Genomic DNA, 144179 nt, shown 5'->3' on the forward strand with positions numbered 1-144179 from the left:
AATTTTTTCATTCACTCCCTGATGTTCAAATGCAACATGAATATACGCGTTCGCCTGATTTCCTTCACCTCTAGTCCCTTGAGCTCTGTTAACTTGAGATCTTCCTTGAGGTCTTTGATTTCCTCCTCCTCCTGGACGAGGTTGACGGCTAACATTTCCATTGTTGTTATTGTTGAGAGGCGGTTCATTCCGGAAAAAAGGTGGATTGCCTAATCTAAAATTCCCCTAGTTTTGAGGTTGTCTTTGGTTTTGGTTAGAGTTTTGGTGATGAAAGTTCCTTTGAATTGCTGATGGTCTGGGTCTAAAATTTTCGAAATTCCAATTCGGATTGAAGTTCCTACGATCATAATTATCCACCAATCCTGTGAATTTTGAATTGTTAAATGGACAATCCCCGGATTGATGACCGAGATCAAGACAAGTGTAGCAAAAATGATCCTGTCTGGCCTTCATATGTAATAAGCTCTCTCTTCTTTGTTGTGGATTTCCATACCTTTGTTCCTCCTTGGGATGAGGCCTTTTGATTTCATGAATAAGAGCAGGTTTTAGTTTCCTATTTTTGATAGTAGATAACTCTATTTCAATGGGTTTGCCCCTGCATCAAGGACATCTGCAAAATTGGTAAGACAAAGACTTTGGAGTCTAGTCTTCATAGGATTATGTAACCCTGACACGAGTCGAGCTAACTGGAGAAATGTTGATAGTATGATTCTTGATCTCTGGTTCCTTGAGTATAATCAGGAAACTCATTCATATGGTATGAATGATAAACTTTGTCCTTTGATAGTTTTTCTTGAGTTGGGTTTTAAGGCAATCCCAAGTTGCAACATTAGGATCAACATTGTTTTCTGTGCAATGGTATCTCCACCAACGCTTGGCTCTTTTCTCTAGGTTGAACTTAGCAATTTGTTTATTACAGACGAATGAGCCAAATCAAAATAGTCATCCATGCGCTCAATCCAATCTTCAAAACCTTTGCCTACATCTTTGCCTTCCCCGCCGCTGAAATTTCCAGGTTGAGACTTGCGAAGCATAGCATTGATGTCTCTATCAATGATAGTGTGGAGAGGAACAATAGGTGCATTTACGATAGCAGTAGTCTCATTTTCTCTAGGAGGTATGGTAACTTACTGCACCATATCAACCAAGATCACACTTAGTACAATATTCTAATCCGCTTGAAGTCCTTTAAGTCAAATGGACTAGACAGTTAAAGATAAGATGAGAGAGAAATAAGAGAAAGGATAATGAATAAATTAATCCAATTTCTATATCACAAAACTTGGGGGTTCTAAAAAATCTACAAGGTGTCTTGAAAGTTTCTAATAAATCCTAATGGCTCTGACATAATGCACTCAGTAATATCCATTGTGACATCCTTCCACCAATAGAGCATAGCTATCCCATTCCTTGAGTATATCAGATGGGTGATCCCAATAATCCTTTTTTATATTTGGTTGAAACATTTCTTCGCTGTCGTGTGAGTTATACCATTGTTGAGTAAGGGATTTGTTTGTTGTTGCAGGTATCCCGTTTTGGTGTGAACAATTTCCTTCTTGTACCCTAAGTAGTCATCGAAGTAAGAAGATTCTTTTGGAAACACATCCGGTGTGTCCCACCTAACTGAGATATGTATATTTGCACAATCTGTAAGGCACTGGGGTCTGTTGTAGGCATTGTATAAAACTTTTACATGGCGAGAATTGTGGATTAGTGAATTTCTAGATAAGTCAAAGAACAACTTCCAAGGCACCGGTCTAAAGGAATGTTGGTCGTTGTTTGCGCATTGACATCCCCATACATTGAACATAACAATGTCAAAAAATTCCATAGCCATTACTAAGGGAAGTATATTTCTAGCTATCCATGTTTCCTTTATCGATCTCAAGGTAAGTTGATAAGAATTTATATGCAATATTTGGTTAGTGATAACAATCTCCTTTCTCAACTTGGATTGTATCCACTCGATACTCCCAACAGGCGAGGATTTATGTTCAGGTGGTCTAAACTCGGGGATTCTTACAGCGTAATGGTACCAAGCTCGGATTGTATTAGGTACAATATAGTCCGTGGACATTAACCTTTTCTTCTCTTCCCCATTATGCGTGGTAGTGACAAGCCTTTGCACTTCCACTCCAGTTTGAAGATGCTCTTCCACCATAAGGCGGGAGAGTATATCCGCCCATATCCCTCACTGGGTAATATGTCAGTCATCTACACACACACTCCATCACTCAAGTTAGTTAGAATGATAAAACCAAGATTCAAACTCAAAAAAAAATTATCCTCAAAACAATATGTGCTATATCAAAATCAATTTTTTATAATCGTAGAAGACAAAAAAAAGATACATAGTGTCTTTAGGGAGATACATAAATATGAAAGGGTCCTATGAACCAGTTCTTGGTTCCTACAATCGAGGTTCTACCCCTATACTTATTCACATCTCGAGTTTCAAAGTTTAGAACTTCAACTTGTGCATTGAAATTCACGTCTCCCTTTTCGTACCATTCCTCTCCTCGTGATACATCCGGGGTGGTAATCCATTAAAGCAGTTTACATGAGCATGTTGTTCATTTACATCATATCTGTAGAAATATCTACTCGAGTTCACTACCATTGGTTGTGCTTGGGAAAAGTCACTAATGCACATGGGCTTCTTGTAGTCATCAAAGGTAATGGTAACATTCTGAGGATTGTATTTGAGAATAGGTCCATAGACTCTATTGGACCAATCCTGGGGTACATAATAGAATTGGTTGCCGCCATTTGACTTCTTCCATACTCTGATTATGATTTTTTCACAAAAGCCGTATCTTTGGTTTAGCATGAGGATCTTCTTACTAAGTATGAGTTCTTGACTCGGTATGCTCAAAAGAGAACATAGGTTAAGGTAAAGAATACATCCTTTCACTTTAACGTCGCCTTCTTGGATCTTTTCCTTTACCCAAATCTATGGGTTGGTCATAAACCTATCAGGAACTTGTGTTCAATATCCAGGTTGAGCTTCAACATATAACTCTCATGCTACGTAAGTGTTCGGTACAAGGTAATCTCTAGTTCCCTTTGAAGTTTGAACCACTTCAATTCCCCAATGGAAACTGAATCCAACCGCATAATTGAAAAATGCCCTTTGTGCAAAATCACTTGGGAGTTCATCTAGACAATTAAGAGATCCGTCTAAAAACAAGACAAGGAGAGAGGAAACTTAGTACACGTATGAACCAAAATTGAGTTTATGCTTCTTTTATTCGTCAAAATTTGATTTTTATGACTTCATTACAATATTATGGATGTCTCGGAGCTAATTCTCTAAATATTCTTTTAACTCTCATGATAGGTTATTCTCTCAAACCTACCACGCGACAACATGGTCTGTAGTTATCTTCCAGTTTTTATTTCCCTATGACAGTTGCAAGAGCTTCAAAGTTCTCAGATACTTCGGCAATCCTTAACATTTGGGAGCACATCGCCAAGTAGTAGACAATGTCTTCTACGCCTAACCATATTTTGAGTTGAAGTAGCCTGAGGTTGGCAAACTAATCTCATGGACTGTCGTCAATGTAGATAAAGAACTAACAGAAGGGTTCTTGGTGACGGGTAAGGTAACTACAATCAACACTCTTCCAACAAGTTGTGCTTCCTGGCATGCCAAATACTTTGGTCCCAATTTCTAAGTAAAAGAGTTTCCTTTCATCCCTTGACAATCGTGTTGCTTTATTGTTGAATACTATGGCCAAAAACTCATTCCCCTAGCGATGTCACTATGGGAGCCATTTGTTACTACAAAACAAAAATTCAAAGAAATCACAACGTTGTTGTTGAACACTTCAACCACTTGACCATAACTCAAACCAAACACTTCCATTCAAGAAGACAAGTCAAACAAGTACCACCAAACAAATGTCACTTATAGATGCATCATGAATACAATATCCTTTTTCAAACAGCATACATGAATGTGTGCACGATGCATAACTAACCCAACTAGTATTAGGCTTTAGGCTATCCCCATACCTTAAGCATAGGCTCTAATACTAGGTGAGAGATACCCTTATTTGGAGGTCTATGCACAAAATATACAATTTACATCTTTATACAATTTTCAATATACATCAGGGTTGTGGAAGCGTTTTCATAGGGGAGGAGTTCTCAATGCCCTACCAAGCATGGAGTGTAGGCCATGATCTGGACTTCATCCAGAGGCACCTAGCCGCTAGTGCTACCTCTGAATGGGTGTTATGAATGAAAGCGTACTCAAGAAAAATATAACATTGTGGAGGGTGAATATATGTTTACACCACGTTATGATAAGAGAGAGAGAGAGAGAGAGAGAGAGAGAGAGAGGATGAAATAGAGTGCACAGAGACTCGAGAGAATGACAATAGAGAGTCTTTAAATGCCCCATCTAAATGAAATAAGCAACCATATATTAATGCAATGACAAAATATGGGTATACCATAACATCAAAAGGTTTATGAAAAAATAACTAGCAGAGCACCGGACCCTGTGTAGGGATCGACCGGTCCACCCATCCACATCCGCTCTACTACGAACAAAGAGAATTTCACTTTGCCAAGAGTGAGAACACCTCCAACCTACCTGAGCCAAACATAAGTTGAGGCCGCTTCGCCTCTCTCCATGAACCCGAGCTCTGAAAGGATCTCAAGTACCAATAGGTGGTATGGTATCAACACCAACCATATCAGTTTAGGCACCACGCCTCTTCAATCCCTAGCACAAGGTGTTTTGGCAAAGCCAAGGCAAAATCCCCGATGCATTAGATGTGTAGGTCATCCAACCCTCGACTCACTAATCTGGTAGATGAGCCTAGAAAAAAAGAAGAAGACCTAGGCAACACCCCCGATCCACTAATCTGGTAGATGAGCCTCGACTCACTAATCTGGTAGATGAGCCTAACAAAAAAGAAGAAGACCTAGGCAACACCCCCGATCCAGCAAAGCCCCAGGTCAACGATCCTTTAATCTTAGGCTAAGCAATATAGGTGATCCTAGTCTTGTAGCGACGCTGCCATGAGAAACATAACACATGAGTCCAATCACAATAGCACTTTTCATATGCACAAACAATCTTTTCCAAGCAGTTAGATTGTACAGGGTCTCTACCCTTACACGTCTACCATAAACCATCTAGATCACTTCATGATCTAATCCCAAAATCATCAACCATAATCCAACCATTTCACACGGGTGAACACTCCACCCAACTTGGGTGATGCACAACCAATCCTGCATAACCACTTTTAGAACATAACATGGCTGCAAAAATTTTGGAACATTTCGACAACATAACCATATCCAGAAGAAAAAAACATGAGCCACACCGGCTTCCACCATAAAATCACAACCATAATCCATGAGGGAATCTCAGCCCTTAACCACAAATCATATTCACAATGAACCAACTCCCACACTTGGAGTTTGACATATCCCCTGCAGTCAATCGAAGTCCATATACATATGACCCTTAAGAAATGAGTCTTTCATGCATAAAAAGAGTCTGGCCAGTAGCTAATCATGATATAGAAGTCCAATTTTGACAACATCCAACCATACAAAGTTGATGTATCACATCTGCACTTCACCTCTCTAGCACATAGAGCTAGTTTTGACCTAGAAAGGCGGAAAGCAATCATAACCATGCACATGAGACATCCATGCACATCAATCCATAAGATTCCATACATCATATGATAACATTACATTACCATAAACATGACGCAGAACAGCTCCGACCTTTAGGTCAACCATAAACCATAACTTCACACATATGCAAAAAATAACTTTTTGATATTTTCGAGAGCATGCATAACATGCAAATGAAATTATTTGACCTTAAACCAATGCATCAAGATCATCTCCATAATATATACTAACACTCTATCACATCACTTTACCCATATGGTACTTACACAACAAAGGGTAACCCAAAAAGAAAGCCACTTCAATCATATCTGTTTATGCGGTTCAGGTTGTCTAACCATATACCCTCACATAAGTTTATGGGCATCTAATAATTGAAATCAACTCACCAAAACAAACCATAAATCATTCATAAACAACTCCATTAACTCGCGATGTCATATGGCACTCTCCCTTGGTAACACCCCTACACGCGTTGGTAAAACCGGTTATGGAACGATCAATAACTCGCATTCCCGAGGTGATAACGGAGAACTAAATGCATTTATCATTAAGTTTCATCAAGATTTTCAATTTTTTAAGTGGGTTTGCCCATCCGGTGAATCTATATAGTGGTTCTCCAAGGAGCCTGGAGTCAAAAAATTTGGCTTGTGCAATGGGCAGCAAGCTGTTTTTTGACCATATCTCTTAGCTCATGCATGATTTTCACATGACACCAAAGAGATAAAATGCTTTAAATGATGTGTTTTATCTTTGGTACAAAGGATTCAGGCTGATTCACAACAGTTTGTGAGTTATGACCAAAACAATGTTCCTACCGCTTCTATGGCGTGAAACGAAAAGCGCTTTTTTTGCATGCACGTGATCATAAACGCATCATGTGCATAAATCAGCATGTTAAACATTATGAAATGATCATGGGGCAACTTCATACGTACTCGGTCAACCCATACATGCACTCATATACGAAAAAACAATCATCGAGAGGGTTTTACTATAAAAAAACGACGTAGAGAGAGAGAGATGATGATGGCTATGGAGTTTAGAGCTTCTCACCGTGCTTTAGGATTGATTAGGGGTTGTTGAAAGGCTTATTGCTTTGCCGCAAGAGAGCGGTGATGAGAGCTACGTAGAGGTTTTCACCACAAAAGCTTTCGGAGAGCGCACAGACTGTGAAACGAGAGAGGAGATAGTAAGCAAGTAGAGAGAGAATATCCTTCTTCTTCTTCTTCCCATATACGATAGAGAAGAGCTTATGGAGATGGTGATGAAGAGCTTGCACCACTCCGTATAATAGATACATATAGCATAGAGAAATAGTGTGAAAAGCACTCAAAAAATAATTTTTTACAAAATTGAACGATAGTTTGCTCGGAACACGTAGATTAAGGATCCTACCTTGCTTTTTGCAAAACAACACCTAAAAGCATAAAAAGCATGAAAAAAGTAAAAATAGCGGATTTTTTCAAAACTAAACCAAACGTCCATCTAACCTACTGGAACATGGAAACGGCCTTGCTTTTTACTTTGGAACCTTCTGATACTGTCAATTAAGCATCTTAAATTAAAATTTAACAAAATAGATATTGAAAACTTTTTTTTTATTTTTAAAAGAGACCCAAAAATTGGGGATCTTACAAACAAGCAGAGTATAGGACCAAAAAAATAATTTGAAAGCGTTTGTATGAGCCAAAGAAACCTTCCCTAGATAACCAGAATCGACTAGCGCTTAAAAGAACCTTCATAGTGTTATTTAAACATACCAAAGCAAATAAAGCTTCCTACTCAATTGATAGGTTTCACCAAAGAGTTGGTTATCTACCCAGCTTAACGGAAGTAAAAACCAATCATTTTTGTGAGAGATATTAGCCACCTCTCTCTCTCTCTCTCTCTCTCTCTCTCTCTCTCTCTCTCTCTCTCTCTCTCTCTCTCTCTCTCTCTCTCTCTCTCTCTCTCTCTCTCTCTCTTAATCCAAAATATTAAATTAACAAAGTAAGGTCAGCTATGTCAGTATAACCAAGCCTAGAGAAGGAGCTATATATTGCTCAATCACTCTCATGGCCTCCAAAAAACCGAACTAGATGAAATCTGCTCATATCATCATAAAAATTTTGGCAGACCAAAGTAAGATGCAGTTTATAAAAGCCAAGACATAGCAGACCATCCTCCAAAAACGTACAATCTGAGCCACAATCATATCCCAAGAGAATGCACCAAGTTAATTAATAGCCAATGGGACACGTTCTCTCTCTCTCTCTCTCTCTCTCTCTCTCTCTCTCTCTCTCTCTCTCTCTCTCTCTCTCTCTCTCTCTCTCTCTCTCTCTCTCTCTCTCTCTAAAAAAAGTCACAATAAATGCTAATTGCAGCAGTTAACCAGTAAGCTAGTAAATCCAAGAACAAGGCTTCTGTTGCAAAAATACCCAAGCAAGGTAAGGCACCAACCTGAGAAGCATTGCCATGCTTGACCATCTCCATGGATACAAGTATTCACACCCTTTACTACCACGGTAACGAAAATGCCCTCACTCCTCTCTTTCACATACATGCACCATGCAATGAAGGCAAAGTGAGGGGTAAAAACTTCCCTTACCTTTAAATAGGGGAGCCACCACCAGTAGTTGGACAGAGACCGCTGCTAAATATGTTGAAAAGATCCGCACAGCATTCAAGTGGGCAAGCCAAGGTAAGCCCATGCAGAGCTTAAAAAACACTCTCATGCTGATCCAGCGAGAGAGAGTGTGCATGAGAGCGTAAGGGCAACAGAGAATGTTTCAACGCATCAGGAGTAGGAAAGGTTGATGATCACCACATTTGGGAGAAGTGTATTCATAAAAGGCTATGTTTAATAGTGTATCCAGGTAATAACACCCATCATACCCTAACAGACCAGTAAGCGTTGAGTTCCCATGAAAGTTTAAGAGGGGGATCTTATTGACAGCAAAGGTCAGGTTCTTTCTCAGCCTAATGAGAGAACTAAGAGTAATTACCAATCAATAGGGTTTGCTCCCACCCAATAACTGGGGAAAGGAGCCAAGATGTGGATACCACCATAGGAGTGGCATTAGCGCAAGAATGAATAAGGCTAAGAGTGCAGGTTCAAATTGGCTGCCAAGAGATAGTGCAAGATAGGGTTGAATCTAAAAAAAGAAAATGATAGCAAATAGTGATGTGTGTGTGTGTGTGTGTGTGTGTGTGTGTGTGTGTGTGTGTGTGTGTGTGTGTGTGTGTGTGTGTTATAGTAATTTCGGTATCCACCCCATAAGTGCTTCAATAGTATAAACCTGTTGTTGCGACAGTAGTTTTAACAACTAAAAAACAAGTTAGAGTTATCTACAAACCAGTAGGTTTGACACTATCATGTTAAGAAAGAATTTAATCATCAAATCTTAACCAAAGGTTCAAAGCAACAATCATCCACCTGCCAATGACCAGTGTTGACCTACACCACGCCATAGTTTTTTACCCAACAGGTAGGCCATACCTACCATATATGGGCCTTCATCGAGTAGTAAGAAGACCTTCAATCATATTGTTAAGCTTTAATGGCACCATTCATTCAGTATTGTAGGAGGTTACCTTCTTTCCATGTTAAACAAACCAAGCCTTTAATAGGACCATATATATGCAACAACAGAGAAACCATATTTATGAAAAGAAACCACTAACACAAGTCCTAGCTACAAACGGTTGCATATCCTTATGAATCAACAATAAATTGAAAGTTTTTCTAAAGCTGAATAAACGAACCAATTCATAGCCATACACGGCACAGTAGAAGTAACATTACAGTATTTGCAAAAGGTACCATAACATCAAGTGAATCACATACACCATACGAACAGTAATCCATAGTAATTCCATATGTCACCTAAGAAGGAGTCGGAGCCTCCAACTCCACGATAGCATGTTTATCTTTGCCTTTAGCCATATAACCTATTAGTAAATGCTACCCCTTGCGGAAAAAACCCAATCTCAAAGAACACAAGCAAGTATTGGTACTGCTAGTACTGATACTGCTAGTATTGGTATTGGTATATGTATACTGGTATACTGGTACTCGTCTCAGATTTTCAGTGCAGATACTAGTACTGGTACTAGTAGTATTAGTATTGGTAGTACTGGTATATTGGTAGTGGTACACCAAAGACACTAGAAACTATGTCAATGAAAAGGTGGTATAATTCCTATTCATAGTACAGAACAGTCCTTATACACAAGTACTAAAATCAAGAGCCTGTAGATATAAAAGTCCACCATCTTCAAGCCAAGGAACATTAAAAACCATAGTTGAGAAGGTAACCCTCATTGAAGGGTCAAAAGAAGTAGCCAACTATTCCCATAACAGTCATACAATGATTTAGTATATTCAAGAACATGCATGAGTTCTACTACCATATCAAAGGTGAATCACACCTACACCAAGCAGCTCAGACAGTCATCCATATTGGAGACAAAGTCACTTGAGATTGAGTTGGAGCAGCTAGCTCCACAATAGCTTGCTTGTCTTTGCCTTTTTCCATAGAGCCAACAACATACACCCTTGCGAGTTAAAAAGGTATAGACAACCATTCACTAGTACACACACACACACCATAGACGCACACTTGTACCAATGCTAAGTGAGCATGGAAGCTCACCTTTTATAGTCTTCGGTGCCAGCAGCAACATTCCATTCATAGCAGCAAGGCGGGTCCGTCTTCAACAGGGCAAGGCGGGTCTGTCTTAAAGAGGGGGAAGAACCAACAGTGCCGCCCCACACACACACACACACAGAGTTAGAGATGCGATGTAGAGCAAATGCCACAAGAGGGAGCCACCACATCATCAAGCATATGAGGACACATTATAAAGAGTAAGGCCAGCTCATCTAAAACCCATTATCTTCCTTAACTCACTAGGTGTTAGGTACATCAACCACCCACAAATTTCTTATTAAGAATTTCACTTCGTAAATGCAAACCCCTTTTTTTTTACAAGAGGTTTCCTAAGTCAATACAAGATATTGAGGCTATTCCCTAGTTAATTACATCTAGGCCGTGGAAACAAGCCACTCCTATATCCAAAAGGAGTTTAATCCTTGTATTAACAACATCATGTGTGTGTGTGTGTGTGTGTGTGTGTGTGTGTGTGTGTGTGTGTGTGTGTGTGTGTGTGTGTGTGTGTGTGTGAGAGAGAGAGAGAGAGAGAGAGAGAGCCACTAGTGTGTGGAAAAATCTAACAATATTATGTGAATAAAATCAAAACATTATTCTGGTAGCATGATAAAACCTTCAATACATAAAGCATGGAGAAAAAATTGATAGCTAACAATCTCTCTAACACAAACTCTAAAGACCATGAAGGAAAATTTATCAACTGCCTGGTGAAACATTGCTATAGACTAGTAATTATTATTCAATGAACCAATGAGCTCTCTTATTTTCTCCCAGTGCAACTCTGTATGATGCTTGTGTGCAGCCATGATCTCTTGAATATGGTGGCCTTGTTGTTCAATATGCGGGGATGATTATCTCTCCATTGAATTAATGAGATTTTTGAAATCTCTTGAAAGCACTTCTTCACACCCATGGATGTGTACTCTCTTGCGGAGCATCTCTTCCGTGTGCTACTTTGGTCTTTATCGGAAGTCCCATTGCCTTGAACCACAAAGTCTACAAAAGTTACTTTTAAGTGGTTACTCAATGTTTAGCTTGAGCCAAGTTACAAAAAATACCAATGTGTGGACTTGATACATACCAAATGATGCCAGGAACCTAGCTTTACAAGAATTTGGTCGGGGGATGAAGAGCATGCGATCATGTGGAATGCCTATTTGCGGTGAGGAAGGATAATAATAAGCAGACACACAAAGTGGGCAGAGCGCCTCTCATACCAAGTGTGAAAGAGCCTCTTATTCTATATCTAGAAAGAAAAAGGTATCCTGTGTATACAGTGGGCGGCCAGCCACTGGCACATGTCCAATCCGAGAAAGGCACGCGAACTTACCCCATCATTCTTTTCTTAAAGGAGAGTGTGCCAATAAGTGCATCTAATAGGTGACTCTAGTATATACAAGTGATAGGGAGAGAGCATCTCTCAACTTACGCACATTGGTTCTCTCAAAGTGTATCATGCTTCCCCTCTAGCAATAGCCAAACTTGTGCATCGCTTCTAGAGCCTACACGCATATCTTGTAGATATCATGTAAGAACCTACATAGCTCACCATGAATCATGATAGTGTCAGTCATCACACGACAGGAAATCCTAAATGCAAATGCTCCCACTCCAATTGCTAGGTTGGGTCTCGACACCAAAAGGTCATTCATGAGACTCCCGAAGGCTGACGATAATTTCATGATCTTGGCTAACCACCTCAAATCTCTGGTGATGATGCATCAAATGCATCATCACCATCATGACTAGTCACATATGGATTTGTCGACTAGGACTCCTAGAGGACAACCTCCGCTCATCCATAGAGACTTGATGTGCATGTCTAGGTGTAACCATGTTAGCTTTTACCATGATCATATCAAAGAACTCCACATATATCATCTCTGACTCAACATGTTGTGACTCACAAGAGCGCTCCTGCTCTATCTTTGTATCCACACAATCCATAGACTGGTCGTGCACATTGTCATGGAGCTCATCTACAAAAGATACACATCGTATCTTTTCACATGTCTACAAAAAAGTGATAGAGACACTCCCGTTCGTACATGAGAAACATGCAAAGGGTAAATCATGCCACTCCGAGTAGCTTTTGCAATCACTAGCGAACCTATGCATCTGAAGGCATTTCTCTCCAAGCAATACATGATAGCCAGTATCTCACAATTGTCTCACTGAGATGAAGCTTAAGAACATAGAGCACATGACAAAGTGTATACAATACACCACTAGGTTATGACAAACATACATCTCTTGCACCAACAATGTCGCATGTTGAAACATCAGCAAGATCCACACAACCAAATCTCCCACTCAAAAAACTATTGAACCACTCACGGCATGGCATGACATGAAAAACAGCATCATCATCTAGCAACCAATGTGGAGAAAGTGTGCACATAAAGTAGACAGCATGCAACTTGGAGGGAAAAGTGACATCACTGTCGTTGGCATACTTAGCCACTACAAGCTCCTCACTAATCCAAATCACTATCATATCTACATCACGCATGTGTCTCCTATGTTGCCTCATACGTCTAAAGCAATGCCATCGAATGTGCCCTGTATGACCACAATGCCAATGTCTCGCAAGCCAAAAGAACAAGATTGTCATCTCTCAAGAGTCAACGCTATAGAGTCAACATCATATATATGTGAATGCATATGGCATCAGAATAAAAAGAGAAAAAATGGATTAAATTTCTCCTAAAAACTGAATAAAATATCCACCAAATACTCATATAAACAATGTAACAAAACAGATCCTTGCGAAGAAACACCACTCTCAAAAGAGCACAAGTGATAAAAATTGTATAAATCACATAACCATATGCATGACAAAGCATCCCACAATAAAGAAGGTCCTATAACGGTGTCCAAAACACCTCTAGAGAGTATAAATTGCAAACCAATATGTGGCTACATAGAACTCAAAGACTCACTATCGCAAACCACAAGAAATCGTACATAACACTTGTATATGTGTGCAAGACTCCACCTATAGATCAATGTCGACCCTATGCCTCGATCGAATCCCAGATCCATCAAAAATCTCCACCTATAATGTCGTAGCAAAAATCTTCTACCCTCTAGAACTCGTCGACAAGAATGCAATAGTCAAGAACATAACATTTCTCCATAGTTGTCATCGGTGCAACCATACCCATCTTCGTGCACTTGATGTATTATGTGTCATGTTTGCGCTTTTTTGTGTACCTTGGCTATTCACATTTGGTGTGGGTGACCTTTAGTCATCGAGCTTGAGATCAATGGAGAGGAAGACCTACATAACATTCATATACGCTCCTCAACAATGTTGTGGAAGGCATGATGTGTTATAGTTGTAGGAGGGTTCATTTGTACAATTGGCAAGATGTTCAAAGCCATGGAGAGAACTTGTGACATTTGGACTAGTAGTCACTTGTCAAAACTCCAAACACCCTCAATAAAAACAATGTTGAAATCAAATACTAAGTCCGTTTTGTACACCTGCAAGGCATCCAAACTCAATGACATTGTTCAATTGGCATCCATCCTGTGTGTGTTAGTTGCAATCCTAGCGTATTTCTCAGACATGCAAATGCAGACACTCGCAAACTTGCGCGTACATATACAGGTTCACACCAATGAGACTACTGCTTCTCGTCATATTGATCACCCTCAGTTGCGTCCTAGTGATTAATGCGAGTAGAATTGGTAGTTGATTACTATGAGTGAGTATGTGCGTGCATATATCATGTTTGTGAATATGACTGTGTCTACCTTAATGAGCTTGTGGAATAGGTCATACTGCAGAAGCTAACGCATAAGAGAGAGTTCATTAAATTTGGCTATTTGATATTGGCAGTGTTTACTATGTAGGAGTACACAATGGCCTTAGGCTCGACAATAATGTCACATTGATCGAGCTAAACACAAAGTCCATGGCAAGCTTATCCCAAATGTCAAAAGTTTCTTCATGTATTCTAACAACTCACTAATTGCACAAATGGACCCTTCTACAAATACAACACTCAACACCACCCACAACGTTGTGGAGGAGAATATAGATGCTAGCTAGGTGGTCCTCTTTGTTTATGTGAAGCTCGCTGATCAAAGCAAGCTCGCCTTCATCAAAAAGAAAGGGTAAACAAGACACAAAGGTAGAAGGAACAATAAGAAGAGGAGGCCGCATCGATGACAATTAGGGAGATGTCCAATCCTTTTTTTTTTTCCATTCAAGCAATGTGGTTGTGCACTTATATAAGGCACATTTTTTGTGAGGTGAAAGTTCGAAGAACAGACTGTATCTAAAACGAGCCATAAACAAGGGTTTCTTATTGGTGTGAAAAAAGAAATCTATGCAAACCTTGCACTACATTTGTGAGAAGTGGGAGAATATTGTTCCCAAATTCAAAAAAAATTGAAACTTTGATAAAAAGTTGTTGGGTATGAATAGTTGGGTGTTGATATCACATTGATCGAGCTCAACGCAGAGTCCATGGCAAGCTAGTCCCAAATGTCAAACGTGTCTTCATGTCTTTCAAAACTCACTAATTGCACAAATGGACCCTTCTACAGATACAACACCCGACACCACCCACAATGTTGTGGAGGAGAATATAGATGCTAGCTAGGCGATCCTCTCCGTTTATGTGAAACCCGCTGACCAAAGCAAGCTCGCCTTCATAAAAAAGAAAGGGTAAACAAGACACAAAGTTAGAGGGAACAATAAGAAGGGGAGCCGCATCGACGACAATTAGGGAGATATCCAATCCTTTTTTTGCATTCAAAGAAATGTGGTTGTGCACTTCTATAAGCCACACTATCTGTGATGTGAAAGTTCGAAATACAAATTGTATCCAAGAAAGAGCCATAAACAAGGGTTTCCCATTGGTGTGAAAAAAGAAATGTATGCAAACCTTGCTCTACAACTGTGAGAAGTAGGAGAATATTTTTCCCAAATTCAAGAAAACTAGAAACTATGATAAAAAGTTGTTACGTATGAATAGTTGGGTGTTGACGTCACATTGATCAAGCTTAACACAGAGTCCATGGCAAGCTGATCCCAAGTGTCAAATTTTTCTTCATCAACTCACTAATTGCACAAATGGACCCTTCTACAAATACAACACCCAACACCACCCATAACATTGTGGAGAAGAATATAGATGCTAGCTAGGTGGTCCTCTCTATTTATGTGAAGTCCGCTGACCAAAGCAAGTTTGCCTTCATAAAAAGAAAGGGTAAATAGGACACAAAAGGTAGAAGGAACAACAAGAAGGGGAGGCCGCATCAACAACAATTAGGGAGATGTCCAATCCTTTTTTTTGCATTCAGGCAATGTGGTTGTGCACTTATATAAGCCACACTATCTATGAGGTGAAAGTTCGACAAACAAACTGTATCCAAGAACGAGCCATAACAAGGGCTTCCCCTAAGCCACACTATCTGTGAGGTGAAAGTTCGGAAAACAAACTGTATCCAAGAACGGGCCATAACAAGGGTTTCCCATTGGTGTGAAAAAAAGAAAATGCAAACCTTGCTCTAGAGCTGTGAGAAGTGGGAGAATATTTTCTCCAAATTCAAGAAAATTAGAAACTATCATAAAAAGTTGTTGGGTATGAATAGTTGGGTGTTGATGGACGAAGCCGAGCACATAGCATACATAACAAGTGGATTTTTACAAACCTTTGATGCCGTTTACGTAAATATGGAGGAGATTACACCAGATAGGTTTGTCGATTCCAACCAATTCGTGTTGGCAAATTCACAATGTCATTTGATGCGGTAATCAAATCCAAGCATGTAATGATTTTTCTAGATTGTAATTTGGCTCAAACGAACCATTAGGTCCCTACCACTTCAAGAAAATGAAAAGCCTTGCAAAACATTAAAAACTCAAAAGTGAAGGCTGATGGTGTAGATGAAAAGCCTTGAGGTATTGACAATTCAAAAAAGTTTATGTTCTCTATATACACATTTGCTGCCAACATTCTTCATTTCTTCTCCTTGTAATTCCTTTGTAGCTTTTTCTAACCTTTCTTTCTCCTTATAGTTTCCATGCAAGAGGGTGCAAGCCGATAGAATTTAGTTTTTTGGAAGCCATTAGGAGATACCATTAGGAAGCTACCTTTGTTGAATTTTGGAAACGTAATGCTCAAAGGTTGTGGGACTGCCAACAAAGACCAAAGTAACAAGAGAGATAAGATCTGTGTGTGAAGGACTTCCAAGACATTTTGAAAAACCTCATAAAATCAATGAAGAGGTCTTCGTCCACCGTATCAATCAAATTCAAGCAATTGTGGCTTTGGACAAGACTCACAAGAGAGATGCAGAGGCTATGTATAGTATGCGGCCCCATCGATGAATGCTCAACTCGAAGAAAAAGCTCCTTGTAAATTTTGGAAGAAAATATAGAGTTACAACTAAGATTACAAAAAATTGATTCCATTTGAAGGAGCCTTTAAAGGAAAAGGGCATGTTTAGAAAAATGGTTTTACTAAGGCTAAAGCCTAAGAACAAAATTTTCAAACCTTAGAGGGTAGCTATTAAAGTGAAGGACCCCAATTAGCAAAAAAGAAATGATGCCCTTTAGGCTTTAAAGTATCAGAGCCCCAATTGAGGGCCACATATCTAAATCATCAAAGAACACTGCAACTTTTGAGGGGATCTATGGTTGAAAATCAGCCTTGCAAGTATGTGAAGATCACAAATGTTGATCTCACATGTGAACTAGGTGTGAACTCCATCGAAGGTGAACTCGTGCGCTTGCATGTGCACTAAATGTGAACTCCACAACTCATATGCACTTCAGTGTGGTGGTGTGAACTAGATCTACAGAAAGTGACCTCAATGTGAACCAGGATCATGCCAAAACTACTCAATATAATGCTATCATCTCCCTTACATAACAAGGCACATGCTCTAGAGTAGTGGTAAGGCATTCGTCTTGAGATTGGAACATTGTGAGGCCAACCCACATTTATTTCCCCCAAAGAATCGGATGGTCCACACTCAACGACAATCTGGGACCGTAAATCCCCTCAAGGAAAGGTATCAAACGGTGCCGAGGCTATAGAGGATGCATAACATTTGAAGTTTGTTCCCTAAAGCTTGTTGCAGATCTTCTGTTTTGACTCATTGTGGAAAGTTACAAAGCTTTTTGGATAGCTAGGCACTCCAAATGTACCTTCAAATTTGCAAGCCCAACTCTGCTCTGCCAAACAGGATCAACTTTGAACTATAATGCCTCTTTGCCTGTGCTGCATTTTACATTCTATCCTAGCTACTTGTACATACTCTCAGGGTTTCCCTGGCCCAATTATCATCTCTCGGAACATCGCTGTCCATTTGTGATACTCTCCATTAGTGGTTTTTGCTTCTGACTTGCATAACTATGCTACTTTCCTGACCAGAATGTACAGCTCTCTCTATGCTTTGAGTTCAAGCAAGAATAGATAACACACATTGGAAGCCAAGAGAGGAGAGACCTTGATATGGAATACTGCATGAAGAGGGTGAAAACTTCTTCTCAACTAAACGCAGACTTTTTTGGCAGCCACAGCCGATTATATTGCCTGCAACTTGAACTTCCGACGATTCCTCATGGAAGGTGACTGTTGAGAAGTAGCTCTTAGACCCACAAAATGGGGAGGAGAAACTCTCTTCTGCTTCGGTGAGTTAGATTTTAATGAGAGCAATGAAGGAAGGCATTCAGATTCTGGTTCTTTCAAAATGTCAGGAAAAGAATCATCTTCAGAAAACCCTGTTGTATTTCTGCTGGAAAATATTGAAGCTTCACAAGGAGTGTCAGGGCCTATCTTACATGAGGGTGCATTTCCGCTTGGAGTTGTTGGGTTACCCTGGAAGCCCTTAAGAGGTTCAGAACAGCCAGTGAAAATCGAGGATCTGACAGACTGCTGACATAACAGTGATGGAGAGCATTGAGCCAATTTCGTGTTGCTAACTGAGTCACTCCTAGAGTAGGATGTATCATTGCTTTGCTGAAAATTGACGGACGGTGATGAATCTGTGCCACCTGAAAAGGATGTGGACGATGAGTTTTTGCGTTGAGGAGCCTGGGGCAAGGGAGTGACAGTGCAAAAAGCTCCCAGCCCATCCCATTGTGGGGACAATTCAGCTGAGTTCGAGGCTTCGTGGGTGGAAGCCAGTGAGCTTGATAGACATCTGCCACCAATTTTTTGGACCACAAAGCTATTTGGGGCTGCCTTCGAGGTTTTTGGGAGCTTTGACTTTGGGATACAAGAATCTGATGATTGCAACTGCTCATCGGCAGATGAACACCATCTAGTCACCTGCTGTATTGTAAAGGAGCCAATCTCCCTGCATCATAGGAAGCATAACAGTTAGCAGTCAATATCATTTTCTGGAACAAAGCCATGGAAATCAAGACAAAATGAAAGAACAGAAATAGCACACGAGTAAGCAATGCATGATTCGATCCTGCATATAATCTTTGTTTTAAAATGGCAATGCATACAGTACCCAGCATGACTAATTTGTGCTAGCAGCCTCTGCACACCAGCGGCATCCTCTATCTCCACCTTCATGCCTTTACCTGATCTCTCCTTTGTTGTTGGTGTTCCTCTGCGCCCAGCGCTACCCTGCCGCTTGCCCTCTTCTGCAGCTGCTGATCGCTCTCCTTCCCTTTGTGTTTATCCTCCTCTGTGTGCGCACGCGTGCACTTACGCTATAGGTGCACATTGAACATTTGACTCTAACTTGGTGTGGGGAGTCGCCAAAACTCCAGGCCATCTCTGGAATTTTCCAGCAGCTCCATCGCTTCCCTTTCTGCCCCATCTCCTGGCAGATTAGGAGTATACCTGGCTGCATATACCCTCGCCATCAACTTCCTCCTTACCTCCTATATACATTGCCCTCATCTCTGCTGATTGCCCCATACCTGGCTGCTTGTGGCAGCTTGCTCGTGAGCATATCAAGGAAGGGTTTCTGGCTGCCCAATGACAGTATCCATACCCCTTCGGATATAATATACAAAATTGGGCCAAGTCCTGCTGTGTTTTGACACACATCGTGCATTTATATCTTTTCATTGTTGTCTTCTTGACGGACCAAATCAGCCATACATGAGTGTCTTTGAAGGTCATATACAGCTAGATCTTGGCCATCTCCATGGTAGCCATACCCACGATTTCTCATCCACACCATTGTGAAGGATTGGGGGCTAGCCTCTACAACACCTCAAACCAACACAATGAAAAGACTTTGAAGAAAATAGCTAACTAAGAAGAACATGGATTGATCTCTACTCATGAATTTGCTCATCCTTACTCACAACCCCGCCTACTCTTTACTAGCTTTCCTCTACACCGTCACGACTCCCACTATAATTCATTGCACTCTATGAAGCAAAGGGACCAATAAAATAAAATAAAAAACTTGAGGAAAAAAAGTTGGAAATCTTTTCACTTTTGATGACAAAAGCAAGGGCTTCACTCTATCTCAATCACCCTTACATGCGGTACTAGAGACTCCATATGCACTCACACATACACAAGATTAGATGAAAATCCATCCTAATCATACCCGATTCCAAAAACCACTCAGTTCAAGGAAAGATCAAAGAAAGTGATGGAAAACATGGGGAATTCCTTGCTCTTTCATATGTGTACAAGCAAAATATTGTTGTGCATACTCTTCCCTCAGCTAAGTGTATACAGAAAGCTACATAACATAGGTTCTATACCTTAAATCAAGATGAAGAGGAATCATTATGCAGAGCCAAATACCCAATTTCATCAACCCATCGAGGAGAGACAGACCCTTAACTCACAACATGAGGCCCTCATATAGCAACAGCAGCCCCTCCACAGCAAAAACTCCCACAATTCACCCCAAGCTACCAAAGCACGGAGCTCCTCCTTTGTTGAACCTCCCACCTCACTCACGAAAAGTTGAGATAAGCTAAGTTTTTGAAGTACTTCGTCACTTTTTCAAGTCTCAACACTTCTATGTACAAAAGCAGCAAAACAAGCTACCCATGCAACTCTCACGCATGTGTAGAGACATATGGCACACAAATCCTTTGAACACTTTGTACATGCATACTTTATTCACATGTGCAAAATCCAAAAGCATTAAAAGACCCATTTTAAAGTCTTTGGGATGGCTTGTGTCACAAAGTGATGATGTGGCATGCCCAACTGGAAAGAAATGGCCTAGAGGACAAGAGAAACTAAGCCTAAGAACAGAGAAAGTTCTGAACCTGACAAATGTGACCGAGCAACCTAAATTGAAAAGAATGAGGGATTTTTAAAATCCTAGTCTCGCCAACTTAAAGAGCACCAACCAAGGGGTCTAACCCTAAAAACTTATAAGCTTGAACTCTGGCTGGCAGTTTCGTAAATCGCACTAACTGCTGACGCGACAAGGCCGTACTGACTGATGATGTGGCATGATTGTACGGAACCTCTGCAAATTGCATTGCTGTGTTGACGCGGCAGACTGTACAGATTTTCGTAATTTGCGCTGGCAGATTTTGCAGTTTTTATGCGTAGCTTTTGAGGACCAAAGCTTTTGGGGATCAATGCTTCTGGGATTTGATGCTTTTGGGCATCCCTTGTACTGTTTATAAGTGGGAGCATCTAGAAGCAAAGTTTCGGAGAGAGTGTACCCTTGGGCAGTTGTACTTCGTGAGCATAATAATAAAGAAATATCGGAAGGGGCGCCAGTCTTTGAGGCCAGTTCGTCTTGGCTTGGAACTCCGTCATGCTCTCTCGACGTCCAGAGTGCAGATGAGGATGGATCTCCACCATATCTTCCCCCCTTCTTTCATTGTACTACACATTGTAATTTGTTTCAGTTCGTTTTTATTCCGGACATGGTATCAGATTCGCTATGTTGTAACGGCTTGGTCTCATAGGTCATTTTGGCCTTTTGAAGACGTCAATATATCATTTCATCATCTCTCTCTCTCTCTCTCTCTCTCTCTCTCTCTCTCTCTCTCTCTCTCTCTCTCTCTCTCTCTCTCTCTCTCTCTCTCTCTCTCTCTCTCTCTCTCCCGCGTCAAGTTTAGTGATTTTGCATTTTCTGATTGTGTGTTGCTATTGATTTCTCCCTTGGAGTGTCCAAGCCTCTAAAATAGGTACAAAGCTCAAAAAGATTCTTCTTTTACGGAGGATCCGATCCCTTATGCAACACACATGGGTTCTCGCGCAGAATATAACAAAGACAATACCCTCTGCGGGGAGATGTAGAAACGAGGAAACCCAGTGCGGGAATTGAAGAAACCCACGAAGATTTAGGCAAATTTCCGATGAGGAATTTTGCTAGAGTGGAATACAAACGTCAATGGCAGGTTGACAAATGTATAAAGATTGATCAAGTATCTAGACCCCCGAAATATATGAATCACCTTAAGAATTACCCAATCGCTGAGATTCACTAAGATGGCAAGAGGCCATTGATTCTCCTCACAAGACGAGAAGGAAGCTAAAAGGAAAGTCAAGTGCAAAAAAGTGGAAATTGTACTCGGAGAAAGAGCTGGATAGAGCTCTTGAAAAGAAGATGAACGAGTTAATGAAAGGCCGTAAGTACTCTTGGAAGAAGAGGAAATCAACACGTTTCCCAAATTATTTGGGCCAGAAGTCGACTTTCAAGGTGGCAAGCAAATCCAAGAAGCATGTTCATTTCAAGGATGACTCAAATTTTTCTTCGTCTTCAGAGAGTTCCGACAATTTGTCATCCTCTAGTTCCAATGAGGATGAGAAAGGACAGAAGAAGCGGAGAAAAAGCAACAAAAGCAGATTTTTGAAAAAGTCTAGAAGGCACGGGAGGCCATCTAGCAATTCAAAGAAGGAGAGCTCGTTCTCTTTTGAGAGTGAGAAATAGAACAAGAAGCCTAAGGAGTTAAGGATGGGGGCCAAGCAATTAGGTTTGACATGTTTTCAAGCTACCAAGTCGCCCATCGAGCCCTTGAGTTTATACAGCAATTTGACGTCACCTTCTCGAGAGGTCGGTTCTTAAAACGCTCCAAGGTCCGAAGGAGGACATCTTACTTGAAAGGAAATGCACAGACATGGTGGTCTACTCTATTGTTACGCAGAGAGGCACCTACGACATGGGTAAAACTAAAGAAAATTTTCACGTCAACTTGGATATCAGAAGAATATGAAGAAGATGTTATCACAGCTTGGCATCATTTGAGAATGACTAAGAAAGACACATTGGATGACCATTGCCAGAGGTTTTGGGATACCTTTTGTCCTCGTTTCAGAGGATCACTTTGAGGGATCATATTGAGCAGCCGAAAGAGAATCGGTAGTATTGTTTGCAATAGAAGTTCCGACTCTATTCAGAGACTTGTGGAACATGTCAAACAAGGTTCTGGAATGCATTCCGGCTCAATGACTTATCCTACGCACAGGTTAGTGTCCACCTCAACCAGGTAAGAGTCTTCTAATGACGCATATGAGGGTTGCAAACGAACCAAGGGAACCAAAGGCAAGTTCATCAAAAGTTTCCGGAGAAGAAAGGGAATCACATGATAGTGCATCTGAGGGTTCCGACAAAGCAGGGGAATCAATTGATGGTTCCTCAAAGAATTTAGACGATTGAGATTGAAGTGCCAGCAGACAAGGGAGGCTAGCAAGCCTACCAACAAGTCAAGAAGGCTAGTGGAGCAAAGAAGGCTAGTGGAGCAACCAACAAGTCACAAGGCACAAGAAAAGAACAGAAAGGTAAGCTAGATCCATTGAATAATTTGGTCAAGGGTACCTGTTTGGCCCTCAATGCAAAGTGGATGAGGAGGAGAACATCGCAAAGTCTCTTCAAAGAGAGTTTAAGCAAAGATAGTGTTTCGTGCCCTCTGTAGTGGGTGCTCCTCAGTGCAATGTGCGTGATATCTCACTCCACAGAATGCAAACATAGAAGACAAAGAACAACAGAGCAACAACAACTGTATGACTCGGCAGATCATGAATAGCACGAACATCACAAACTCAAAGAAACCGATACAGACTCTGACATGGCAGCACATTCAGCTCCAGCCCAAATCTCATAAGTACAGTGGGGGTGTCGAGACTCAATTGTGCAGGGATGGTACACACGTGCTGTGTACAACTTTGATGATAGACTCCAGATGATTGAGCACACAAAAGTAGATTCTCTATAAACCCAAACAGCTACAGATATATACAACATAAAGAGCCACCAACAACTCACCAATATCTAATCCAACTGAGCATATCTCTGAACTGTGGTGGTCGTGCACTTGGCCACGATGTCGACTGGACCACCACTTGTATCCCTGCCACATGTCACCGACTCAGTAAGAGAGTACGTCTAGTGTGGAACCTGGCTTTCAGATATTGGTAGCGACGTTAGAGATTCTATTGTGTCCTTCACCACTCGAGCCCTCTTCTTCTTCTTCTCAGGTAAACTTGATGTATGGGCAATAGATTTCTCTTTTGCTCTGGAGTGCGTACTCTGCATCTCGGCATCTACATCCACAAGGCTTACATGTATGTTAATCACCCAAGCCAACATAAGAGCTGCAAAGCACTGAAAGCTAGATTGTACCGACTGCACCTGTGCTTGAAACCTCTTCGCTCGGGACTGTAAAGATGTGTAAAGAATCTGATGGAAACCACATGGAATAGTGTGGATGAGACAATAGAGGCCGTCGCAGTGAGAGAACAGTGTAGGTACATCGCATCTTTCCTTACTTACTTTGGCATGGTGGAGGTGGGGGCAATAGCAATGGCAAAGGCGATTGCACTGGATCAGGGTCAGATGGCTGCACCATATTCCTGAAGACTCCCCTGATCGGAACAGATGGCTGAGAAGGTTGCCGATTGGAAGCTCTCGTACTTTCTGGTGTCGGAGGAGGAGGTACCACCTGGGACATCAGAGGGGGTAACAAGTAGCTCAAAACTTGTTGAAAACTTTGTAGCATCGGAAGATTCTACGGAGGATGCCACGAAAGAATGTCGTGAAGCTCGTTGAGCAAAAACTGCAAATATTATGTTGAATCCATGAATTCCAAGTCTTGGGTTCTTTATGGCTTATGCCCTGTAAGACACAGCGATGAAGACGGGAGCGCGTCCGATGCGCGATGAAGTTAGGGTGGGAGTGGCTAATAAGTCCGGGTTGGAGGGCGAAGATACCTCGAATAAAATTCCAATAGCTCTGTCTGTTCTTTTGTAGGACCGGTATGCTTTCAAAAAAGCACACGCCTGATGCTCTGATACCACTGCCACAAGACGGGCACCACGTGCCAATAGAAAAGAACAGACTGAACAGACTTTTAGCACTTCATTAACAACTGAATTGAGAGAGAGAGAGAGAGAGAGAGAGAGAGAGAGAGACGACACGCGACACGGAGTGGCAGAATTCCACCCCGGAGAGTATTGGCCCCAAACCTTGGCGCCCCTTTCGGTATTTCTTTATATTGCATCAACACAGTACAAGTCGGTACTCCAAACTCTGCACCTTCTCCAAGAAGCATGCCAGAGAATGAGCCCTAACCTCATATTTAAAGGCCCTTGGCCTAAAAAGCAATTACAGTGAAAAGCCTTTAAACTCAAAAGCATCTGGTCCAAAAAGCAATGCCAACTGCCAACGTAAATCACGAAAATCCGTACAACTGCCACGTCATCATGCCAACACAAAACGCAGAAATCCGTACAGCATGCCACATCATCATGTCAGCACAATTTTCGAAAAAACTGCCATGTCATAAGTTTGCGGTTCCTACTTTATTTTAATCCTTTATGTCACTTGGAGCCCCATCGGACAGGGTCCCCATAAGCTGGTAGGACTCCTTCTGTTACTTGTTCTCTTAGGGTTTAGGCCCCTCGGCCAGCATCTACAAGTTGGCTCCATTCTTTAGGATTTTGACACGTTAGCAGTTTGTAACATTGCTACTATCTTCTCTGGGTCGGGTGCTAAACCTTTAACAGACACTACATGGCCTAGAAGTGTACCTTCAGTGACCAAAAAATGACATTTGTTCGGATTGAGCTTCAGGCGTGCCTCTCTGCACCTGAGAAAGACAGCAAAGAGCTAAGCAAGGTGCTTTTCTAGATTCTCCACTTGGGGTTGAACACTGAGCACCCGAGAAGGTTGAAAAAATCATCCATGAAGATGCGAAGATGATCCGTAAGCAAGAGACAGAATATGAGATATATTGTGCGATTGAAGGAAGGTGGAGCATTTTTCAACCCAAACGACATTCTAGTGTAGATAAAAATACCCCAGGGAGTCATGAAAGCCGTTTTAATCTAATCACTTGGATGGATGCCCAACTGATTGTATCCACTGAACCCATCCATGAAACTGTACAATACATGCCCTGCTACATCTTCTAGCACACGCTCAGTGAAAGGTGTGGAAAAACGATCTTGGGATAGTTACCTTGTTCAGAGCGCGATAATCTACGCACACACGGATTTTATTGGACTGCTTCTTAGGCGCTATCACCATGGGTGATAACCACTCAGAGTGCTCCACAAGTACAATGATCCCTGCCTCTGCATTTTTTCTAGCTCTGACTTGACAGCTTCTGCATACTTTGGGTTAAGCTTGTAAGCTCAGCCTCTGACAGGTTTAGCCCCTTCAACCAGAGGATAGTATGGACACCCAATTCTGGTGGGATTCCTTCCAAATCCTTGTAGGACCAAGCAATAACATCTTTAAAAGAGTGCATGAAAGAGACTACCTGATCGAGTAGCACGGGATGCTCCCATAACCAAGCAGCTAAGAGGATGTGTTGAGGGTTGTCAGGGTCGCCCAGGTTGACCTCTTTGACCGGGTCAAGAGGTGTAGTTGGAGAGGGCACCTCAGAAGATGAAGAGTGAGCTGCCTCTTGGAGCTTCGAGACATCATGGGCTCGTGTTTGATCGATTGGAAACTCCCCATACTCCTCTTGTAACCATCCTGGTGAAAGCTCCTCGAAGGGTAAGTCTTCAAACACAGCAGAGTGCTTTTGCGTGGGCGGGGCGTCAGACGCGAGGGATGTTAAAGGAAGAGGTGGAACGTTGGCAAACTCATGCAGAGGAGATTTCTTTCCCCTTCGGTGATGTGTTATAGGTTCACCAAGGCCAACGCCTTCCATCAGAGGAACACTTGAATCATGGTCATCAAGGACTAACACACTTGCTTTTGGGACTCGTATACTTTCTATTGTACGACTTGGGTCACTGGTGTCAGCCTGAGGATCCGGGAGAGAGAGTGTATCCACAAGTGAGGCTCGAATAGAGACCACATAGCACGGCATCAATGTGGTAGCTTCCGCAAGTCTTCGTCAGACCCGTCAGGTGAGGTAGGTTGCTCGAAGTCGGGGTTAGATTGTACTGACAACGAGCTGTGATGAACTACTGGATCCATACCTCCTTCGAGTCAAATTGGTTGCATGGGGGAGCCAGGAGTATGTATCCACATGGCATCGTTTCCCCAATCATGAAGTGCCTTAGTATGCCGCAACCATGGTCTACCAATAAGCAAGGGAAATCCCCCCTCCACCTGGGGAAAATTGACCACCACAAAATCCAAGCTAAAGGTGAAATCTTGTACCTTCAGAGACACCTTGTCTACTATGCCCACTGGATAGACTATCCTCTGGTAGACCAATGTAACAGTGAATGGAGCATGGCGGGTAGGCTTCAACCCTAAAGCCAACATAATGAACTCTGGCATCAGATTGATCCCAAAACCACCATCGACTATGACGCCGGAGAATTGATGCCCAAGAATAGATACAGTGAGACGAGGACTTTTGTAATCAGTGAGAGGTGCTGCTCGATAGGAAATCATGTAAGACTCTGAGGGCTATACGAGGAGGTGCTCGCCATTAGGCCCTGCACCCAAGTACAGAGACTGAATGACTGAGAGGTTGTCAATTCTGAGGGTTGCATCGAGCCAGAGCATATCATTAAGGGATACTTGCTGAAAGGTGTTCTTCAAGATTGCTTCCGTTGTGGGCTTAGCTTCTGCGATCTGGGCTTCCTCTAGAACTTTGACCTGTTCCAAGTCAGCCACTGCTTCCAAGAAGGCTCCATCAATGTCTGCTAGTCATAGAGACTAGTTGCTCTTAGCACCAATGAAGGGCTCTTCAATTGGGTCAGGTTGTGGAAGTGGAGATGGACGAGATGGACCTGTTGGCAAGCTGAGACCAAGAGCTGCTCTTTGTGCCCGAGTGAGGATGCCAACGAGCTCCCCCACTTGTTGTGGCCTAACCGTATAAGTAGCACGTGATGGCTAAGGGATGGTGTTCACTGCGATCAGATTCATCTTCGAAATGTGAATTCTTGTTGGTTTTGAGTTGGGACTGAAGATGAGGATGCCCTTTGCTTGGGACAATCCTTACTGTAGTGGTCCTTAGACTCCGGACAATGTCAGCAAGGAGGAGACCCTTCAGGTAAAGGACACTTGCTTTGGTAATGCCCATATTCTCCACACTGTAGCATAAGATGGGCCGATTTGATGGACGAAACGGAAACCAAGAGGTCTCTGCTCTTGTTGCATAGAGTTGGAGGCTGATGTGTAGAAGCTCTAAGGGGCTGAGGCAACATGGGTATAAAAATTTTGAGACGGAAAAGTACTTGACATACCTTGGACAGTAGCGGTATTGAGCAAAGGTGGATGAAATTTGGATGGCCATAGGGTGAAACCATATTGGATGTTGGTGCTAGCCCTTGTTGAACAGAAGGACCGAGACTTTGTTGTATTTGCCGCAATCCCTTGATATAGTAGCAATCCTTGTCTTCATGTCCAGACTTTTCACAGAAGTGGCAATAAGCACGAAGGGGGCAGTCCTGGGGAGGGTGTCCTGGAGAGCGGCATGAACTGCACCATACCATAGCCTTAGTCTCCTGCTGAGACCTAAGCTCAGCTACCTCTCTCTTGATTTGATCCAAAGCCTCATGATGTGGGGGGGCTTCTCCTGTCTAAGAGAGATTGATTTCTCCTCTTCAAGAGCGCGTTGTAGTTTTAGGGCTTCAAGTTCCCTACGTAGAGAAGTCAAAGGGTCAGACGGACTCTCCAAGAGCACAGAGGCAGTCTCTACCTGAGAAGAGTTGGTAAACAGTTTCCTTGCCCCCTCTATCCTAGTAGCAGCTGCAACAAACTCCTCCAAGGTGGCATCAGGTCGTAGATTCTCTCTCAGTTTTTGCTGAGAAGTCTTTGGAAGAGTCTTCTCTACCCATTTCTTGACCATGAACTCACCTGCTAGTTGAGGAAGCTTGGCGACAAGAGACTTTGTTCGGGTCATGAGTTCTGTAAAAGTCTCTTTGGGCTGAAGCATCAAGTTGGCCAACTCATCCAAAACCCTTTCTTGGAAGTCCCCTGGTCTGAAAGCTTCACAAAACTGTTGTCTTAATGTGGCCCAATAAGTAAAGTGGTTCTCTGCAAACTGACTATACCACTTGTCTGCTAAGCCATCCAAGGTAGATGGGAAGAGTACTAAGTAGGCATCTTCTCGATTGAGCCCACGACCTCTGCAGACAAAAACAAACCTCCGGGCATGGTCGTCAGCATCTTCTGTGGAGAGACCCTTGAAAGTCGGAAACTTAATATTCACCTTAGCTAGAACGCTTGTGAGCCCCTCCATGGTTGTCTGTGCAAGAGCTTGCTGTAACACAACGGATAAGAAGTTGATTGATGGGGATGACGAGGGAGGTGTAGAACTGTTTGAGGAGGAAGGGAGGGGTAATGGGGCTAGTGGACTTCTGCGAATGTCGTACCCTCTGTAGTGGATACTCCTCAGTGCAATGTGCGTGATATCTCACTCCACAGAATGCATGTCACGTGCACATCTAACCCTATGTGTACGTGGACAAGCTACCTCAAGACAAGGGTTCACTTCAGTTCAGTTGAGTCAACCTAGATTAGGGAGTGATCTGGCACTTTTGTGAGTCTGTTCGCAGACCGTGCATGTCCAAACACTTAGATTAGATGCATATCCTTTGGTTGCACACAGCATGATCATCAGATTACCATCAGATTCCATCAAGAGCATTTTTACAGTGCATAGACCTATTTTCCCTATTTTTGACATTTTTCACTTATTATTTTTTAATAACTTTTGTTGGGAACTGGATAGGGCAAATTCACTAAGTAAGTATATATAGAAACCTAGCGCTAGCACTTTTTGGCAGAAGAGGCAGCAAGGACCGGACCTCCACAATGCACCTTCTCAAGCAAAACTCCCCCAACTGAAGACCTAGCGTTAATAGAGAGTGGGGTCTTCGGAGGAGGGTTTTGACAACATTCTGGTGTCGTATTCTTCTCTCTCTATCTCTCAATCTCAACACCTTCATTCACAATGTTTATCCACTTTGTTTGTAGCCATTGCACTCTCTCACTAAAGAAACGAAAGGCTCTCCCTTCCGTAAGTAAAAGGAACCCTTGAGCACAGTTCGGAGCACTCATCTTGAGCACAACTCAGCATTCACTTCCGCTGCACCTTACAATGTAAACATAGAATACAAAGAACAACAGAGCAACAACAATAGTATGACTCAGCAGATCATGAACGGCACGAACATCGACAAACTCAAAGAATCCGATACAAACTCTGACATGGCAACACACTCAGTTCCAGCCCAGATCTCATAGGTACAGAGATCTCATAGGTACAGTGGGGGTGTCGAGGCTCAACTATGCAGGGATAGTGCAAATGTGTTGTGTACAACTCTGATGATAGACTCCAGATGACTGACCACACAAAAGTAGATCCTCTATAAACCCAAACAACTACAGATATATACAACATAAAGAGCCACCAATGGCTCACCAATATCTAATCCAACTAAGCATATCTCTGAACTGTGGTGGTGGTGCGCTCGCCACGGTGTCGACTGGACCACCACTAGTATCCTTGCCACATGTCACCGACTCGATAAGAGAGTCCGTCTAGTGTGAAACCTGGCCAACTGTGACTAACTGTCTATCCGTGCCAATCACTGTAGCCCTGCTACAAGAGCTATACCTTGAAGCTTTTGAACTATTAGTAGTGTCTATGCCAAAAGTTATCGATGAATCAGCAGGTTGAATCTGGTGCGATGCGGACTGCACAAGAGGACAGACACCCCACTCCTTCGTCACAGATTGCCTAGATTGAATAAAGTCACTAATTTCTCTTTCAGATTTTAGGGATACTAACAGGCTCAAAAAAAATTCTAGTGCATCAAGATGTCTATCTGGATGAGATGACTGGATATTGGTGTGAGATCAAGAGCTCCGGAAGGATGAGATGGCTGCATGGATCTGTGCATCAAGAGGTATGGACAAAATAAGATCGCTAGATTAAATGATTGAAACACAAGTGTTCATTGTGAACTAAGTGTGTGATTTTGTGAATTGCGTGCCATGTGGATCAACTGTCTTGTGGGGATAGTCATGGGCATGGTTTGCTTGATTGAAATATGAAAGAAAGGATATGAATATGATAGTAACAAGATTTAGCAGATCAAGACATCCGTGAAAAGATCAATGCAGTCTGGATGTGATTGCTAAATGGTTACAATAATCATGATTTGTATCTAAGACCCTCAACAAGAATGTGATTGATGAGTGATTGATGTCTTTGTAAAACTGTTGGATTGGTGGAGTCTAGCACATGGGTACATAGAGTCAATGTCTACTAAAGAAAGTTATCCTATGGCTATTTTGCAAGCGTAATCAAGGGTGATTACAATTCTCTCAAGAGGGGGGGATGTCACAAAGTGATGACATGGCATGCCCGAGAGGACAAGAAACATTGACCCAAGCACAGAGGAAGTTCTGAACCCAGGAAGTATGGCTGAGGGGCCTCAACTGAAAGTAATGAAGGATTTTTTGAATCCTAGTCCTACCCAACTTAGAGCGCACCGGCCGAGAGGCCTAACCCTAAAAACTCAAAAGCTTGAACTCTGGCTCGCAATTTCGCAAATCACGCTGATTGTTGAGATGGCAAGGTCGTACGGACTGATGGCGTGGCATGACTGTACTGAACCTCCGCCAATTGTGCTCCAATGCTGAAGTGGCAGGCTGTACGGATTTCTATAATTTGCGCTAGCAGATTTTGCAATTTTATGCGAGGCTTTCGAGAAATACAGCTTTTGGGGATTGGTGCTTTTGGGATTTGGACATCCCTTGTACTATTTATAAGTGTCCATAGGGTCACTCTCTAGGAGCATCTGGACGCAGAGTCTTAGAGAGAGTGGACCCTCGAGGAGTTGTACTTTTTGAGCATAATAATAAAGAAATACCGAAAGGGGCACCAATCTTTGGGGCCAGTGCATCTTGGCTCGGAAGTCCATCGTGCCGTGTCGACTCTCAAGACACCCTCTCTCTCTCTCTCTCTCTCTCTCTCTCTCTCTCTCTCTCTCTCCTCTCTCTCTCTCTCTCTCTCTCTCTCTCTCTCTCTCTCTCTCTCTCTCTCTCTCTCTCTCTCTCTCTCTCTCTCTCTCTCCCCCCCCCCCCATTGCCCCTTCAAGCTTCTGCCTTGCTCCCGCTCGCTACCCCTTCACGCTTTTGCCCTGCTCCCGCTCGCTGCCCTGCCCCCTGCTCGCCCGCTCGCTGCCGCCTGCTCTACACCCGCACCCGCTGCCCTTGACCCCCCGCTCCCTCTGTCCCGCTGCCCTTGCCCCCCCGCTCCCTGCTCCCTTTGTCCCGCTGCCCCTACCCCTACTCCCTTTGTCTTGCTGCCCCAACCCAGCGCTAACCTAACGCGTAGAGAGAGAAAGAGGGGCGGAGAAAAGAAGAGTAGAGAGAGGGGGGAAAAATTGCGTAGAGAGAGAAAGAGGGGGGGAAAATCGCATAGAGAGAGAAAGAGGAAAAAAAAAGACAGAGAGAGAAAGAGGGGGGGGAAATCGCGTAGAGAGAAAGATAGAGGAAAAAAAAGACGTAGAGAGAGAAAGAGGGGGAAAAATTGTGTAGAGAGAGAGAGAGAGATGAAGAAAACCTCTCTCTCTCCCTCTCCTGATGTGGCCCCTCAATCATGAGAAAGCAGAACAGCAAGGATGACCCGGTGGAGGATGCCAACCAAAAATGCAAAGAAGAATTGAGCGTGTCCATCAGCAAGATCAACCGCCACCTCCTAGGTACTATTAACGAACTCGGCGCACGCGTAGCAGCACAAGAAAGCACGATACATACACTCAAGGATCACGTGAAGGCCCAAGATGAAGAAATCGCACTACTCAAGAAAGACCTTGCAGAGGTGCGATCGCAGAATGTCCTCGAAGAAGGAGAGCTTCAACCCTCTGTCATTGAAGAACTTAACACAATTGAGGAACAGGTACGGGCCATCAAGGAAGATGAGGAGCAACAAAAAGAAATGACGACCTCGTCGGTAGATGTCATCACAAAGACCCAACAAAAAGCAAAAAAGGCCCAAAAATGGATCGAAATTGTCAAGAAAAGAAAAGGCAAGGAAATAACCCCCACTTCCACGCCAACCATCATCAGCTTGACACTAGCAGAGGAGCAAAGGAGACGTGTACGGGCCTTACACGTAAGGATATGTGGACTCTGATCAGAGACAAAGATAATGTGGATAAAGAGGTGAAAGAACTCACGACTTAGGTGGGAGTCAGTGAGCAGACGCATACGAGGGCTTGGAGAGTGGACACTAAGAAAAGTGGGAGCAACAGAGAAACCTCAAAGGAAAGGACGCTAATTCTCCGCTTCCCCTCCATGGAAGGGAAGAAAGACTTCTTCAAGAAGAGACCGACTCTAGATTCTCAAGAAGACTGGCATCTTTCTTGGAGATGACCTCACCCTCTCGCAGATTGCTCATATGCAAGAAGTAATGCCGGAAATAAGAGCAGCAAGGGAAAAGGGGAAGATTGCTTTTTACAAGGATGGAAAGGTGGTGATATTGGAGCGACGCCACGCATGACGGTGGAGACCTGTGGGACCACACTAAAGATGGCAACCTGGAATTGTAATGGGTCACTCCGTCTTGATGTAGGGGCCTTTGAGGATAGCTTCACGGGGAGAGAGATCATTTTCTACTATGAGACGCATCAAGCACCTGGACGATCCATGCCACAGGTGAGCGAATATAGATGGGAAACAGCCTGCAGACAAGAGACCAGATCGGAGCATCGAGGACGGGGCTCAGGGGAAGTGGCACTTCTATTCAGAGAGGAACTGCAGCCACTGATATATATAGCACGCAAGGATGAACAAGCTAGGTACATGTGGGTGAGGCTCAGGGCAAAGACGAGCAGATACCTCTACATTGCTATTCGTTACTTTCCTCCTAGTACGTCAATATATGCATCACCTATAGGACAATCCCCCTTTGCTATTTTGGATAATGACATATGGGAGTTTTCCAAGGATGGTGACATTATCATACTAGGGGATTTCAATGCTAGGACTGCCCACCACCAAACAATATTTTATGATACTTTTGAAGAAATGCTTAGGGAGCTGGACGTCACAAAGATGGTTCTATCCACACTATCACAAGATGAGGAATACACTGAATATGGCAGATACTTGATAGATATGGGAACCGCACACAGATTGGCCATTATGAATGGCCTACAAAGATTTTCGACAGCTGGAGGTTTTACTTGCTTTCCACACCGATATGGTGCCAGCACAGTGGATTATGTTATGGCCCAACCAGGTCTCATTCCATTCTTTCAGGATTTCATGGTGGGCACTAGGCCGGTTGGAGTAGCAGTTGATCATGCTATCGTGTCTCTCACCCTGACCTTTCAATTCAGCACAGCTCCATTAGGAGAGGTCCCCACACACACTCAGTATACCTTCATGAGGGAGATGGATTGTGTGTATATGGATGAGATATACAGGCAGCTATGCACCCAGGAGCCGAGACGACCACTAGATGAACTCACTCAAATACTGACAGAGACGCTCCATGATGCAGCATCAGAGGCATACCCCCATAGCCAGCCCACACGGAGACGATCTGGTAGCATGCCCCAGAACAATTGGTATCATGAGGAGTGCAGAGAGACTAGGATCAAATTACAGAGGGAAATGCTCATGGGTATTACTACACATAGACAGTCACAGATTATCTTTCGCCACCTAGTGCGACGAAAGAAAAGGGCCCATCTATCTCAGCTAGAGCGAGATCTATATCAGCTATTTATAAGTCAAGACTCAAGCGAAGCATGGAAGCTATTCCACGAGCATTCACCACCACCAACGGTCACCTCCACTGAGACGAGGGGGGAATATGCCCTATCTCCGTACACAGCATCATGGAAACCACCTCTGCCGGACCCACTAGAGACATGCTCGGAGACATGTTCTTTCTTTACTGCCGAGAGGGTAAGGAAAGCCATTGACAAGATGAAGACGAGTAGAGCAGTGTAACAGGGAACGGAGGGAACACGGCCCAAACGTTCCGGACGAGTCCCGTTCCCGAAACGGAGATGGGAACGGAACGCCGTTCCGGAATGGGGTGTAACCGGAACGATGTTCCGGAATGGGGGAAACGAGGCGGAACATGAGACGGAAAGGCGAAACGCGGGGCGGAACAGGCAAAAGTAGACATTTGAGGGAAAAAAGTGGGCTTTTGGGGGCAGATTTTGGGCTGTTCGGGGAACATATTTGCTACAGTTTGAGGGCAATTTAGGGGGCAGTTTTGGGGTTGTTTAGGAGTTTATTTGGGACTAAGCTGAATGGAGGTAATTCAAGCCTTACTCTAGGTGGACCATTCCAGCCCCGTTCCCATTCCGCCCTCCCTCCTCCTCCTCGTTCCCGTCCCGTTCCGGACCCTCCCATTCCCGTTCCCCGTTCCCGTTCCTAGTAACTATGGAGTACAACACATGATCATGATGGTCTGGTAGCAAAGCACTTCATCCATGCCAGAGATATGCTTGCAGAGCTCCTGGCTATGATGTTTAATCGAGCCATGTATGAAGGCTTCCTGGAGACTTGGAGTTTGTCTACAATTGTGCCTAATTTCAAGTCGGGAGATCCCATGATTCCCGCGAATTATCGCACCATCATGGTTGGTCACACATTAGCTAGGTTGTATGCATCCGATCTTGAGCAGGAGATGAGTAGATGGGCAGAGCGAGAGGGCGTAAGAGCACCAAGGCAAGCAGGTTTCAAGAGAGGTTTCTCCACTCTTAACCAGATTCTGACACTTAGAGCTATTATTGAGGAGGGTAGACACCATGGCAAGAGGATCTATTGTAGCTTTGTGGATTTCCACAAAGCTTTTGACACAGTGCCGAGAGCCAGACTTATACGCAGACTACACGACATGGGTGTGCCTACAGAGCTAATATGGGATATTATGGCTCTATACAGGACAATGATGGGGCGGATACACACCACTGAGGGAATGTCTGACATGGTCCACTCCACTATTGGAGTAAAGCACAGATGCCCCCTATCCCTGGCTCTTTTTGGGATGTATGTGGATGAGTTTTTGGACTATGTAGAGCGTCAGGGGGACAGGGGGACTCAGCTAGCAGGGACATGGATTCCGTTGTTACTATATGCTGATGATATTGTGCTAATTTTTGACTCTCCAAAGGGGATGCAACGTCATTTGGATACTCTGCATACATTTGCTCGTGACAGTGGATTGTCTGTTAATCTGGGGAAAACCAAGGTTATGTTGTTCAACACCACATCACAGTGGGTCAAGAGGTCGGCACCCACATTTATGTATGGCCAGGAGACTGTGGAGTACACAAATGCATATACTTATCTTGGGGTAGTCTTCAATGGACCGGTGTTTTCACAAAGGAGAGCATCAGAGACTAGACTGACGAGAGCATATGCAGCTTTGGGCGGATTGGAGAGGATGTGTTCGCAAGTTCAGTTTCAGGAACCGAAAACAAAGCTTTGGCTTTTTGACACTATAGTGACTCCAGCTATGCTCTATGGAGTTCAGGTATGGGGACCCTCAGTAGACCACCATGGGAGATCTGACAACACAGATGGGTGGATGTCACGTGACACATCCAACCCTTATGTGTCCGTGGACAAGCTACAGCACGACAAGGGTTCAGTTCAGTCAAGTCAGTCTAGAATAGGAAGTGATCTGGCACTTTTGTGAGTCTGTTCGCAAACGGTGCATGTCAAGACACTTAGAATAGATGCATATCCTCTGGTTGCACACAACATGATCATCAACATTCCCATCAGAATCCATTAGGGGAATTTTCCAGTGCATTAACCCTATTTTCCCTATTTTTGACATTTTTCACTTATTATTTTTAAGTGACTTTAGTTGGAAAGTAGGTAGGGCAGATTGACTTAGTTTGTATAAATAGAAACCTAGCGCTAGCACTTTCTGGCAGAAGAGGCAACAGGAGCACCTTGCTCAACAAGCAACTTCTCAACAAAACACCCCATCTCAACAAGGCTAGCGTTTTTGCATCTCCAAGGACCTAGCGTTTTCATCCACAGGCAGCCTGGCGTTTGTTGCACAGCAGATCAGCCCCGACCGCAGCAAGACCCGCCAAGAAGCCTAGCATTTTGCATTTGCAGGACAACCGGCAGCAGCAAGACCATTTTCAGCCCTAGCGTTTTTGCATTAGCATAGCGTTTTGCAGTTTCACCGCGACGGAACATCAAGAAACCCCAGCGTTTTCAGTTTTCAGCCTTTAGCATTCGCAGAAGAAGTCCCAAACCTCGCAGATCTCACCTTCCCGCAACAGTTCCTCGCCGCACGGTGGGATCCATCGAAGTTTGCAGTTTCAGCCCGGAAAACGCAGATTTCAGCATCTGCGTTTTCAGCGCGTCGTCGTCGCATCGTCGCCATCGACATCGTCACCGACATAGAGTCAGAATTCAGCAGATACAAGATTTGCAGATTTCAGCCCTTAGCATTTTCAGATTTCAGCCCGTCTCGTTGTCCTCCTCATCGTCGTCGACATCGTCAGCAAGTCCAAGCATTGTAGAGATTTGTGCAATCATAAGTAGACCGCTCTCGCCATAGAGAGTGGGGCCTTCGGAGGAGGGTTTTGACAACATTCTCGTGTCGTATTCTCTTCTCTCTCAATCTCTCACTCTCAGCACCTTCACGCACAGTGTCCATTCACATTGTTTGTGTCCATTGCACTCTCTCACTAAAGGAACGGAAGCCTCTCCCTTCCGTAAGTAAAAGGAATCCTTGAGCACAGTTCGGAGCACTCATCTTGAGCAAAGTTCAACATTCATTCCACATCAGAGCTTTGGCAGTGTTCTGTATCACTCAAGGAAAGAACCACAGATCTCTTTTTGCTTGTTGAGGTCGCACGAACCCAAGTTCACTTGGGCGTGTCGATTCCTAATCGTGTTTTGAAGAGTGACAAGAAACCCAAGAAAGAGGGGCTTGTCCAGCCTCCCCTTGTGCCTCTTTTCACTCATTGCGAGCGGACCGTGCACTTAGCAGCCGGCCAATCGACGTGAGGTGGGAAAAAGCAACCTTGGTGTGAGCGCAAGGCCGCCAAGGGGTGCGCCCGCGGAAAAGAGCAGAACTCGGGTGAAGAGAAGATCCTTCTCTAACACAGATTGCAAGCGAAAGTAGAACCTCAAGACCCCAAGACCCCAAGACCCCAAGAACCCAAGAACCTCAAGAACTCAAGAACCCCAAGAACCAAGACCCCCATGAACCCAAGTTCCTAGTGAACTTAAGAACCCAAGACCACAAGAACCCACAAGAACCCAAGACTTCAATGGATGGTCATCACTCGAAGCGGAATGGATACTTCGCTTGGAGGTGATGAGCATGAGAGAGGCGAAGAAGAATTTTCCCCACCAAGAGGTTTTTCCGACCCCCCCCCCCCCCCCCCCTTTCCCATCTACACCAAGGATTGCACTAACTCCTATGAAGGAGTGTGTTGATGCAATTGTTTATGGACAACAAGTTCGAACGTGAAGCAAGAGAAGTAGAAAGAAAGGCCTACGAAGAAAGTATGGCAGCCATAGATCGTGAGTAAGACGCAAAAATGGAAGCCATAGAGCGTGAGCACGAGCGCGAGAACAAAGAAAGACTAGCTTTGTGTAGCTTTCGACGCGGCCCAAAGAAGCAAGCGTTGCAGACCTTTATGAAGTTCAAGTATCGAGCGACCCACACCTAAGAGTGGGCCGGCGAAGAGTCCTTTCCAGGATTCCGGATGTTATTGGCGATCTCCCTCAACGCCATACAATTCGGTACCAGTACCTCACTTTGAAAAGGAGGGGATGTCACGTGACACATCCAACCCTTTGTGTCCGTGGACAAGCTACAGCACGACAAGGGTTCAGTTCAGTCAAGTCAAGTCAGTCTAGAATAGGAAGTGATCTGGCACTTTTGTGAGTCTGTTCGCAAACCGTGCATGTCAAGACACTTAGAATAGATGCATATCCTCTGGTTGCACACAGCATGATCATTAGCATTCCTATCAGACTCCATCAAAGGAATTTTCCAGTGCATTAAACCTATTCTCCTATTTTTGACATTTTTCACTTATTATTTTTAAGTGACTTTTGTTGGAAAGTAGGTAGGGCACATTCACTAAGTTTGTATAAATAGAAACCTAGCGCTAGCACTTTCTGGCAGAAGAGGCACCAGGAGCACCTTGCTTAACATGCAACTTCTCAACAAGACACCCCATCTCAACAAGGCTAGCGTTTTTGCATCTGCAAGGACCTAGCGTTTTCATCCACAAGCAGCCTGGCGTTTGTTGCACAACAGATCAGCCCCGACCGTAGCAAGACCCGTCAAGAAGCCTAGCGTTTTGCATTTGCAGGACAACCGGCAACAGCAAGACCATTTTCAGCCCTAGCGTTTTTGCATCAGCATAGCGTTTTGCAGTTTCACTGCGACGGAACATCAAGAAACCCCAGCATTTTCAGTTTTCAGCCTTTAGCATTCGCAGAAGAAGTCCCAAACCTCGCAAATCTCACCTTCCCGCAACAGTTCCTCGCCGCACGGTGGGATCCATCGAAGTTTGCAGTTTCAGCCCGAAAAACGCAGATTTCAGCATCTGCGTTTTCAACGCGTCATCGTCGCATCGTCGCCATCGACATCGTCACCGACATAGAGTCAGAATTCAGCAGATACAAGATTTGCAGATTTCAGCCCTTAGCATTTTCAGATTTCAGCCCGTCTCGTCGTCCTCCTCATCGTCGTCGACATCGTCAGCAAGTCCAAGCATTGTAGAGATTTGTGCAATCATAAGTAGACCGCTCTCGCCATAGAGAGTGGGGCCTTCGGAGGAGGGTTTAGACAACATTTTGGTGTCGTATTCTCTTCTCTCTCTATCTCTCAATCTTAGCACCTTCACACAGTGTCCATTCACTTTGTTTGTGTCCATTGCACTCTCTCACTACAGGAACGGAAGCCTCTCCCTTCCGTAAGTAAAACGAATCCTTGAGCACAGTTCGGAGCACTCATCTTGAGCAAAGTTCAACATTCATTCCGTTGCACCTTACAATGGAGATGTATGGAGAGGCCTCTGGTCTCTATGATCCCTCGGATGATTCGAGCTAAGGCCTCAGTACCACATGAGATTATTTGAGCCGAGCTAGTCGTTCCCCCCCCCCCCCCCCCCCCCCCCCCCCCCCCCCCCCCCCTCGCGGTGGAGGCATTGACGAGATTAGTATCCTTTATGCACGGTCTATGGGATCTCCCCAGGGACAGATACGCTCGGCTTGCCCTGGAGTCATCTTGACAACTAGCTCTACAAGGCGATACAGCATGTTGGTATGGACAGAGGACAGCATGGTTTCAGTCGCATGGTCTCAACATGGATAGATTACCTCCGCTTCAATACTCCCTGGATGCACCCTCCCTGTCTCGCACACGGACAGAGATCACCAGACTCATACGTCAAGATCTGATTCAGCTAAATACCAGGAGCACATGGATACAGCAGACACAGGATTTGGACACGAAGATGGCCTTCTACAGAGAGCATCTTCTCCAACTCACGGAGGACAGCTTTGTGACTAGGCCTGCATACATGGATACACACTTATCTCATGGGATAAGATGCGCTATTGGACAGATACGCACATCCTCACATCAGCTCCAGATCGAGACTGGTCGATCTCGAGGGGTGTTGGCAAAAGCCAAGATATGTCACCTATGTAACTTAGAGACAGAGACAGAGCTGCACTACACATGTCACTGCCCGGCATACTATGAGATACGCGGCCGCTTCCACTGCCTGTTCAAAGAAAGGTTCGGACCTTTTTCTAGAGTCATGAGATACAAGGATCAGAGGTGTCTCGGATTGTTCCTGGTACAACTGCACAGACTTAGGGAGAGCTTGTTGAGGACATCAGGGGAAAGACAGTCTCAGAGATGAATCACGGATTTCTTTACACTAGCCAGAGGAGAGCCAACGGAGCAGTCATTACAACAAATCTCAGAGCCTACTCATACTAAGGTACACTGCTTGACCGAGCCACTGAGCTTGGCAAATCCAGATGTCCACGACCTCGAGGGGTCTTCCACTACCGACGAAGGCTGCAACAGAAGATACAGATCACTCTAGCTCGACATGCAAGACGCCCAACCAGAGTACCGACCATGAAGGAGGTCGATGAGATCCAACAACGACCGATGAGAGAGTCATGAGATATCAGGATCAGAGATGTCTCGGATTATTTCTACTTGAGATACAGAGACACAGAGACTCGCTATTGAGAGGACATAGGCAGAGACAATCCCAAAAACGCATCTCAGATTTCTTCAATCCGAGCACCACAGAGGCAGAGGGGCCACCAACCCCACACGGCTCGGCTCCCACCCATACACACACCAATGGTACTCTCATTGACCGAGCTATAGATTTGGGGAGATCGAGACGACCACGACGTAGGAGAAGAGCCACGCAACACCGACGAAGATTGCGGCAGAGGATCCACAGGATTCTAGCGCGACACCCAGAGTGTCGATCAGGATAGGCTTCATGTTACTGCTATATTGTATCATGGTGACACTTATCCCCACTTTGTACCTTTGTGGTATTATACCAGTGCTCAGCTTACTAGCCACGCATAGGAGTCGGTAGCACTCCTATCTCAGTTTCTAGTTTGTAGTTTTCTTTGTTTGTACCCAGACTTGGTACTAGACTCACCATTGTAATCAGTTTGGTCTCATAGGTCATTTTGGCCTTTTGTAGACGTTCATTTTGGCCTTTTGTAGACGTTAATATATCATTTCATTTCTCTCTCTCTCTCTCTCTCTCTCTCTCTCTCTCTCTCTCTCTCTCTCTCTCTCTCTCTCTCTCTCTCTCTCTCTCTCTCTCTCTCTCTCTCTCTCTCTCTCTCTCTCTCTCTCTCTCTCTCTCTGACTTTGTATCAGATCCACCACTTTGTAACTTTCGGGTCTCATAGGTCATTATGGCCTTTTGAAGACGTTAATATAACATTTCATTTCATTTCTCTCTCTCTCTCTCTCTCTCTCTCTCTCTCTCTCTCTCTCTCTCTCTCTCTCTCTCTCTCTCTCTCTCTCTCTCTCTCTCTCTCTCTCTCTCTCTCTCTCTCTCTCTCCACTTTGTACCTGATGGTCTCATAGGTCATTTTGGCCTTTTTTGAAGACGTTAATATATCATTTTATTTCTCTCTCTCTCACACCAAGTCAATGATTTTGCATCTTTCTCTTTGTGTATTGCTATTGATTTCTCACTTGGAGTGTCCAAGATTGCAACGGCCTGCATCATTCCTCAAAAACACGTCACTTATTGCCTCCTCAATAAGCATGGAACACTTTAAGTGTTCCATATACATGCCTTGCTTCTTCACATGATCCTTGTCACATAAGACTTAATCCCAATCCCATTGACTCTTGCCTTATGACTCTTCCCATCCATTGATAACTTTCATTATCAAATACCTCATGCACAATTGGATCCTCCCAATTGGCCTTGAACTTTGTTTAAGGGGTGTTGTCCAAAGCACTATTATACCTCATCACCAACATGCCCTTATGCAGCTCCTTCGCCTTTATCTTTTCACTAAATACATTAGACCTTCTTTCTCCAAGTCTTCATAGTACTTAATAGCACTTGCCCTACCAGCAAGAGACTATTTATACATGTCAATCTCTCTTTTACATGTTATTCCTTGATCAAACTATGCTTCAAAATAAACTTTAATGAAGAAAGCATCACATTAGTTGGCATAACACATTCTTCACGATAAACGAAATGAAATGGAGTGAAACACATGGCCAATTTTTGAGTCACTCTACATGCCAACAATGCTCTTGTTGCAGTGTGAAATTCCTCTTCAATGGTGACTTCAATATCTCCCAAGAGTCCATTAAGTTGTTTTGTGGTTGTGCCCGATTGTACTTGAGGTAGACATACCTTCTTGACGGTGCATTCCATTGTATTGCTCACCCGATAGGCTGCAATGAGGCTGAACCCCTATTCCTAGGGTAACCCGAGGTCAGAATCTCCAATTTTCTGCAATTTGAAAATTCCTTACTGCCTCTACCAACCAATTGCATGAGACAAAATGATTTCTAAACTCTTTTCCTTGATCACTTACAATGGCACTCCAAATTTGTAACACATGCAATCATAGAAAAAATTGCATACGTCCTTGCTTATAGCTCCTCTACTAGCCTTTGCTTATGGCCATCTTGTCATGTAATCCACTGCACTATGTATGTAGCGTTTCCCATTCTTGGTGCCTAGAAGAGGACCTATTACATCCACACCCCATTTTTCAAGAGGTCCATACTCACAATATGCCTCACGCTCAAGCATCAATTTCCTTTTTTGATACACTTGGCACTCATAACACTTCTACACCAATGCCCAACATCCCTATTCATACTTGGCCACACAAACTAAGCATTTAACTCTTTCCTTCTTATGATTTCCACTCAACATCCCTCCTAATGACAAGCTTTTAGGCAATCAAAATCATCATCATGATAAGCACTCTTCTCATAACACCATATGACCCCTTGTGATACATGTGATCTCCAATCAAGTTATACTTCACGGCCCTGCGTATGATTGATTGCTTTTGTGAGAAGCGAATCCTTTTCTTGCAAAACAAATTTGTAGAAGCATGAAGAGACTCACAACATGTACATCCTTTGCAAGCACTTATTCCACCAACTCATAATCTCTTACATTCATGTTTCTAGGTACATCCTATATTTGAAAACCAAACAAAAGCCTTTAGCATCCTCCTCACTTCAAAAAACGGGCCTTTCATACCCTCTTTTATTCACCTCCATGTACCTTGAACCTCTCGTATTATCAACACAACATCACCTTCAATTTAGAGCCTCCTTACCTCCTTACATGCCTTTTAATACATTCTTCTAATCCCATACAAAGGCTTGCTTATTCAGTCTCACTATTCTTTACATCCACTTCTAGACTCCCAAACCAAATTCAATGCCATTTTTATCCCCACATACAAAATAGAACCCTTGCTAATGCTCCTTTTGAAAGCCCCATCAAAGTATAAGGTACTTTCTACATCGTGAAGCTCCTCACGCATGGTTGGAAGAACTATCTTCCTTCCAAATCTCTCTTCAATTCACTCTTTACATAAATCTCTTTATAAGTGAGCATATCCGCCATATTTCCTCTTACACTATCCTCTTGTATAAAGCTCATGTCAAATTGCTAAGCAAACGGAGTACCCACTTTTGCACGTTAGTACTATCTCTAGGATACCTCAGTGTAAAAGACAATGGACTACATGATGTCAATACCACAAAAGGCTTACAAATAAGGTAAGCCTTTAGTCTTTTTGTTACATATACCAAAGCCCAAATCAATTTCATGCCAAGATTGCTCAACATCACTCTTCACTCATGTACTAAGCAGGCCTCATGTGAAATTGTTTTTTTTTTTCCTTTTTGCATTAAGTCTACACCAAAAAGTTGGATGGACAAAGTCTTGTAGCCTTTACCTAGGAACCTTTTTCAGGTGTTTTTGGATGATTTTTGTGTATACAGTGATAGAATGCTACCTGTGCAAAAGCTTGATTTAGATTTTTATAGGCTTGGTGATTATGAGATAATTCTTTGAATTGTAGAATGAGATAAGTGAGAATAAGATCGCTTCAGATTCTACAAAAATGGAGTGCTTACTTATGATGGAGAGTCCTGAGAGAACAAAGAAACTTATGAATTTTGCTCAAAAGCTAAGGTACTCGTCAAGGTCTGTTTGTATGCTTGTTAAGTATGTGGATCTTTTGCAAAAGGTAACATAGAGACCCTTTTGAGTGGACAAATCAAGACAAAAAGCTTGAGAGTGTTAAAGAAAATTTATTTGCATTGCCAATGATAATGCCTCCTGGTTGGGATGAGATGTTTTATTTGGGTTTAAGTGTGGGTGAGCATGCATTGCCACCCAAGGATGCACCAAGAATACCTCTTCCAAGATTGGCCTAGAGATATTCTGTCTCCGATACTCTAGTCATCCTTTGATGACGCATCCGAATCATACTCTCCCACTTAAGGATCAAGTTTTTCTAATAATCATTTTAGAATTACAGCTCTTGAATCTATAGCTAATTTTGCAAAATTCCTCGCTTATCAACACTTGTCCTTAACTAGATTAGTCACTGGTCTTACGTATCTTGGAAATCTAGGAAGGTCTGAAATCTTACATAATTACTTTATTGTTCTTGAGAGAAAACTTATATAATTATTCAAAATATAACTAAATAATAAACTTTAAGGCCTAAGCTTAAAACTCAATACTTTCAAGTTACCTAACCAATTGAAACTCGCCTAATCTATTCGTTAAGAACACTTTTTACTCGGAAATTCTGGAGGAGAGTCCCATTAGACTTCTCATCCTAAGAGTCATAGGCGACTCCATCTTTGGTCTTTCGAACGAATCGGATATTTCATTATCCATCAATTTGTTACGTTTATTTATGTCTTCTCTATCTTGAGAAGAATAAACTAACCTTGAGAAAAATCTAGGTGTTGGTAGTGCTCGTAGGCCTACCTCTGAAATTTCTCTTGAGAAGTGAGAAAAATCTCTCAAGTCTCTCCTCATAGGCCATGTCTAGACCTGGGACCATTCATCTTAATGAATATCTAATCCTCTGTTAAAAGGATGGGTAGAAAAGAAAAATTTTCCTTGAATTTAACTTCATTCGATCTTGCCAGAATTGGCTAATCCATGTATACAATTTGTTTTGACGATTTTCATGTCTTTGGCATCGAATGATGCCTTGTAAAATTTTAGGGAGGAAAATTCTTGTCATAGGGTCTCTTAACTGACTATTTGAATTTACCCTCATACTCTTTCTGAATCTTAATTGATTAACCGATAGACAAAAAAAACAAACCAAGCCTACTCTTGGCAGTTGCGAACTGTTGGCTGATGTTAAAACTCGTGAACATAATTCTTAATGGCCATTCTATGAGTGTGCCAGAAAGAGAAAACATTCCAAAAGCTTGTGTCGTATACGAAAGACTTCTTTGAGCTGCCTACGGAGAAGCCTATGCTTCATCCATAACTTGCCATCTTAGAGGCATTAGCCACATAGCTTGCTCAATGATCATAAAGCGACCATCATTAACTGCTCTCATAAAAGAGAGCTTAGATCTACCGGACACATCTTAAAAAGAGATTCTTGTGCCTAAATGTAATTGTTCTTACTCGGGCAACAAAGTCTGCTCCAAAGGAATTTCTGATCTCAATAAAGAGAACATTCATCACAACCCTTGCACATGTGTTTGGTCCTTGGTGCGTCACTTACTTAGTCTGAAATCTTCTTAGACCATGAAACATTCCCATACCAGTGTTCCAGTCACCCACCTTGTGCTCCACCAAAAATGCTCATAACTTGGTCACTTCCTTGCTGAACTTACGGAACAGATCCTTAGCAATGCTATATGTTACCCAACTTGTAACGAATCAAAAGTGTTTGCTCTGGATGGTCAGATACCCCTTCTTGATACTCTACGTCACACAACTGATGTAATGTGTCAGAAGTACCCGCCTTAGGTGGCCTAGCAAGTATTCCCTTTCATAGTGCTCTAGTCATTCCCCTAGAATGACAGTCCTAGGAATATTCCATCTCCAAATCTCTAGTCATCCCATCTTAAATATACCCCCTCATTTATGGATCCAGTTAATCTGATATTTCATTTTAGAATTGTACATCTTAAGCTATAGCCAATTTAGCAACACCAAGACTACTTCTTGGTTCTCAATCTCTTAGATCCCCTAACCCATTTTTATCAACTCCAAGAGCTCTTACTATGACATCAGCACAGCAAGAGGAATCTCATCTCTGTCTGAACTATATGAAAGAACAATAACATCCTCACAAGCGTTATCGAGCTCTGGAGACGAAAGGTGGTATAGCTACTAAGGAAGAGGAAACATCGGGAGGTAGATTCCAAATAAAAGGATCCCTGTGTTTATAAACCAGCCTATGTCTGCCTCTGTCGCCTTCTCCTCTTTTTCTTTGCTTCCCTCCTCCTAGCTCTCTCAGCCTCTTAACCTTCCAGTACCTGTAGAAGAGACCTGTGTCTTCCTCTCCTCAACATCTGTCTGCTATCCACACTCTAGAAGGCCCACCATCCTGTACATCCAGCCTCCATATGTCCTGCTCTTCCACAAACAAAGCAATGTATTGGAAGCCCAATAAGAAGACTCTGTAAATAATTTCACCTCCATGTATGGTAGGGGAAGAGACGAAATGAGGACTCTTCATGAGAGAAGGATGAAGAATGAGTCGAAGAGTGGGGGTATATGCAACATCAAATGTTGCTCCACCCTCAATCAAAACAATACATACACTACTACTCTCCGAAATATTCGGCTAGAACGCTAGTAATAAACCTGGAAATCTGAATGTAGCATCTAGACACTAGCCTAGACTAGCAAGATCCCTACCTTGTCTCCATTTGTATGTGTAAAATAAACTCCATTGAAGTCAAGGGGAATCCATGCAAGAACTGAACTAGCCTAGTCCGATGCCTCGAATTGAACCCTGAAAAACCTCTCCCCAAGTCCAAGAACCATCTAGCCAACAGCTTGTATCCCACCATTTTGCATATCAAGGACACTTATTTGACACGGCATGCACAGACCACCATGACAATGAATTGTGTTCAAGAAAAACCAGTGAAAATAAAGATGGAGTATACCCTGCAGATTGAACAGAGGGAGTGATGGGAGACAAATCATCACATTGAAAACGTGAACCATGACTGAGCTTGCTGCAAAATTCTGAATTATGAAGGTTGTCTTCTGCTGCATCAATTCCATCTGATTCAGCTCGAACCTTCTTCCTTTCAAAGCCTTCAGAACCTTTTACACAAGATGAAGAAACTTTCATATATGGTACCATGCGATACAAATATTTCGCCAAGCATATTGCTTTGAAATCAGGTCACTACCTTCTTTCTTGCCATACAAGTTCTGACAATTCTCGCATCTACAACTCTCTGAACAACCAACACCGGCCTGAGATGGATAAGAACAAGTAGAAAGATCAAATTGACAATACTTCAAGTTTGTGTCAGTAAAAGCATCACTCACAGGAAATGCTTGCTTAAAACCTGATAGCATTCACAGTATTTTTTCAAGCATTTTGATTTCTTGCAGCTACAACCCTTTTTGTGCCTTGCAGGAGGAGTGAAATCAGAAGTTTTCTCCTGTAAAACGGACAATGTCAGAAGTCGAGTACATCTCAAAAAATAAAGACAGTTCATATTACACGTCCTGCACCAACCTGAAAATCAATAAAGCCATGACAAACACCAACTCTTACCCGAGTTATAGGTGATTGAGAGACTGCTTGTATAACTCTTGGTGCAAAAGCTAGTGGATTTCGAGATTCAATCTGCTGTCGTATTTCTAAGACTGTCTCTTCAAAAGCAGGCTTATTGTGACACTCCTGGCAAGAACAGTTATCTACACAAAAGAGCCCAGCTGCAAAGCATTCACAATAGCTGCCCAAATAGCCTCACTCAATAAGGGTCTAAAGAAATGGAAACTTAAGTGTCCACAAGAATTAGCAGCAGAACATACAGTTTCAAGCATTTGGACTTTTTGCAGTTGCATCTTTTGCAACCAGTTTCATAGCTGTCTCCTGTAGACGCTCTTTTTCTGCATGACTCGAGCAGACAAAAAAGTAAGCAATATCCACTACAAACTCTTACTGTATTTTACGTAATACAAATGCATGCACCTTGCCTTCTTCCCACTTAGCAAAGAGCATTCCTGCCCACTGTCAATGTCCATCTGACAGGGAATGGCCAGCAGGGAGACCATCTTTTGATCGAGAGGACACGATGTTTCTTCTGAACCACCATAAGGCTCATGATCATTAGGCAAGCTGTTTCTTCCGTCAGACAAAACAGCATGAGCAACAGATTCAAAAGCATTTACTGTATGGCCCTTGCATGTATCCATTTCTATTTCTTTGACAAAAGAAATGACCAGCTGTTCTTCCATTTTAGCTTCTTGTTGCAGACATTTTCCAAACTCTTCAAAAGAATACCCTGATTGCAGGCTAGTTTCAAACCCGGTGGAAGACGGTGAAGATAAAACTTCACCAGGTTGTTGTGCCAATTGCCTAGAAGGAGGTGTGGCTCCTACAACATTGCTTGCCAGTTTCACAGATGTCAAGAACTCAGCATTCTTGCTCTCACCTTTTGAAGATTGAAATATCGGCATACTACCAGTTAGGCTATTCAGATGCAAGCCAATACCACACAGCACATTATGTGTACTGGAGAGAGTTCCGGAAGGTGGAGATGTTGCATAAGTTTGGCAGTCCAGTTCATGTGGAGCACAGTTTGACTCCCTCAGGAAATGGGATTGTGAAAGATTAGCAGAATCACTGTTTTTTGCCCCATCAGACATTGCTAAAGTGCATTCCCTGAGAGTTAATAGATGTGAATTCGGATCAGATGAACATGGAGACATGATTTGAGACCTAGAACACAATTTTGATTTTAACAAAGGAGGGCTCTTGCTCATTCTTCTACCATCTGAAACTCTAAAATCCAAACAACGCCTGCGAAAACCTCGCTGAATAGGAAAGTTGACCTGAATGCACAATGCACATAAACAAAAGTGTAACGAGATGTAAGATTATAAAAGTTCCATAAACTTTAACTTGCAACCACGAATTGCAATCATTTAATTATATGCATGCTAAGTTAAAAATTGTTTGTTGATGACATATAACAAACTGTTGATTGTTCCAAATCAAGCCATTACAAGTACAAGTGACATATGGTGACTGAGCAAGATTTACCTTCTTCAGAGTAACAAAACAAGAGTGTCGTGAGATGTAAGCTTATAAAAGTTCCATCAAATTTAACTTGCAACAACGAATTACAATCATTTAATTAAATGCGTGCAAGTTCTCAAAAATGAAGAATTGTTTGTTGATGACAAATAGCAAACCATTGATTGTTCTGAACCAAGGTATTACAATTACGAGTGACATATGGTAACTCAGCAAGATTTACCTTCTCTAGAGTAACAAAACAGACAACATGCTTACATACATACACACACACACACACACTTTTTTTTTGTAAATCTGCTTTGATTACTTTACAAGTGGGAAACCTCAAAGCGAGGAAAACCCATGAAAAGAAAGGGATACAAAAAGCTGAGCACTATAAGGCTCCGAAAGCTAGAAACAGTCAAAGTAAATCCTGTAGGCATCAAGAGTGATGTCTCCAACATCATGAGCAAAATGTAGTGGTTCACCAAGAGATGATTTGAAATAGGGGAAGGGGTCAACATAGGTGCCTTGGAACATTAAGGAGTTCCTATGGTGCCAGATGGTCCACAGAGTCCAAAATCTGACCCAGGTGAAGAACACCGCAAACTGAGAATGCGATGACCGAAGCACTCCAAAGAGCCAAAAGCGTCTGTGAAAAGAGCCGGAAGGAAAACGCAGCCGAAGAGCAGTCGACACGTGCCGAATGAAGGCTCTGGAGTGGCGACAACGCCATAGCAAATGTGGCACGGTCTCCTCAGCTTCAAGACATCTGGGGCAGTGGGAAGGTGCAATATGCCGAGTATGTAACACATTGCCAACGGGTAGAGCTCCCACCAAGCAGCGCCACAAGAAAACCCGCTCCTTCAAAGGTAGATGACTCTGCCAAATACGAGACATTGTGTGTTGCCACCACAAGGATGACTCAAAGAGCAACCACAACCGATTACCATGATGCACAATCCATATATCAGACTGAAGGATGGCATATACACTGCCAGCTGAGATGCAGTCCAATCTAGTTGTAGCCAGATTCCAATCAGAGAAGCGAGAGTCCACATCCAAAGGAGGAATGGGTGAGTAATCAGCAAGCATCCTTTGAATTTTCCGCCAAAGAGAAGAATAGTGAGGACCCAACCGAAAACGGGACACTGCATCAACGAATGAAAGAACATAACCCGAACCATCAAGCACCTGATGCACCTGACAGATTCCTTTCTGGGCAAAAAAATATGCTTGGCGAGGAGACCGTTGAACCAAAGTCGAAGCGAAGGCCCTACTCCAATGCAGACTCTCCAAACAAAGAGAATTGCCCACAACGGATGGTCAACCATTCCAAGCCAAATGCAGAGTGACAACTTTCCAATCAACAATGAGAGAAGAAGTAAAGGGACATCCAGGAATGTGTCCTTCAAGCTTCCCAAAGACAACATCCCAATAAGTCGGTTGCCAATGACCAAAAGCTGGGATGACAATGTGCGTACACAAATGTGTGACCATGAGAGCCCAGGGTTGTTGCTGCTCCACCAAGACTGGCAACAGCATAGCTTTCCAAGCCAAAAGATGACGTCGCAAGTCCAAAATATTTAACCCTCCAAGCCGCTTGGGAGAACACAGTTTGTCCATAGAGAGAAGCCGAAGACCCTTCTTGGTAGACGAGGTCCGCCAAAAATGCTCTAAAATATTTGACATGAGGGACTCCAAGCGCAACCGAGGCCAGGATAACAAAGGCAAGTAAAACTCCACATAAGCCACAAGTATGCATTGGACAATCCTGAGACGTACATGAAGTGGCCACGTGGACAGTTTCCAATAATTTAACGTGAAATGTAGACGTTGGAGCACCCAATCCAGTTTTTGCATAGCCGATACATTCCAACCCAACGGATAACCCAAATGGCGAACCAAAACATGTGGAGGAACAATCTCCCCAGGCCATAATATCTTATGCCATTCGCACTCCTTCAGGGGCAATAGCTTGGATTTACAAAAGTTAACTTTGAGACCCGCTGCCAATCCAAACAAGTGAAGAGTATGCATAATTTGTTGTAGATCATCATAGTGATTACGAGGCATAAACAAAGAGTCATCCGCATAGGCCTGACCAGCAAATTGCCGTCCCGAAGGTAAAGATAGGCCATGTAGCCTGCCACTGGAAGTCAAGGAATCCAAATACATAAACAAGGGGTGAGTAGCAATCGCATAGAGCAGAGCACTCAAAGGGCAGCCCTGTCTCACCGACCGTCCCAAAGGCCAAGATTCTGTAAGAGATCCATCCAGCAAGCCCACAGAAGTGCTGTGTGCATACAAGAACAGCACGACACGGGATATCCTAGGCCCAAATCCCAAGTGTTGCATGGTGCCCGCAATATAATCCCAAAGAACAATATCAAAGGCCTTTTCAATGTCAACCTGCATGACCAATACATCCTGTCGAGTGTATTTTGCATATTCAATACCAATGATGACATTCGCGAGGTTATCAGTAATTAAGCCGTATTGAGATTGATGCAAGCATTCATGTAAAAAGCACTTGAATCGGTTAGCGAGCATTTTTGCCATTAATTTATATACCACAAGCATAAGTGTAATAGGCCGCCAATGAGAGAATTCTTCGCACAATGCATGCTTAGGTATCAGCTTGAGCAAACCTTCTTTCCAAGAAGAGGGCAGTTCCTGCTGTTCCCAAGCTGTATTCATCATGAACAACAGAGGCATCTTCAAATAATCCCAAAAGGACAAGAAAAATTCCACAAAGAGGCCATCCCAACCAGGAGCTCTCCATCGACCCAAATGAAGCAGGCTGGCATGCAATTCCAGCTCAGTGAAAACAGCCTCCAAGTCCTGAGCCTGCCGCATCGAAAGGATGGGAGAAACATGCGACGCGCTTGACAAGCTGCACTCGTGTGAGAAGAAGGGCCTCAAAAATCTTGCCATAATGAGAATGTAGGGCTAGTGCTAGCTCTTGTAAAGTGGAGGTCCATTCTCCTAACGGTAATTTAACCCTTCGTATAGCTTGAGACTGCCTGGAGTGATACAAATGCCGGAAAAATTGTTTAGAAGAACATCCTTTATCTACAAAAGCTTGTTGTCGAGCTCGAGTCTGCCATTTGGCCAATTTCCACTCATCATTGTGCCGTAACACGGCGTGAGCAAAAAACAACTCAGTCGCTTGAGTGTCAGTAAGAGAAGAATGATTTGCCAAGTGCATGAGTCTGCTACAAGCATCCTTCGCTTGATTAACCTGTTTCCTTAATTGTGACAAAATAGTCCCTGCCATAATCCTGGATAACACATCGAACACACATAACAAAACGGAACCAAGCTATGTCCATATCAACATACATCTGGGAGATCAAAGGCAAGATGATATCCACAATCATAGCCCGAAAAGGCTCATGTGTCACGTGACACATCCAACCCTATGTGTCCGTGGACAAGCTACAGCATGATCAGGGTTCAGTCAGTCCAGTCAGTCTAGATTAGAAGTGATATGGCACTTTTGTGAGTCTATTCGTAGACCGTGCATGCCCAATCGCTTAGTATAGATGCATATCCTTTGGTTGCACATAGCATGATCATCAATATTCCCATCAGAATCCATTAGAATCAGTTAGGGGATTTTTCCAGTGCATTTAGTCTATTTTCCCTATTTTTGGTATTTTTCACTTATTATTTTTAAGTGACTTCCCAACAAAAGTAGGTAGGGCAATTTTGCTAAGTTAATATATAAGCAAACCCAAGTTAGGACTCTTGGGCAGATGAGCAAGGAGCACAACAAGCCCCAAGCAGCAGGTGTTCCCCCTCTCTCAACAAGACCCTCTCCAAGCCTCCCTTGGTGAGACCTCCCCCCTTCAGCCAGCGATTTTGCCAGCGCCACCTCTCACAGAAGACTGGCGTTTTTCCCAAGCAAAGCTCGTCGACAAAAACCAACCCTAGCGTTTTTCTCCCTGATCGCCAGCAGAACCAGATGCATTAGCGTTTTTGGATTTCATCAATAGCACATCAAAACAGCCAGCGTTTTCATTAATGCTCAGCAATCAGCCGGCGTTTTTGGTTTTCAGCCAATGTCGTATCAGAAGGTTAGCGTTTTCAGCCCTATTGGACAGCAGTAGATTCAGCCCTAGTTGGATGCAAAAGATCCCCCATTTTCAGCCATAAAAACGCAGCCAAAACAGTCATTTTCAGCCACCGAAACAATCCCAAAATTCAACAAAAAGAAAACCACAGATTTCAGCCCTAAAGTCGTCATCATCACCGTCGTCACCATCGACATAGCCTAGACTTGCATCAGTCACTTGCATTCATTTGTACCAGATTGTGCAATCAATAGTAGACCACTCTCGCCGACGAGAGTGGGGCCTTCGGAGGGTTTTACAACGTCTCTGGTGTCGTATCTCACTTCTCTCTCTATCTCTCAGTCTCATACACTTGCACGCACAGTGTCCATTCACTTTGTTTGTGATCATAGCATTTTCTCATTAAGAACGGAAGGCTCTCCCTTCCATAAGAACAAAAGGAACCTTGAGCACAGTTCGGAGCACTCATCTTGAGCAAAGCGCAAACAATCATTCCGCTGCACCTTACATTGGTATCAAAGCTTTGGAGGTGTTCTGTATTACTCAAGGAAAGAACCACAAGAACCACAATAATTTTTTTGCTTGTTGAGGTCGCACGAACCCAAGTTTACTTGGGCGTGTCGATTCCTAATCGTGTTTTGCTGAAGAGTGACAAGAATCCCAAGAAAGAAGGGCTTGTCGAGCCTCCCCTTGTGTCTCTTTTCACTCATTGAGAGAGGACCGTGCACTTAGCGGCCGGCCAATCGATGTGAGGTGGGAAAAAGCAACCTTGGTGTGAGTGCAAGGCCACCAAGGGGTGCGCCTGCGGAAAAGAGTAGAACTCGGATGAAGAGAAGATCCTTCTCAAACGTGATTTGCAAGCGAAAGAAAACCTCAAGAACCTCAAGATCCTCAAGAACCCAAGAACCCAAGACCCTCAAGCACCCAAGTTCCTCGTGAACTTAAGAACCCAAGACCCCCAAGAACCCAAGTTCCTCGTGAACTTAAGAACCCAAGACCCCAAGAACCACAAGAACCCATGACTTCAGTGGATGGTCATCACTCGAAGCGGAATGAATACTTCGCTTGGAGGTGATGAGCATGAGAGAGGCGAAGAAGAATTTTCCCCACCGGGAGGTTTTTCCGACCCTCCCCCTTCACCATCTACGACACCGATTGCACTAACTCCTATGGAGGCTTTCGACAAGAGGATGATGGACAAGAAGTTAGAAGAGAATAGCAGCCATAGAGCGCCAGTACCAAGAACGAATGGCAACCATAGCGCGTGCGAGCGAGCAAGCCCGCTTGGAAGCCAAAGCAAGACAAGCAGAATATGACCGCGAGACCAAAGCAAGAATGCAAGAGATGTTGCGACTCTTTTCTCAAATGCAAATACTGATTCAACAGGATCAAGAAAAGGAGACTCTCTCCGTCTCTTCTTCTCCAAAGCATGACACACAAGATTTGCATGATTGTGTGAAGCATGCTGATGATTTGATTGACAATGATTTGCATGATGATTTGAATGATAATGATAAGCATGATGATTTGGATGCCAATGATTTGGATGACAATGACAAGCATGATGATTTGCATGATCAAGATGTGATTTCTCACGAGCATGATGAGTTGCATAAAGATGATGTGATTGTTGACAAGGATGATGTGTTAGTGGATGCTTTTTCTAGCGAAGCTAACCTCGTTGTAGATTCGATCAATCACGAAGAACCGATCTTGGCTTTCGAGTCGAGGTCCAAAGAACCCCCACAAGACGATTCAATCCCCACAGGACGATTCAATCAATCAGGAAGAACACATCTTGGCTCTCAAGCCTAGGTTTCAAGAACCCTCACAGGAAGTATTATGTGTTCGCATGATTGATACGCACGCATTGTTCGAGTGTTTCATTCGTGATCGTTTCCTGTATTTTAGTCAGCATCGTTATGTGATCCCTTTTCCTAGGCATGACATATTGTATGTTGCATAGTTACAAGGGACGGGGGGGACGGGCCCTAGGGCCGAGGGACGGCCGTAACCGGGCCGGGGACGGCCAAAGACGCCTTAGGACGGTCGGAAGAGGTGCCGGACGGGCGGGTCACAGAAGGACGGGACGGACCGATCGGACGGGGACGGAGTGAACGGCTGGGAACGGCAGCTTTCAAGCCAAAAAAAAATAGCCGTTTGGGACTGTTTTTGACCATTTTAAACGGCTATTTGCAGCCCAACTGCCATATTTTGGGGGGGCTTGGCCCTTGGGAGGCTATAAAAGCCCCCTTGGGCCTCTTAATACTTATTCCCTCAAGGCTCAAGCTCTCCTCTCTACTCATAGCCTCATTGGTCAAGGCTCAAGCATGACTACGCGCAGTGGCCCTTGTGCTCTACACTCAACCCTTGAGTCTCCACTCTCTCCCTCTTCTACCCACTTTGAAGCTCTCCTCTCTCTCCACACAAGCTCTCCTCTAACTCCTCTAACTTCTAAGCTCTACTCTCTCGAGTCTCTCCACCATCATGTCATCTCAAGCCAACTCCACTTCTCAAGCCGGTTCTTCTCGAAGGAGGCCCGTCGTGCAAACGTGGTCGTGGTGGGATGAAGTCGACTTTAGCACGCGTGGCAAAGGTAGTGATGCAAGACCATGGACATGCAACCTATGCCCATACAAGAGAACGGGTGGTTCAAACAAAGTGCGAGTCCATCTTCTTCATGAACCCGGTCACGAGGTGAAGTTTTGCCCTCATGTAGCTCCCAAGAAGAGGTTGGATCTTCTTGAGAAGCTCACGGTGTATAAGGTTGCGGAAGCGGCCAAGAGGGGCCGTTTTGTTGCCGTTGATCCCTCCACCACGACGACACCGCGAGAGCAAAGGGAAGCCAACCTTGACGAATCTCTCGAAGCTTCAATAGCCATGCATCTACACCGTCCTCTTCCGTTCCGCATCGCCAAAGCACTCTCAACGAAAATTAGAATCCTAAATTGAAAGAAGAGGTGGATAGATCGGTTGCCCGATTCTTCTTCCACAACCACATTGCCTTCCATGCTTCGCGGTGAGTTTCCCTTGGCATATGCACATTGCAATCTTCCATTTTGTATTCATAATGGGTTATAACTTCTCGACTCTCGACTCTCCATACTAACACAACATGCTCTATTTTGTGTGGATAGGTCTCCATACTTTCGAACCATGGTTACGAAAATAGGGGAATATGGCTCCTCTTATGTGCCACCTTCATCGGAGAGGCTTCGCACCACCCTCCTTGACAAAGAGAAGCTTGCCGTGGAGCAAGCGGCCCAAGCAACAAAGGATTTGTGGGAGACCAATGGCGTCTCTCTCCTTGTAGATGGATGGAGCGACACCCGCAAGCGGTCCACCCACGGGATGGTGGCCCACTCTCGGGGGGAGATGTACTTTGTGAAGTCACATGATGCATCCGATAGTGGCAAGGCCGCCGAGATGCTTGCTGCGAAGTGGACAAGCACCATAGAGATCGCCGGCCCGGAGAATGTCCTTTGTATGGTTGCAGATGGAGAGGCGTCAAATAGGGCAGCCGGAGCTATCATTGAGGGCATGTATCCCAGCATCCATGTCACATTTTGCATGGCGCATTGCCTCAATAACCTCCTCAAGGACATAGGGAACTTGTCATGGATTTCACCCACCATTGGTGACGCCTCTCGAAGTGTCTCCATTGTGCTCAACCATCAAAAAGTGCGCCATGAATTCTCAAAGAGGAGCCACTTGTCCTTGCTCAAATATTCAGAGACAAGATTTGCATTCAATTGGCTTATGCTAGGCCGCTTGTCTACATGTGGCGGAGCCTTAAGGGGCCTCTTTCTCAGTGATGAGTTCCAGGCCATGCCGGAGTCTACATCAGCAACAGGATTGAAATGCCGAGAATGGGCCGACGACGCCGCTTAGTGGGAGGAGGTGAAGACTCTTGACGCCATGGTCAAGCCTATTCTACACCTACTTCGAGTGGTGGATGGCTTGCAGCCATGCATTGGCAAAGTCTACGAAGCCATGGATCGGATGATAGAGGCACTTGAGAAGCTTGTGCCTGACTCTGTTCAGTATGCAGAGATTCATGGCTTGTGTGAGTCGAGGTGGAATGGATACTACTCTCCACTTCATGCGGCAGCTTATGTGCTTGACCCTGAGTTTCAGGGAAGGCGTCAAGAGACCGACAAGGAGGTGAGCAAAGGATGGCGGCTTGCATTGGAGCGCCTTGAGCCTAGCAGTGACATTAGGAGCAAGATTAGAGACGAGCTACTCAACTACAGGCAAAAGAAGGGCTCCTATGGATGTGTAGATGCACAGCTTGATCGCAACAAGATTGGCTCGGTTTTGTGGTGGGAGTACTATGGAGGAGATGGCCCACATTTGCAGCGCTTGGCTGTTCGTGTCCTTAGCCAAGTATGTACCACTAGTTGCTTGGAGCAACTATGGAGTGTGTACGGCCACATTGCCTCTAAGAAGAGGAATCGCCTTGGGGTTCAGAGGGCCAATGATTTGGTGTTTGTGAGCGCTAACTTGCGCATGCTTGCCAAGAGCGTCACACACAAGGCAGATCCCTTCACTGAGTGGGAGATGGCACAAGAGAATCCATTTATGGCCGATACTCTTTTGGAGGAGCTAGAGGAGGACTTCGAGCCTCAATGCAAGCCTCCCGAGCTCTCATACGTCGCTGACGACCTCGACTACAACGACGATATGGAGATTTAGCACGCGAGCACTTCTTGAGTTTGATGATCATTGATCACTCGACTCTCGAGTCTAGACTCTTGAGTCTACGACTCTACCTACTACATAGCCCTTTGTACTTTTTGTTATTGTAGCAGGGCTACAGTCACTTCACAGGACATACAGTTGGACAGTGGGTTACACTGGGACTGGTTCACACTGGACGGACCTTGGTCTGGGAGTGACACGTGGTAGGGTACCTACCTACGACCGACGGTGGTCTAGTGGACCTCGTGGCCAGGTCACCACATGGCTAACATTTATGAGCCGTTGGTGGCTCTTTGCGGTGGTACATATGAGTAGTAGCGGTTGGTGATCATCATCTTCTTCTTCACCTTTGGTCCAGCATCGTTCGGGAGGTAGCGAGTCTTACACAGAGCACTGCTTCACCGTCCCTGGACATCTGAGCCTCGACACCCCATTTGTACCTGTGAGTCCTGGGCTGGAGCTGAGTGTGCTACCACGCCAGAGTCTGTACATGGTTCTTTGAGCTAGTCGAGTCCACATGTTCTGGTCCACTGTTGTGTCTCTGTTGTTATCCATTGTTTCTGTGTTTCATTCTGTTTGAGAGAGTTTCCATTTGTTTAAGTGAGATTGTCACGCACATTGCACTGAGGGGCACCCACACTGTAGAGAGCACGACACATTATCCGCGCTACAGTTATCCTTGAGGCCTCAGGCTTGTCTTAAGTCCTTTAGGCTTTTTGACTCTTGAGCCCTTGTGGCATGCACTTCTCATTTTGTATCCATCGATCATCGATGTTTTATTAACACATTTCCGCCTATATGACTCGTGTTCTTTGGTCTATTTAGTGTAAATTTATGGTCAAAGTGATGCTCTATGTGTGTGGCATGTGTGTAGGTCAAAAAATGCCAAAAAAACTCTCTTTTTTTTTTGCCGTTCCGACCTCCGTCCCCGTTTCCTGACTTTTGCCATCCCGACCCCGTTCCTAACTCCGACCCGCCGTCCCATGTAACTATGGTATGTTGAGCACGTTTCTCTCATGGATGAGCACGAATGTATGCGGATTTTTCATGAAAAGCTGAAAAGTATGTATGTAAGGAAGTCACATTCCAGGTCTCTTCCTTGGCATGACATAGTTTCCGAACGAGCACATGAAAGTGTGAGCACCAAGCATGGGCATTTCCGTTGTGAATTGCCAAAGTTGATTTCTCTAGATCATAAGAGAAAGATTCAATCTCATTGTTTGCATGTGTTTGATGAACGGGTTGTCACTCCGTCGCTATGTTCATCTACATTGCATACACAGTCTTTAACGAAGACAAGATTTTTTCCACTCGCTTTACATGGAATAGGTATGTTCATGGTTTTGTGTTGGGGATGGTTTCAGGAATTTTCAGCCATGGAGATTCTTGAAGAAGGAAGAAGCATGACTCTAGACGAAGTTGAAGCATCGAAGGAGCCACAGAAGACTTTGTGTTGCTTTCGACGCGGCCAAAAGAAGAAGGCATTGCAGACCTTTATGAAGTTCAAGTACCGCACGACCCACACGTCAGAGTGGGCTGGCGAAGAGTCCCTTCCAGGATTTCGGATGCTATTGGTGATCTCCCTCGACGCCATACAGTTCAGTACCAGTACCTCACTTTGAAAAGGAGGGGATGTCACATGACACATCCAACCCTATGTGTCCGTGGACAAGCTACAGCATGATCAGGGTTCAATCAATCCAGTCAATCTAGATTAGAAGTGATCTGGCACTTTTGTGAGTCGTCGTCATCGTCGACATAGCCTAGACTTGCATCAGTCACTTGCATTCATTTGTACCAGATTGTGCAATCAATAGTAGACCACTCTCACCGACGAGAGTGGGGCCTTCGAAGGAGGGTTTTACAACGTCTCTGGTGTCGTATCTCTCTTCTCTCTCTATCTCTCAATCTCATACACTTGCACGCACAGTGTCCATTAACTTTGTTTGTGATCATAGCATTTTCTCATTAAGAACGAAAGGCTCTCCCTTCCATAAGAACAAAAGGAACCTTGGGCAGGCACAGTTCGGAGCACTCATCTTGAGCAAAGCGCAAACAATCATTCCGCTGCACCTTACATCATGCTTAAGATAAGCATTATTGATATGCAAAAGCCTCTTCTTGGGCAGGCGATCATTGGCATCAAAAGAGCCAAAACGAAGCTTCAAGCATACAGGAAAATGATCTGAAAGACACATAGCATAATCAATCCTTAACTCGCATACAAAGTCATCATACTGTTGCATGTGAAAAAGATACCAACGATCTAGCCGAGCGCGATACATAGATTGAGCATTATGTTGAAAAGTGAATCCTGGATCAGTCGCATGCAATAGGGGCCACAAATCAAGCCCATTACATGTCATCATAAATTGATCCCACGATTGCCGTTTCGTATGAAGCATGTGAGCATGCCCAGTAGTATTATCTGCAAGGTTAGGTGCATTATTAAAGTCCCCATAGAGAAATGCATTAAAACGCCAACAATAAGAGGAGATAGCACTCCACAACCGTGCCCTATTTGCAGAAGCTGTGTATGCATATAAGCCTCCAAAATTCAAAACTTCTCCATTAACAATACATTGGATGACCATCCATCTCCCAACTAGGTCATTGAAAACCAAGGTCGGGAAGAGCTCGTGTCGAACAAGTATAAGCACACAAGAATAGCCGGCCGAGCCTGCCTAAGCTATCCAGTAGCCTGCAAGGTAAGAGGTCTGTCCTGCAAATTGATGCTGGTTATGCTCCTAAACAACCAGAATATCCGCTTGACATGTATGTACATGGTGCCAGGTTAACCGCCACTTGTCGTGATTGCATAACCCACGCACATTATAGGAGATGCAATTCAAAGAACTATGCATTCTGATATGGTATATACAATGGGCGAGGAAATGAGAAAATGGGAGAAAACTCAAGTACCAGTGCCCATCGACACATCCTCCCCGGCTATAAGCACCTGAGGAGGTGGGTCAAGACCTGTGTTGAGATACTATATATAGCTCAACAACCTGGACCCGGAATATTGAAAGTAAAAGCACCTTGCGATGAAGAGGCTTCGCCTGTAACAACTTCCTCGTAAGAGCGGACGACCTTGTCCCAAGCTTCAGCCAAAGACCTGTTGTCAAGGGAGCTTTTTATGAGCAACATTCTTCAAAGGGGGCACATAATTACAAGAAGATGCCGGAACACGGGCTGTAGCAGCTTTAACCGGTTTCTTGGGCAGCATCCAAGTTTGGGAGGTTGAAGCCTGTTCTTCGCCTTTGTCTTTAATATTCGGAGAGGCAGAAAGTGCAGGCAATTGTAGTTGTTTCCCCTTGCCTTTATTCACCCCGGTTGTCGGAGAGGAGGTTGAAGCACCTTTGGTTTGAACTTCAACAGAAGATTTCGGATTTGAGTGAGGTTGAGTAGGAACAGCTAAAGGCGGTGGTTGCAGGTTAGGTTCCGAACATTCGGACTACATATGACCGAATTTGCCACATCGGAAACAAGAGTTTGCAAATTTGCCCCACTTAAGCTTAAATGGGCGCTTGCCAACCACTGCATCCCCAGATTCGATGGAAATACCTATTGGTGTGGGGATATCTGTGTCCCACAAAATACAAAAACGGTTGGTATTTGCGTCCAGCTTCGGAGGGCAAATGACTTTGCCCAACTGAGCAGCTAGCAAAGGAAGGAAATGAGGCCAGGTGCGAGGAAAATCGACCACCTCAACCCAGACTAGACACTTGTGACGAATGAGACTCTGATAGTCCTTGGTGAGAGCCCAGGGCAGTACATCAGTCATTTGCGTATTGAAGAAAAGAGGAGACATTTCAAGAAAAGCGTCCTGAGCATCCATGTCAACCAGCAAAACTTCATAGAACCCACGCGCGTCGAAGTAAACCCCTCGAACTGCTTGCCGTTTGAGCAGGAAATCAACCCATTGGCCTACATCCTGAGCCGTAGGCATTCTTCCCGAGAAAAAAAGAATCACCGCGTTGAGTGCGTATTGAGCAACGGAATCCATAAGCTCATGTATAGGAATGCGCACTTCCATGACAGGAGCGGATCCTTCCCAGGCTTGACGTGCATCCTCGAAGTCCTCATGCAAACATTCTTTGATAAGACTTAAAGCATCCATATCCGAAGATTACATGGCCTTCCGGCGCTTGTATATATACTGCTCGACCGAATCCATGTGAAGCACAATCTCTTTTTTTTTGGGTTTTTTGATATTTGATTGCTATCGACACCGACAGACACACACAAGCTGGCTGTACAAGAACCTGCTGCTTGAAAACTTTAATCAAACTGAAACCCTAAAGAGTTACAGAACCTGCATCGGAAGGTGAAACCCTAGCTCGCTGATGCCTGCTGCTCACACACACACACACACACACACACACACACCACGCAAACTGACTGAAAACCCTAGCTGAAACCAACCCGCTGTTGAGGCTCCCGTGAGCTTTGAAGAGTTGCGTGCAAGCGAGGGTAGACTACAGCCACGGGCTCTCTGAGCAGAGAACGCACAAAGTATGAGGCTACGCAGGGAAGAACTGCAGGACAGAAGAGCACCAAAGGGGTTTCGCGACCACCACTTCTCGCACTTTGCTGACAACACACACCTACTGCCTGTTCACAACGCACCTACAACCTGTGCGCGACGACCACTTCTCGCACTACTCGCGACACACCCCTGCTGCCTGTAGGCGACACCACACCCCTGCTGCCTGCTCGCGACACACCCCTGCTGCCTACTCGAGACAATGTAGCCTCATCCCCACACACACACACACATATATACATATATATATTTATTTATTTATTTATATTTAAATTTATATTCACGCCTACCACATGTTTATAATTTTCATAATTATGTCCAAGGCTGCATGTAGATCTCAACCATACCAACTTCATAAAAGCGTGATGGAATGTTTTCTCCTCCCTCCTCCAAGATTCAGAAAGTGGTGGATCAGAGAGTCAAGTTCTAGTGATGTCTTCCTCATTGATAGGATGCTTTGCACAAAACTTAAAGAGACTCGAGTGGGTTTAAGACTTAAGTTGGCTAAATATTGAAGTCTACATTTTAATTGGAACTAAGAGGCTAAATGCAACCATTACTGTGGATAGTTTGCAGGTATCTCAAAATCAATGGGTATTTGATCATATAGCCAAGGTTATCTACTCGAGCAGGACTAAACCCATGTATGTACCCCCGAGTTTAAGAGGACCACGAGGCGATGTATTTATTGATCCTAATGTCTGTCCCATCCATTGTCCACATGACTCTAGTATAGAATTGTTGCTACCCTTGTATATGGTAGGATTTTCATGGATTGTATCAGCTCTTGTATATATGTCACGTGCGCACTTCACTTGCGACACGTGGACATGCTTCTGCCATGGTCTAACATCAATCGTAACCTAGCTTAGGACTGAGCCTGGCACTTTGTGAGCCTCTAGCAGGATGTGCATGCCCAAGCCGGTCACACTTGCACACCCTCTCTTGCATAGTACAGTCATTTCAGCATGAGCATTTTCCACCGCATGAACTACCTCTTATAGGTCATTTATTAATAAGTGACTTTTGGAATTCTTTTTAGAAATTGTGGGTTTGTTGAGAAGCTTGCCGACCCAACATATAATTCCTATAAATGAAGACCTAGCGCTTGCAGAATCAGACAGAGGAGTAGAAGCAGCAAAGCCTCTCAAGCAACAATACCCACGCAGCAGTACCCAAATAGCACTAGCGTTTTTGGAGCAGTTTTCAGCCATCAACGTTTTTGCAACAATACCCTTCCTTAGTCTCGTCGCGTACTAGATCTCATTCCCGGCAGCAGATCCTCGATGGAAAGCCGTCCATCGCAACAGATTTCAGATTTCAGCCCTAGCGTTTTTTAGCCTCGTCAACATCACCGTCATCGACATAGACCCAACAGTACCCGTCGTCGACATCATTGTCGTTGACATAGACTCCATCAGTACCTCGTCATCGACATAGACTCCATCAGTACCTCGTCATCGACATAGACTCCAACAGTACCTCGTCGTCGACATAGACTCATCAGTACCTCGTCATCGACATCGTCGTCAAACTCCATTAGTACCTTGTCGTCGACATGACTCCATCAGTACCTCGTCGTCGACATAGACCCCATCAGTACCTCGTTGTCGACATAGACTCCAACCTCGTCGTCAACATCATCGTCATCGACACAAACCCATCAGTACCTCGTCGTCGACACTAGACCCAACAACACCTCAGTAACAGTACCCAACATCAATACCATCAGTACCTTAGGAAGATCTTCGCTACAGATGAGTATAGTCGAGACCTACAAGAATCTTTCCAAAAGATTAAGGATGCTATCTCTATCTCACAGCAAAGGCAAAAGACTGTTGCTGAGATAAACACGGAAGAGCCCAAGCCTTTAAAGAAAATGATTAGGTCTTGCTTAAATTTCCCAAGGCTTGATTAAGGCACACAACGGGCAAGAATCCTACGGGACACCAAAAGTACTATGCTAAGTTAGCAAAAAGATACTATGGTCCCTTCCAGATTCTTAGACCAATCAATGAGATGGCCTATCAACTTAAGTTGCCAGTCATTGGCTCATACACAATGCTTTCCATGTGAGCCTACTAAAGCCTTACAAAGGAAAGCCACCTCAAGAACCAACTCTTGAAGACCCACCGAAGATCGAAGACCAAGAAGAGGTGTTGCAGTCCGAGTCCATTCTCCGACATGAAGACAAGGTATTGAGAGGCGGTAAGATTATCCGACGATATCTTATTAAGTTAATTATCCTTTTGAAGATGCTAGCTAGATGGATGCAAGGCATACAATTAAAGGATAGCCTAAACCTTGTCAATGCTTACAATGCTTCCCTAGAGTAAGCAAATGTACAAATGTTTAAAAAGAACAAAGTTTTTGTCTTATAAGACTCTTTTTCTTTATTATGCACAAAATTTAAGTAGTATGCATGCTTAGAATCAAGTTTGCGGAGACGACGTCTTCCAAACACCGAGTAGAGCTTGTCACTCTACTATGGAAGATTGATAGGACTAATGCGCAAACATGCTTGCGGCTGCCTAGGCTCTCAAGCGCCAAATGGATTAGTCATCCATTCTGGAACGATGTCGTAGGGTAAGATAAGGATCCTCTTCCCGCTAGAAAAAGGACTAATGAATAGGCTTTATCTTCTCTACCCCAAGGTCGAGGACGACTATGATTTCAAGAGAGAGATAATGTCATAATAACTAATATCTAATTCTCCTAAATGATTTTCTCATGTTAAACTGATCATTTAATATGGGGAAGTACCAAGGGAGAAAAAGCTAGAATATTGGTTAAGCTGGCAAACCGGCCACAATAGGGATCCAAAGGAGAGTCCATCTGCAAAAGAGCAATGTGCAAACAATGGGCTTCAAAGACCCTAAGGTTCAACCCATTAGGACTTCCAAAATGCTAAGGTTCCAAATTTCAAAGGTTAGGCCCAATGGTCAAAACCTAAGGCAAATTGGATACTTGTGGGAAGACTCAGAAGTCTTCCCACATCCCTATCTTGGAGGGGACGAGCCTTTCTTGTAGGAGATGCGAGAGAAACACACACACACTCTAGCAGGATCCCTTTACACAAAGGGAATAGGGGAGACATGTCAGCTCCCTAGGCCAGTTGCCCCCAAGATGCATTCAATTCCCATTGGATGGCCATAGAGGTGGACCTATGAGAATTAGGCTAGAGTACATTTAGTTTAATTCATTTTAAAACACTTGATAAAAGAACCAATAGAAATTAAGATCTAGAAGACTATTGGACAGTCTCCCAAGGGGTCGCATGAGCATTCAGCAGCCCAATGGCTTACCTCATTCCTATTGGCCAGAAGACTAAGGGGTCCAATGAGAGTTTAATTGCATTAATTAATTACCTAAAGCTCTCACAAAAGGGGAAAGGGGGATAGTGTTGCCAATTTTTGCAATTGGTAGAAGAATAATGTTGTTTTTTGGTTGAACATGAATGTTCAACCAAAAGGGGAAAGGGGAAAGGGGAAAGGGGGACACATGTCACGGGGCTATCACTTATGCTTCTTAATTATCATTGGCTAAGCTTTGCAGGGTCCAATGGGATGCCAACATGAGTAAAATTCATGAGGAGTCGACCGAGAGAGAGGGGGGGCTGATTTTGGCAAAGGCATTATCACACACACTCACACAATCTCATGAGTGAAGCAAAGAAGACTCTCTCTCCTTCTCAAGCTTTAATGGAAAGCTCATCATCTACTCCAAGCTTGTGAGAAGGGAGGCCTACACCAACAACTCTTGGCTTTGTGATGCAAATCCAACCAAGAGCCAAGCTCTAATGCATGCTCATCTCCTCTACCATGCTAATTACTAAGCTATGCTAAGCTTTTATGAGTGATTATGTCAGAAGATATACTTCTTTCTCGTAAGAATACTCCTTCCTCTCAATCTACTCTCATACCCCGCTAGCTCTCACCATCTTCGAAGGTGTGTGAGATCTTGGGTCTGAAACTGTGAGGGAATTGATGTTGTGTTTTATAAGTGTGTGCATGGTGCTTGAAGCTTCCATCTTCATTGCACCAGCAAGTTATTGAAGGAACACAAAGTATTGTATTGTAAAATGTCTCCCTTGATGGGGGAAACCTATAATACAAAGCCTTTCGGAGGGGGGACCGGCTCCATGTAAATCCGGTCCTCAACTGTTGTTAATAGCTTAATTTCTCTCTCTTTTGAAGTATTTTTCATGCCTATCTAACTAGGTGTTATGCTTTTTGTTGCTCTCTCCATCCAAGCACTCTTGCTATGCTCGTTAGGAATCTATTCTAATGAAAATCTCACTATGTTTATGCTATTTTCCGCTACACACAAGTTACTAGGCCATTAAATGTTACAGAGGGTGATGCAAAGTGGGAGTCCCAGTCTAATCTTTAAATGAGTGAGAGAGATTTTAGATTAAAGGGGATCACAAGACAGGCATAGCCAAAGCATTCCTCATTTGGGTCTGCTAGTTGGCAGCAAAGTCCACCCTGCATCCATTCCCCCAGGTTGGTGACAAATGTTGATGATGTGAGGACAATGCCAGGTGCAAGTAGGCCTCCGCTTGAGCTTTTTCTTCTAGACTGAACAACTCAAATCTAAGGCAAGTCTGTACAAACATGCCCATGGATAGCATATGGAGGAAAGTTGTAGACAGCAATCAGTCCAATGTGGTCAAGCAACTATTGCATGGAGAGGCTAAAGTGGTGTTGCTTTGTGTCACCGAAGCTCTTGCAGTTACCCACTTGGAATTTAGACACCTTGAGCACAATTTTTAGGTAGAGAAAACAAGAACAAGCATTGCAAAAGCATTTCAAGATGCCGTGTGTTGTTCGATTGATTTAAAAATTAGGTTGTCCTCAACATCTATAGAAGATATTACTTGTCAGGAGCTACGGAGCCCCTCATGCTCTAGAAACTTGGAGCAACCGATCAAACCAAAAAAGGTTGTATCCCTATCCAAGGGAGAAACATAGCTTATTACATCGATGAGCATTGCTTGTTGCAAGAGCAAAGGAGCCATTGAAGTGCATCCTTCAAGAAGTCATCAAGCTCAAAGTTTGGAGTGTCGATTGCATCTAGTCATTGCATCTGCTTATTAGAGCCAAGGAAATCGAGGCACAACTTTGAAGTTGAGGAGAACACATATACTCAAAGGTACATCATAGAGCTTCTGATAGAGAGCGAAGTGGTGTTCTCAAGGAGAATTAAAGAGGCTACAACTACTTTGGGAAACAGAAGAGCAAGTGTCCATTATGGTCGGGCAACAAATCGAGTTTGCAGAATGTCGATGATTTGGGTGGAGATCATGGTGTAGATGCCCAATCAGAGGACAACGTTGAGAAGAATAGCAATGGTGAGCATGGGTTCTCTCCTACTCCGATGGAAGGCAGTGGCTATGGCATTGTCGTCGACATAGATGGATTGGACTCTGAAGCTCAAGGACCAAGTGTCCTATGCTAGAAGGGAAGCAGAATGCAATATGGCAAGGGGAAACACCAAAGGTTAAAGAGGAAGAGGGGAGGAAGGCTACTCCTCAAACTCATACCATGTGCAAAAGGAGGAAGAACCTAATTTTGAAAGTCATGTATCTAAATGAGAATCTTGTGCAAATAAGTAATCAGATTTTCTTTACCATTGGGTGTGTTTCCCCAATGTGAGCATGCAAATTTTTAGCCCGGGCTTGTATCCAACTTTGGGTTTTTTAAGCTTGGGAGATCTTCCAAGCTTGTCATGTATAACAAATGGAGACAAGGTGGACCAATCATTCAATGCCATGGAAGTAATGGCACTGTACAATATAAGCACAAAGCACTTCTTATTGTAGAGCTTTGTGCTAGAAACATTCACATTCTAGATGGCCTTCTCAATGGAGAAGATGGGATCGTTAGAGGAATTACAAACACAACTACAAAGCAAATTTTACGGGTCCAATTTGAAAACACCATGGTAGGACAATGCACTAGATATGAACATAAAAAACTCTACATTCCATTGATATACTCACAATGGACACCAATAAATAAAATAACTTGTGTTTTTCCACACTATCACAAGGAGAGAATTCCCAATACAACCAACACGTGAAAGAACAATCCACCATGCTAAAGGGTTGACACTAAACGCTCTAGCTTTTAATCTAAATAAAATTAGACTGCAAGGATTGACTTACACTACTCTCTCACATGTGTGTGACCCTAACAATCTCTACCTCCTTCAAAGACTAAGCATTGACCATATCAAACTAGACAAAGCCGTTTTGGAATAAATGTACCAACTTCGCACACACTCAAGGTGGACTCTAGCTCAGTGCAACCTCCACGAGCTCACCCAAACTCACTCCATAATACAATCCCTAAATGCTGTCTATTTCCAAAAACACACCCAAATATAAATAAACCAAGCTACAAATATATTAAATCTTGTGTCCCCTCTTTGTTATCTCTATTTTACAAAGAAACAATCAGCATACAAAGACATGAAGTGATCTTTACCTTCAACACAAAAATAATTACAACAACCATCAGCGTACCCACGATGCACCCTCTCACCATAATGACATTGTACCAAAAGACATCTACCTCATTGCCCTCCTTTCTTCAAACACTATCTAATGTTTTGTCCCTTTTAGTAGAAAATTCTCTTTCAATGATCCTAGGTGACTTCAATGTAAACACCAATGTAAGGAGCCCAAACTACACAAACTACTATCATCATTTACCTTCCACAACCACAAGGACTAACTACACATTCTGGTCTGACCATTCTAGCTTATACCTTCTCTTCCCATATGCTTGACCATCCCAAACCCTTCATCCTCCCTGCCTTCAAGAACATACCTTCCTAGCAGGCAACTATGATTTTTCACCTTGTTAGATTTTGTGTGAGTTGGTGCTGAAGTATTTCTTGGATGAAAAAATCATGATTCTTCTATGTGAGAGTGAGAGAATATGTTTTGTAATCAATTGGTGGATTGAATTTGTGACAAAATGGCATACCCAAAATTATATCAATTCCGCGCAAAGGTGCAACCAAGAACGCTCATGATTGTGAAAAATCACAATAAAATTATCGACTTCCACTTGATTCTTATAGTTATAATGCTCATTATTAACAAAAGTTTTAATTGTTTATTGTGAGGGGAAAGAATGTAGAGAGTTAGAAAATTATGTAGGAATAAAGTAATGGTCACTACCATCGTCAAGAAAATTTGTGGCATCCTTGCCTTGTAGCGTGCCCTTTATTTGTAGAGGTACGTGAAGAATTGTTTTGGTTGACATCATTATCTCAATCATACACCTCACCAATGTCAAATTTAGCTTTGTTCTAATTGAGGAGCCTCTTCAATCACGTTGAGTGTAGCACCATTCATATCATTGTGCAGTTACCACCATTAGCTTGATCATTGGATTGGCCATTATCTTTACCTCTAATGTTTGGACATTCCTAAGCCTAATGAAAATTGAGGACACTTAAAACATTCCCCCCTTTTGGAGCCATTAATTACTTGATTTGGGACTTTGAATTTGTTGATGATTGGTGCTATCACCTTGTGGATTGTTGTGGTTATAGGTTTGATTATGAGATGTCAAAGAGTTTTCACCTTTTTGGATCCATTGGAAGCTTGATTTGGGACATTGACTTTGTTGTGGTTATAGTTTGATTATGAGATGTCAAAGATCTACATCTCTTGAAGAAAATACAACTTTGGTTTCTATCCTATCCAAATCAAGAGAAAACTTAGGCTGCATGCCCTTACTAGTAGCTAAGAAGCTACCATTTTAGCATTGTCCTCAATTCTTCTTCTCAATGCATCGACAAACAAATTGATAACCAAAGACAAATCTTTACGCTCAAACATTTCAACCTCATCACCAAGTTGGGGTGCTAAGTTTAAGATAAACTTATGCTTTAGCATTCTCCCACTAACATGCTCAATAGCAAGCACTTGGATCGAAGAGTTCCAAACACGGTCATCACAACCTTGTACACTTTCATCTTTACCGTTGTCATGTCGTGGCACGTGCATAATGTGAAACTAAAATATCTACCTCACTCTCGATGCTTTTGCTATGTGGGACCAAATGCTATGATGTACATAGTGTGATATATGTGAAAATAAATGCCACGGGAATACCTTCAAAAGTAACTTCAACAACTTTAGAGGTAGGGTTAGGGGAATTTATAATCAAGGAAACCAACGACAAGATGGGAAACCAACCTTAATAAATTAGGAAGATGAAAGAGCTACGCTATTTATTGCAGTTGACAACTCTGGAGCTCGGTAACAATAAGCAGTCGTTCAAACCATTGCAAACCGACAAGGTAATAAGTTTTGAAATACTTTAAGACTGTGCCAGTATACATTCATTTCTCTCTCCAAAATGCTTGAGGAAGCTAGGGTTAAACAAGACCAGAACTAGCAAACGAGAAAGAGGTTCTCTCTCAATACTCAACCAAGAAGGTAGAATTTTGAACTCAAAGGAATCTCCACCTCATCCTACTTTCGCACCTTGCCAATAGGGATCTATGATAGCAACTCAAGAATGGACTGGTTATGCCAAAATCAAGCACAAATTCATTGTGCACGGTGTAATTTATCTTTCAAAAATAACCTAGGTGAAGAAGTGTTAGTACAAGGAACTAATTGAAAACCAAAGGTCCCATTTAGTCAAAGCTAGTCTGAGCTACCCAAAAGAATAGTCAACGATAGGGGTGCAGAGTTCACTTCCAAGTTTTGGAAGCCCTTATTTCAAGGCCTAGGAACCCAACTATGTTTCAGTTCAACTTATCCACAGATAAAACATCTTGGAGAGAGAGAGAGAGAGAGAGGCTCTCCATGCTGATAATGTCACAAACTGATGACGTGGAGGTGCCCACATACACAGACACATGCTGACGTGGCAGCCAATACAGACGGCTAACTGACTACTGCGGCGGAAAATGCGTCGGATTTCTGTTGATGACGTGGTAGTCCGTACGCTGTACGGATCTGCGCAAATTACGCTGGCCAGCTTCTGGGGCTTGACGATTTAAATTTTAAAAGCTTTTGAAAGACCAATTATTTTTGGGAACTTTGGTTTTGAATTGAAGACTTTTGGGCTCTGCTTTTGGGCATCCCTTGTGTGTCAATAAATAAGTTGGGTGGGCCTCACTTCTCAAAGCATCGGGACGCAGAGTCTGAGAGTGAGCGCCCGCCGACTCTCTTGTACTTTGAACACAGATTAATATAGAAAGAAATACGGAAAGGGGCGCCAGTCTTCAGGGCCAATACCTCTAGGCACGGAACTACGCCGGGCCATGTCATCTTTGTGAACTGTTTTGAAGTGAATCTCTGTTGTGTCACGGTAGAATCTTGACTTGGTGTGTCCAAGTTTGTTACACATAACAACTGCTCATACAAGTGGCCGATGGTGGTCCGGAATAGATCTAACATGCCCAATGGATAGACCCGAGGTACACACATGCACACGAGACCATTGACTCACTGTCGAGATGGGCTTCCCTTGCCTCCTAAGAAAGCAAGGCTCTTGCGGGAATCTCTCCTAACAAGGAGGCTGATCTGAGGGAGAAGAAACCGGATCAAGGATGGCCTTTGTGTAGCTACCCCCTAGAGAACATGGATCTTCTCCTCCCGTATGCTTGCACCAAGACCCTCCCTACATGCTCCCTAGATCCCAGGCTGTTCACTAGCCCCTACGACTAGGAAAATACGGAAATGAGAGCAGCTAGGCACCAATCGCCCAGTAGGGCCATGGAAAAAACTTGGCATATTTTTCCCAGCCTGCAGGGGAGTGTTGGCCATGGAACAAAGCCAAAAACTCTTAGCTAGACATGTCTAGATACATCCCGACATGAGAAAACAACCTCACCACGGTTGGGCACAACCACAAAACAGCCCTCGCTCCCTAACACCTGTCCCTGTGAGAAACTGGACCGACTGAACAAATCCAGAGAGATGCCAAAACTCTAGCATGTTTGTTCTAAAGAATCCCTATCATAGAAAGATGAAAAGCACCATTATTTTAAGTGTCAAAAGAAATGGGTAGTGATTAGAAAATTAAAAATCATGTGTGAATGCGGGATGGTAAGTCGAGATCGATGTTGTTGATCAAACAAGATGATATATTTGAAGCAGGCTAGTTTCATCATCTATGGAGAACCCCTAAGACGCTTACCTCATCATGTCAATCTCCCCTTGTAAAAACAGTCATTCTTCCAACCTTTTTTACGAGAAGCTTTATTTGAAGCTCTCTGCAATCTTTAGCAGTGCTGTGTGCCCCTAGCGTTGGATCATTTGATACCTCAGACAGTCAATGTGCCTCTTCTTAACATTATGTTGTCGGTTTGACAGAAGGTCAATTGATCTCAATGCCTTCAAATGAACAATATTGAATACTAAGAGTTTGCTGCTTATGTAAGTGAAAAAGACTCAAAAGCTGGCTACATTTTGTTTTGGAATTCCTGAAGTCATAAATATAGCGATGAAGCAGCACCATCGTTATAAAGGAGATTAGCTAGGATTTGATGACAAACTTCCATTGGCGAAAGCCATCTCATAAGAAGGCTGGAAATGAGCTTGGCAGTCAAATTTGCAGTTAGCAACCTCTCCAGAGCCTTGAAGGACCAAACAAATCAGCTATTGACAAGAAAAATAAAAATGAAAAAACGAGATGCAAAGAAATATCTTGAAAGGTCTATCTTGTATAAGGGAAGGGGATATTGCATTTCTTCAGCCTTTTGTCACCATGGCTCCATGCATAACATAAACCAAGCCAAGTCTTATTTGAGCCGTTGGTCGTTTGACTGTTGCCTTGTAAAGAAAGGTGGTGCACCCGCTACACTTGAAGAAACTAACTATCAACTTTATCTACTAGCGGACTATCACCACAATTAAGAGAAAAGGATGTGTTGAATAGTGTCACTCAAGTAGAGCACCCTAGGGTTTCAAAATTCAAATCCTGTCACAATACTCCTTTTCAGCCAGGCCCCACCACACAACACAAGGAATGAAAACCCTACCTTGTTTTTAGCAGCTTCACTTTCTGGACCCCTGGCATCATTCACACTCTTATCCTCCGAATATTCTGATGTATCCCCTGTATCCAAGGAGTCCATGTGTCTATTTTGAGTCGCCTCATGAGTAATGGTGTTGCCTGATAACAAACTCGTATACTGAATGGACATGTCAGACGAAGAAGACAGGGCTCCACTCTGCCACCCCTCTGGATTGACATTCAAAGGAGAGACGATTTCTGACAGCAACCAACTGACATCTGCAGCATCTTGACTAGGTTCCAAAACTTCTTTATTGCTAAGCTTGCTACCACAGGTCAAGTGAGCTGCAGTCAAGGACACTTCTAGATAACTGCACTGAAGAGTGTCCATGATATGCCCCAAAGTGCGCTTTTGATCATTGTTCCTATTGCTATTCGAGGGCTTGCAGAGCCCATCCGTTGCATTAATACCAAGCGAAGAAAAAGAGATAATTTGTTGTAAATTTCCTGCCGTTGATGCTCTCTCCGGTCTAAGCCCACCACCTTCTTCTGAAGACATTAGAGAAGCGTCGTCTTTGGCTCCCATGTACTCTGTTAACTGACACTCTACATGCTCAGAAGAATGATTGCGAGGCACATGGGATAATTGATCCTGATTTTGCATGCTTCTGCCCTCCCCTCGAATGGTCAAACAATTATCCCTACTATCAATCTGAATGTGATTTTGATTACTTTCCAAACAGACCTGTATTCTTTTCACACTAGACCTGCACCAGCAGATCAATCGATCAACATATGATGCTACATAATTTGCAATACTTCAGAGTATGATTTGACCATACCAGCAGAAATCATATATCAAAGCGAAAAGAATAGGAACAGCTCAACTGACCCTTGAACTGAGCTCTTTGCATGAATCCTTGGGGTTACAAATACTGGCGGAGGAGGAGGAAAATTTAACTCCAAAAAAGCATGTGAACCATGCACTGACTTTGCTGGCTTGATAGGAGACAGTTCATTAAGAAAAGCAAAAAGAGGGGATTCCTGCAACATAAAACAACAGGCCCTTAAACATCGCCCTGTGTAATAAGTGGTTGTCTCAACCTTGAGCTCCTATTTATAAAAACCTTCCCTGCCAGAGCTCTACAGAGGTAGTTTTAGATTAACTTCACTATCCACCATAATAAAGCCATGAAACCTGCAGAATCAAGAAGCTCTTATCTTGAAACACGACCCTATTCTCGCCAAAAATACAGTGTGCACCATAGCGTTGCAAATAAGTCAACATAAAGAGGAAGACAGTTACCCACAACAGCACAAGGAGCAAGCGAAGGGATAAGGAGACCAGAAGAAAATACGCAAGGGCACCACACGAGAGAGAGAGAGAGAGAGAGAGAGAGAGAGAGAATGAAATGAAATGAAATGAAATGTTATATTAACGTCTTCAAAAGGCCAGAGTGACCTATGAGACCAAACTGATACAAAAGTGGTGAATCTGTTACAATGTCTGAAAAATGTGAAAGTGTGAAAATAAATGCGAAAAACTAAATACAAAGTATTAGATAAACTGCTTAGGTGTCTGGCTAGAATACTTCTAATCCTTTGTTGTAGTCTCCTCCGATGAAGTGTGCTTCTGCATCTCGGTCGTGGTCGTCTCGATTTCCTAAGCTCAATCGCCCTATCAATGAGGGTGCCTTTGGTATGAATGTGGGTACTCCTTTGTGCTTGCTGCTGGCCTCTTGCTTCTCCTTCCATTCCTGCTTCTCTCGATCCGAAGAAATCTGTGATCTGCCTCTGAGGCTGTAGTGCTCTTTGTCTTCTCATTAGATTATCCCTGTGCCGATGTAGTTCCAGTAGGTACAGGCCTAAGCACCTTTGATCTTGGTATTGCATGATTCTATCTAGAGGTCCAAAGACTTCTTTAAATAGGCAATGGAAACGCCCACGTATCTCATAGTATACGGTGCAATGGCATATGTAGTGTAATGTCTCCGGCTCCATTCCGCATAACTTGCAAATTCTGTTCTCGGGTGGGATTCCCCTAAATCTGCCAAATTCAATTTCCAGTTGGTGTGAGGATGTACGAATCTGACCAATAGCACATCTCAAACCATGAGACAGGTGGGTATCCATGTAGCTCGGGCGAATCACAAAACCATCTTCAGATAGCTGTAAGAAGTTTTCTTTGTAGTCGGCCATCTTCGTGCCCAATTCTTGTGTAGGGTCTACCCATGTCCTCTTAGTGTCCAACCGTATAAGATCCTGGCGGATGATTTTATTAATCTCCGCTCGTGTGAGTGCCAGTGATGGAGCCTCAAGAGAGTATTGGAAGGGGGGTAATCTTTCCATACTGAACCCGTGTCTCTCAAACCACGAGCACAATTGCGCATACCAGCATGATGTATCTCCTTTCATTGCTAATTGTCGAGAGGATTCAAGGGCCAATCTAGTATATCGGCAATTATTTGTATCCCATAAACCATGTATAAAGGACACTGATCTGGTAAGAGCTTCAATTTCTATCGGAGGGGCAGCTAGTTCCGCTCGGATAATCGTGTGTGGTACGGAGGCCTTGGCTCTAATCATTCGGGAAATCATAGATACCAAAGGTCTCTCCATTGACTTCCAATTATCCTGATCCACATATGGTCCCCAAATCTGGACCCCATAAAGCATAGCCAAAGCCACCACAATATCAAAGAGCCAAAGTTTTGTTCGTGGTTCTTGAAACTGCACTTGTGAACACATCCTCTCCAACCCTCCCAAGGCCGCAGAGGCTCTGGACAATCTAGCATCTGCTACTTTCTTAAGAGTAAACTTCGGTCTTGTAAATACCACACCAAGGTATGTGTATGAATCTGTGTACTCTACTGTATCCTGGCCATATGCAAATGTAGGTGCCGATCTCCTAACCCACTGCGGTGTGGTGTTAAACACCATAACTTTGGTTTTACCCAAATTTATCGACAGTCCCCTGTCCTCCGCAAATTTATGTAATGCATCTAACTGCCTCTGCATTCCATCTGGTGATTTTGCTATCAATACAATATCATCTGCATACAACAACAAAGGGATCCATGACCCTGCAAGTGGGGCACCTCTGTCACCCTCTCTATCAATGTAATCTGATACCTCATCTATATACATACCAAATAAAGTAGGGGACAGTGGGCATCCCTGCTTTACTCCAACGGTGGAATGAACAATGTCGGAATCCCCTTCTGGAGTACGTACATAACCAGTTACTGACCCGTATAAGGCCATGATCCCCCAGATAATCTCTTTGGGGACCCCTAACTCTTGCATTCTGCGCATCAATCTGGCCCTTAGTACTGTATCAAAAGCTTTCCGAAAATCCACAAAGCAACAATACATCCTTCTCCCGCTTGCTCTTCCTTCCTCAATAATGGCTCTGAGCGTAAGAATATGATCTAAAGTGGAATAACCTCTCCTGAATCCAGCTTGTCCTGTTGCCCTTATGCCCTCATTCTCTACCCATCTACTCAGTTTTTGTTCCAGAATGGATGCGTACAGTCGGGTCAATGTGTGACCCACCATAATGGTACGGTAGTTCCCGGGTATCATAGGATCTCCTGACTTGAAAATAGGTACGATAGTAGATAATTTCCAAGATTCAGGTAATCCTTCACACATGACCCGATTAAACAGACGAGCAAGGACTTCAGAAAGTAGATCCCTTGCATGGATCAGATGTTATGCTACTAAACCCCCATGATCATATGCTCTTCTTGTCTTCATCTTATCGATGGCTTTTTCCACCATTTCCGTAGTAAAGAAAGTACTAGTAGCAAGGCATGGCTCTAGCGGATCTGGTAATGGAGGCTGTCCAGATACCGTATATAATGATGTTACATATTGACCCCAAATCTCAAGAGAAGTAATTGTCGGAGGCGATGAGTGCTCATGAAATAAACGCCAGGCCTCATGTGAGTCCTGACTCAAGAAGAGCTGATATAAATCCTTCTCCAGTTTGGCTAAAAATGTCCTTTTCTTGCGACGTACTATACGCCGAAGAGCAATCCGAGACTGCTTATATGTGATGATCCCAAGTGTAAGCTCTTTCTGGACCTGGGTTCTCGTCTCTCTGCATTCCTCGTCGTACCAACTGTTTTGAGGCATGTTCCCAGATCCTCTCTTCTGATCAGGCTGAGTATGTGGGTATGCCTCTTGTGCTGCTCCATGTAGTATCTCTGTTAGTTGAGAAGTAATCTCCTCTAAAGTATATACTGGCTCGGCTGCCCACATCCTATTATGGATCTTCTCCACATAGACTGAATCAGTCTCTGGCGTGAAAGTATATCTTGTGTGTGTCTTCTTCCTTTGTACTTGAGAGGCATTGTATTGGAAGGAGATTGATAAGGTCAAGAGAGCATGATCCACTACAATCCCAACTGGTTTGGGTCCCACCTTAAAGTCCTCGATACTAGAAATAAAGCTTGGTGAAGTCATGACATAATCCACTGTATTGGCCCCATGCCTTCAATAGGCCAAAATGGAATGACCTACGAGACCAATCCGTTACAAACTGGTGTTTCTGTTACCATGTATGGGTACATAAAAGAGATACTAAAATGAATCTGGAAGTGCTACTAGCTAGAACTGTGTGGGGTATGTGTGACCACTAATACAATGGGTGCCCAATACAAGAGGGTGATATAATGGGTAATGACTCCATCCTCATCTGTACTCTGGATGTCAAGATAGTATGGTTTGAATCCTTTGTTGTAGTCTCTGTCGATGCTGTGAAGCTCCTCTCCTCAGTCGTGAGCGTCTCAATCTCCCTAGCTCCAATGCTCAGTCAATGAGAGTACCACAGGTGTGACTATGAGTTGAGCTTTGCAATGGTGGCTACTCCTCTATCTGTCCAATGTCTGGTGTGAAGAAATCACTGATCTGTCTCTCGGATTGTCTCTCTCCAGATATTCTCAGTAAACTATCTCTATGTCTGTAATTCAAGTAGATACAGTCCAAGACATCTCTCGTCCCGATAGCTTATGACTCTGGAGAAGGGTCCAAAGTGCTCTCTGAATAGAGAGTGGAAGCGACCTTGTATCTCGTAATATAATGTGCACTGACACATAATGCATCTCCATCTCTGGCTCTGTATGGCATAGACAGCATATCCTGCTAGTTGTTGGTATCCCTTTGAATCTACAAGTCTCAATCTCAAGCTGGTGTGAAGATGTTTGTATTCGACTAATAGCAAAGAGAGAGAGAGAGAGAGAGAGGAATGAAATGAAATGATATACTTACCTCTTCAAAAGGCTAAAGTGACCTATGAGACCAAAAAGTTACAAAGTGGTGAATCTAATACAATGTCTGAGTACCGAAAAAAAAAGACTAAATGGAACTATTAAAAAAAAGGTACTAAAAAAGATACTATAACATCCTAAACTCTTGGAAGTGAGCTAAGCAGTTAATTGGAACTGTGTAGGGTATGAGTAATAGCTGATACAATGAGTGAAGGGCTGATACAATGAGTGATACAATCTCAACGAAGGTGAATGGAGAAAGTGTGGCCATCAACTCATGCATACCCATCATCGGTCGCTAGCAAATCTTATCGACATCCTCCATGGTCAATACTCTTACTTAACTCTCGCACGCCAAGCTAGAATGGTCTAGATCCTCTGCTCGAACCTCCATCGATGTTGTGAAGCTCCTTGCAGTCGTGGGCCTTTGGATCTACCTAGCTCAGACGTTCGATCAATCAACGTGCCTCTCGTGCGGGTGAGATATGAGCTCTACTATGAGAGCTACTCCTCAAGCTGCCCAATGGCCGGTCTAAAGAAATTTGTAATCTGCCTCTGAGACTAGCTCTCCCATGATCTCTTCAACAGGCTCTCTCTGTTTCTACGCAACTCTAGTAAAAACAATACAAGACATCTCTAGTCCTAGTATCTCATGACTCTAGAAAGTGGTCCAAAACCCTCTATGAACAAGCAATGAAAGCACCCACGTATCTCATAGTATACCGGGCAATGACATATATAGTGCACCTTTGTCTCTGGCTCCAGATGGCATAAGTGACATATCCTAGCTTCTGCCGGTATTGCTCCAAATCTACCAGTCTCAACCTGAAGTTGATGCAAAGATCTACGTATCTGACCAATAGCACACCGTATCCCATGAGATAAGTGTGTATCCATGTATCTAGGTCTAGTCACAAAGACATCCTCCATTACTTGGAGAAGATGCTCTCTATAGAAAGAGATCTTCGTCCACAACACCTGTGTCAGTTGTTTCAATGTCCTTCACGTATCTAGCTGAATCAAGTCCTGACGGATGAGTCTAGTGATCTCTATCCCTGTGAGCGTCAAAGAGGGTGCATCCAGAGAAGACTGGAAGGGGAGCAATATGTCCATGTTGAAACCATGATGTCATCTATCCATACCAACACGTTCTATCCCCCTATTGCGCTAGCTATCGGGAGGACTCAAGGGCTAGCCGGGTATATGTGTCTCTAGGAAGGTCCCATAAACTATGTATAAAGAAGATTGATCTAGTGAGTGCCTCGACCACCAGGGAGGTGCAGCCAACTTAGGTCGAATAATGTCATGTGGTACTGAAGCCTTGGCTATAATCATCCGAGAGATCATAGAACCAAGGGCCTCTCCATCTATCAATGCTACCAAATCGACCATGGTGATCCATAGAGGGTCCCCATATCTAAACTTCGTACAGCATAGCTGAAGCCACCAAAGTGTCAGAAAGACAGAGCTTTGGTCGAGTTTCCCAAAATATCTGAACTCGGTACGGCATAGCTGAAGCCACCAAAGTGCCAAAAAGACAGAGCTTTGTTCGAAAACTGAACCCACGAACACATCCTCTCCAATCCCCACAATGCTACATAAGCTTTGTTCAGTCTAGCCTTTGCTACTCTCCTCCATGAAAACATTGGCCCATTGAAGAATACCCCAACGTAGGTGTATGCCTCTGTGTACTCCACTAGCTCGTGACCATAGGTAAACGTATGTGCTGACCTCCTAACCCGCTATAGTGTGGTGTTAAACACCATAATCTTGGTGTTGCCAAGATTAATAGACAATCCACTATCATGGGCAACTGCATGTAAAGCATCCAAGTAATGTTGCATCCCCTCCAAGAGAAACACCATAATCTTGGTTTTGCCAAGATTAATAGACAATCCAATATCATGGGCAACTGCATGTAAAGCATCCAAGTGACGATGCATCCCCTCTAGAGAATCAAAATCAGCATCTAACAATACCCTCGTCATCCCGACATCTAGCGCAATTTCCTTCAATGCATGAGACAGGCACATTTAGAAGAGTACCAGCAGAGGCCAGGATATGCCAATTGTATCATATAGAGCCAGAGACAGAGTTACATCACATTTGTCATTGTCCGGTATACTATAAGATACGAGGCTGCTTTCACTGTCTATTCAGAGAGGGCTTTGGACCGTTGGCTAGAGTCATGACATATCAGGATCAGAGATGCCTCGGGTTGTTTTTGTTAGAGTTGCGCAGACTCAGGGAGAGTCTCTTGAGGAGACCAAGCAGTGGGAGACATTCACAAAGGCAAATCACTGACTCCTTTAGAGCAAGGACTCAACAGCCAGATGAGCATGCTTCACAGCAGACTTCAGAGCCCACTTATACCAGAGGTATATTAGTGGACAGAGCGAGCAAGCTTGGGAGAGCTAAACACCCACATCTACGAGGGTGACCACGACATCGATAGAGGCTCCATCAAAGGATCAAAACTATTTTAGCACGATATGAGAGACGCCCAATACGACTATTAACAAAGGTGGACATTGATGAAGCTCTTCAACAACCGATGCAATACTTTCTCAGACAACGCCCGATGGCGGGCATCCTCAGGCATTGATGATGTTGATGATGATTTTAGTCTGACAATTTTGGTCTTTCACTTTACTTCATCTTTATTTTTGTACCCAAACATTGGATTAGATCTAGATCCATAAGGATTGTATCAGTTTGGTCTCATAGGTCATTTTGGCCTTCTGAAGATGTTTAATATAACATTTCATGAGACAGAGGTGCTCAACTAGCAAGGACATGGATTCCAATGTTATACGCTAATGATATTGTGTAGATTTCCGACTCTTCGGGGGGGATGCAACATCATTTGGATGCTTTGCACACATTTGCTCATGATAGTGGATTGTCTGTCGACCTTGGGAAAACCAAGGTTATGGTGCTCAACACCACTTCACAGTGGGTCACGAGGTCAGCACCCACATTTACGTATGGCCAGGAGACAGTGGAGTACACAGGCATACACCTATCTTGGGGTAGAGGATGTATTCGCATATTCGCAGATTCAGTTTCAGGAACCGCGAACAAAGCTCTAGCTTTTTGACGCTCTAGTGGCTTCAACTATGCTTTACGAAATTCAGATATGGGGACCCTCAGTAGACCACCATGGTAGATCTAGCAACACGGATGGATGGAGATGTATGGAGATGCCTTTGATCTCTATGATTTCTCGAATGATTTGGGCTAAGGCCTCAATGCCACATGAGATTATCTGAGCGGAGCTAGCCGCCCCACCCCTAGTGGCCGAGGCATTGACTATATCAATATCCTTTATACAGTGTATGGGACCTCCCTAAAGACAGATACGCTCGGCTAGCCTTGGAGTCATCCCGACAACTAGCACTGCAGGGTGACACAGCATGTTGGTACGTCAAGATCTGAATCAACTAGATACCATAAGCACATGGATACAACCGACACAAGAGTTGGGCTTGAAGATGGCTTTCTATAGAGAGCATCTTCTCCAACTCACGGAGGACGGTTTTGTGACTAGGCCTGCATACATGGATACACTTATCTCATGGAATACGGTGTGCTATTAGGCAGATACACACATCCTCACATCAACTTCACATTGAGACTGGCTTATTTCGAGGTGTACCAACAAAGGCTAGGATGTCATTTATGTCGCCTAGAGCCAGAGACAGAGCTACACTACACATGTCATGGCCCGGTGTACTATGAGATATGGGGCTGCTTCCACTATTTGTTCAAAGAAGGTTTTGGACCATTTTCTAGAGTCATGAGATATGAGGATCAGAGATGTCTTGGATTGTTTCTACTAGAGTGCATAGACATAGAAAGAGCTTGCTGAGGACACCACAGGAGAGCCAGTCTCAGAGACAAACCACAGACTTCTTCACACAAGCCAGAGGACCAATCATCACAACAGATCTCAGATCCCACCCACACCAAAGGTACGTTGATTGATCGAGCCATTGAGCTAGGTAGATCCAAGCGCCCACGACCACAGGAAGCCTCACATCATTGACGGAGGTGGCAACAGAGGATCCAGACCATTCTAGCTCAACATGCGAGACGACCAGTCAGAGTATTGACCATGGAGGATATTGAGGAGATTCGACAACGACCGATGAGGGATCTCCTCTGAGCTTGACCCGCCCACCTCTGATGATTTGTATCTCATTTGTATCACTAGTGATGTGTATCCATCAACTAACCCATTATATCAGCCCATCACCCCTCCCCGCCTATTTCGTTTCAGCTCTTCATATTTTCTGTACACAAACATTGTATCAGATTCACCAATTGTAACTTTTTGGTCTCATAGATCACTTTGGCCTCTTGAAGACGTTAACATTTCATCTCATCTCTCTCTCTCTCTCTCTCTCTCTCTCTCTCTCTCTCTCTCTCTCTCTCTCTCTCTCTCTCTCTCTCTCTCTCTCTCTCTCTCTCTCTCTCTCTCTCTCTCTATATATATATATATATATATATATATATATATATATATATATATATATATATATATATATATATATATATATATATATATATATATGTGTGTGTGTGTGTGTGTGTGTGTGTGTGTGTGTGTGTGTGTGTGTGTGGGGCAAGAGATAAAGTTTATTTACCTGAGTTTATATGATATTGTTATGCGCTCCCGTTTGTGACACTCGTATCAGAGCAAGGTCACCTCTCTGTCTGCAAAGGAGGATGACACTCTAGGAAGAAGCCATGACAAGTCAAGCAAGGAGCAAGCATGAGCTTCAAGATATGTAAAGAAATCTCGTAGAGTTGAATGAATTTTTCTCTCTGCAAGAAGTCAAGAAGTCTCTAGATTCTCTAAGAACACGACAAGACCAAGTTTCTGGAGGACCTAGAGAATTCGAGGAGCGGTATGCTTGAGATTACTCAAGAGTCAAAACCACCTACTAAGCCATACTCCCCTATATTCAAAGAAGCCCAAAAAGAACTCTCTTTATCATCTCTAGTTTCATCTTATTCCAAGTCCAAACCCACAGCCAAGGAACCCCCCAAAAGGTCTTTACACCTCAGGACCGGCAATTCTAAGTTGGACGATTTCGTTGGTAATAGAGGTGTCTCAAAGGCTCTCTCTTACATCTACCAACTGGAAGTTGCCTTTGCCAACAATAATTCTCAGAAAAGTCAAAGATAAGGCATGTGAGCATGAACCTGAAAAGTACTACGAGTAATTGGTGATTTGCCAAAATTTTAGAAGGGACTCGAGCAAAGACTTGAACCCGCTTCAATGTTGAGTTTTTGTAGCAATTTTGCGTTGAAAAGTAATTGGTGGTTTGCCAAAGTTTTAGAGACAACTCATGCATAGACTTAGACCTGATTCAACGTAGAGATTTCCAAGCAATTTTTTTCTCTACATTTTGCGGAATGCATTAGAGAAAAGTGGGATTGATTTTCCCAATGGGAGCGGGAGCCAGTCACGTCTCATGTGGACAAATATTAGTGCTCTCTTGCCAAGGTGAGTCAATTCATGAACCTATCTAATGCAGAGAAGATGAAGTTTAAAGCGGGACTCTTATCTCAGTAGGAGTATGAAATGTATCCGCAAGATACTTTGCGTTGGATGATCATGACGCCAATCAAAGCTGAAGGATTTACACTCTAGTCTAAGAGGAATCTAAAATCAGCAGTGGGATGAGAAGCATAAAGAACCTTTTTGTTAACTCTCGTAGAAGGATGTGCCGTCAACCTAAGAAAGCCTTGGAGTAATTGAATTTAAACTAAGTAGAGGCTTAGTATGCCTCATTCAGGCAGCTTGCAGTGCAAGAGAGAGTAGAACTCGGTGTACACAGGTAGTAGTTCAATGCACGTGGCTTTCATATAGAGCTACCCCCCTTATGACCCTGATTCACCATTTATCCGCCTCGCACACAGTGAGAGGAATCAGGCTCTCGAGCAGGATCTCTGGCAATTATACATAGATTAGAGCATGCCTAGGCAGCCTCTTCCTCCAAAGATGTACTACAGAGTACATTTCTTGATTATTTTGGAGGATGGCTTTATCCAGAGGCTAGGATTTAAGGACACAAACATGCCATACAATGCCTGAGTGGTGATAAGATATCCATCAGCTCATAGTACCATCACACAGACTAGAGATTGAGGCAGAACCAGCTACACATACACTCAGAGAGACGATGGGGTCCGACACCAGAGATAGCTGGGCTGCTCTCTACTCAAGATCCAAAGATAGGCAATAGCTCCTCCCCTCAACATGGACTTGGCTCTTAGCATACCCTTGGAAACATAGACATGGACTGTTACCCACTACCCTTACATAGACATGGTCTCTTAGCCTACCCTTAGATACACATGGCTATGAATAATGCAGCTAGCTGGCAACAACTTCAACACCAAAAACGCTTGTGCAGTGCCAAATAAGGTGCATTGCAAAGAAAGTTTTACCACCATAACAAAGACTCCATCTGAGGGTGATAGAGAAACCAAATAAATGCTACATATCTAATACATCTGGCAAAGACCTCAAGTCTAAAGGGGTGGTTGGAGGACCAGAAAAAATGAGCGCAAGAGGTAAAGTACCTGGCTATCTATTGAGGCAGTAAAGGGATGCCTTTCAGGAGATTCCATATGCTTTGGTCAGCCACTTGCCACAGACTCGAGTCGATCGGGCAAACAGCAGTTGCATATTACTACAGATCAGAATGTTTGAACCTTAACCGTGGCTCGCTCATAGTAGCATCGGCTTCAAAGACGCTAAATGGAGATTACACGTGCACTGGTCACGCATACTGCCAAGAAGGAGAAGATTAAAAGGCGCAAGAAGATCAGGCTCAGTTAGAAACACCTCCAATCAGATGGAATGAAAATGGCGCCTTTTCTGTGCATAAATGCGCGTTTCCTCTCAAAAACGTGGTGAACTGGGATGGTATACCAGCAGATGGCGGCTCGGATTGTCCAAACTCAATGGCGAGTCAATAGCTCGGTAGCTGGCGAATGCACGGGAGAAGAAACATGGAGAAAGAGAGGGAGCGGGAAAGGAGCTGTTGTAAAACATAAAACATGCATTTTTAATGACGCGCCGGCCATGGAGGCGCAGCCTCAGGACTAGGCTAGCGCAGGGGAAAACAAGCAAAAAGCGCGCGGGAGACATTGACACCTGGGTTGTGGGCGGCTCCACCTTTGCGTTGCCTTTTGGGTTCAAAACGGTCCCCTCCTTATCCCGCAGCTTTTTGTTGCATTCTTGATAGGTAGGTCGCATGACTCGCATCAATGCAAAGGACTCAATGCACCTCAGCACTAAAGATCAGTGTCTTGAAGGAAGACCGAGCTGAGGGATCGACGGGCAACACATGGATGGAGATCGAGTTTACTTTTTAGGGCCAAATTTACTTTTGCCGGTGCATGTTCACTTCGAAGTGGAGTGTTGGACAACCAAATCCATGCGGGCGCGTGGTTAGCACATCAACCTGCCAATGAGGAGGTCGCGGGTTCGATGCCCAACTGGGGAATGAAAAAGTCAATGTGGTTGATTGTGGGTCGTCCATCTGTCAAAGGCAAAGATGCGAAAGCATAGAGATATAATACAATGGGGGCAATGGGTTGCATATATACCCGCCTCAGTAATTTGCCCTTTGTCCTCGCATTGGGCAATTCACTTGAGATGCCATAACTCTAACACCCTCTCTGTAGCTCATAGTGGACATAAATAGTGAGACCAGGTCAATATAAAAGCTACCATGGACACCTGAGCAACATCGGTCATGCTGAATACACCTCGGATATGCTACCCTCTACTTTGTACCTTAGAAGAATGCCATCTTGAGCATCGGTTGCCTTTTAGAAAATTGTAGATCACACTACGTCAAAGAATCTCCATTCATGAACTGTGAACACATCACGTCCAAAATACTCCAAGATAATGAACTATGAAACACACATTGTCCATAATCAAACCAACAACAATGGATTGGTGCACTCATTCATAGTGTAGACCACACTATAGAAAATTTGAATAGTAGACCACACTACGTCCAAGAATCCACGTTCGTGAACTGTGAACACATCATGTCCAAAATACTCCAAGATAATGAACTGTGGAACACATCTTGTCCATAATCCGACCAACAACAATGGATTAGTGCAACATCTTGTCCATAATCCGACCAACATCAATGGATTGGTGCACTCAGTCACTTGAGATGCCATAACTCTCTCTGTAGCTCATAGTGGACATAAATAATGAGATCAATTCAATGAAGAAGCTACCATGGTCAGCCCACCAACAACGATCATGTTGGATACACCTCGGATATGCTACCCTCTACTTTGTACCTTAGAAGAATGCCATCTTGAGCATGTGTTGCCTTTTAGAAAATTTGAATTGTAGACCACACTACGTCCAAGAATCCCTATAAACACATCATGTCCAATATACTCCAAGATAATGAACTATGGAACACATCCTGTCGATAATCCGACCAACAACAATGGATTGGTGCACTCATTCATAATGTTTTTGAGATGTTTAATTGGTTCCTTGCCATATGCATGTGCCTTGAACTCCAATACACAAGTTTAAACACCGTTAACTTGAACTCCAACACAAGGGTCCAATATGGAGCACTGCTTGCCCCTCTCTGCCACTCACAAGCCTCTCTCTAGCTAAAGCTGATGGCGGCAATGGTCTCCATGTGACTAGATGGCGGGAGTCCTTGCCTGTGTAGTCTCCACTACACCAGCAGCCTCTTTGTTGTCCTTCCCTGAGTCACTATCGCTACTTTCCTCATGATTCTTGCTTTTGCCTTTGTCCTTTGTGGAACCTCTATCTTTGCCTTTGGATCTACAATCTTTAGATAAACTTCCACAATTGTAACAAAGGTTCTTGGTCTTCTTTCTAGAATCCGAAACAGTAAGTGCTTCCACACCTTTGTCAGAAATTTGAATTTTGCCTTGAGTTATTAACACGGCTTCCTCCTAAAAGAGTTGAGATCATCAAATTTCAGCTTTTCCTTCGTGATTTGGAGCCGAAGTGTCCTAGACACTGTTTCATATGCCTCTAGCAACTTCGTGAGAATCAAAGCAGCTAGTTGAGTACCCCTCAGTGCACTTTTCATAGCCGACAGTTGATCATGAATAACTTTAGCCTTCGTAAAAAATGATTGCATGGAACTTCCTCGTGGAAATTGAATGGAAAATAATTGTAAAGAAGGCTGACTGCTCACACCGTAGAATGCCGATCAAACATTCCAACGAGCTTGAACCACATATCGTTGGTAGTCTTCAAAGTCTGAATGGCTAGAGAAATTTCCTTTGTAAGAGATTCCACAGTGGCCAACATTGTCTTTGCATTACAAGCATCCCAATCGACACACAATTTTTGATACTCGTCATCTTGAAGGCGGGTGTACTTGTTGTTGGGATCCCTCATAGGACTAGGCTCCGAGCCGTCGACTATGTCCCATAAGCTTTTTTGTGAGAACCAGATTTGCATAATCAAATTCCAATGGGTGTAGTTATCAACGTTCAGTTTGTTGCTAGCACTTGAACCGGGGGGGGAGGCATGTTGAAGATATGAAATTTGGAGAAATTGGACCTTCTCACACTCTAAAGAGTGGCCACAACAAATACCAAGCCACATCGCCAAAACAATGCTCTCATAAAAAAAATACTTCAAGATCCTCCTTTGCCAAGCCCGCTAGTTAGAGCTCTCGAGATTCCAATGCCCAATTTGTTTCCCAAACTCGTCCAAAACTTATCTAATAAGTGCTCCTCAATCCCTCGTCGATAGCAACCAAGACTTTGTCAATAGTTGCACCCTCTGCTACCCTAGTGTGCTCACCACTCTTTGCTCATAGCATTTTAAAATGCTAGCTTAGCATGAGAGAAAGGAGCCGTATTCGGGTGCTTCAAATTTATTTATTTTTTTTGGGGGGGGGGGGGGGGGGGGACGAGTGATGTGTCGCTGTCAAGGAGCTATTGCAACTAGCATTTTAAAATGCAATGGGATGGGGGGGATCCTTATTGTCGTCACCAAGAGACTATTTGCTTTGCCATCATCAATGCCTACTCGCTACAACATTTTAAAACGCTAGCCAAAAAAACGCTAGGCTTTGCTAGTTGTGGTTGTCGACGATGTTGCAAATCTTGGCATTTCAAAACTTCGAGAGCGTCACAAGCTCAATGGGGCACAAGGGAGGAGCAACAATGGAAATGCAGGAGCTTCTTGATAGCAACATTTTGGAATGCTACTACAGAGGGGGGCAGTGGACACCGCTAGCAAGAGAGGAGGAGATCTTCGCAGGATCTTCTTGGTGCAGCTCCTACTCCACCAAGGCTTTGATACCATGTCAAAGTCAACGATGCAAAATCATAGAGACCGGGGGGGGGGAGAGAGAGAGAGAGAGAGAGAGAGAGAGAGAGAGAGAGAGAGAGTCTCCTAAACCAATCAACCATGGCAATGAATAACTGATACAATACAATGGGTGCAATAAGTTGCATATAGACCACCTCAGTAAATTGCCTATTGGAATTAGGGTTGCAGGAAAACATGCACAGCTTGGAGAATACGAAGGAAGCTCAAGGCACACAACAAAGAGTGTATTACTTAGTGTGCAATGGAAACATAGATAGCCCTAGAATGATGGGTGTATATACAATGCACGGGGGGAAAAACCTCCTAGTGAGGGAAAAAATACCCCGGCGGTCCTAAGTGTGTTCACACACTTCACTACCACATGTATATGGTAACAAATCCCCCCTGGATTGATGCATTGAATGAGAGCTAGCACATGAGTAAAGGGAATTTCCATGCCCTAAGGACATGATCAATCCACCATGGGGAGTAAGCCCAAAGCTTTGCGGAAAGCTTCGAACTTCTCACGAGACAATGCCTTTGTGAAAAGATCTGCAAGGTTGTCCTGTGTTGGCACATAAGCCAAGCTGGTCTCTCCTGCTAAGAGCCTCTCCCTGACATAGTGGTAATGCACCTCAATGTGCTTTGTGCAAGCATGAAAATTTGGGCTCCTCGCAACTGCCAATGCGCTATGACTGTCAATGTAGATAGCGTTTGGCAGTGTCATGTCCAACACTTAAATTAGCCACAAGGCGTCTGAACCATACACACTCAATCGTAGTTGTGAAGACTGCCCGGTACTCACCCTCACAACTAGAAGTGGCCGCATTAGGTTGCTTCTTGCTCAACCATGATATACATGAATTGCCAAGCATGAAACAAAAACCACTTGTGGACACTCACGTGTCAAAACAACCAGCCCAGTCTGAGTCCAAAAAATCATGTAAGTCTGGCAGCAATGATCCCCCCTCGGAATAAAACAAGCCAAGATGTAAAGTGCCACTCAAGTAGCGAAAAATCCTCTTGACAGCCTGCCAATTCTATTCGAGAAGGTAACTTTAGCCCGCTCAACTACGATATGATTTTTTTTTAGTAGCACGAGCATTCCTCCTTGTATGATATGATGAGTGTCCAAGATACAAGGAGCTAGCTTGATTGGTTGAGCATTCGTTCGTTGTGATCCGGGTCATAGGTTCGAATACGACCAAGCGACCTTAATAATTACTATAGGATTTTATTCCTATCTACGATATGAATGTTTTGGTCATGTGAGGTAATGCGGCCAAGCAACCCAACTACTATAGGATTTTATGCCCATCTATGATAGGCATGTTTTGATCATGCAAGGTAATACTTTTCACGAAATTGTCTGTGCGCTCCTTGCCGCACTGTCGAAGCAAAGGACTTGCCGATACACCGTGTGCGAGCCACAAATGGCTCCAAGCACACAACAAGCCTAAACTAGCAAGCTCAAGAGAGCAAAGGGTGTGTCACTCACCGCTCTACGCTCGCCTTCGTGGTGGATTCCTCGCCGCGATGAAGAAGAAGTTGCAGTCGTGCCGCGCTCAACCGCTTCGCCGCCGTCGTGCCTTCGTAATGCTCGATCGCACACACTCTCCCTCTCTCTCTCTCTCACATACACACACACACAAGGAGGTGAAGAAGAAGAAGATGGAGATGGAGATGGAGATGGAGCAAGAGCACTCTTCTATTGCACAAATGAGAGAATGAGTGAATTTTAGGTTTAGTTGGCTTTTATATGAGCTCACCCCATTCACACTTGGGCGCCCATGCTTAGCCAACTAATCCCTTGAATGTCCCAGTTAGAGTGCGCCTCTCATCGGTGATCACTCTTACCCTTTTCCTATTGGTCCGACAAGCCCGATACCTGACTCTACCAAATACATAATACACGTCCGTCGTAGGTGATGGGGTGTCCGTGAGCCGTGAGGGTTAACATGCCCCCCTTCCTGATGTAGATTCCGTCCTCGGAAGCTATTGAGTTGAAGCTCTTTCGTCGAGGTGGAAGAGCATTTGAGATGAATGTCCTTAGCCTTCTTCAGTCACTGCAAAATCAAACAACATTGGCACAGTAATTGCATTCTCATAAGTGATTAAAAAGCATATGCAGTATTAGGTAGACAAATTGATTGGTAAAAGAATTTCAAACAATTTGTCAGCAATGAACATTAAATTGCAATGTAATCAAATGCATAAACAGATGTAAAGGTAAAAACTTAAACAAGTCTGGGGTCACTAATTTGACGGTCGAAAGGCACTAGAGATCGAATATTAATACCATGGGTAAGCTTCTTAATTTTCTGTGGTCAATTAAGTTGTTTAATCGCGAGAGCCAAGTATTCATGTTCGAGGGCTGACTAGAGGCTATATCTAGAAGACCTTGTAGTTAAGCTACCATAAAAGGAATTTCTCATGAAATCATCGCCTGACTGATTACTTTTTCTTTGAGCCCCCAAAGTCTTTTCACAGTGATTCAATTTTGATGTGTATGCTTATTTTGTATGCCTTGGGTTTTTTGCTTTTCAAGTAAAAGCGCCCATACTGGGAACCTCTAGGGCTCTAGTACCATAGGCAATACATGTGAGTGAAGTACCAAATCAAGCTGAGATTTCTCTTCCAGCTTAAGATTTTACAGTGTGGCACTTTGATTTTTTGTTTGTTCATTTTCAGCATTTTAATTTTGTAACTTTGGGGAGTCATATAACACTGATACACCTCCCCAGGCTCATCATACTAGTAAACTCCCTTTATAATACTTAAGCTAAAGGTCAATAGGGTCAAGCCCACTAGAAAGCCCTAGTACATTTCACACAATGCTGCCTAAATTGGATTAAGAACCTAAGTAACCATTAATTATTAGGAAGGCATTCCCCATGGTATTAAGAGAAGATCTCTAACACCTAACTTGGTCAAACTAGCTTAGTCGGACTTGCTTGATGTTTAAACCTAGACAAGGGATTATGACAAAAAAGACATTGAATTAAATGTTTGATACTAAGCAAATGTGCTGGATATTATGCTACCAATCACAATCAAAGTAGACAATCATAGATGCAAAAAAGATAAGGGGCAATGCTAATGGACAAGAAACACCTGTTTGTGTCGATGGTCGCGCTTGATTTGAAGAGTGAGTCGAGATAAAGATTCCATGAAGGTCCAAATCCTATCAATAGCAACACGCTCCTGTACACACTAGGAAACAAAAGGAATACCTCCAGGAGGCACATTAGTGGAAAAAGGTACTAACACTTATTGAACACAACAAAAAACATAAGGAACCCTAACCTAATTATTTGCACTCCCCCTAGAGAGTCAAGGGAATAGGATATTGTAGAGGTTGGGGGGAAAACCTAAGGCTAAACCTCTATCCTCGTCGTCGAGATAAACAAAGTCATCATCCATGAGATCATATGTGTCATCCGTGTAGTCGTGTAAATTTTCTTCTTCATCATAGGTGCCCATGTTTACTAAGAAGGTCACTAGACGCCTATAGTCATCTTGGTCAAAAGGGTAGGCTTGTGCAATGGGAGAAACGCTCTCTACTAAGTATGGATCAGACGTGGTCAAGAGACGTATCAGCCATTCTAACTCCTCAAAATTCCTCTCACATGCTAGCGTACCTATCAAATCCCATTCACATGCAAGCACTGGAAAGACCATGTGAAATATTTGTGAAAAGTAACGAGGGTACCTCTCACCCAAGGTAGGAGTGGATGACTCTAGCGTACTAGCCATATCTGTACATGCAAATAGATGATGGTTAGAGAGCAAATATTACAAGGGTCGTGTTCTTGTGCATAATTTGTTTTTATAATTTGTGTTATGGCTCTTGCTCTTTTACTTTTTTATCTTGTTTTTGTGAGTATAAGGCTTTATATATACATTCCCTAAGATCGGAGATTAAGAGGTCAGGGAGAAAGGTTGAGAGGGAAGCAAGTGAATGATGGATGTCCACAAACACTCCCCTCTTCCTTGGGTAGATCATACCGTTTGAAATGATGTCGTCACCCTTTGAAACCAATTGTTCCAGTGGGTAATAGGTGAGGATTTTTGCCAGTAGTTTTCTATTACCCTAGGTGCCTCGTCAAGTTGCAAGGGTGGTAAGGTACTCTCCCAGGATCGAACTTGAAGTGGTTCATCAGGTGATTCTTGAACACTAGGAGGTGTGGATTCTTTTGTAGCTTCATGGAGGTCCAGTACTATAGATGGAGGCTGTGTAGAAGCTTTTACCTCTATGGATGTATTACATGAGGAGCTAGAAGCTTCATGGAACTCCCCCCTTCCTGAGCTAGGTGGAATAAATTGGTTTTTCCTTGGAGCCCAAACTAGCTCTGGACTAGGTGTGTAGCATTCTGTGATCTTTCCCTTGCCAAGGTCTGCCATTGGCTTTAACGTTACACTGTTTGACTCATATGGGTTTGTTGTCGATAGGGAAGGACACATTTTACGTTTAGGTACCCAAATTTGCTCATTTCCATCATAGTAGCCTTGGGCTTCTAATAGTTGTTTTGGAATCCATCGTGATTTGGTCTTGACTCTCCTAGGGCGCGCTCTTGGTTTTCCCGGGAAATTTTTTCTTGGAATGGATGGGAGGGTTAAGGTAGTTGGAAGTAAGGCCTTGGGGACCCATTGATATGTACTCTTATGTCGTGCAGGTTGAGTACTTGCAATATTACTGCTTGCTGCAACTACAAGTGTTGAAGTGCTAGATTCATGGGTAGCCGGCAAAGACGAGTTAACCACCTTGGCTTGTGAATGTTGGCTATCCTTCAACTTTGCTAGAGTTTGCAATGTAGGTGACTTTGCTTGAATGATAGGGGTAAGAGTCGGTGGTCGCGTCGTGACACTACCAGTATCCCAATCAATAGTGCATTTGGTTGCCAACATCCACGTGAGTCCTAGGTTTACGTTGCCTTCCATAGCTCCTGCGGGCATGACTAGAAACCTCTGCACTATGCTTCCATTGTCATAGACAACAGGGGTCTGAAGGACTCTAAGAATAGCAGTTTTCTTTTTATTAATGCCCTTGACTTGCATCGTACTCGGGGATAGGGTCGGTTTCCCTAATTGACACCAAACTCCATAGGATAACAAATTGTGTTTAGCTCCCGTATCTAATAAGGCATCGTATAGTACTTTCCCATAGGGGCTATTTAGCTCAATTGGGTATCGTAGGGGTGGATCAGATTCTAATGAGTCGTCATCTGTGTCCTCGAAAAATGCTTTCGTGATTCCCAGATTAGCCTCTCGTTGGCGTCTAAGACGTTGTTGTCGTTCTCGAGCCTCAACTCTTGCTTGGATTTTTTTAAGCTCTGCTTGTTCCTTGGCAGCCTTCTTTTGATGGATGGCTTGCAACTCTTCCTCGCTTAGAGGATCATAATATCTTTTGAATTTACTCCCATTAAGGAATCCAATGGTTTCAACTCCATCTAGAGTCTCCACACGAATGGTACCTTGCGGAGTAATTTCACACACTCGATATGGTCCCTTACCAGCGTATTTCAATTTCTTCTTTTCATTACGTACCCCGTACATAAGAACTTTATCACCAACCTTGATGTCTTTATCCTTTAAATGGCTATCAAACAACTTCTTTCTCCTATCCTTCTCCACTAGAGCATTTCGCACAGCTAATTGCCTTTCTTCATCTAGCCTTTCCAGGATATATAATCGCTCCACTAAGGGGTTACCATCCCAACCTTCTTGAGAAGCTACTCGAAGACTAGGAATTACAAACTCCGATGGCATAACTGCTTCTTGGCCATACACCATCTTAAACGGTGTGCAATTAATAGCAACTTTATACGCACTACGATAAGCCCATAAAGCTGATGTAAGCTTTAGGTCCCAATCAGTGCGATGAGCCTCGACTGTCTTTGTCAAAATGGAGATGAGAGTTTTGTTGGTACTCTCAGCTTGGCCATTTTCTTGGGGATAATAGGGTGTAGACTTGTGGTGAGATATCATGAAGTTTGATGTGAGTTCTTTTATTACTTCATTTATAAAATGAGTTCCATTGTCACTCACAAGTTCAAAGGGGCATCCAAAACGTGTGATAATGTTCTCAAAGAGGAACTTAGCTGTTGTTTTTGCATCCGCCTTTCGTGTTGCTTTTGCTTCAGCCCATTTGGTTACATAGTCTGTAGCCACAATGATATATCGTGATTGCGTGTTACGTGCAGCCGGACTAATCGGTCTTACAAAGTCTAAGCCCCACTTTTCAAATGGTTGGGTTACCTTGATGGGATGTAGAGGCATCCTATCACTTCTTTGTGGCTTCTTGAAGCGTTGGCATTCATCACATCCCTTTGCAAAAAGTGATGCATCCTTAAACAGAGTGGGCCACCAATAGCCTGACTGTAAGATCTTTCGGGCAGTCAAGTTTCCTGAAAAGTGACCACCAGCTACGCCCATGTGTGCCTCTTGTAGAATATATAAATAATCATCCTCGCGGGCACAGCGTCTAAGAACATCATCTTTTCCTCTCTTATAGAGAGTTCCAGCCAGTAAGCAATAGGGTTCGCATTCCTTGATTAATTTTCGAGCTATATCTTTTCGTAGTTCTTTGGGTGGAAAACCATTAATTAAGAAGTTAACAATCTTTTCACTCCATTCAGGCATTGTCTCAACAATGAACAAAGGAGTATCAAGAAATTCATCATCAACCCCCGTAGGAGCTTCGCCATTAGGGATACGAAATAAATGATCTGCCATGACATGTTTCCTCCCAGGCTTCACAACAACGGTGAAGTCAAACTCAAGAAGAATTAACGACCATCGTGTAATTCGACCTGTGGAACACGGCTTGTTTACCAAATATAGCAATGCTTGATGATCAACATAAAACACAAACTTGGTAGCAAGAAGGTAATAGCGAAATTTCTTTGCTGCGTAAATCATGGCTAGACCTTCGCGCTCTGTAGTAGTGTAGTTCATCTCGGCATCATTTAATTGGCGACTCGCAAAGCTAATAGGGTAGTCCAATTTATGTTCTTCTGGTTGAGTTAGAACACACCCAATAGCAAAATTTGATGCATCAATATGCACATGAAAAGGTACATTCCAATCAGGTGTTGCAGGATTGGAGCACTTGTTAGGGCCTTCTTTAATAACTCATAAGATTGATGACATTCTTCCGTCCAGTGAAACTCGATAAGAAGCTTGTACAATGGACGCGCTATCTCGGCAAAGTTTAAAATAAATCTTCGATAATAACCAACATGGCCCATAAATCTTTGAACTCCTTTATAGTTAGTAGGTGGTGGCAAATCGGCAATGGCTTTAATCTTACTCTCATCTGTGGATATCCCGTTCTTGGACACTATATGCCCTAGAATGACTCCATGCTTAACCCAAAATTGGCATTTGAAAGGGTTCAATGAGATGCGATAAAATCTGCACCTTTCAAATATTTTTCATAGATATAACAAATGCTTCTCCCAAGAAGAATAAACACAAAGGTCGTCTAGGAAAGCTTCACAAAACTCCCTTAGAAATTCTTTAAATGCAGTGTTTATTAATCGTTGGAATGTAGCAGGGGCATTCGTTAAGCCAAAAGCCATAACACGAAATGCAAACACTCCAAACTCTGTGATAAAAGCAGTTTTAGCTTGGTCCTCTAATGCAATTGTGATTTGATTGTAACCAGAGTACCCATCTAAAAAGCTATAAGCCTCCTTGCCCGCAACTCTTTCAAGCACATGTTCTGAATATGGCAAGGGATAATGATCTCTCCTAGTGGCTGCATTAACTTTCTTGAGGTCCACGCACACTCTTAGTTTCCCATTCTTTTTTGGCACAATGACTATTGGAGACTCCCATTCTGAGTGCTCAATAGGGTATATGAATCCACATTGGATAAGTTTTTCAATCTCCTCTTGTACAATTTTGGCGTACTTAGGATTCATTGGATAGGGTCGTTGCTGGACGGGTTTAGCAGTGTTGATCATGGGAATTGTATGTTGCACCACAGAAGGTGGAACGCCCTTCATGTCATGATATGTCCAAGCAAAGATATCCTTGTATTCCTTGAGGAGCTCCTTTAGTACAGCCTCTTCAGTTTCGGTAAGGTCTTGAGCAATAAAGACTGGTTTAGACTCCTCACCTGGTTCTACTAATTCTATCTCTTTAACTACCGCTGGACCATCATAGACTCCACTGCTTCCATTGGTAGGTATTCGTTGGGCTTTGGCATACACAACCTTTCGCTCCCCCGTGGTATAAGATTTAAAATGTTCAGGAGCCGTATGTAAGTCAGCAGGCTCTTGTCCTGACGGAGACCTTTCTTTTAGTTCTGCCTCCTTTTGTTGTTGTGCTAACTCTCGGTTTTAACGTCTTCTTATAGTTCGACTCAATTTCGGCTCTGTAACCTCCAATTGAGCGAGGTCAATGGGTCGCGGGCTGCACCACATGACACTCTGGAGATGTTCACCCCAATTGTCTACTAGCTTTCGATGAGCATCACATGCCCCTAGATAGCTAAGCCATTCTGCAGTAGATCTTTCCTTGTTTATCCTAGCTCTCACATTTGCTCGATATCGTCGTCTCTTATATGACCTTTGTTTCTTGTTAAGGTTTTGATTTTGATAAATGTTTGAACTCGACTCGCTTGATAGGTCTTCGCTTGTATCTTCTTCACTCTCATATAAATTACCATAGATGGTCGTACTAGACCTTGAGTGTTCAGTTTCTATACTTGGCTCACTCGATGTTTCCTCAGGTTCTGAATCCATTTCTCCCTGAGATTCTGTTTCTGATGTGTATTGGCCTGAAGCCTTTGAGGAATCATCGGTTTCACTCTCAGGTAGGTGTGCCTCTTTCTTATCATCGGATGTTACATGCGCTACACCTAACATGTTTACTGGTGCAATGTGTGGTATCTCTTCCCCATCTGGTGTTACCCAGGTTGTTCCTCTAGCTCCCCATGTATCTATAGTTGCCGCTAGGTGTACCCAATCGACATTGTCTGACTCAGCCATTCCGGGTAGGATATCCATATAAGGAGAGTTCTCCCCAATATCCGTGTCTTCGTTACACGTGTAACAATATTGTAATGGAGCTGAGTGAATTGTTGTGTCTGATCGATTATCAATGATGAATTTATTTCCTAGAGGATGCGTTCGACCACTTAAAAGATCAACTCGAATGACAGAGTCTTGGAACTGTAAGTAGACGTGGTTTTTGGACCAGTCATGTACCATTTTTGCTTCCCTCATGAATGGACGCCCTAAGATCATCTCAAATAACATAGGATGCTTGGAAAAATCCATAACAATGAAAGTCTGCCTTACCTTGTGTCCCAAGACCTTGATTCTGAGATCCTTTAGCATTCCAATAGGCGTAACAATAGATCCATTAGCCATTTTTACCACTACGCTTATGGCTTCAAGGTGAGGTCGCCCCATAGACTCCCAACAACTCTTTGTCACCATGCTAACTCCCGCACCACCGTCAAGGACTCCCTTTACAGTTAATCCTTTAGTAGTGATTGGCAGAGTAGCATTAGATTCATCACCTTCAAAGTATTGCCCCAACTTGTTAACGGGTACTTCAATTACAGATTCATGTCCCGCTAGGTCAGATGGTGGTGCTAAATGTTCCTCATCATTCATTACCGAGTCAGGTTTGTTCATATGTGCAAACTGTGGTAATCCGGCTTGTAATTCTCCATTGAGGAAGGCTCGAAGAGCTGAGACTAGCTCGGGGTCTTTATATAGTTTGGACATGATGGTGGTTCTAACTTCTGAAGACATGAAATCCATCAATTTGGCAACATTTAATGGCATCTTGTGGGACGTAGGACCCTGACAAGAGAATGGTGAAGATGGAATCTCCACTTCCTCAAGGGGGTCGGGTATTCCCTCACCAAACATTCTCTCTAGTAGGAAAGGTGTGTGTCCACTTTCAGATGTCCTACCCTCACTCTCTTCCCGAATGATACTGGGTATAGCTAACGGCCTGTAGTTCTTGTGAGGTTGAACTTGTGTGGGAAACACTGTGTCCGACATCTGGATATGTTTGGGTTCAGGTTCTGATGTTCGTTGAGTTTCTTCCACCAAACCCCTCAGTTGTTGGACTCGTTCAATTTCCACTGTTGGGTTTGGATAGGTTCCAATCTTTCTCTTTCAATCCTCATTTTTTGTCTCTCGTGGCTTATCTTGGGGGTTCGCAACTGGGTAGTTTAACTTTGAATACTCTTTTGGTGTTCGTCGTAATTCCCTCTCGTGATCCTCCTCACTGGCTTTTTCCTTTGTAGTAACAGTTTTGGTCTCCGTGGTCTCTATCGAATCTGAGTCATCCTCAGGGTCATTCATATACACGGGATCCTCTCCTGTCCCTATGTTAGTCTATACTAGGTTTTGAGCTAGAAGCATTAAGGGATTTCTTTCTTCGTGTTTTCTTCTTTCTCGCTCGGCCAATGGATGCAGCATCTCTCTCTTCGAGGATGTAATTTTGCTTTTGGAGCATTGACCGTGTGAGTGCATTCACTGGTGCTATGTTTATAGTTGGTGGTGTCCCATCAACAATCTCTATTATGTTCAATGGTGTGATTTTCGGTGCGTTTGGATTGTTAGGACACTGTGCGATCAAATGATCTATGCCACAACGATTACAAGTGAGTATTGGCATTGCCAATGCACTCCCTTGACTTGTTTGGATTAGTGCAGCATTCTTTTGCATTCTAATGGGGCTCTCAGCTACTCGATGTGGTCCACCACATTCGTAGCACTGAAGAGGTGGTCTCTTGGTAAAACTATTAATGTTTTGGCCTCTTGCTGCTAGCGCAGTAGCTTGATATACCGGTTTGATTTGTCCCCAATGGTCTTCCATATAGTACGTGGGACACTCCTCAAGCATGTCTACTCCATAGGTGATACTAGAGTCTATGTCCTCTTCGCAATCTACATAAGTACTAGATGACTCGCAACCTATTTGGTTCATAGGTGTAACTCTTGGATGAGGGGGTTGCGGTCCTAGCACTGGAGGTGGCAACGGTGTGGTTTGGACCACATTTTGGGTTCTAGGGACCATGTGCTGTAATGGCAACTGTTGCTCCATGGGTGGGGTAGGCATCAATGCAGGAACTCGAGGTGAGTCTGTCCAAGCTATAGGCGGTCTATTTTCCATGATGCGTTTAAGCATTAGGCAATCCTTCGCTTGATGGCCATACCTACCACACGCATTACAAGTCCCGTTAAACTTTACTCTGAAAGTAGGGCATTCACTCGTAGTATGTGAGCCCAAGCAAATTGAGCACCATTGTTGCTCCCTTCTTGGATACATATGAGTGTTTTGTGGAGCACGATTACCCCTAAGGCTTTCTTGGATGGCCTTGGTGAGATCTGCCAAAGTCATCTCAGATATCGTTTGCTCTTTCATGATTGGCTTTATCTTCATTGGCTCATGCCCTGATGCTTGCGAGCTACTTGACTTCGGCTCGGCAGACACTCTTTCTCCTGCAATCATTAAATTATCCTCCAATTGGATTGCATTCATGGTGACTGCTTCCCAAGTAGTGATACCTCTAATGACTAGGCCATTATAGATACTTTCATGTCGTAGTCCCCTAATGAATCTATCGAGCAATTGGTTGTTGTTGAGTCTCTCGTTTGGATTGCATCGAGAATTCAAATTCTTTAGGCGACTAATGAAGTCTCTCACGGATTCACCTTCTTCTCGTTGGGCTTTCTGGAGCTGAGAGGCTACACCCCAAAGTACTCCCTCTCGTATGTATTCTTTTAAGAACAGTCTCCTAAGAGTAGAGTAGATCGTTTTCTCTTCTACTCTTAAGGTTCTATACCAATCTCCAGCCTTTCCGCTTAGGGTCAAACTCAAAGCCTTACACTTATGTAGCTCATTGTGCTCTTCCAAGGAATCGCACACATGTTCAAAGACTTCCATATGCTTTCTAGCATCTCCGTCTCCACTAAATTTCTGTGTGAGCTTAGCTACTTGAACTGCCTTGCTCCTAGGCTCTCTATCAGGTGCACTACGCATGTTTTCCGCAATAGAGCGACCGATAGTTTGAGCAAATGCTACCAAATCTCCTATTTGAGCAGGTATAATGGGTGTATGTGCTCCTGGAACCACATGTGAGATGGGAGTTGGCCTTGGCCTTGGCATACGCGCGGCTCTTGGGTCCCAAATTTTGTATGGTGGTGTACCAGACGGTGGTCCAAAGTTTACAGGCGTGGCCCTAGGCATAGGGGGTGCCTGATATGGCATGTTATTATTAAATGGCATGGCTCCACTTGTATAAGAGCTTGGATAATTCCATTGTGGATTGTAAGCTCTTGGAATAATCGGAGGTGTAGGAGCTACATGAGGCTGAGGTACGACATGTGCACATGATTGATACATACATGTAGGTATAGTTGGGGGCACTATGCTACTAGGCATCGGCGTTGTGTTAACAAATGAACTCCATGGTGTATTTCTTGTCATGCTCACTATTGGGATATGCATGGTAGCCGTAGTGTCATTAAGAGAAAGATGAGCTAGATCTGGGAAGGTAAAGTTGCCACTTGTGGGCTCAGATTGTACTGAGGCTCCTGGCGAAACAACATATGGAGGATCAATGGGGCTCACTGAGAGAGTCTCCATTTGTGATAGGGTTGGTTGGTTGGCCTTTCCCGTATCCAAGAATCTCATTAGGCCTGTTGAAGGCATGTTGATCCCTGTGTTCTATCTTTCTAACTCGACAATCCTATGGAGGACATCACAGACTTTCTGTTGTTGCTCATCTATGCTAGTAGCACCCGATGTGGATTGTAGAACATCTAACCAACCCACATGATAAGTGTGTCCTGTGTACCGATCAGTTAAAGCTTCTGCTTGTAGGTCATACTCCCAATTTTTGTTTAGGAATATCCCATCTAGGCCTGGCGTGCTGGAGGTTTCCCTTGAAGTGGAAGCATTATTGCTCCCCATAGCTTGCCCCTCTGTGACTGCTACCTTGGGAGCACTCGGTTGCTCGGCTGGCATGATTGTTGTCATAGGAGCCTTTGCTTTCAGGGCTCGACTTTGTTCTAGCCCTCGTAGGTTCTCAATTTCCCTCTCCCTTGTTGCTTGCATATAGCGTTCGATCTCTTGTACTTCGGCAAGACTCCTACCATCGGGTAGTAAAACCTCAAAGGGAGATAGTCCTAAAGGATCAGGAGGTGCAGTGGATGGAACATTCACATGCACACTCTCAAGAAGCATAGAGTCTATTTTAGGCATGAATGACGAATTTACTTCCCCACTCCCTTCATTTATTTCATTAACCGCATGTTCAGAGCGAGTAGCTCTACTAAGGGTCTCTTTTAAGCGGCTAAACACGCTGGACCCGGGCCGTGGACCCATGGCATGCATGTCTTGACTTGAACTATCAGGGTTTGGTGTAGGATACCCCTCCATGACTTCGTAGTCAGAGGAAGAATCACTAGATGCGATATGAGGATCTTGGGTCGCGCTACCTTGAGTCCCGGCCGAAGGTCCAGAACCTAGGGTGGAGGAATAATGGGTGCCCGCGTAAATGGAGGCACTACCAATATGCTCGTGCTCTAACACTCGTCCAGAGCGTAGGTTCATATGACTTCCACACTCTAAGCGCGTTGGTGAGTGCCCGTGAAGGCCGCTCACGTAGTTTTTTTTTTTAAAAGGTGTTTATAACCCAAGTTTTTCGTTATTTTTGGTTATTTTTTGTAACCGAACCACAAAATATGGCGTGTAATAGCTCAAGACGAGCGTTTTGGCTAAAGGAACGTGCCGTGCTTTACGGCTCTCTATTCGGCTACGTGAAGCCCTCGAAATCCTAAAAATAGTCTTTATAGTCCTCGAAATCTTAAAAATAGTTTTAAAATATAAAAAGGTGTATAAACTATATTTTAAAACTGAGGACTGAGGTCTGGGTTTGGGCTTGAGCTTGGGGAATGATCCCCAGCCCGATCCTTCTTTTTAAAATATTTTTTTAAAAAAGATTTTTATTTTTTATTTTTATAAAGTCGCCGCGGCCGCGCCGCACGCGCGCACACACACACACTTAACCTACACCTAACTTATCTACTTACAGCTAATAGAGATACTGCCACACACACTCTAACACTGTTTACACAGTACTACAGTAGCTAACAGATCTACAAAACTAACCTTACAGAACTAACATTGAACCTTACAGAACTAACATTCCATAGCTAATACCTTAATTCTAACAACACATTGCAAAAAAATTGTAACTCCTTCTTTACAGAAAACAAAAAAAACAGTACAGTGTAACAAAAATCTTCTCCACACAACCACACACCTTCCTTCTTCACAAATCCTTCTCCACACAACCACACACCTTCCTTCTTCACAAATCCTTCAATTGAAATTGCATCACAAGAAAGCGTAAAGTGCTTAACCGAGCTTAGTGTAGGGCATTTCCCCGGCAACGGCGCCAAAAATGTGCGCTCCTTACCGCACTGTCGAAGCAAAGGACTTGCCGATACACTGTGTGCGAGCCACAAATGGCTCCAAGCACACAACAAGCCTAAACTAGCAAGCTCAAGAGAGCAAAGGGTGTGTCACTCACCGCTCTACGCTCGCCTTCGTGGTGGATTCCTCGCCGCGATGAAGAAGAAGCTGCAGTCGTGCCGCGCTCAACCGCTTCGCCACCGTGGTGCCTTCGTAATGCTCGATCGCACACACACTCTCCCTCTCTCTCTCACACACACACATACACACACACACACACAAGGAGGTGAAGAAGAAGAAGATGGAGATGGAGCAAGAGCACTCTTCTATTGCACAAATGAGAGAATGAGTGAATTTTAGGTTTAGTTGGCTTTTATATGAGCTCACCCCATTCACACTTGGGCGCCCATGCTTAGCCAACTAATCCCTTGAATGTCCCAGTTAGAGTGCGCCTCTCATCGGCGATCACTCTTACCCTTTTCCTATTGGTCCGACAAGCCCGGTACCTGAATCTACCAAATACATAATACACGTCCGTCGTAGGTGATGGGGTGTCCGTGAGCCGTGAGGGTTAACATTGTCATTAGAAGGGCTCGTTAAAAGATTGTCTTTCTGATAGGAAGGAGAATGAAACATGTCAATGGAAGGGGAGTAATTAAGAGCATTTGTCCTTCGTGACCCAAATCATGGGATTGAATGCAATCAAGAAACCTTGGTAGCGCTCATGGACATTTGTATCGTCTCACACGAGTGTAAGCACGTTAGATGTAAAAGCGGTGCATGGTGCATGGGAAATGCGAGGAAGGAGAAGAGCAAAAGGGACACTGTGTGAGTGGAGCTAGTCATCACAATGTGAGAGAGCCCCTTATTCTTTTATTTAGTAAAGAATAAAGAGTGTGTACAAATGATGGGCCCAATGTGTAGACCATGGGCTATGCATAAATATGCTGACTTGTGAGACTGCAAATTGAATATCCGGTCTCGAGTTGCATACATAAATGAGGCATCCAACAACATTTTGGTAAAGAGTGACATATGTAGGATCACCAACATCATGTAGACTCAACTTCAAACCTGTTTCCATGGGAGTGGCAATAAGTTTGCAATCCTCAAGTCCAAACTTACATAGCAATGTCTCTATGTAGCTTTTTTGACACAAGGCAATACCACCATCACACTGCTTAAACTATATGCCCAAGTAATGATGCAACAGCCCCAAATCTTTCATCTTGAAAGTAGCATTCATATTAGCCTTAAATTCAGCAATATGTCTCTCGTTTGGTCCAGTGATCAGCAAATCATCTACATAAAGAACCACAATGAGAAGTACATCACCTCACGCTTTACATACGATGTGCTTTCTGTTGGACTGTTATGAAAGCCTCATTTGACCAAATGAGTGTCAGCCTTCTCATACCAAGAATGAGGAGATTGCTTCAACCCATACAAAGCTTTGTTACATTTGCACACCTTATCCTCTTGTCCTTTCTCGACAAAAGCGCGAGGTTGCGTTACATAAACTTCCTCAAATATGTCACCGTTCAAGGAAGCAATAACAATGTCTGATTGATGTACATCCAACGAAAATGAGTTGCCAATGCACATGGAAAATTCACAGTAGTCATACGACAAGTGGGAGAAAAATTTTCTTCATAATCTATGCCTTTTTCCTGTGCATAACCCTTTGCAACAAGTCGAGCCTTATAACGATCATTCTCACCATCTGGCTTGCATTTCAACCTGTAAACCCACTTTCGTAACAATGGCCTTTTATGAGGCAAACCACATAAAGTCCACGTGTCATTTTCTATAAGTGCATCATATTTTGATTGCATGGTAGCCATCCAATTTTCTGAATTATGTGCTTCATCAAAAGAGAGAGGTTCATCAACATCATGCAAGCTAGACATAGCTAGAGCATAACAATTTGATGCATAAGATGCATGGCAAGAGCCTGAATGAGTACGACTAAACAAAGGTGCATCCATTTTACTGTCACGCAATGTATGCAGGAGCCATTTTGGCATATATCTAGCCTGCTCATTTTTAACCCTTTCCTCATCAAGTACATCCACATGAGAAATAGGCTGATCTGTAACATTTTCAGAAACCCCCATAGGCTATATATTTGCCTCATTGGAATTTACATTCATACTTCCACCACTGAAAAGAGGCAACAAAGTGTCATAAATGTCATGTGAGCTGACATAGTTGTCTCTAGTACACGACAGCAAGGGCTAAACAAAATCTTCCACAAACACAACATCTTGTGAAACCAAAATACGCTTTGTTTGTGGATGATACAACCTGTAACCTTTGCTTTTAGCACTATAACCAACAAAAATACATTTGACAGCCTTATCATCCAATTTTCTGTGTTGTGTTTGTGGCACCAAAGCATATGCCAAACAGCCAAAAACATGCATGTGCTCAATAGAAGGCTTTCTATCATGCCATGCTTCATATAGAGTAATAGACTGCAAAGCTTTGGTAGGACACCTATTTAGTATATAAGTGGCACACATGATGGCCTCAAGCCAAAAAGAATGCGGCAAAGCTTGACTTTTGACCATACACCGTGCCATTTTTGTAAGTGACCTGTTTTTCCTCTCAGCAACACTATTTTGCTGAGGCATATAAGGCATTGTACTTTGGTGTTTTGTCCCACGACTAGCCAGAAATGCATTAATTCATGAGACATATACTCCCCCCCTCGATCGGAACGGAGGGTGCCCATAGTACATTTCGAGACATTTTCAACCATAGCCAGAAATTGTTTGAAGCACATAAACACTTCGGACTTCACTTCAAGTGGAAATACCCATGCATGCCTGGAGTAACCATCAATGAAAGTCACAAAGTAAAGGCAATTTCCCAAGGACGGAGTTTGCATGGGCCCACAAACATCGCTATGCACAAGCTGCAACCTGCATGTGGCCCTAACTGAACCATCCTTTGGAAACTTTGAACACTGCATCTTACCCAAAATACAGCCTTCACAAACATGTTTGACAGGTGCTTCAAGAGGCGGCAAAGAAGCAACCATATCAGATTTTTGCAAACGCAACAAACTAGCAAAATTCAGATGCCCAAAACGTACATGCCAAAGTTTTTCATATGAAATATCCTTAGAATCCACAACTGCATTTGCAAAATTCTACCCACACTTGTCATACAAAGTGAGCTTCTACAACCCATGACATAAAATGCTAGATGCAACAATTTCATCATCGAAACTGAGATCATGTACATCTGGCATCCACAAATTTGATTACAAGACCAAGTCTAGCAAGTGCAGATATAGACAAAAGATTCTTCTTGATCCCAGGTACATAAAGTGCATCGACACGTGTGAAAGAACTACCATTTGCAGTCGTAAGCACATGATGGCGGGAAAAAGAGCAGTGCAATCGGGTGGCCTCTGTACTCGTGCACACTCCACAAACCACGCCTCATGCAAACAAGCAAAGAACAACACAAAGGGGGCACCCCACCCTAAATTAAGAGGTTTAGGGACCTCACACATAGTGCACATAGGCAAGTGAGACTTCTGGCATTATGATGGCATCAAAACATATGGCAAAACACATAGAAACGAAGCTTAGGGACCTTATGTAGCATATATATACACAAGACATCAGCTTAACAATACAACGGCATTTGATCATACATAACAAGGATATAGAGAAGCAAGCCAAGGATGGCATAACCCCTTGTCAAAAACAATCAACCCAGCAAGTAGGTATGATCCTACTAGCAACACATCAATACCTTAGAGAATGATGGCGAGGATGGTGGCCATGGAGCATGAGAGAAGACTCCTTATTTAGGTTTTAGGGCTAGTAATGTAGCATACTAGAGGGAGAGAGAGAGAGGGAGAGAGAGTAGAGCTCCATCCATAGCTCCTCGTTGTGAGCAATGTCGTCATAGCTTCGTTGCTTGGTGAAGTGGGTGAAGTGTTGGTTTTGAGTGAAAGAAGGCCTCCTTATATAGGTTTCTGAGAGGGTTTAGGATTAGGGATAAACATGCTTAAATCCGCTGATTGGGGTTACTTTTTGCTTAGGGTGGTCAACAGATTGAGGTCACCTGATATGTCACCATCAAGATATTCTCTAGAGTGATGTGAGAGGGGACGGTAAATGCTGATTTTTTTGATTGTGACACATGGGGATAAGGCCTTGACCAGCATTTAAGAGCAGGTAAGGTGGCTGTTGAAACTGGAGGTTCTGCACATGTGAGGGGGGGACCTGCGGGGGGAGGTGGCAGCTGGGTCCTCCTAAATATCAAATTCTCAAAAAATCCTCAACCATGGCTTCTTTTGACATGTGTTCTTTGAAAAAATCAGCATGTCTCTTTTCAACTCAAAAGTCTTTATCCCTGTTGACTCACCTTTACCATAAGATTTTCCCCTTTTCTCCTCCTATAACTGCATTGTTGATGCCCAATCACTGCTTCTAGTAACAGTGAACTGTTACCTACCAAATACTTATGGTGCAGTAAAAAATATTTACCATGGGTAAAAAAAGTTACTGTAGGTAAAAAGTGATTTGTATTTACCATGTAGGTGAAAAATATTTACTGTGGTAAAAAAAATTTACTGTTGGTCAAAAAGTGAAAACGGAGTATGCTGTGCTGTGAGTCCACACGAACATCCTCGTGTAAATTTCACTAGAAATTCACACCTAGAATGGGCTATTCTGTAAGATATAGGTTGTAGGCATGCATAAGAGCTCGTTCCCATGTATCTTCTGTCCATGGCACTTTTTACTCTTTGGTGCTTGTGAAGTAGATTTTTCTTCTCTTTCGAGATCCCTTGGACTAGAGTATCCTCATCTCCCCAACAACTGACTGTGCCTTTATTGCATCTTCAGAAGGGGTCCTAAAAACCATGCATCAGCACAATCTTTCCAACTCCCTAAACCGGATAAGAGGCATTGTTGGCACAAGTAACTGAATTCCCATGAGGGACAGACTCAAGAGAGGTGAACAAATCACGATGTGAGGTAATGTGCTTTGTAGCACCACTGTCAAAATACCACACATGTGAATCTGCAGCAATTGACATGCATGCATCATGGGCAGTAGGATTATAGGTACACTTTGCACTAAAAGCCCATTCTGCATCAACATCAGCATCATAGTCTCCTTTCATAGAAGACTCAACAATAGTTGCATTTGTAGTGGAACTAGCATTTGCACTGGAACCACCCTCTTTTTTCTTAGCCTCTTTGGCCTTCAACTTAGGACACTGCTTGATCAAGTGATCATTAGCTTTACAATAATGGCAACACATCTTCTTTTTGCCCTTATCACCAAAATTTCTAGGCGAATTGTTGCCAGTAGAAGCATTAGTAACAGGTGGTTTTCCACTCGCAGAAGAACCATAAGAAGTGGCTGCATTGCTGTTACCACCCTTTCTTTGAGCAGCAACAAAAGTCTGTTCAACTGCACGCTGTCTAGTCCTGTTCTTTTTGGAAAGTGACTCTTGCAACAGAAATGTGCACAATGCATCAAACTTGACAACTTTAAGATTTCCTTGGGTCATGAGTCTCCAAGTACTAGCAAAAGTCTGGTAAGAGTCTGGCAAGGCATCAAGAATAGCCTAGACAAGGGAACTGTCTAAAATAACTTCACCTGCAAAAATAAGTTGCTCATTGATATCCTTGTTGACACCAGCAAGGAAAGTGTCCATATCATCTTCCTCATGCATAATCTTCGACTCCAGCTCTTTATGCAGCAATGCAATTTTTGCCTCATTGTGGCTTGCATAAAGACCATCCAGAATATCCTAAGCACGTTTTGTAGATTTCGCTGAACGAATGTGAGGAGTAATCGTGCGCTTCACAAACGACTCAATCAATGCATGAGCCTGTCATCCTTTACATCCCAACGAGCTTGTTTTGTCGTAGGCAAAACAACTCTAACAGCAGCAAGACCTACCACATCCTCAACATTGCCTACATCCTCAAAACCAGGACGTACATCCATGCCCTACACAATATTCCAGATGCCCTTTGATACAAGAACATGTTGCATCATGTAAGCCCACATAGGGTAATTGTCCCCATCCAATATGTCCTTAGCAACAAACATCTTGAACACATCTATGTTGTTGTCAACCATGGTAAATGTTGCACTTGATGTGAAAATTGCCTGAAAAGAGGAGAAACGAAGTGGGAACAAAACGTGCTATATAGCACAAACCGTAGAAGACTGTAAGGTACCTGTTATGTAGAAAAAACACTGACAAATATTTTGCACAAAATGTGAAATAGCCTGTGCAATACTGCTTGTAGTGGAAACAGAGGCCGAAATGAGCCCAAATCAGAAATCTGAGCAGACTAAGATCTGCGAGTTTTCCCAAAAATTTTGTTGACCTGCAAATGCTTGCCAAAGCTCACTAAAATTGGGGAAAGTGAGCAGGCGTGTGATGGAGCTACTGGCGACTTAGCACGAGAGGACGCAACCTGCTATGATACCAATTGTTGGAATTAGGGTTGCACGAAAAATGATCTCTTAACCTGTACAAAATGTTCAGCTTCTCATCAAACTTCAATAATACAAAAATGGTGTAGCTTTTCCTTGTTTTGCTGTCAACACTTCCCCCCTCCATGTCCATGTTGTCCCTGACATAATGGGTCTTTGCCTTTGTTGGGTCTTCAGTCTGAATCTTTTCTCAATAGAACCTCCATGGGTTGATCATCTTCAAGTAAGATTCATATCTTATGTCGCCAATGCTCACCGTTGGTCCAAAAACTCTACTGTCATAAGTGAAAAAACCTGTATAAAAAGCCTCTTCAAAGGCTTGCATGTGGTAGCTTGGTAAAAACATCAATCTATTGTAGAAGTGACGTAGCACTTGTGGCGACGGCTGAGTGGAGAGATCATATGCCAATTTGAGGAAATCTCTTGATCCACTCTACTTATTTGGCATGTACTTAGACACATAAGAGGGTCACATTCTTTGAGTTTCTCCTACCATCCTCATCATTTTAGGATCTCCTACCATTATGTCTTTCATCTTGTATCACGTGACAGGTGATACAATCACCCAATCACCTGATAGGTGCTCTGGAAGGGGTTCGATCAGTTGCTCTTCCTTTGGGTCCTACATCTCGACTCTCGGTTTTGATATCCGGTATTTTGGTGCTGAAAATTGTGTCTATGATATCACTACCTCAATGTGTAGACATAGGAATTGTTAGGAAATAAGACGTAGCTAAATAGATAATTGAGTAGATTACTTAATGGAGAGAGACAGATTTATATACACGAGATTATAGAGTAGAGAGAGAGAGAGAGAGTACACACGATATACGTGGTTCACCCAATGTGGGCTACGTCCACGGGAAAGCAGTCACTCAATGGCTTTAGTACTTCAAAACAAGAAGTAGTTTACAAAGGGATTATACCCTTAATGGAGCTCCCGCCTTACTTCACTCTCACCACCTCACACTCAGCTTGTTGCATCAACTTCACACTATGAAATGTGTGTAGAAATGGCCTTCTTTTATAGGCCAAAAGGGATGCCCTCTCTTATGAGAGACAGCCATGTGTAGTCGCCCTTGTGCGAATAAGTCCAAATCGGACCCTCCAATCCGCCCATGTGTGGCCGCCCTTGAGAAGACAAGTCCGCTTTTGAATTCGGCCACCGGCCATTGAATTCAGCCACCGGCCACCGGCCATTGACTTCCGACCACCGGCCATAGGCCATTGACTACCGGCCACCGGCCAACCGACCGGTTGTTTTCCGACCACTTTCCGGCCACCGTCTGGCCATAATATTCCGGCGAAAAAAAGTCTCGAGGGCCTCCGCCCCCGAGGCCTTTAAAGTTGCCCCTGATTCTTGTCCGTGAAAATTTTGGTTTCCGGTGAGTGATTTTCCTTCACGCACGATGGCTTCTCCTCATAATGGGGGCCTTACAAATGTGCACTTTTACCACAGAAAATTACAAGGGTAAATCAAGGCTCCATACTTAACAGGAACCCGTGTGTCCAGGGATGCCATTGGTCTCGGTTCAGAAATATGTGCAGTCGACTAAATGAATCTCCCACATAAGATTTCAAAGGAATCACTCTCATAGTTTTTGGTCTGGTTGTTTCTAATAAGACTGTAGGTCTGTGCATGCTAGGGGTGCCATAGTACTGATGGAGTGCTCTCCCAAGGTACATATATCCCTTGAGCTCATCACATCTCATTTCCAAATACTTCCGACCATACTTGTCTCACATGATTATTTGTGTATCTCCCTCAACTTCAAACATTAATACTTACAAGAATTTTTGCTCCGTTAACTCCCTCACATTGGGCTCCTCACACCTATAGTCGAGCATTTTCTCTCCATTATCATACTCATGTAAGCCCACATGCATGTTGTCAGTGTTGGCACATGTAGCCACATTTACTCGTCTAAACTTGGCATTAGGAATGTGCAGCTTTGGTGGATTCCCTTCAAGCTCTACACCAACGTTTTCTTTTGTGCCTGTTAATTCCCACTTGTGCACAACAAAAGGATTAAGCACAACTATATACATGTTTCCCAATTCATTAAAATACCAATCACCACTATAATCTACAGGCACTACGAGCTTAACTAGGCCTATCTTCAATTTTAACACAATAATGATCCATACCATCTTTATAGATTTGAACACCCTGTTCATTTTCAAACTGATATTGCAAGTGAAAAAGTCTCAAGCTTGGTGCAGGTTGTGAGTTCATGCTCCCATTTTGGTTTCCTGCTTGAAGCGCACACTTTTGGATCCCTCGTCCATATAGGTATATGATCTCTCCGAAGAAGTATCAAACAGACTTTCGTCCAAAATCGGTCCTAAGATAGGTATGGTCCCTTGATTGACACTACCCTTGGTTGAAATATGGATTGATTGGTCTCTAATGCTAGGGTTTCTACTTTGATAAGGTTTACCTAATCGCAAATACATAAAGAAATCAAAGCTTGCAAAACCTTGACATTGATCAAAAGCAGCTACTGCAACTTTGATTAACACAACCAATACCAAAATCACTTGGTGTCTATAGCTTTACAGTCACTGGGTTAGTCAGAATTTACTAGAATCAACATTTTATTGAACTTTTGACACCATATCTTATTTTTCTTGCAATTGCACACTTCAACTCCAAATTTAATTTTGAAAACACCACTATGATCTCAAGGGCTCGTGCTAACTCTGGTATCAACTTGTGGTTGTTAAGTGGTTTTTAGGTGGGATGATTCCCCTTAGGTCTCCCAAAAGTCACTTTGTCAATTTGCTTTACAGTTTTTGGTCCCGATTGCCCCTAGCCTTGTTTGAGCCTCTTCTTGCAATTTTTTGGTGCCTCTGTTGATGTTTGTGTTAGCCTCTGCTACTTGGAGTCTATGGAGATTGCCTATCCACTTATTTTTGGATTAAACACCTTTCTCCTTGCCAAAAGAATAATTTTATGGTTGCTTGCAGTTTTTTACTTACACCTTGTATTTTGGTGTTTTGGTCAACTTTTTGTTGTTTTTTCCTATAATGACCTTCACAAAAGTTATTCCAAATGCTATCAAGTAATCACTGACCCAATCTCAGCCTCGTATGCTGCAGGGGGTTATGGATTGTGATCCATTTTCCGCTACATTTGGTGATGAAAGCTGGTGAGTTGTATGCCTAGATCCTATAGAGGTCGAAGTTTCACTTCTTTTTTGAGTTTGGACACCAAAAAGTCAAAATGCCCTAATTTTTGTCTATATCTACGGTTTTTTGTGTCTTTGCCGAATTTTCCTTCTTTGGGTGAGTTTTTTTGTGTCAAATTTACACAAAAAGTGTATATCTGGAGATTTGGGACTCAATAGTTTGGTATTAGTTTTTGCCCGATTTGTCTGAGGGGGTCATAGATCACGATCCATGTTTATGTACTTTTTGGCCTGAAACTTTCCAGATCAGCTCTTTGTAGCTTGTGTAACACATTTTCTCACTTATTTTTGGGTTTGAATTTTCTTTTGTGCTCCAAGCCATCAAATTTCTTAGAATTTAGAGTTTATGGTTTCGGCAACCAAAATAAGGTTTTGATAGTTTGTTTTCTGATGCTTTCCTCTCAATTTGATGGTTAGAGATGTTACCTCTAATTGAAAAATTGATTTTTATGACTAAACAACAACTAATGGTGCAAAACTTAAAGAAAAATGGAATATGAAATAGTACTATTAAAGCATCAGATAATATGCCGAATGAAATGCTTTCGTATCTCACTCACCACTCCTAAATCCTCTCAAAAGTAAACCTAGAAAGTCCTTGACTTCAGGACTGTACCAATCACTAAACACTGTGTCTGTCTCCCTGACTTCTAAAGTGTAAATGAAGTGGAAATCAAAATCAAAGTCTCTAAGTAAAAGGCTCTGACTAGGTCACTCACCACCAAGGGTCACTATCCCCCACTGTGTTGGGGTTCAACAACACAAGAATTTCTCTCTCACACATGGTCTCAAACAGAGAATAGATACTCACTCTATGATCAGACTCAACAAAAGACACATTCAGATAACTTCAGAGTCAGCAAATAGAACATAGAGAAAAGATCAGATAGAACAAAGAACACCATGGCTAAAGCTTCTCTCGCGTTCCCTACTCATAACTTGTCCCAATACAAGTGGCCAACTGATGGTTATAACTGTCCAACCCAAAAATGTTTTTGGCATACAATATCAAAGTCAGCAAAATCCAACCTAGCCAAAATCCGACCTAACAAAAATTTGACCTCTGACCTAGCAATGTTTTGACTCAGCAAATAATCCGACTTAGCAAATATCAGACTCATCAATAATTAGAGTTAGCAAATAATCAAACTTAGCGAATATCCGAGTGACCAAATATCAGACTCAATAATATTCACAGTTAGCAATATTTAGAGCAGCATTCCAATTTTAGACCCAACAATATTCAGACTCAACATATAATATCCAGTCAACACATGGCACGTCCTGGTGATGAATTTCGTAGAAATCCGCTGGGATCCACACATCCCTTGATCAAAGTCAAATGCCTTATCCTATTTTCCCAAAAGTCCCTAGTTACTTTATAGCATAAAGTATAGTGCCTGGAACCTAATCCAATATATACAAATACACCATACAACACTATAACAAACTCAATGCTAGGATCTTCATATGAAGTAAAGTGTAGTGCCTGGTACTTAAACCAAGGTACAGAAAATACATCATAGGGAGAAACTAAACATCACCCAAAATTTCCCCAAAGGATTATATGACATGAGAGCTCATAGAAAATGAACTTATGAAACCAAAACTGAATAAGTATGTCCATTCTCCATGAGCATGAAGTAAAAACATTAGTAGAATCAGCCTCCGCAACCTCTGAAACATGAGAATCTGACTTTGAAAATCAAAGTGAGATCATCGTCATGATTATGTTTAATAAAGTGTACATTTCAAACTCGCCAAAACATACAGGCTCTCATAGAAATAATCTCCTTCCCAATCAAAAACCCCATGCTCCTGGCCACAAAAAGTGCAACAAGCAGAAAGAAATGTCTTTGTATGGACTTTGGTGCATCAACTAGACATACGAGGTATGCTGGGTACTTTGTGAGCCATCCTTTTAGCCATTTAGGCTGTGAATCTACTATTCTTTTGGAGACTTCTTGATCGTTTATGTCACCCTCGAATTTGTTGTGGCCGTTCAACCCTCAATGGTGCTGGCAAATTCCTTGATGTATACCTAGGTATTGGTGGTACTTGAGGAGGTGCTACATGGGCTAGTGGGGCATATTGTTGCTCTCTCACATATTCCTTGTTGTAGTAACACTCTTCTGCCACATGATTAGTCCATTTTTCTTGATGGCACACCACTTGGGTTGCTTAGCCTAGGGCTTAGCAAATGGGCTTATTCTTTTGAGCACTTCTTCAATAAGTTGCTCCTGACTACAACTGCCTCATTCTTTTGTGCTAATTTTGTGGACTTAGATCCATTTTGTTGTGATTGAGACTCATCATCTAAATCCTTATAGTCACCTTCCTTGTAGACATCACAATTGTCTACTAGGTATTGAGCTTCTTTACTCAACTCGTTTAGAGTTGTGCTCCTCTTCATATGCAGATCCTTCTGAAGGTCCGCATTCCTCAGTCCTTGGATAAATATCAACCCGAGTCTAGAGTGTGTTGGTAACTCTTCCACATGGCAAAATTTTATGTAGCATTTCAGCCCTAAGACTGCCTTTCTGATCAATTCTTCTTCTTTTTGTTTGAACTTATGGATTTGCGAGACCGTATTATGAGCTATTTCCCTTTGAGATAATTCCTCGATAAACTCGTCAAATACCTCCTTCATTGACTCAAAATCTCTACGTTCAACGGAATCAAACCAGGTGGCAGCATCCTCCTCTAGAGTTAACCCAAATCTTGCAAACTACGTGGGAAAGTCTAGGACTTCCTCAGCTTTAATGACGCACAGAAATGCTCCCACGTGATCCCTTGGATCCCAATTTTTGGAATATTTCGTGTTAATCCATTTTTTGACTTGAGATGGTTTGATCCTCCGATGATCCATCATTCTAAACATAGGATCTCCCATTTCTCCTTTATGAGTTCTTTCTGGCCTAGGATATGGTACATGTTCTTCACCTAGGGGTGCTCCTAGTGCATAATTCTTGATTGGTTTAACAAGTGACCGTTCATCTACTTGGACCCTTTCTTCTCGTTCTCGTTCTCTACGTGGTGCTTCAGTCCTGGTTGGATTTGGCATTCTTGCTCTACTCTCATCTTGGTATTGCTGATGGAGTGGTGGTTTTTGTGGTGCTTCTAGCCCGGACATGGCCTAATATCCACCCCCTTTTGTGTGCAGGTCTGGTGTTGCAAACTGCTCAAGCCATGCTTGAAATGATAGTGGTGATGTTTGAGAGTTCTTAGGGTTGGGAAATGGATGTCTATTTGATTGCAATGTGGTGTTGTAATCATTTGAGAAGGTATTTGTAGATTTTCTAGGGGTTTCTATGGGATTTTGCTTCTCCTCAGAAGCCTGTGCCAACACTTTTGGAGTTATCACTCTCCCCACATATTTTGGGTGAATGGGCTCGTATTCTTGTCCGTACTTATCGACAAAAATCATACGGGTTCTAGTTGTGGAATCATACAAAAACAAGTTCAAGACTTTGTGCTTTCTTAATTCATTCACATGGGGCTCCATGCACTGATAGTAAGAGGTGACTCTCCCTTCCCCATGCTTGTAAATCCCAATATTTTCTTGAATTGTAGACACTCTAAATACTCTCTTATCATGAATGTAGAAGGTTCTAGGAAGAGCGAGTTTAGGAGGCAATTCTTGGGTCTCCATACCCATCCTCCTTTTTACTACGTTGTCTCCATATGGATTGTAATCTTTAGGGTCTTTGACAATGAGGTAGTGGTTCCCTCTTCATCGTGGAACCTATCTCCATCGTTGTTTACCATGATTATTGCCAAACCTTTTGCTAGTCATTCTTCAATATAGATGCATTGACGTCATTGAACATCAACATACATTAGGGCTCCATGGGTGTTTGTTCCCTTTAAGAAGATTGCGGTGTATTTTGATATGTTTAAGTGGTTTTGGGAGGTGCTACTCCCCATAGTCCCTCACTGTTGGAAACATCCAATTTGTTGGTTAGCCATCCACTGATATGATCCTTTGAAAGAGGTATCAGTATCACTACCCTCTTCTATGATTGATGCTAGTGGATCTATCCTTGCTTGGTTTACACTCTCCTCTGTTGACACTAAGCTAACTTGATCTCCTACCACTCTCTGGTCTCTTTGAAGAACCTACTAGATCTCAAATTCATCAAATCTTTCACACACACGACTATCAACCCAAAACCTCGTACCTTAGACGTCTGCTTGAAGCTGCTTTTTTCTCTAATTGGCTTTCAAACCACTTTCTCAACTTGTAAAGTATTTTGCACTTCAAAATGATCATCACCTTGCAGGATCCTTGGTTTTGGCTATCTGTACAAAACTTTGACTCTGCAATTCTTCGTGAAAATAGTGATTCTCACTTAAGTGCTCTACAATGTTGGTCGGTATACAAGAGGGTTAATCTCAACCAAACAAATGTATATAAGGACTTGATTCCCTCTATGCGCTGGTCTAAAAAGATAGATGGGATCCTAGGGTCACAAGGAAGGCTCTTGGCTAGTTAAAATCTATGTCTGGCTCCTATCTATACCTAGAGACTTCATACGTGTATAATGTCTCTAGGATCAAAATTGGCCCAAACTTCAAGTTTAGACTCTCCTTGATATGCTCTATTCACCCCAAGTTCTACTTTGTGATTTTGACATCCCTTGCCATGTCTATCACTCCTAATTCTGTCTTAGTTACTGTCAGCTTCCATGGAAGGTTTTCTAAGACAAAGATGCTCCAAACTGGATGAAACTTGGTCTCTAATCTTGTTTTGTGGTGCTAAACACCTTGGTTAGCTTTGATGTCAGCTTTGGTTCCTAAATTTTCCCTTCAGACATCATATGCATATGAAGTTTAGTTGGTCAAATGGAAGTGAAACCCAGTTCAGAGGTATCCTACTACACAAGCAATCCACAAGCAGCTTTGAAAACTCAATTTCAAAACTTTTTGTGCTAGATATGATCAATTCAAGCATTCACTTTTCCTAGATCCACCTCGTGGCCTTTACTAGCCCAAAAATGCTTCAAATTCAATCGAATTTTACCTATTTGCTTCTTAACTACTATAGATCACAAGGGTGCACTCAGATGTATCTTTTGACCTCAAATTTGGCCTCTAGGACATCATACACGTATGATGTCTATCTGGTTAGAATGGAATTTTGTTTCTACCCCAGGTACTCCTTGATATGTACTACATGCACATGTGCTCACAAATTTTGGAATCAATATTGCACAAAATCACCACTTTTTGACAAGGAATTTCCCTGAAGGAGTAAAAACCTCTCAATACTCAATCTATATGTCCAAATGAAATGAAACTTGGTGTATGTGCTCAACACAACTTGCAAAATGGGTATAATGTCAAAAGTTCACTATGGCTTCCAAATTCACTTCTCAAACATCATACGTGTATTATGTCTGCTAATGGATTTTTGTTTAGAATTTATCCACAAGCATCCACAAGTCTCCAGCACTAGTTTTCAAGCACTTTACCAATTTTCATGCAAAGATATACTCAGAAACACAAGTTCCTTTTTTTTGTTTTGTTTCCGACACTCCGTCTTTTGACTTTTGGGTACTAAGTGTTGGTCAAAACTTTAGTCTCAAGGTGAACTTAAGGTAAAACATCCTTTTGAACACAAGTGCAGTCTGTTTTGTCAAATTTGGTCTATTACTAGGCCTTAGGACATCATACGCGTATGAAGTTCGGAATTGCAAAATTGCAAATTTTCTCAACAGATCTCTTGCATATGCTTTCTTATACACTCATCATCATTCAATCATACACAAATATTCCAAAAAGCTTGTTTGTTGCAATTTTTTTCTTAAAGATCAAGTTTTCTAGGATTTTAAACACAAACAAGCACACAAGCAAATAAATCTATGATAAATATCTCTAGATCATAATCAACATGTCATATGTACAACTACTTCTACACATCATATGGGGTGTTGCATTTGTGATTAGAAAAACACTTCACTACCTCACAAGGGTTTGATTCTTCTTCTTTGATTGTGGTTAGGTAAGCATTCACTATATGTGCTTGAATGAAAGAGAGGAAGTGTTGTAGAGTGGATTCCTTCCATTCTTCCAAATGGTGTTGCCAAAATGATAAGTCTTTTGTTTTGGCCCACCCTCCTACTGATATCCTCAAGCAATGGACATAAGGGGACGATTAAGGAGCGAGCTCAACGAAGTGAGCTTTTTGTTTTTTTCATCCCAGCACCACTACCTCCCATTGCCGCCCCTTAGCAACCATCACCACCCACCACCCTAGCCCACCACTGGTGGTTAGTGGTGCTAACTTACTGCCACCATGTGCCGCCCCTACTTCACCACCCATTGTCGCCCCTCCCTCGAGTGGAGTAGCCAAGGCCCTCCTCTCTCTCTCTCTCTCTCTCTCTCTCTCTCTCTCTATACTTTTCTATAACGTTAAAATTCTCCTCTCTTTCTTTGTGTCTCTCTCCTTCTTGTGATCCCTCCAACCCATTCCCTCTCTCTCTCTCTCTCTCAAGTCCACCCAACAAATAGGGACACATGATCTATGAGACCAACTCACGCTTGCGAATAAGCTTTTGGAATTGTAACGGGTATCCATGGAATGCGGGAATTGGCATTGATGAGCTTACCAATGACTCCGATGTGATACTTCTTGTCGAAACATGGGAGCATGATGCGCAACGAATTCTTGGATTTGACAAATACGATGTACATTCTTTGATGTGGGCCAAAAATGCAAAGCAACGAAGAGGCCAAGGAGGCATAGCATGTATGACCAAAAAGGGTTTGAAAGATGTTTCCATTGTCAAAGAAGATAAGTATAAACGCTACTTATGGCTGAAAATCAGCCCACCAAATGGTCAAGTCATGTTTGTGGCCGGCTGCTACATTCCTCACTATGACTCCAACTTTTATGCTCGCTTGAATATGGATAGAGATCAGCCCTTTGTTGAACTAGAGGAAGACATTGCTTATTACAAGGATCAAGGTGAAGTCATTGTTTTTGGAGACATGAATGCTCGCACAAATATGTTACAACACGACACACAACAAGTCGACATGCCGCATGTATCAAGAAGAGTGGATGACTCATACATGTATAATCGAAGTTCTAATGATGCAAAAGAAGTGGATCACTATGGAAAGTCACTTCTACATATGTGCAATAGTACCGGAATGCTCATTGCAAATGGTGTATCTCTATGGCAAGGCACCAATGACTTTACATGTAGAAAGCACAATGGTGCTAGCGTGATTGACTATATGTTGTTCTCAGAAGCCACTCTAGAATGCATACAAAGCTTTACACTTGGTGAATGGAATCCGGAATCGGATCATAGGATGTTATGTATTGACCTCAAGTGTGGTAAACGGCCCGAGCATGTAGCCTCCAATCATGATGTGAATCATTTGTACCTACGTCTAGACTTCAAACGAGCACTTATATATGCTGATATGGTGGACCAAATGTTAAGCATGATAGAGCATCAAGGGAGCCCAACATTAGAATGCAAGTGGAAAGTTTTCAAAGAAGTAATTTTCTCTTGTGCGAAGGAATGCTTTTCGGCGAAACACATGTCTTGCAAAAGGTCTAAGATGGGTAGCACCAAGAAGAAATGGTTTGACATGGAATGTAGTCAAGCCCGAAAACACTTGCTAAGATTGGATGCAATCAAAGACAAGGAAGTTTACTTGGAATGTTCACACACATACAAAGCACTTGTTCAAAAGAAGAGGAGAAGGTGGGAAGTCGAAAAACAACTTCTTTTAGCACAAGAGAAAGCACATGCATGTGGCAAGTTTTGGCAAAATCTAAAAGGCAAGCGCGTTGAGAGCTTTGGTGACTTGACTCTTGAGGATATGTATATGCATTGTAAGAACCTCTATGAGCAACCCAATGTTGATAAGATGGAGGGTTGTAGCTCCCTTCCATTTATGTCTCCCTTCTTTACCATTGAAGATGTATGCCGCGCGCTTGAGAAACTTGCTACTCGCAAGGCAGGTGACCTTCAAGGTGTCAAGGCTGAAATGATTAAATGGACAAGCAAGAAAACACGATATTGGATATGCGATATGTTTAACCTTGCACTTCAGTATGGCATGCCTCATGATTGGAGTGCAAATTGGATCAAACCTTTGCACAAAGGAGGAGATGTAAACAATGTGAACAACTATCGCACTATAATGGTTGGTTCTTTGATGGCAAAGTTATTTGGATGTATCATGGAGATGAAGATAAGTGAATGGGCTGAAAAGAATGGCAAACGTGCGCTTGGCCAAGCAGGTTTTCGAAAGCATCATAGCACTATTGATCACCTTGTCACTCTTCGAGTTCTTATGGAAGCGTCTCGATTGAAAGGAAAAAAGTTGTATTGTTGCTTTGTGGATTTCAAGAAAGCTTTTGACATGGTACCGCGAGGAAATCTTTGGAGACGTATGCAAAGCCTTCAAGTGCCGAGAGAATTTATGCATGCAGTCTTTCGCATCTACCAAAAAGTGATATGTCGATTACGTATGGGAGATGGAATTTCAGAATTTTTTGCAAGCACTATTGGTGTCAAACAAGGATGCCCACTTTCCCCAACCCTCTTTGGGCTACTCATTGATGAATTGGAATACATGGTTCTTGATTTTATGCAGCAAGAAGGCATAGAAGAGGTTAAGATTGGAAATGCGGTGATCATGCTTTTGCTTTATGCCGATGATGTAGTGCTCTGGCACATACCTTAGAAGATGCACAAAAGCTTATGAGTGTCTTGGAACGCTTTTGCCTACATAGCGGGCTGATCGTGAATGGATCCAAAACCAAGGTTATGCTTGTAAAGACCCTCAATGACGAAAATCCATGCATTGTATACAACAATGAGAAACTTTAAGTGGTAGATCACTTCAAGTACCTTGGCCTTGAGGTTCCATCCAATCATAAATGGAAGGATTGTGCAATGCGTCGCTTGGAAGCCGGAAAGAGGGCTTATTATGCATTTGAGAACATGTGCAATGCAGGAGAGATCAAGTGTTGGGCTCTCAAAAAGTACCTCTTTGACACATTGGTGACACCGGTGCTTCTTTATGGAGTGGAGGTGTGGGGTGGAAGCATCGGGAAGTCTACTTGGAAAGAGTTTGAGAATGTCCAAAAGCGTTTTCTCACCAACTTTCTCCAAGTCAAGACACAAACACCCTACATGCTCTTACTTCTTGAGTCCGGATCGCTTCCCATTGAGGTCTTGGGCATGGAAAGGGTTGTGGAGTACATGCGTAAGACACAACGTAGCCCTTTGCATCGACTTCCTAGAATCGCATATGAAGCAAGTCAAAAGGTTCAAAAGACATGCAAGAGCAAAATACTAAGTTCGGGGTGGATGCTTGATATCAAGAAATGGTTTGGAAGATGGGATGCATGTCACTTGGTCAAGGATGCGTCGATCGACTCCCAAGTTAATGAGGCCTTCTTACAACGCCAATGTATCATGGCTTGGGAGAAATCTGGAGGTTCTCGCTTCAGCCATTACACCACACACGTTGCCCCAAACTACAAATCTCTCTTCTTCTCGGAACGAGGTAACCGAACCCCTTCCTACATCCTTGAGCCCATCCCGTTGAGTGCGATCCGCACCATTGCCTCCATTCGTCTTAGCTCCCATTCTCTACGCTGCGAGACAGGACGTTGGGGCACTGGCGAGGAGTGTCATCGACTTTGCACCTTATGCCCTCGTCAAGTGCGAGAGAGTGAGTACCACACACTACTTGAGTGCTCAGCTTTTGACCACATTAGGTCCTCTTTTCCCCATATATTCAGCCATGAGCTCTCCCTACATACCTTCCTCTCCCAACCACGATGTGGACTCTCTATTGCGACGCTCATTTCAGCCATTTTTGAGCATCGAGAGTCACTTATGAACTCCACTCACACCACGTGACATGTTCATTTGGTCCCATAGGTCATATTTGACCTCCCAGGACGATAATAGAACTATCTCTCTCTCTCTCTCTCTCTCTCTCCAGCCCACCTCTTTCCTCTCTCTGGCCCCCACCTCTTTCTCTACGCCCGCCTCTCCTTCTTCCCTAGCTCTGATCCTTCCCCCCCCCCTCTCTCTCTCTCTCTCTCTATATATATATATATATATATATATATATATATATATATCCTATCCTATCCTGCTCTCCCTATCCCTCTCTCTCTCTCTCTCTCTCTCTCTCTCTCTCTCTCTCTCTCTCTCCTCCACTTGCCACCCCTCTCCCCACCCCCTATTCCCTTTCTCTCTCTTTACTCCCAACACACCACCCCTCGAGTCCCTCCAACCCTAGAGAGAAATGAAACAAAATGGAATGAATTGATATATTAACTAAAATGGAATGAAATGCTATATTAAGAATTTTCATAAGGCAAAAATGACCTATGAGACCAAACTGATATAATCTTGGTGGATCTAATACAATGCATGGGTACAAAGGAAAATGAGAGAGAAAGAGAGAGAAAGAGGGGGAGGGGGAGAGAGAGAGAGGGAAGGGAGGGGCCAGCAGGGGAGGGAGAGGTAGATAGATAGATTTTATTATCGTCCTCAGACATCAAATATGACATATGGGACCAAAGTACATGTGATGTAGTATTTGTGTCGCTGATGAGTGATTCTTGATGGTCCAAAATTGTGGTGATGAGAGTCGCAATGGAGAGCCCAGACTATGGCTGGGAGAGGAAAGTGTGTAGGTCTAGGTCATGGCTGAAAATGTGAAGTAAGTAAGTTTGCATGTGACCAAAAGCTGAGCACTCTAGAAGTATGTGGTACTCAGACTCTCGAACTTGCAGTGAAAGGGAGAGAGAGAGAGAGAGAGAGAGAGAGAGAGAGAGAGAGAGAGAGAGAGAGAGAGAGAGAGAGAGAGAGAGAGAGAGAGAGAGAGAGAGAGGGGGGGGGGGGAGGGGTGAGAGGGGGAGAGTGGAGTGTAGTTTTTTTTTTAAAAAAGACAAAGAAAGGGAGTGCAAGGGGTGCTTAGGCCAAAAAAGCTGACCCCTCACAATCCCCCCCCTCCCTTGCCCGCCCAACCCTTCCCTTCCCTTGCGGACCCCTCTCCCCCCTCTCTCTCTCTCTCTCTCTCTCTCTCTCTCTCTCTCTCTCTCTCTCTCTCTCTCTCTCTCTCTCTCTCTCTCTCTCTCCCCTTCTCTCTCATTTTATTTTGTACGAAGACATTGTATTAGATCCACCAAGAATGTATCAGTTTGGTCGCATGGGTCATTTTGGCCTTTTGAAGACAATTAACATAGCATTTCATTTCATTTCTCATTGGGATTGGAGGAACTCAAGCGACACTGTGACAGGAGGTAGAGAAAAGAAAAAAGGAAGATGCAGTGGGAGAGAAATTGATAAGGGGGGGGGGGGGAGAGAGAGAGAGAGAGAGAGAGAGAGAGAGAGAGAGAGAGAGAGAGAGAGAGAGAGAGAGAGAGAGAGAGAGAGAAGGGGGCGACAAAATTGTGAGGGAGAGACATGAAGTGTACTGTTTTTTTTTATAAAGAAAGATGGGCTTAGCCTGTACACCCCCTCCCCCCCCCCTCGCACTCCCTCTCTTTCTCTCTCCCAATCTCCTACTCTCTCTCCACCTGCCACCCCTCTTCTCTTTATCTCTCTCTCCCTCCCAATCGCCCCCCTCTCTCTTCCCCTCCTGCTATCACTCTCTCTTTCTCTCCCCTGCTCTCCCTCTTTTACAAAAAAGGGAGGCACTAGAGATACTTCTAGTGATTTGTTTTTTTAAAATAGCTCTCTCCACCCTCTCTCTATCTCTCTCTCTCTCTCTACCCTTGCCACCCTTCCCTCTCATCCTAGTGTGTGTGTGTGTGTGTGTGTGTGTGTGTGTGAGAGAGAGAGAGAGAGAGAGAGAGAGAGAGAGAGAGAGAGAGAGAGAGAGAGAGAGAGAGAGTCTACCCTTGCCACCCTTCCCTCTCGTCCTAGTGTGTGTGTGTGTGCGTGTGTGAGAGAGAGAGAGAGAGAGAGAGAGAGAGAGAGAGAGAGAGAGAGAGAGAGAGAGAGAGAGAGAGAGAGGGAGGGAAGACATGGGGGAGAGAGGGGTGGAGCTCACTCCAAGAAGGGAGGGAAGGCAAGGGGGGGAGAGAGAGAGAGAGAGAGAGAGAGGAGAGAGAGGGGGGGTAGGGGGTGGGAGGGGGAGACAACAAGAGAGAGGGGTGGCGGGCGAGAGAGAGACGCATGCACAGAGGGAAGACAACACGAGAGAGGTGTGGAGAGAGAGAGAGAGAGAGTGAGGGGTTATAGAGTGACTAAGAAAAGAGAGAGGAAGAAGGGAGTAGGAGATAGGAGGACTTTAGGGAAGGGATGGTGGTTTCTAGAGGAGGAGCTGGAGGAAGGGAAGGTGGTTAGAGGAGTAGATGGAGAGAGGAGGTGGAGGAGAGGAAGGATTTTTTGGAGGAGGAGGCTGAGGAGGAGGAGGAAGGGAAGAGGAGGAAGCAAATGGGCGGCAAGAGGAGGTAGGGAGGGCGGCACAAAAAAAAAAGCTCTCTCCAAAGCTCGCTCCGTTGAGCTCGCTCAAAGACCTAACTATGGACATAACACCACTAGAATAGTAGAGGACTAGAGATTGAACCATTCAATATCTCCCTAAAAATCATTACCTCTTTGTTATCAAGAAAGCTGGCATGGCCATCAACATTCCAACCACGGGATATTGGAAAAAATGTTGTGTGCATTATTAGCATCCTTTTTTTACTAAATTTGTACACATGGACATGATGCCATGTGAAAAATAGACGTGCACACTTTTTTTGTGGGCTTTTTAGCTTATTTTAGCGAGCACGTGTACATGCAGTGCAAATAGCTAGTATAGCACCAACTATTGAGCTACCTTATGTGCTTGTGAATGTTGTTTGAGGTGTTGCGTGTTTATAAGTAAAACTCATGCAAAACCAAGAAACTTTCAAAAAAATGTTAGAATTTTGAAGGTCTTTTGTCTTTGGGCCTCTCTTATGCTCTCTCATGCTAGCTTTCACCCTTGACTAGCTTCTTCCATGGTCGTCTTACCTAGACAACATTCTATTCGCACCAATTTTGCACATACTTTTGTGGTATTTTGGATTTTCCCACGTTTAAAGTATCCAATTCAGTGTTTTGGTTTTATAGATACATTTTGTTTCTTGCAAGTGTTGGGTATGGTAGATGAGAAAAAATCCTATGTGGAGACAATTGTGGAAGACGTATTTTTTGTTGGAGATGTATACTTTGACATTTTGGTCTTGAAAAGGGGATATCTAGAGGGGGAAGATTTATTCACAAGTGCATTGGTTGGAAATGACCATAAACTCTGTGCACAAGTGATTTGTCCCCTTCACATTCCTCTTTTGTAAAGCTTTCACATTTAGAAGCTCCACACATCCATAGGTGAGCTTTAGAACTCAACCATGATAGTATTTTAGATTCTACATTTGTAGCCAAATTGAATTCTTCTACCTCAATCTTACATACGTCTCTGTTGCTATGGTCCCTCGAGTTGATCCACATAACAGTCTCCATGTGGCACACATAGATATAGTCATAGCCTAGTCTTGAACCTTTTTTAATTGTGCATGATAGTCTTCCTATAATAACATCATAATATTCTCGGTACCAAAATCTACTACTGCAAATGTATGCTCATACTCAATTACACAAGAAATCATCACTACATGCTTTAGAACTCCAACAGGTTTCTCAATATGACCGTCAGTTGGCTCTAATTTTATTTGTGTTTGCCTATGGGCAGGTTTCCAAATACCTTTAGTGTCTATGGCAACACCCGCACCAATGTCTAAAATAGCTATGGTTTTTGTTCCTTGATATTCTATAGGCAATGTGGTGTTCCTATCTCACCTTCACACGAATCACCCACTTTGTTTATGGGGAATGGCTCAACATCCTTTTTGGGTTTGTTTCAATCCTCCACTTATTGACCTATTGTCTCAACATGATTTTTGATTCCCATTTTCTCAAGACATCTATTGACATCTCTCCACATTTGAGGTCTGATTTTTAATAGCTTAGCTATCATTAGCATACATCTGACCAGTGTTGACATAAATTCTTATAATCCTTAAGAATCTATGACTTGATTATGAGATTTTCTCTGAGATGGTAGAACCATAACATCACATCTTACCTCATAAGGTCTCACGTACAATGGAAACTCCTTAAGGGTTTCTTCTCTACTATCTTCTGATCTTTGTGTTCCTTGGTCACCATACATGGATTGCATCTCAAAGTCCATCGTACCCTTGTTAAGATCAACTTCTGCAATAGGTACCGGTTCTCACTAATGACTTCCATCTTCAGCCTTCATAACTACATCCCAAAGTTTTTCCTGCCAGTCGTCTTCAATTTGGCATAGTAGGGGGCATATGATAAATAGAGTCATTGGTTGTGTTTGCTACCACTTGTTTAAGTGCTTCTTCTCCACCTAAAAGCACATTCTCCCTTCTTTGGGGACCTTGGATCCCCGGTTTATTCTCTTTCTCACCTTTCTTATTTAAGCTCCTTTTCTAAATCCCATCGTCACCTAAAATCTCTGCTTCCTTCACAAGTTCTTGTTTAGTCGTGTCACTTGAACTCACTTATTTTTTGTCATTCACTTCTTTAGAGTCAACATGTGATTGAGATATTATCCTATCTTGGGTTGACATATTTGGTGGAGGTTCCATGAGCACTTAATCAATCTCAATCATTTTTTTGAAGAAAAAACAAATGGCATTAGAGGAACCTATGATCCTAGGGCCATAGGGTGGCCTAGGTCCCCTTGTAGAACTATTTTGTTGGCACCCTTTGGACATAGGTCCATAGGGTTCCTCAATAACATAGAGGGGACTCTATGGCTTTAGGTCCATATGGGTGTATTAATATCCATCTTATATAAATACATGTTGTTACTTTTACAAAAAATGTCTTATAAGAGAATGTCAAAGCTGGTTGATGCAACAGGCTCAACACAAGAGCTAGAGACTTGTGTGCATTGTTTGCATATCCAGGACAAGATTTTTATTAGGGATCTCCTGTGGATAATGACACGAAAAGTACTCTAGCCGAGAGTAGAGAGCAAGAAGATCAGTGCTTTTATGACACTATGGATGCTCTAGAAAGTCTAGACTCAATGCAAATGATGAGAGATTAGAGGGTCAAGAAAGTGAGCCTGAAACAATTTTTGATAAATTTTTTGCTCTCCCAAATCAAAGGCCTCGATGACAAAAGAGATACAAGGAAAAACAAGCTAAAAGAGGGATAAGAGGAAACTCAATGCCAAGTGTAGAGGGAAAGATGTCTTATTGGTAGAGCATATGATTACATAAAGGACATAATGTCAGGGAAACTCTCTACATTTCCTTAAGAGAATAGTACAACACATAAGAAGCAAAAATCCATAAGGCCACCCAAAGACATACTGTTGATGACTTTGGCAAGCCTAGATGGTGAGCGAAAGAAGAAGTATCACCAGTTGAAATAGACCTTGAAAGAGGTGTGGACGATAGAGATGGAAAGTGAGGACAAGAATGAATCAGAGAAGAATGGAATAAGTGTACCCTCCCACTGTAAAAAGTACATTGTCAGGTGCACAAGATTATTGTTGAGTAGCCCATTAGAGAAAAGGTAGAGCTAGGGAAATCTTATGATGGACCCAAGGATGCTAAGTAGATAAATCTAGTCAAGCCAGGTGAGGAGGCCAAGTTGGCTTATATCTCTACTGATCTATCTTCTGACAAAGGAAAGAGAGTATAAGAATGTGTTTACCTTGTCTTATAAGGACTTAAAGGTGTTGATCCTACAATTTGTCAACACACAATGCCTTGGCCACATGCTAAGCCAAGTAGGCAACATCCATATACTTACAATGAAACTTTTGCGAAGAAGATCAAGGAAGAGATTGATAAGTTGAAGGAAGTTGAGTTCATTTATGAGATAGAGCACATTGATTGGGTATCTCCAATTGTTATAGTGCCCAAAAAGAATGGTAAGTTGAGAGTATATGTGAATTTAAAAAATGTGAATGCAATGACTATTTGTGATACCTATCCTCTTCCCATTTTATAGATCATGTTTTGCAATGAGTAGCAGGCAAGCAAGCATATAGCTTCTTGAATGGATTTCCATTGACTCATGAAATTCGGCACACGTACCTGAAAACACACAAAAAAAGCATGACAAGGTTCTTCAACATGCACAAAAAGAAGACAAAGCACAAGCCCAAAGAGAAAACAAATGCTAGAGGACTTCAAGAATCAAAAGCACATGCTTAAAAGGGCACATGTAGCTAAAAATAGAAAAAGCAAGCGTGAAAAAGTTCTTCAACACGCATAATAAGAAGCCAAAGAACAAGCCACGAAGAGAAAACAAATGATGGAGGACTTTAAGAAGAAAAAATTTATTTGGATTTATCAGATGATGAGCATAGAGGAGGAAAAAGAAAGTTTGGATCCCTATATTCCTACAGAGCTAGGAGACAACATGCTACCTATCCTATGCTAGTAGATTTTAGTGCACATTTGAATACAATTAGTTGAGACGTGTATTAAAAAATGCATGAATCGGTCCTACAACCATTGAAAAGAACATTCACAGGATTTAATGGGACTATCAATGTTGCCCTAGGTTATGTGAAACTCATGCTACACATCAAAGGAGTACCATGTCCCCATAACCTCTTTGTGCTATTAATAGCCGGTTTTTGGAAATCAAGAAAAAAGAAAAAGAAAGATTTCCTCTACCCGAAGCACGGCGACACCGTCGGAGTGCTCGGCAATGCCTTGGTCGACTCATGGCCTTGGCTTTTACTGGCATGGCCTTGTCACATGCCCCCCCCTCACTTGGCCAGCCTTATCACCCTCATGGCCTGGCACGTCAACCCCATTCTGCAAAAGCTTCACACACATACACCCCGCCAACTCACCCTCGCCCTATCTCTCATCACCTGCTCTCTCAACATCTCTCTCTCCCACTTAGTCTCACTCCCTCCCTCTCTCGTTCTCTTTTCGGCCGAGCCCATAGGGGGCAAGGGAGTATCTCTCTCTCTCTCTCTCTCTCTCTCTCTCTCTCTCACTCTCTCTCTCTCTCTCTCAGCACACATACACTTACGACTCTCTCTCTATCTCTCTCTCTCTCTAGTCCAAAACCTCTCTCTCTCTCTCTCTCTCTCTCTCTCTCTCTCTCTCTCTCTCTCTCTCTCTCTCTCTCTCTCTCTCTCTCTCTCTCTCTCTCTCTCCCTCGTTCAGCCCCCCTAGCCCCACCTTCTCCCTCTCTCGTTCTCAGCACTCTCCCTCTCTCTCCCTCATCCACTCCCTCTCTCTCTCATTTCTCGTTGACAAATCGCTCTCTCTCTCTCTAGCTCTTGTCGGTGGCCCAAATGGCACAGGAGAAAGCAGTTCTCTCTCTCTCTCTCTCTCTCTCTCTCTCTCTCTCTCGTTGCCTACACACACCCACCTACACTCACCCTATACACACACACACACACACACACACACACACACACACACACACACACACACACCCACCTCCGGCTTCCCCCCTGGTTGCTACTCCCTCACCCTCTCCCCCACCCCATTGACTCTCTCTCCCCACCTCTCATTTCTTGAGACGCCAGGCAGCCCATGCGGGCACAGAGGATAATCTCTCTCTCTCTCACCCACACGCCCCTCATCCCTCCCCTCAGCCTCACGCTCTCTCCCCTGGGCCGCTACTCCCTCTCCCTCTCCCCCACCCCAATGACTCTAGTCCCCTCTCTCTCGTTCCCTGTCGGACAGGCAGCCCAAGCGGGCGCAATCCATTTTAATATCTCTCTCTCATACAACACCACACAGACACACACACCCCTCACCCCTCGGCCTCACCCTCACTCCCTCTCCCCATCTCGCTCCCTCCCTCTCTCTCTCTCTCTCTCTCTCTCTTCCCCAGCAGTTGAATAGGCACAACATATACATCTCCTCTCTCTCTCTCTCTCTCTCTCTTGCTACACACACACACATACACTCACACACACACACACACACACACACACACACACACACACACACACACACACACACACACACACACACACACACACTCTAGTATACCGTTCTTTAGTTATATTTGGTTTTTTTTTTTTAAAACTTCCAAAAAGAAAAACAAAACTCACACCCCCTCCCTCCCTCTCATTTAAGGCTCCTTCTGCCTGGACCATACTAGGTCTGAAACCTAAGAAATTGGTTTTTTATTTTTACCACTACTACCGGGGGCCAAGCCCTTGATTGATAGATGATGCTCTGTCGAGCGTGATCAATGTCGACTGCTCTCATGGCGTAGTGTAGGCGGCCTTCCTCCCCCCTGACTGTCGATCCCCATTGAAAGCCATAGGCGTGTTGCTCGATGCTATCTCACACTCATGGTGGAGCGTGACCTTCCTTTCTCGATACTGTGGCATAGCACACGGGCAAGACGTGTCTCCTCTTTTGGCTTTGGAAAAAAGATATGGTTGGTATGGCCGGACACTACTGTTCTTAAAAATCGCTAATGACTTATGGATATGAAGGTAAGTATATGGCCGAGGTTGTTTTGGCTTGGGTATAGCTTCCAAGCTATTGGCAAAAAAATGATAAGGTTCCATGAAAAAGGGGGGGAGTCTTGCTACTCTCTTAACTAGTTACATTGTTGTCTTATTGGTTGTAAAAAAAACGAGGTAATCACCACCATCATCTATGACCTTTGGTTAACAAAAAGATGTCGGATTTCACATCTCTTTATCTAAAAAAGTACCTTTGGTACCATGGGTTCTACTGGTTTTGAAGGTAAGTATATGGTTGCTTCTTTATGCATAGCTACTGAGCTGTGGCTCTTAGTTTTACTTTTGATGGACTTCACCATAGTCTATAAAGTAATATGAAAGACTGCTAACATACCAAAACTAATGAATAAACTAGCTTGTCTAAAGTAATTAAAACCTATAAGATGGACATGGATAACAACTGATATAGTCCATTGATACCTGTAAAACACATCCAAGGCTAACAGAATTGTTGTCTTGTCTGGATGGATGCAGGTAAGGACTTTATCTTATCTTGGAAGGCTTTATTTTCTTTGGCAAGCAACCTTTTTGTAATGAATTACTCACTGAGCAACGGGGAAGTTCTTTTACTTCTAGTCTTACTGAAAGAGGATCTCTTTCCTACAATCATTGTACCTAAATAATTATAATACTGAGTTAATTTTGTACATATCAGTTCATTGTTCCTTGGCCAGCTGTCTTTTGAATGTAAAAGTTAAATTATGTCTTATTAGTTAAGATTTAAACAGCTACACACACATCCTATACATAAGGTTTCTTCTTTTCGGGGAAAACCGGGATGCTGGCCTAGGAAATTATCATAGGAATGGAGCTCTAAATTGGACCCACAGTCGATAAATCATTCATTGGTAGACTGGCGATAGGTGTCCCCTTTTAGAATCTTTTTCTGGTTCCCTGCTCACGGCTACCATAGTCTTTGACTTCGCCGATTGAAGGTTTGTAGGCCAAGTATACTTTACATTTTAGACACTTTGCTAATCTTTATGTCACTTCTTTTCAGGACTGCTCACGTTATAGATTGACAGTTCGCATGAGCACTAATCACAACCCCGAGAATCATGCAAAGATTCTTGATCAGATTAAGCTTTACATTAAAAACCAAACACCAAAGAATGCCTTGGCTTCTAGAACTAGACCTTTCCTTGCTAGGAAAGCCAAATTATAAATTACATACTATGGCAAGAAAAAGTAAACCTGACCTCACTATTTTTGTAGACTCTTGCCTTATCTCAAGGATTGGAACTTACCTCAGAGCCCCTCTCTGTGGCCTCCTCTCTTGTCCTCAGATGTATAAGCAGTTTGGATGCTTCACAGCTTATTTATGATTCAGCGCTTGTCTCGGATAAAAAACTGTCTATCTTGCATATGTTGTCATTTAATGACTGGGTAAAAATTCTGGCTACATTGGATAAAGACTCCCTAGAAGGTGTTAACTTGTTGACCCAATATATTGCCCAACTTCCTGTCCTTGCTTCACAATATCAGCAAGAGCTTGCCCAGTTCTCTTCTTCTGGAGTTGAGCTGTCAAACTTCCTTAGAAAACTCTGTGGGCTTAACCCCTCGTTTGTCTGCACCCCAAATACCCCCTCCATCCCTCCAACTGGTGGAATATGCTGTAGAGATAGTGCAGAACGCGTATTATGTCTCTTGACTTAGAGTTTCTCCAAACTTCAACTATAGACTCTCCTTGATGTACATTAACCACTTCAAGTCTCATTTTGTGATTTTGACACTTTTAGATAGGTCTATTAGTCCTTTTCCTGTTTGGTTACCTGCAATTTCCCCGGAAGGTTTACTAAGCCAAAAGTGGTCCAAATTGAATAAAACTTGGTCTCTAGGCTTATTTTATGCTGGCAAACACTTCTGTGAGCTCAGATGTAACTTTTGACTTCTAATTTGACACTTGAGACATCATACGCGTATGATGTCTTTTGTGGCAAAATGAAGTGAGTTTTGTTCCACTGACTCTTTATCACTCAAGCAACTCTCAACAACTTTCAAAATTCAATTTGAACACTTTTTGTGCAAGTTATGGTCATTACAAGTAGAACCTTGCCCAATTTCTATCTTTTGGTACTTTTTAGCTCAAATGAGCTTCAAATGCAATGAATTTTGGCTAGGCACTTCTTTTATGCTCTAGGACACTTGGCTCCTAAGACATCATACACATATAATGTGTTTTTGCTCAGATTTTACTTGTGCTTGGACCCAAGGTACTCCTTGATGCATACAACAAGAATATGTGATCACAACAAATTGTGGATGTTAAAATTGCTCAAAATCACTACGTTTTCACCTTTACCTTCTTGTATCTGCAAAAATCTCTTTAAATGCAAAGATGTGTCCAAATGAGATGAAATTTTTCTAGCAAGCTTAACACATCACTCCCAAACCCCCTATGTGGTCAAAAGTGCAATTGGACTGTCAGATTTGGCCTTAAGACATCATATGCGTATGATGTCTATGTGTTCAGAATTGGCCCAAAATTGGTATGTAAGCTTGTTTTGTTGTGCTTAACACCCTAATATGCTCAAATGTCAATTTTGGTTCCTAAAACGTATGATGTCTAACTCGTCAAATTGAAGTGAATTTCACTCTAGAGGTTCCTCACTACACTGGCAACTCACAACAACTTTCAGAATTGAAATCCAATACTTTTTGTGCAAGTTATAGTCAATTCAAGCAATCCCTTTGACTAGATCCGTATGTGGTCTTTGCAAGCCCAAAACTACTTAAATTTGATGATAGGCCTATATGCTTCCTAAATGTTGTAAATCACAAGGGTGCACTCAGTTGTAACTTTTGACCTCTGATCCGGCCTCTAAGACATCATACGCGTATGATGTCCAGGTGATCAAAATGGACTTCTATTTCTACCCAAGGTGCCCCTTGGTGTGTACAACAAGAATATGTGCTCACAACAATTTTGGAACTAAAAAATGCACAAAATCACCACTTTTTGATTAGGAAATCCCCTAAAAGAGTAAAATCCCCTTAACTCTCAATCTATAAGCCCAAATGACATGAAATTTAGTGTATGTGCTGAACACAACATGCAAAAGATGGGTATAATGTCAAAAGTTCAATTTGCTACCAGAATCACCCTTCAGACATCATACGCGTATGATGTCCTTGTAATGAATTTTTGCACATAATTCATTCACAAGTATCCCCAAGTCTTTAGCATTGGTGTTCAAGCACTTTTAGCAATTTTCATGCAAAAATGTGCTCAAAATCCCAAGTTTTTTTTGTTTCCTGTTTTCGACACTCCGTCCTTTGTTTTTTGGGTGTCAAGAGTTGGTCAAAACTCTAGTCTCAAGGTGTACTTAGGGCAAAAACCCCCTTTTGAACACTCTTGTGTAGTCAAATTTGGTCTCCAGATGCCCCTTAAAACATCATATGCGTAGGATGTCAAAGTTTACAGAATTACAGTTTTTGTACACAGAACTCTTGCACATTCCCTCTTATATGCTCAACATCAATCAATCATGCAAAAATGTCCACAAAGAGTTGTTTATTGCATTTTTTCCTCAAAGAAAACTTTTTAGAGATTCTAAATGCAAACAAGCACTTCAACAAATAAATCAATGATAAATAGCTCTAGATCGAAATCAGATCACTTACCTAAAGCTACTTCTACACATCATATGGGGTGAGTTTTACATCTATAAGTATAAAAATGCTTCAATGCCACACACGAACTAACAAACTCTTTTATCACCTCACAAATCACTCAACCACCACCAACTACTCTAATCTACAACTAATACTACAAATCCTATTAACTGAATCTACCTAGTCACAGACCCTCGGCAAGACACATGCTTCCTGGCTATCCACTCGATCTCTGAATAACCTCTTCTAGATCCACTTGAGAAAAATGCTTTCTTTAGCCTAAACTAAAGCAAGCAACCATTACACGAGTGATAGTAGGATTTCCTACTCAAGTCCTTGTGTCCCTGACATTGGTGCCAATGTTGCGAGAGCGAATCACAACACCTATAAAGTGCATGGAACAAAACCTAGATCAACATAATGTCAATCAAGGACACATATGACATGATAGGTGCACGGAGGCAATCTCTTTAGCTTGTCAAGATGAGATCATTCCATGAATACAACTATCAGAAGGCTAACTAAACCACAATCTAGAATCTCGTTGCTCTCAACTACACCACTCAACCCACATACACACAAGCGGAAGGAAACTAACTAAACCATACCAAATTCGTACGAAAATTAAGGAACACCATCCCCTCACTAGGATACACCTGTCCCAAACCCTCTATACTCAAAACCCTCACTCTATATACATATGCAAAAACCGCATATGAAGTGACCAAAAATAAAATCTAACAGTACCCATGCGTAGCTTATGCCGCCATGATTCTAATGACTACTTGCAAGCAAAAAATAGACATGGTTTGATATACTTACAACCGTAAATAGCTCATAGATGCACGAGCATGTTTGCTTCGTTCCGTGAGGAAATCTTGGCGTTGATGCATAGCTCTCACGGAGCCTATCATGATGGTGTTGTCGGATCTCCAATTTGATGAACGAGCTGGGAGTTGCGTAAGGAAGAAGCTCACGCTCTCTCTCTTTCTCTGTCACACACAGTCGATGGCAGCTTAAAACTTGATTGTGATAAAAGTTCTCTTTACAAAATGACCCAGGTACCTTATATACTAAGGCTACCATAGCTTAAAACTAAAATAGAGTTCAAGGGGTAAAATGGCTTTGTATGTACAATCCGGAAGTGTCATTGCACCCCCGGTTTTGCAACTAGACTAATTACTCATTACAAATGATGTTTTTAACCATAATCCGTAGCATTTCACAACTCTCAAAAAAATAAGGATTTGTTTAGTTATGTCATGCTGTTGACCCACGGGTCAACAATATGCCGAATGTTAGCAGTTTGTATCAATATGTACCACAAAGGTCATGGTACAGATACTCCGTGGATGTCTTTTCTAGTTGGGAATAAAGGCCTGGTATATGATCTTAGCAAGTAGTCCGATGAGAAAATTTTTCATGGATTCTTTGTGCATCTTATGTTTATGCCTTCATACTACATGAGTACTTTTGAAGAGGCTTTCTATACAGGGTTTTTTATATCGGAGCCCACCAATTTTGGACCAAAAGTCAATGATCTATGACCATGTTTTGTCATCTACCATGCCATGGAGCTTCATCCATCAAGCTCTTTCAAACCTTATGCCCAAGAAGACATCTAGCTAGTAAGGGAGTATAGAGATCAGGTGGACAACAAATTGTCATCCACGACATTGTCCTACATCTCTGTAACCACCTTGGCATTGATTCATGTCAAGGATGACATGAAATAGGAGGGGGGCACTGTTGGAAGATTCAAATAAGGAAATGTGGAAAGGACTTTTGAGCTCCTATAATAGAAAGTGATTGTAATTATCTTGCTAGAAAGCCACTATATTTTTGTCTACTTGTATTTATGAATATTTCGGGGCTATGAGTTTTCAAGTTGTATCCTAAGATACTCTCAAAGTAGTTCAACTCTTGTACATATAAGACCCTTTGCCAGGGTATAAAAAGACAATTTTTTGTAAAGTTTTGGTATAATTATTCTTAATGACAAAAAGCAAAAAAGATCCTCTCTATACATTGTGTGTTAACTCTTGCTACTATGTCTTTATCTATTTGCACCTCACCGCACCGCACGATCATTTTATCGGAATTTTGAAAGCACCATTGTGTTAGCCTCGAGGAGCTCTATGCATGGATATCAACATTGCAATCATATTGCGAGATCCAAGCATGTACTCCCATGACCTCCAGGTAATATATCTCTCAATTCGAGTGTCATTTGACTTATTGACTGTTAAACCGAGAATCATGATACTTAGGAGCACATGTTAGGCATGCTAAACTTTGAATTCAGGGACCTGAAATTTATGCCTATACAAAATTGCACTTTGTTCCTAGAGTGCAAATTTAGGATATGATGGTCTAGAAATGTTTTTGACCTTGCAAGATAGTGCCTACTAAGTCTGGTGTTTTTTGAAGATGATTTGCTATTGGATTTTCATGTTGATGCATGAATGGATCATTGAGAGAAACACCATGTTTTTTGTGGTTAGAGTGCACATAGATAGTTATAATGGAGTGTATTGTGTTCAAACAAGAGATTGACTACCTCTTGGCATGCCTCCATTCCCTAATCAAGTCGCTTGCTTCCTAAAATTGACATTATAGTCTTGGGTTTGCCTCTTAGTGGAGACGTGATAGGTGATCAAAAACCCCAAAGACAATGCTGTTTATTCACTTGAGTGGAGAAAATGAAAAGAATCAAGCCAATGTTGGGTGTGAGCTTTGTTGCACCTAGTGTGTATCGTAACACCCACTACCTAGTGGAAGGTTATGTAAGAGTTATTTTGTGGACTTCCTCTTACATATAAACATAAACATGTAAAGCATATGAGAAGCCACATACATTCCTTGTTGTAAGATTATGTGTCAAGAAGGTGTCTATCTCTTTATGCCTATATAGAGGCACATTGTACATCTTTATGATTAGCGAATCAAGCTTAATTTGCAGCCGCATTCTCTTGGTGCATTGGTCATTAAGTAAGTACTAATCAAATCATGAATAAACTATGAATGTACCATTGATCCATCCACCATAAGCTATATCGATTGGTATCAAAGCGCTTATTTAATATTAGTATTTCATAATCTATTAGGTCCTAGATATTCTCTATGCTAGATTGCATTAGCATCTCCTCTTACATTGCATTGCAAACTTAGCATGGCTATAATCACACCAGTAATCTCTCTATTGAAGTCCATTACTAATGGGATATGTACTTATATAGGGCCACTAACTATACTAATTGAGTAGACATAGGGACTTAACGATTACATAATATTGCATTGTGAGAAGTGCTTCATTAATAATATTGATTAGGTTCTCTAAACCCAAAAATTGGTTCAAACTTGGAGGCCCAGTCTCAATTGGCCAAGTGTGTCTACTCATAACTTTGTATTTAAGCTTTGATCAGATGCCTTAAGCTAAAAAATTAGAGCTAATAAACCCACTTAGCTACTCTAACAAAATTGTGTGGGTGGAATTGTGTGTATGTGTGCACTAGGTGTGGTAGCCACTCCCATAGTCACTCTAAATTAGTTAAAAATCAGCGCTCATTAGCTCACTTAGCTAATCTATTAAAATTGTGTGGGTGGAATTGTGTGTATGTGCGCACTAGCTGTGGGAGCCACTCCTAAATTCACTCTAAATTGAGTAATTTGACCACTTAGCTTCATTCAATTGGAATATAAAGGGGGTATTTGAAGAAGGCTTGGAAGCATGTGATGCTCAGTCCCACCACCTTAAAGCGTGTGCATGTCATCTTCACATTGGCTTTCATTTCTTTATAGGAGGTCATGTTGTCATGTAGGCCCACCCTCCCATCAACCCATCAATAGACCATAACACGTTCCACCCTCCCCCCCCCCCCCCCCCCCCCCCCCCCCCCCTCTTCGTGGCCCTAGTTGTCAATAAAGCTTCTCACTACTATTGCAAGATCCAATGGCATAATACTATTAAGCCATGTGGATATGCTCTACCTACAGGTGATTTGCTATGTTGATGCACGCTCTTGCACGTGCCATCTGTAATGCACTTGAATGCACTTGCTATTGATTTGATCTTCATGCCCATGTGGCATTTGCTTGCAGCATCCAGTTCTACCCAACCGCCCTACACACACACCCCTAGTCTTGTATCCACAAAAGGTGAGCCTTGTTGGCACCTCAAGGTCAAGCTTACACACACAACTATGTGACTCTGCCACCACTTTTATAGAACCCCCTTTTCAACTTCCATTTCCCCACACCGCGCTTTCACAAAACTTGATGCTCAGGGGGCGATTCAGTAGGTTTTGTGCCTCTAGCTATGAGAGGAGTTAATCTAGATCAATTAAGAGTGTAAAATGGAACTTAAAGTGATTATTACCGATTGCAATTACTGAGAAAGAGATATGAAATATTAGAGAAGATTTAAATATCAACAATTGTAGATTAATCAGAGCCAAAAATTTAATAACCAAAACAGAGTTAATCAACCATATGCTCAAAATCCTGTCGGCATATACCTTGGCAAACTTCCCAAATAAAAAATCAAGAATAATTTGCCTATGTAGCTACTATAAGGCTTCAAAATATCCAATCAAAGATAACTTTTTCCTCTACATACATTCACTTCAAAACAAAGATATGAATAACTTATAGATTGACAACAAAAGCCACCCCAACGAATGATGGCGAGAGAGAGAGAGAGAGAGAGAGAGAGAGAGAGAGAGAGAGAGAGAGAGAGAGAGAGAGAGAGAGAGAGAGAGAGAGAGAGAGAGAGAGAGAGAGAGAGAGAGAGAGAGAGAGAGAGAGAGAGAGAGAGGTCTTTTGGCTTCTTGCCTTGAAAAACTTGTTCTCTTCCTGCTCTTCTTCCTTCTTTATTCTCAAAGTGCACACACAAAAAAACTATTGAAAATACCCCAAAAAAATAGCACTTACCCTCTTTTGGTTGATCTTGCCAAGAAGAGCAAAAGGCCAAAAATGAAGAAGTTGTTAGGCACTCCCTCCATTGCCAATCCGAAGAAGGGAAAAAATAGCTCAAGAAGGAGGAAGCACCATATCTTCTTCTTGACTCACCACCCAAGAAGTCAAAGAGAATAGATAAACAAAGAAGTTACGTGGCATGGAAGAGGTCATGCAAGCACAAAAAGTTCAAAGAGGGAGGAAAGAACATCAATTTCCTTACGTACAATGGAACCTTTGGAGCAATTGATAAAGTGTATTGGATTTTATCCAACAATCTCACCTGGCTTTTGGAGATGAATAATTCTTAGAATATTCAAAGCTGTGAAATGTCTCCATTCATTTTCAAAAGTCTGTCAATGGTGGGTGAGCTAATGTGCCCCACGCGAAGCTCCAAAGACATGGAAGGCCTTGAGAATTTCTATTATGAAGCAATTCCTCGCAAGCGATGTCAAAGATAAAGTCCTCACAAAATGGTGAAGCTTGAAGATGGCACCTTATGAGTCTATTAGAAAATATGTAAAGTTTCGGTAGTTAAATCTCAAAGCCAATGTCTCCAAGAAGATATATTTTGCAAAATAAAAGCAATAATTTTGTGCCAGCCTATCAAACGAGATGAGTGAGTATGTTAACTCACAAATTCCCAAAACTATCTCGGTGGTCATAGATCACACAATGGTTGCCTCAAGGATTCAGTTCCAACAAGGGAATAAAAAGACTATGGAAGCTAAGGAACAAACTGAGCAAAAGGAAAGAACAATGCAATGTAAATTCTTCCAAGGCTAATAACAACAACAACAACAATAAAGAAAAAGCAAAGGATAAATGCTACAAAGGTAAAAACAAACTTTCACTTGAAGAGGTAGAATGTTATCGTAAAGATAACAAGTGCTTCAGGTGTGGAGAGCAAGGACATGTTTCGTGTGTATGCCCTTAGAGGAGTAAATGCAATGACCCTCCTATAACTACCATGCTGGAAGATCTACAAGGGAAAGGAGCACCATTCTCTTATGCTTGGGAGGGAAAAGTAAGAGAGCATGATGCTTTCATACATTTTAATCGTGACTCCACCCACAACTTTATCTGTATTGAGCTAGCTACTACTAAGCTAGGAATTCATGACTTTAAGATGGGGGATGTGGTGAAAGAATATGGAGCTTTCAAAGGGCAAGAGGCCTCAATCACTTTGTTGATTGGGAAGCTAAGGCTCCATGTGCAAAGCTATGTTGACAAAAAAGATTTCTTTGTCTCTTCACTCAAGCATGAAGATGTTATCCTAAGGGCACCACGGTTTGATCATGGCTACCACTATGAAGTTTCCTGAAAGAAAAGTCTTTTTTTCCTATAGGGGCAAGGATGTTGCACTTGATGTAAATAGTGCACGTAACACTATACCACTTGTACTGACTCAAGATTTAGACAATGTAAAGAAAAGTTCTCTTTCTTGCTACATGATTTTTTCAAAAAGTTTAAGAAAGCTGCATGTGTTCCTAAGAAGGTAAAAGATGAAACTACAGAGGTGATAGAATTGTCTAGTTTCCAAAATGAGTTTCAAGATGTGTTTATAGATGACATTCCTAGGAGTTACCCTCCCAAAATAGGACAAGATAATCATACCATAAAACTTCTACCTAATAGTTCACCTCCAGTAAGCCTCCTTATCGAGTCTCACTGGCTCAACAAGAGAAGTTTATGAGACAAGTGAACGAGCTTGTGGAAAAAGGGATGGTCAAGTTCAGTTCATCTCCATTTTGTTCACCAATTCTATCAGTACAAAAAAAACATGGTACTTATAGAATGTGTGTGGACTATTTAGTATTTAGAAGACTAACCATAAAGAATAGATTTCTTGTTCCCCAAATAGAGATCTATTTGATAAGCTGCAAGGTCCACCTACTTTAATAGAATAGATCTCAAAAGTAGTTATCACTAGATAATCATTGTACCTAAAGATATTTAGAAGGAGACCTTTTGTAAAAAAATTGGTCTCTATGAATTCTTGGTACTCCCTTTTGGGCTTACTAATGCACCAGCTACTTCTAGGCAAATGATGGAGAGGCTTTTTAGATCCCATCAATGCTTCACAGGCATCCTCTTTGACGACATTATCATCTACTCCAAGTCTATTGAGGAACACAAGAAGCATCTTCAGGTAATATATCAAGTTTTGAGAGATAATAAGCTTTATATCAATCAAAATAAAAGTGATTTTTTCTTGAAAGTAATTCAGTATTTAGGTCGTATTATCACCAAGTAGGGATCCAAATAGACCCTAAAAAATTGGAGGTAATAAAAGGATTTCCTATACCAACAAATCTACATGAATTGAGAAGCTTTATAGGAATGCATGAATATTATAGACGCTTCATAAAAGAATTCTCATAGCAAGGCCATTGTATGAGACCTAAAAAGAAGGTTAAATATGTATAAACCTCTCAAAGAGAATGAATCTTTTGAAATCTCAAAGCAAAGCTAATCTCTCTCAACCAATGTTAATATTATCGGACCTCTCAAAGCGTTTTGAAGTCCAATGTGATTCTTGTTGTGGACATTGACTTGGGGTTGTGTTGCTTCAAGAAGGGAATGCCATAGTATACAAAAGTAGGAGATTAAGTGACCAAGAAAATAATCTAGCCATATATGAAAAAGAGCTGCTAACTATTTTGCATGCCTTAAATACATGGAAGCATTATCTCTTAGGAACTCCATTTATTTTGCACATAGATCACCAAAGTCTTAAGTACTTTTTGATGCAAAAAAAAGGTGAATGTTATATCAATAGCTACTCATAGTAATCTATCTTCTGTGATAGGTGAGTATGCTATGGATCTAGATTTCAAAGATGTAATGTCATCCATTTTAGTAGGGGCACTAACCTACCAAGTCTGGTCGCAATCCAATGAGGTACCAAAATCACGATCCATCATGATCAAGGTCTTGGAAACTACAACAAAACATACTAGAAGGTAGCCCTAAAGTCTAGGAACACTCTCCTATGGTCGAAATGTCAAAAAATAGTCATTAACGCACTCAAAACAACAGATTTAGCCTACTAACATGTAGTCGTAAACCACATCAAAATCAACGATGATTATACTTGAATGAAAGAGAAATAGATAAGGAAAACATTACAAGTTTCAGAATTAAAATGTTATTACTAGATATGTTGATTACAAGGCACATGACAATAGCCGCTCTTGATAATGATAAGTGTCCCTTTTCCACTTTACAAAATGAGTTTTATACCTAGGGCTTGCTTGGCTAGTGGTTGAATTTACAAGGCTCAGAATCATTTATAAATGATACAACTCGGATGTAGCACATATAGACTCAAGGTGATTCGAATGAAATCAGAGACTCTCATATAATTACAAAGATTTCTGAAAAATAATGGACATCAAAATTTGGGACTCAGGATCAAAAGGTTGACTCGAAGGGTGCCCATTTGGTTTGATTTCCAACATTCCCCCCTTCCTAGCCTTTGCACATCCTTGTGCAAGCTGTCTTGGTCTTTGCCTTCATGCTGTCCTTGTTTCTGG

At 42.8% G+C, this 144179-nt stretch overlaps 1 protein-coding gene and 1 pseudogene across 2 annotated transcripts; one reads left to right on the plus strand and one right to left on the minus strand.

Annotated features, from left to right (window-relative positions):
* Nucleotides 1-17166: 17166 nt before the first annotated feature.
* LOC147426140 (uncharacterized) lies at nucleotides 17167-85934 on the minus strand. Of its 2 annotated transcripts, XM_086498375.1 has the most exons (10): nucleotides 85627-85934; nucleotides 74649-74800; nucleotides 73782-74523; nucleotides 48384-49246; nucleotides 48224-48301; nucleotides 47964-48144; nucleotides 47752-47847; nucleotides 47590-47656; nucleotides 47338-47500; nucleotides 17167-18644 (listed from the first exon to the last, which is right to left on the minus strand). In XM_086498375.1, exons 1-10 carry the CDS (start codon nucleotides 85672-85674, stop codon nucleotides 17870-17872), a joined length of 3165 nt encoding a protein of 1054 aa, XP_086354501.1. In that variant the 5' UTR covers nucleotides 85675-85934; the 3' UTR covers nucleotides 17167-17869. The 2 variants fall into 2 exon arrangements, with proteins under 2 accessions (XP_086354501.1, XP_086354502.1); XM_086498376.1 differs by lacking the exon at nucleotides 85627-85934 and having other exon boundaries at nucleotides 74599-74735.
* On the plus strand, nucleotides 56000-58225 carry LOC147426141 (uncharacterized; annotated as a pseudogene).
* Nucleotides 85935-144179: the final 58245 nt, after the last annotated feature.

This window comes from Adiantum capillus-veneris, chromosome 24 (assembly GCF_014529385.1).
Source record: "Adiantum capillus-veneris isolate H3 chromosome 24, ASM1452938v2, whole genome shotgun sequence".
In the NCBI taxonomy this organism is placed as follows: domain Eukaryota; kingdom Viridiplantae; phylum Streptophyta; class Polypodiopsida; order Polypodiales; family Pteridaceae; genus Adiantum; species Adiantum capillus-veneris.

What these genes read in the sequence shown, in the direction of transcription:
- LOC147426140 (XM_086498375.1), bottom strand. Translation starts at nt 85,674, where the DNA reads ATGGAATCTCCTGAAAGGCATCCCTTTACTGCCTCAATAGATAGCCAG. An exon ending in GCAAAGAGCTCAGTTCAAGG is followed by an intron (nt 74,524 to 74,648) that starts GTCAGTTGAGCT and finishes CTGCTGGTGCAG; the next exon opens with GTCTAGTGTGAAAAGAATAC. An exon ending in AATACTGTGAATGCTATCAG is followed by an intron (nt 47,657 to 47,751) that starts GTTTTAAGCAAG and finishes TATCCATCTCAG; the next exon opens with GCCGGTGTTGGTTGTTCAGA.